This window comes from Sinohyriopsis cumingii, chromosome 7 (assembly GCF_028554795.1).
Source record: "Sinohyriopsis cumingii isolate HCF-2022 chromosome 7, ASM2855479v2, whole genome shotgun sequence".
NCBI classification, from domain to species: domain Eukaryota; kingdom Metazoa; phylum Mollusca; class Bivalvia; order Unionida; family Unionidae; genus Sinohyriopsis; species Sinohyriopsis cumingii.
Window position 1 is genome coordinate 6,173,094 of NC_142967.1, and position 144,179 is coordinate 6,317,272.

The window sequence follows — 144,179 nt, forward strand, 5'->3', positions numbered from 1 at the left end:
CACACACACACACACACACACTGCCGACCATTGGCTGACAGCAGTATTTCACTGGTCATTTTCCAGTATATACTTTGTCATTGATACATACTTTTTTAGTCGTAATAATGATTACAATACTTCGCTTATACCCGGGCAGATGAAGCTCGTTAGCCTTGTCAGGCAGTTCATCTAGGAGAAGGAAACTCTGATTCAAAACCAACCAAGTCCCATCCATTGGATTATGGCTCCACTGCCTTGTGGATATCTTCGGGAGAAGGAAAGGCTACGGGAGTAAACCCAGACAGAAAATCAGGAGTGGAGCCCCTAAGGCGGCTGGGGGTCGACTACGACCTCCTTCCGGCAGCTCCTGCATCCAAACTGGTGCCAAATGTCATGCTCAGCATTCCTTTGGACCCCACCAGCAAGGACGAGAGGGGGATCCTGACGTCTGGGCAGCCCAGGATCTCCATATTCCACGCCCAGGCTTGCGCCCTGGAGAGGACACTCCAGTCTCGCTACTGAGTGAGGAAACAACACGGAAGCTGACAGTTTACGGGTTATAAGTCCCACCCGATTGGCGTAGGGAAGGGGCGCCACGGGTCAGCTTTGACGGTGGGAGGGATCATCGTGTCCCACTGGCCAACTATCGCCCGCCTCAAGCCGGGCAGCCCCCGGTCAATAAGGTGTTGACCCGCCATCGTCTGCCTGCTCCAGTGGGTGTCTGGAGCTCAGTGTGTTGTTCAGCATGACAAGCAGACGGTAATTCCACACCAGACAAAAGAAACAAGAAACCAATAAAGAAGACTCCAGCTCTTCGATTTGCAAGCTGGAATGTGCGCACCATGTGTACAGGCATCTCCGATGACCTCAGAGAAGTGGACGACACCAGAAAGACGGCCATCATCGATAGAGAACTCACCAGACTAAATATCAGCATAGCTGCCCTCCAGGAAACCAGGCTCGCCTCTAGTGGCTCCCTCAGAGAGGAAAACTACACCTTCTTCTGGAAGGGTCGAGAACCTGAGGAGCCCCGTCAGCACGGAGTGGGCTTTGCCATCAAAAACAATCTCCTGGCCTCGGTTGAACCTCCAACAGGGGGCACTGAGCGTCTCTTGTCCATCCGCCTCACCACTACTTCAGGTCCTGTCAACATCATCAGTGTCTACGCCCCAACCCTCACGTCATCAGAAGACGTGAAGGATCAGTTCTATGAGCAGCTGGACGAACAGATCAAAGGATGCCCCAAAAATGAACCACTATTCCTCCTCGGCGACTTTAATGCCAGAGTAGGTGCGGACCATGAGTCCTGGCCTACCTGCCTCGGATATCATGGCACTGGAAAGACCAACGAAAACGGCCAGAGACTGCTGGAGCTATGCACCTACCATGGCCTGTGCATCACAAACACCTTCTTCAAGTGTAAGCCACAACACAAAGTGTCATGGATACACCCCAGATCTCATCACTGGCACCAACTCGACTTGGTCATCACCAGGCGCTCTGCCCTTAACAGCGTCCTCTCCACCAGAACCTACCACAGTGCAGACTGTGACTCCGACCATGCCCTTGTGAGCAGCAGAGTGCGACTACAGCCACACGTGCTACACCGCACAAAACCAAAAGGATGTCCTCGCATAAACACTGCACAGATGTCAGTCCCTGCCAAGGTGGAGGAGTATGTGTCTGCCCTGAACAAGGCTCTCCAGGACCTGCCTGAGTATGACGCTACAGCCAAGTGGAACGCCATGAAGGATGCCATCTATAGTACAGCTATGTCAACGTTTGGCAAGAAGGAACGACCCAGCCAGGACTGGTTCAATGCACACCTATCAAGGATGGAACCACAAATCGAGGAGAAACGAAAAGCCTTCATAGCTTACAAAAAATGCCCTAATGAACGGACGCTTGCTGCTCTCAGAAGTGCCCGAAGTAACACCCAACGCATTGCTAGACAGTGTGCGAACGAGTACTGGCAACAACTGTGTGAAGGGATCCAGCGCAGTGCCGAGTCCGGACACATCCAAGGCATGTACAGTGGCATCAAGAAGGCTCTAGGCCCTACAGTGAAAGGGGTCGCTCCCCTGAAATCCCTGACGGGAGAGAAGATCACAGACCGTGGGCAACAGATGGCCAGATGGGTGGAGCACTACTCAGAACTATACTCCAGAGAAACGTCAGTCACTGATGCAGCCCTCAGCAGCATAAAGAATCTGCCCACCATGGAAGAGCTCGACAAAGTGCCAACCTTAGAGGAGCTCAGCAAAGCAATCGACTGCCTTCCAAACGACAAAGCACCAGGTAGTGACAGCATCCCGCCCGAAGCTATCAAACGTGGAAAACCAGCATTGATTAAACCACTGCACGAGCTACTTTGCCGCTGCTGGGAGGAAGGAGTAGTTCCCCAAGACATGCGTGATGCCACAATTGTGACCCTTTACAAAAACAAGGGCGACCGCAGTGACTGTAATAATTACAGAGGGATCTCGCTCTTGAGTATTGTTGGTAAAGTGTACGCCCGCATCATACTCAACAGGCTGCAGTTGCTGGCAGACCGTGTGTACCCGGAATCACAGTGCGGCTTCAGAGCAGGCAGGTCGACGACAGACATGATCTTCTCCCTACGACAACTCCAAGAGAAGAGCAGAGAGCAAGGTCAACCACTCTACATGATGTTCATCGACCTCACCAAGGCCTTTGACTTGGTCAGCAGGAAGGGCCTTTTTGAACTTCTGAGTAAGATCGGTTGCCCCCCAAAACTCCTCAGCATGATAATCTCTTTCCATGCAGATATGAAGGGAACAGTCCTGTATGATGGATCATCCTCAACTTCCTTCCCAATTAACAGTGGTGTGAAGCAGGGCTGCGTGCTGGCACCAACACTTTTTGGGATCTTCTTCTCCCTGCTCCTGTCCTACGCCTTCGACACGTCCACGGATGGCATATATCTACACACCAGGTCTGATGGGAGCCTGTTCAACCTGGCACGACTGCGCTCAAAGACCAAAGTGAGAGCTGTGCTCATCAGGGAGATGCTTTTTGCAGATGACGCAGCTCTTGTGGCCCACACCGAGGAAGCCCTCCAGAGACTGGGAGACCGTTTTGCTGTTGCCTGCACGCACTTTGGTCTCACAATCAGCTTGGAAAAAACAAATGTCAGCGTGCAAGATACCACCATTGCCCCTTCAATCAAAATCAACGGTGTCACCCTGGAAGCAGTCAACAACTTTACCTACCTAGGGTCAACCATCAGCAACACTCTCTCGATTGATATGGAGCTGGACAGAAGGCTTGGAAAGGCAAACACCATCATGGCTCGATTAACAAAGAGGGTTTGGGAAAACAACGCGCTGACAGAGCACACCAAGGTCCGAGTCTACCAGGCCTGCGTTCTCAGCACCCTTCTATATGGAAGTGAGACGTGGAGTACCTACATGAGGCAAGAACGCCGGCTCAACTCCTTCCATATCCGGTGCCTAAAACGCATCCTGAAAATCAGCTGGCAAGACCGTGTTCCACACAGCAAGATCCTGCAGTGTGCAAGTACCCCCAGCATGTACTCCCTGCTAATTAAACGCCGCCTTCGATGGCTGGGTCATGTCCGACGCATGGAGGATGGAAGGCTGCCAAAGGACATCTTATATGGACAGCTGGCCACTGGCATGAGAAGAGTCGGACGCCCCTCACTCCGTTTCAAAGATGTGTGCAAGAGGGACATGAAGGCATGCAACATTTCTCCCGATGGCTGGGAAGAGCTGGCTGAGGACCGAGGCACCTGGAGACTGATGGTAAACAATGGCATATCAGTCGCTGATGCGAGGAGAGGCCAGCTGGTGGCAGAGAAACGTAAGAGAAAGAAGAACGCAACAGCAACCACAGTAATGCAGACTTCCCAGTATGTCTGCACCAACTGCAGTAGGGACTGTCACTCACGTATAGGCCTGCACAGCCACAGCAGACGTTGCCAACAGAGACAGGCAACACCCCAAGGGCGCTATTCGCATGGTCTTTCGAGACTGAGTCGCCAATGAATGAATGAACTTCGCTTAAGCTGTTTCAACGTTTATTTCCCTGGTCATATCAGATACAAATTTCCAAAGAGGGATTTAACTGACGACACAAACATCGATAAATATAGATATCTAGAATATCAGTTACTATTCAAAAGCACCCACGCATGAATACACATATGCACAATCAAATTTCGGAAAGATATATCCAATATACATTCTAACACACATATAAACTCATATAGGAAATAAAATGTATTGCATTTTCAAAAATATACATATATCTAAATATTAGCAAACTCCTGCCATATAAGGAATATATCAAGATCACAACAGGATATATATCATAGGAAAAGAATTAAATAAACTACAATAAAAAATGAAAATTTGACTCGATGCTTAACATTGTTGCCATCCTTCCATAACTTGGACGCCATAATAACTGAATTATAATTGTAATCGTTCTAAATTTGGCCATGTCAAAATTACTTTTCCCCTTAAAGCTGTATCGGCAACATAGATATAGGTTTGCTACAAAATATTCTGGCGCCAAATAATTCATGCTTTGTATACAAGGCACCATATTAAACGAGAAAGATGTCAGATTCTTTAAAAATGTATATTCAGTAGTAATAGTAGTAGTAGCAGTAGTATTAGTATTAGTAATAAAGTATATTGTGGACTTTGTACAGTTCATAAACACGATATTAGATAACACATAAAAACAAATCCAACGAAAAGATTAAAAAAACAAATACCATGAAATTTCAAGACAATAATTAGGGAAGTAAATATAATTAAGTTTTTAAGCCTATTCTTGTAGTCGAAATAGTATAAGATCCATGGGCAATTCGTTCCACATAGCTATGTCTTGGTAAGCTAATGAACGTTGTCTGACTGAGAATGAGAGTGTCTAAGAGGAGCGTAAGGTTTCTAGATCTAATGTAAGCATGGGTGAGATCAGATAGGTATATCGCACTGGAACAAGTCAACGAAATGTAGCATAGTGAACAGATTATGTGTTTGATTCTGGATCGAACGGGGTAGCTAGTAAAGGTCACAGAGCATCGGGAGATGTGCTCAGTTACTCATACTCTAAGGATGATCCGAACCGCCATATTTTGAACTTATGAAGGTTTTTTTTTTCTAGTAAATACTGAGATGAACCAGACAGAAGTGAATTACAATAGTCCATTCTTGTTTTAGTGGCATAAACCGACAGAAAATTGCGATGGCACTGATGCGTCTAATTTCCAGATATGCAGATTTGCATATGTTCATAACTTGTTGGTGTAATGAGAGCGTACTGTCGAGAGTGACACCTAGGTTACCAAAGTAGTAAAGTGGGGCACTAGAGCGTCAATGGGACTTAGCATTAAAAACACCCCCTGGGCAAATATAGCGTCAAGGGAAATTTAACATGGAGAAAAATAGTGGGCAAATATAGCGTCAAGGGAATTGAACATGGAGAAGGATCGTGGGCAACTCTAGCGTCAAGGGGAATTGAACATGGAGAAAAACCCTGGGCCACTCTAGCGTCAAGGGGAATTGAACATGGGGAATAGAGTTTGGGCTTGTCTAGGGACAAGGGGAATTGAACATGGGAATAGAGTGTGGGTCTGTCTAGGGACTAGGGGAATTTAACATATGGAAATTGAACATGGTGGGTCTGTATAGCGTCAAGGGGAATTGAACATGGTGGGATTGTCTAGGGACAATGATGGTAGAGGGTCAAACACAACAGAGACAGAGACATACATACACTAGTACAAGCGTGAGATTTGTATATAAAGCATTACCAAGACCTGAAATCTTGCTGGGGTGTTCAAACATTTGCATAATTGTAATGATGCTATAAATAGCTATAATCAAGGAAATGCTCAACGACAAAATGGATGTCACTAAAAGTAACGCTAAAATGACGAAATTGTCTCAGAATTTAAAGGAAAATAAACATATCCCCTAAAATTAAGTTACAATGGTTTAGAATAAAATGGATAAAATTAGTAACTACTTACAATATCAACTTGTGTGACGATCAAGGATAAACACCCATGTATCTATTTATAGCTATAATCAGCTAAAATTCCTATGAAATTCCACTATCTATTTATAGCTCCAACTTGTGGGTTATTCCTTTGGAAAATCCCATTATCTTTTTATAGCCTCAGCTTGAGTGACGTTCCTGTTTATGAACTCTAGTACATATGTATAGCTACAACCTGTGGAAATCCCCAAGTCCATATTTATAGTCTTAAAATTTCCAGCGTCAGTGACGTCACTGTACTGAACACTAGGGGATAAGTGTCAACAGTGTTGCAAGTGGCTGACCTGAATACGCGCTACTGTAGGTAGGTAGGTAGAATGTATTTGATAGGGATAAAGGGAGTTTTATACGGACAAACAGAGACCAATAGACACACACACACAAACACACAAACACACACACACACAACGTACGCGCGCAGATATCCACACACACACAAACACACAAACACACACACACACACTCACACACACACATCGTACGCGCGCAGACATACTCACACACACACACACACACATACAAACACACAACGTACGCGCGCAGACATATTCACACACACACAAACACACACACACACTATAAAATAGATAAAATTAGTAACTACTTACAAAATCAACTTGTGTGACGATCGTCCATAAACACCCATGTATCTATTTATAGCAATAATCAGCTAAAATTCCTATGAAATCTCACTATCTATTTATACTACAACTTGTGGGTTATTCCTTTGGAAAATCCCACTATCTTTTTATAGCCTCAGCTTGAGTGACGTTCCTGTTTATGAACTCTAGTATATATGTATAGCTACAACCTGTGGAAATCCCCAAGTCCATATTTATAGTCTCGAAATTTCCAGCGTTAGTGACGTCACTGTACTGAACACTAAGGGTTAAGTGTCAACAGTGTTGCAAGTGGCTAACCTGAATACGCGCTACTGCAGGTAGGTAGGTAGAGTGTATCTGATAGGGATAAAGTGAGTTTTATAGGGACAAACAGAGACCAATACACACACACCCACACACACACAACGTACGCGCGCAGACATACGCACACACACACATACACATACACACACACACACACAGAGGGAAGAGGAAAAAACAAACCCCAAATATACTATCAACACAGAAGGGAGATAATACAAACCCCAAATAAACTATCCACACAAACGTACGCGAACGCATACAAACCCCCCAAATATACTATCAACACAGAAGGGAGATGATACAAACCCCAAATAAACTATCCACACAAACGTACGCGAACGCATACAAACCCCAAATATACTATCCACACAACGTCGCTAACGCATACAAACCCCAAATATGCTATCCACACTCGGGAGGAATAAGAAAAAAACAACCAATTATACGATCTACACAACGTACGCGAACACACACACACACACACACACACACACACACACACACACACACACAGAGGGAAGAGGAAAATTCAAACCCCAAATAAACTATCCACACAAACGTACGCGAACACATACAAACCCCAAATATACTATCAACACAGAGTGAAGAAGAAAAAGTTTTTTGAAAGCACCTAAGCAATCACCTGCAATGACCAATTCTGCCAAACATCTACACCCCACTCCACCCCACCTCCACTCCCAACACTACAAAACCCATTTAACCCGTTATTTTATGGCATCAGTGTGTGATTTAGGAAACATCAAGACACAAAATGATGGATGAATAGACTGACTATTGTTTACCGACTTGCATGCCTAAAGAGCGTGCGTGAAGGAAAACATCCTTCCATTTCAATTCTAACTAAAACATGATCCAGATGGATAGAGAGAGGTGAAATAGAACAGTTTCATAAAGTGTGAGTAAGAACAAAACACGCCATCCTTATTATACAATGTCAAGACCAAGAGACACGTTTTCTTTCTGGTCTGTTCTCTTTTAGAAGGTAGTATGAAATTTCACATCAGGGCCAACGCATCGGCTCACATTGTCAATTTTTCCATTTCCATGTCTTTACTGGCACAAGTTCTTCATCATCTTCAATTTCTTCTTCTTCTGAATCCCTCTTCTCTGTTTCGTCTTGTTTTTGTTTCCTCTCTTTTCTCGTAGGGCACTCTGAATTCCAGTGTCCTTTCTCCTGACAACGATATTAGGTATCATGACTTTTGTCTCTCTTTCTTAGACGAAGCAGGTATTCTGGAGACAAATACCCATTTACCTTTGCAGATATAGCAAACTTCATTAGAACTTACACACTTTCGTATGACTCTCATCAAATCAACGACCAAAAGAGTAAGTTTTGTTGCCACTTTCGCCTGTGAATTATGCTTTTGTATGACTTTTAGCAAATATTTGACCAGCAGGTCGATCTGTGCTGACTCTTCCATCTTCTTGATCGTTTGAGAGCGGAATGAATACTCTGACGCTAAGACACTCTCCTTATATACAGGGACCTGCTGCGTATGAAACCTAGTCAAATGTAATTTTGCAATAAGATGAAACGATTTCATTGAGGAAGTAAAAGGCAATGATGTACCGTATCGCCTCACACAAAACCTGAAGTGTTAGTTCAAATCCGTGTCAGCGATTTCGAAGACGACATAACTGGGCTTTCATCAATGCTCTCCAATTATGCCACAAAATCACGAGTCCTGATTCACGCCAAAAGAAATTTCGTTCGGTCCATAAAAAATAGTATCACATATGAGAAACGCAAAAACGAACTTCGAGAAAACTGAGAACGACGACTTACACCTACAACGTAAATGTATGAGTTCAAGTAGTGCGTAAAACTTAGTCAAATTAAATTTTTATAGTCAAGACGAAACGATCTCTTTTCGAAGAAGAAAGCAGACACCAAGCGACAATGGCGATCCGTGTCACACAACACTTTTCAAAATGTGTATTATCAGAGGTTTGTTCTAGCGATCTGCACGGTTAAATTAAATGTTGATGTATTTTGCAATAAGACGGACACAATTTCCATGGGATCGCCCATGGTACGATTGTTCGTGCATTAGTTTAATTTTTAAAAATATTTTTTTATACAAATCGCCTATAGGATAGACCCAGTAAAGCATGGCCATTCTCGTCACTGTCTGAATAGCTAGTCAAGTCAATTCGAAGCGAACGCGGTAAGAAAATAAGTATAGCCAATGAAATGGCTTACAACGGGTGATTCATTGTTTTGTTCTAGGACTGTGTGGCATAATAATCCCTATGTTCTTGCGTTGTTACCATTACAGTGCAGACACTGAAATGTGAACTTACAAGCCCTCTTTGTGTGTGTGTGTTGTACCATTTCCCCTTACCACATCAAAATACTGAGCGTCACAGTATTGGTTCGTGTTTTCAAGCTGACCATTTTTTTATATCTCACTTAAACATTTCGACATAAACACTCACACTCACATCGGTAGAGTCAGAACAGACGTGTTACAGTATTGAGGGGCATGTTATCTTTTTTTTTCTTCAAACTAATAAATTTGGGGTTTGTGTGAAGTAAAGAACCGAAAGTACAGTGAAACTCAAGGATGATGACCCAATCTGTCTGTCTATTGATGCGTGTATTTACTTAAGAAGAAATATGACCTCTAAAACACAAAGAGATACGGCAAGCATGATTAGAATGAACATAACGATGTTTTCCTTCACGCCCGAGTAATTTAGAGTTTCAATCCTCTTTGAAGACAAACTTGGTTTCCTTTTGTAGAGCTTGAAATAATAAAAAAAAACCTGAAAAAATCTTAAGCTCTTTGCTATAGATAATTTCATCAACAGACTAAACAACATAAATACCGTTACAACACTAGAAAGCCTTAAATCTTCTATCAAAAAGAAATGCATCAAAAAATTAAAGATTAACGATAACTAACCAATGAAACTGAATTTAACAAAGGCAATGACATGTGAAGAAATGCCTCTCACTTTGGAAAGGTAGGCGAATGTACTCTGTCATGCACCATCAACTTGAAAAAAATTATAAACAGAGAGAAACCTGAATTCAAAATTCAGTTTTTTTTTTCTTCAAAATTATTTCGTTTCTTTTTTCTTTTTTTTTTTTTGGAACAAATCTAAGCCCTAATATAGAGTGGAAAAGGGAAAATGCACATGCAAGCTTTGATATTTCTGAAAAAGGGGATATTCCTAATGTTCATAATCACCTATATATGCTTGGACTTGTCTGTGACTTATCCACAAAACAAGATGTACATATTTCTGGTCAAGCTGCAAGTGTGTGCGTGTTTTTGAAAATGGTAAAATTTGGATATACAATTTTCTCGTGACACTTATAAAGTGAAGAGTCTGTGCAAGTGTCAAAAGCCAAAGTCATATAAGTTTTGTATTTTGTACGGCTTGTAAAGATTTCCACTTTAGGAAATGTGACGTATCACAAGTTATTATCACAAACAGAAGTGGGACATAGGGGCTTGCAAGAAAGAAAATAACCCAGACAGTTTGTGTCATCAAGAGTGCTAGAGACGGTACCCGAACTTGCTTGCTTGCTTACTTGAATTAAAGTGATTTTCGCTCTAATGGAGCATGTATCACTGGTTTAATAACGCACCGCGTGATTTTTAATTACTCCTGGGGAAGGAAAGAGAGCCTCATCCCCCAGGCTTTTATGTACTCACAGACTATTTTTAAATTTAGCCACTCAGGTGTAGGACTAACTAGTCCTTAACAACCTGACTGAAAGGCTTTAAGCATGAGTGGGAATTGTCTCACCACACACTCATTTTTCTGTCCGAGCGTGGTAAAGGAGGATAAAGGTGCTCAGCAAGACAGCCATGGATGTTAAGTACTCACCAAAACGCTAGCCCGTACTTATTTCAAATCAAGTCGTGTCACCAAAAAAGACGACGTGTACGACATCCAAGGCATTGTCAAACGCAGAATGCCTCAATGCTAACTGGCTAGGTCTGCATTTCTTGCTCCCGCTGCTGTTGCGTATATTTCTTCCCTCCACACCGAGTTCTGGGCCTAATTCTTTAAATTTCGTTGTACCCGAACTTACATTATCCATATTATCACCAACAAAAAAAATACAAAAACGCACAGACCTAAAAGAAACACTCACTCACTTTTTACAGAACATTACTATTTTTAAAATTTTGATAAGCGACGAAAATGAACAACTTAGAGTCACACTTTCTAACCAAGATAAAGAAATCATGTGCTGATAGACTCACTTCTGTATTTTCTTCTAACTGACTAACATATCATAGGCAATGGAGTGTTATTTCTTTTCGAGAGTATGGGGTAGCCCTGAAAATATTTTTTGGGAACTTGAAGCTATGGCGATCGCTTAGGTTATAAGATGACGGCCTCCTCTGACGACAGGCTTTCTCACAGGATAAGGTCTGCTTCTTCGGAAAAGAGAAGAAGAACTCTTTGGTGTCGATACAACTGTTAACAAAGCCTCTGTCAGGTTCATGCTGCTGCTGTTGCTGCTCTCTCTGCTGTTTATGAAGTCTGTACTTCTCCATCCATTCTTCTTTCTCCTTCTTGAATTCCTCCTTGAAGAGCTCTTCTTTCAGGTCTTCAGTGACTTTCAACATTATGATATTGTCTATCTCTTCAGGTCTCGGTATCAGACTTGTCATGACCCTATGCAAATTCACATAGGCTTCGTTCAACTTGGCTAATCTTGAGCACATCTTCGTAGGAAGATTAGTTAACAATGCATGGGCAGACTGGAGTCTTCCCCGTTTTTATTGTCAAAGCGCGGACGTGAAGGAAAACATTACTACACGGTTTTCGAGACGAACCGTTCAAATAGTGTTATGGGAGGGATAGAGAGAAGTCAAAGAGCATGAATCGGGATTCCTATAGCCAAACAAACCACAAAGGCATTTTTTCTTCAAAACACAACATTTTTTATTCAAAATCACTTAACACTAACCAACAACTCTAACATTTTTTTAAACAATAATCCAACCATATAACATCAAACATTTTTTCAAATGACATTTTTTCAATTCACACTCTACTTTAAACAGGGCTGACAACGTTGTGAATGAAATTGTGATTTCCACTGTTGGAAGTCATTAGGCCATTGATGGACACTACGTTTCCTAGCTTGAGACAAAAGATAAGCATAATGGTCACAAAACCATCGATCTACTTTCACATCGTTTCTTGACGAAGAACGAGGATCAAAATGAGTCACTAAATGTTCTAAGGAATAGCCTAGGCTGCGATGATGCAGAAAACACACACAATATTGTCCACACACCAGGGAATCTGTGCCTTGTAATTTCACATTATTGAATCGGGTGGTCTGAGCATTTCTTCTCACAAAGTCAATGATATCGTCTTCCAAAGGGGGCAATCCATGCGAATCGAAATATTCCACACATCCTTCTTGAGGAAAGTAGACGGCTACCCAGTGGGTTCCTGGGAGATGACTGTCGTCCCTGTTGATCAGGTAAGCTTGATGGTCTTGAGGTTTGTGATGAGGGAGTTCATCTTTAGCACAGACGACAGGATTCCAAGAAGCAGTATACGAACTGTGGTTCAAAAGGTAACAAATTTCTCAGGTATCCATTTTTTGTTTTTTTATTCACAGGTAATAAGTCATCAATTCGATCCTGTCTTTCTGCTTGAAAATGTCTGACAAGTAACCGTTTCTTCGCCTTGTCTCCCAACTCTGATCCAACAGAGCTTCGATGCGATGGATCTCTTGAGTTGTTAATGGAGGACAATAATGTTCACGCAAGCCTTTATACCACTGTCGTAACACGTCTTCTTCCGAGATGAGACTCCAAGCTTCGTCCAGATATTCGTCCAATTTTTCTTCTTGACTCAGCATTAGGCATTTATCGTGTTGAATTTGACTGGGATGATCGTTATGACATCCACAGCAATCTTTCTTGATAAATTCCTTAATTATTTTCTGTCAAGACTATAGCATAACAGGAAACTATATGTGATTCTTGTTCTGGCCATCTAGACTTCATCATGATGACTTCTTCGTCTTTGTCTTGGGGTTCTTCTTCCTCAGGATCTTCACATTCCATGTCCAAAGAATCCCTACTATATCAACATTGATAAAAGTCTTCCATGACTTCTAATAGTTTAGAATGACTTCTCTCAAACTGTTGGTTTATATCGTATTGTCAAATTCAGCATACAGGAGGACGTTCACCGTATTATCTGCGCGTAGATTTTGTGCAAACTGAAATTCCACACGCATCTGGCCGGATTTTATAGGGTGAAAATCTCACTCGTCGCTGTCTTGACTTACAATTCCTTAGAGAACCGTTTTCGAAAATGGAGTTTCACTGTAACTTTCTCTTTGGAGAATGGAATATTTTGTCCCAGATCTCCTTTTATAACAATGTTGACAGTGTCTAAATACGACTTACTGACGGGTAAATAGTGAGGATGTACAAATTCACGGTGTACGTGATAGGTGTTTGCACCTTCCTGGTCATTGTTTGTGGTACTATCCACTTTGAAAGGAATGACACGCAGCAACGGCACAGAGGTGTGTCCCACCACGTTGTACTCCACCACATCGCAATACACAAAGATCAAATTAAGTCCTTGGTTCAGTTCTACCGGGTTTCCAAAAGCTCTGTAAAAATCCATATTACTTTTGATCTTGGGGCTCAAATTGTTTGCGACCATTTCTGCATGTCCACCCAAAATTTCAAACAAACTACCATTGAACCTGAGGGACAATGTGTCCGTATCTTGAAATTTTATCCTGAGACGATGAGCCACTTTATGGTACTCAATCTTCACACTTTTTTTGGCTCTGTTCAGTGCTTTACCAAAGGCTAAGTTGAACCTGTCCGCAATAGTGTCCACCAAATGTTCACCACTAAAATAATAACCTGAAGGAATTTTCAAGGTGTAGATAATGAAGGCTGGATTGCTGGATGGTCTTGTGTCCCCTAAAAACCCGATTTTATTGATTTCTTCCTCCAATTGGGCATTCAGGATTTCCACCTCGAAAGTGTTTTGCTTTTCGGTGATGTTTTTGATTTGTGTTGGGTGAATGATTTCCACTAAAGCCACTTCCCAATGGGCTTCGTGATCTAACGGGATGGTCTGAGGTAATTTGGCCGTGTAACAGCACAACGTGTTCTTGGGAAACACCTCCATGGAACTGTCACTGGGTAAGGTTAAGTAAAATTGGTTTTGGTGACTCATAATTCCAGAGTTCTGTAGCTCTCCGAGCTGTTACTGGAAGTCAGAGGAGTGTCTCCGCCCAAAATGGAGTTGTTGTTGGAGTGGTGACTGGCACTGGCACTGGACACAAGGTTCCCGTGGTTCCCGTTCGTGGAGAATTTCAGGGAGGGATTAGGAAGCAGGTAACCGATGCAACTGCTCAATAAAATGGTCCACAAGTGTTTGTCTCCTTGTTGCAAACTCAAATTGGCAATGGCTGCACCCATGACACAATACACCACGAAGATTTGGCAGAAAAAGACGATTTGCGTTTTAGGCACACGTTCTCTATACCTCACCCACAAGGGTTGTTTTTGTAAATCTTGCAGAGAAGAACTGGGTGAAGGAGTGATCGCAGTAGCTGAATCTGTGTGAAAGGGAATGATGGTCACTTCTTTTTATAGTCGATGACGTGCGAAGCGTCGATCCAAGAATGATAACTGGTCGGATATCCTTTCCAACGTACTTTGACTTCTTTGTCACGTCGTTTGTCCACTTTACGGTTTCTGCCAGTTAGCACTCCACCCACCTCGAGAACACAAATAACATCTAGTCAACAGCCAACTATACCTAACAAACAACCCGTCCCGGAAAGAGTGGTGGCACAACAAAGGTCCAATTATGTTAGACAAACGGTATGGCAAACTCAGATGCAATTATCGGAGGCACTACGTTCTTTTCTCACTCCGATACTACAGGCAATCTCAGCTGAAATAACAACCACAACAACAATAACAGCGACAGACACCATAGCAGCGGACTTGAAACTATCTACCTCAACTGAAGAATTAGTATCAGAACCAGAAGAGGAAATTGAGGCGGTTGAGGAGGAGGAGGGGGACGCTGACCCTGGTTGAAAAGTACACCGAACTGGGGCTAGATCAAGCATTGTATGACGTCAACATAGCATGGCAGTTTATTAGAGCCATACAATACGTTGCCTACAGATCTCTAGACACCTTTAAACCAAGACCTTCTCAATGGGGATTAGGGGTCAGAGTTCTTCCCCAATTCTACTGACAAACCTACACTGGATACCCCCTCAGTCAACTGGTAGAAGCCGCTGCTTACATTACCGCCCATCATGGCTACGCAATTCCTGATATGAAGAATCATGAGACTAGGATTGCGGGAAAGAACGTGAAAGCAAAAGAGAGACGTGTTACCTTCTAACAGAAAAAACAGACTATTTTAGGGCTCCAAAAGATTGCTTTTTATTAAATATGGAACCATATTTGGCTTGGTATCCCTCCTTGACTAAACTATTCTCGAAACAAACTTGACCCATTGGAACACTGCAACAAACTTAACTTTTTAAACCTAACACTGACCAAACTGGTACATGTCGCTTACACATAATAATTTAAATAAGATCAGTATGGCTATTTTTATGTACACTAAGTACTAATATTAGACAGATATGTTAGGAAATTTAACAGACTCGTTAGATTTGAATTAATTGCACAGGTGGTTAACACATTATTGGTACTTTTTATTGTCGATTAGCAAAAAACGGGACTTGATTTGAAATAAGTACGGGCTAGCGTTTTGGTGAGTACTTAACATCCATGGCTGTCTTGCTGAGCACCTTTATCCTCCTTTACCACGCTCGGACAGAAAAATGAGTGTGTGGTGAGACAATTCCCACTCATGCTTAAAGCCTTTCAGTCAGGTTGTTAAGGACTAGTTAGTCCTACACCTGAGTGGCTAAATTTAAAAATAGTCTGTGAGTACATAAAAGCCTGGGGGATGAGGCTCTCTTTCCTTCCCCAGGAGTAATTAAAAATCACGCGGTGCGTTATTAAACCAGTGATACATGCTCCATTAGAGCGAAAATCACTTTAATTCAAGTAAGCAAGCAAGCAAGTTCGGGTACCGTCTCTAGCACTCTTGATGACACAAACTGTCTGGGTTATTTTCTTTCTTGCAAGCCCCTATGTTCCACTTCTGTTTGTGATAATAACTTGTGATACGTCACATTTCCTAAAGTGGAAATCTTTACAAGCCGTACAAAATACAAAACTTATATGACTTTGGCTTTTGACACTTGCACAGACTCTTCACTTTATAAGTGTCACGAGAAAATTGTATATCCAAATTTTACCATTTTCAAAAACACGCACACACTTGCAGCTTGACCAGAAATATGTACATCTTGTTTTGTGGATAAGTCACAGACAAGTCCAAGCATATATAGGTGATTATGAACATTAGGAATATCCCCTTTTTTCAGAAATATCAAAGCTTGCATGTGCACTTTCCCTTTTCCACTCTATATTAGTGCTTAGATTTGTTCCAAAAAAAAAAGAAAAAAGAAACGAAATAATTTTGAAGAAAAAAAAAAACTGAATTTTGAATTCAGGTTTCTCTCTGTTTATAATTTTTTTCAAGTTGATGGTGCATGACAGAGTACATTCGCCTACCTTTCCAAAGTGAGAGGCATTTCTTCACATGTCATTGCCTTTGTTAAATTCGGTTTCATTGGTTAGTTATCGTTAATCTTTAATTTTTTTATGCATTTCTTTTTGATAGAAGATTTAAGGCTTTCTAGTGTTGTAACGGTATTTATGTTGTTTAGTCTGTTGATGAAATTATCTATAGCAAAGAGCTTAAGATTTTTCAGGTTTTTTTTATTATTTCAAGCTCTACAAAAGGAAACCAAGTTTGTCTTCAAAGAGGATTGAAACTCTAAATTACACGGGCGTGAAGGAAAACATCGTTATGTTCATTCTAATCATGCTTGCCGTATCTCTTTGTGTTTTAGAGGTCATATTTCTTCTTAAGTAAATACACGCATCAATAGACAGACAGATTGGGTCATCATCCTTGAGTTTCACTGTACTTTCGGTTCTTTACTTCATACAAACCCCAAATTTATTAGTTTGAAGAAAAAAAAGATAACATGCCCCTCAATACTGTAACACGTCTGTTCTGACTCTACCGATGTGAGTGTGAGTGTTTATGTCGAAATGTTTAAGTGAGATATAAAAAAATGGTCAGCTTGAAAACGCGAACCAATACTGTGACGCTCAGTATTTTGATGTGGTAAGGGGAAATGGTACAACACACACACACAAAGAGGGCTTGTAAGTTCACATTTCAGTGTCTGATCTGTAATGGTAACAACGCAAGAACATAGGGATTATTATGCCACACAGTCCTAGAACAAAACAATGCATCACCCGTTGTAAGCCATTTCATTGGCTATACTTATTTTCTTACCGCGTTCGCTTCGAATTGACTTGACTAGCTATTCAGACAGTGACGAGAATGACCATGCTTTACTGGGTCTATCCTATAGGCGATTTGTATAAAAAAATATTTTTAAAAATTAAACTAATCCACGAACAATCGTACCATGGGCGATCCCATGGAAATTGTGTCCGTCTTTTTGCAAAATACATCAACATTTAATTTAACCGTGCAGATCGCTAGAACAAACCTCTGATAATACACATTTTGAAAAGTGTTGTGTGACACGGATCGCCATTGTCGCTTAGTGTCTGCTTTCTTCTTCGAAAAGAGATCGTTTCGTCTTGACTATAAAAATTTAATTTGACTAAGTTTTACGCACTACTTGAACTCATACATTTACGTTGTAGGTGTAAGTCGTCGTTCTCAGTTTTCTCGAAGTTCGTTTTTGCGTTTCTCAGATGTGATACTATTTTTTATGGACCGAACGAAATTTCTTTTGGCGTGAATCAGGACTCGTGGTTTTGTGGCATAATTGGAGAGCATTGATGAAAGCCCAGTTATGTCGTCTTCGAAATCGCTGACACGGATTTGAACTAACACTTCAGGTTTTGTGTGAGGCGATACGGTACATCATTGCCTTTTACTTCCTCAATGAAATCGTTTCATCTTATTGCAAAATTACATTTGACTAGGTTTCATACGCAGCAGGTCCCTGTATATAAGGAGAGTGTCTTAGCGTCAGAGTATTCATTCCGCTCTCAAACGATCAAGAAGATGGAAGAGTCAGCACAGATCGACCTGCTGGTCAAATATTTGCTAAAAGTCATACGAAAGCATAATTCACAGGCGAAAGTGGCAACAAAACTTATTCTTTTGGTCGTTGATTTGATGAGAGTCATACGAAAGTGTGTAAGTTCTAATGAAGTTTGCTATATCTGCAAAGGTAAATGGGTATTTGTCTCCAGAATACCTGCTTCGTCTAAGAAAGAGAGACAAAAGTCATGATACCTAATATCGTTGTCAGGAGAAAGGACACTGGAATTCAGAGTGCCCTACGAGAAAAGAGAGGAAACAAAAACAAGACGAAACAGAGAAGAGGGATTCAGAAGAAGAAGAAATTGAAGATGATGAAGAACTTGTGCCAGTAAAGACATGGAAATGGAAAAATTGACAATGTGAGCCGATGCGTTGGCCCTGATGTGAAATTTCATACTACCTTCTAAAAGAGAATAGACCAGAAAGAAAACGTAAGTGTCTCTTGGTCTTGACATTGTATAATAAGGATGGCGTGTTTTGTTTTTACTCACACTTTATGAAACTGTTCTATTTCACCTCTCTCTATCCATCTGGATCATGTTTTAGTTAGAATTGAAATGGAAGGATGTTTTCCTTCACGCACGCTCTTTAGGCATGCAAGTCGGTAAACGATAGTCAGTCTATTCATCCATCATTTTGTGTCTTGATGTTTCCTAAATCACACACTGATGCCATAAAATAACGGGTTAAATGGGTTTTGTAGTGTTGGGAGTGGAGGTGGGGTGGAGTGGGGAGTAGATGTTTGGCAGAGTTGGTCATTGCAGGTGAGGGCTTAGGTGCTTTCAAAAAACTTTTTCTTCTTCACTCTGTGTTGATAGTATATTTGGGGTTTGTATGTGTTCGCGTACGTTTGTGTGGATAGTTTATTTGGGGTTTGATTTTTCCTCTTCCCTCTGTGTTTGTGTATGTGTGTGTTCGCGTACGTTGTGTAGATCGTATATTTGGTTGTTTTTTTCTTATTCCTCCCGAGTGTGGATAGCATATTTGGGGTTTGTATGCGTTAGTGACGTTGTGTGGATAGTATATTTGGGGTTTGTATGCGTTCGCGTACGTTTGTGTGGATAGTTTATTTGGGGTTTGTATCATCTCCCTTCTGTGTTGATAGTATATTTGGGGGGTTTGTATGCGTTCGCGTACGTTTGTGTGGATAGTTTATTTGGGGTTTGTATTATCTCCCTTCTGTGTTGATAGTATATTTGAGGTTTGTTTTTTCCTCTTCCTTCTGTGTGTGTGTGTATGTGTGTGTGTGTGTGTGTGTGTGTGCGTATGTCTGCGCGCGTACGTTGTGTGTGTGTGGGTGTGTGTGTATTGGTCTCTGTTTGTCCCTATAAAACTCACTTTATCCCTATCAGATACACTCTACCTACCTACCTGCAGTAGCGCGTATTCAGGTCAGCCACTTGCAACACTGTTGACATTTATCCCCTAGTGTTCAGTACAGTGACGTCACTGACGCTGGAAATTTCGAGACTATAAATATGGACTTGGGGATTTCCACAGGTTGTAGCTATACATATATACTAGAGTTCATAAACAGGAACGTCACTCAAGCTGAGGCTATAAAAAGATAGTGGGATTTTCCAAAGGAATAACCCACAAGTTGTAGTATAAATAGATAGTGAGATTTCATAGGAATTTTAGCTGATTATCGCTATAAATAGCTATAAATAGATACATGGGTGTTTATCCTTGATGGTCACACAAGTTGATTTTGTAAGTAGTTACTAATTTTATCCATTTTATTCTAAACCATTGTAACTTAATTTTAGGGGATATGTTTATTTTCCTTTAAATTCTGGGACAATTTCGTCATCTTAGCGTTACTTTTAGTGACATCCATTTTGTCGTTGAGCATTTCCTTGATTATAGCTATTTATAGCATCATTACAATTATGCAAATTTTTGAACACCCCAGCAAGATTTCAGGTCTTGGTAATGCTTTATATATAAATCTCACGCTTGTACTAGTGTATGTATGTCTCTGTCTCTGTTGTGTTTGACCCTCTACCATCATTGTCCCTAGACAATCCCACCATGTTCAATTCCCCTTGACGCTATACAGACCCACCATGTTCAATTTCCATATGTTAAATTCCCCTAGTCCCTAGACAGACCCACACTCTATTCCCATGTTCAATTCCCCTTGTCCCTAGACAAGTCCAAACTATTCCCCATGTTCAATTCCCCTTGACGCTAGAGTGGCCCAGGGTTTTTCTCCATGTTCAATTCCCCTTGACGCTAGAGTTGCCCACGATTCTTCTCCATGTTAAATTTCCCTTGACGCTATATTTGCCCAGGGGGTGTTTTTAATACTAAGTCCCATTGACGCTCTAGTGCCCCACTTCACTACTTACCAACTAAGAGTAGTAGTAGTAGTAGTAGTTGTTGTTGTTGTAGGGTTTAATGCCATTTTTCAGCACTCGATAGACTATACATGGCAGCCAGTATTAATGGTGGAGGAAGAACCCGGGAAATCCCCGGAAAGAACCACCGACCCTCGAGAAGCTACTGGCAAGCTTTCTCACATACCCACATTGGCCGAATCCGAGACTCGAACCCACGCAGACAGAGGTGAGATGGCAGTGATCCGTAACGGAGAGCGCTTTAGACCACTCGACCACTCGGCGCCCCAGTAGTAGTGGTAGTAGTAGTAGTAGTAATTCCATTTTACATTAAATGTATTTTCATATGATACATATTTGGGTGACTTCAACATCTTAATAATAATTACATGAATTGGCAATAATCAACTCCGATTCCAGGACAAATGAAGAAAAACGAACCGAAGTGAACAACATTAAAAGCAAAATATAAATATAAATTCTATTTTTTTAACGACTTTTGTCTTCTACTTGGTGTTACAAATTTTTCTTTTTGTAAAGTTTTATTATTATATTTTAAATAATCGATGGAGAAAAAGTGTTTAAAAAAAATAGACCAAAAACGTTAGGAACAACCTGGTCCAGGTATATTTTTATTCCATTCATAAAATCCGCAACAATGTAATCATGTTGACTTTTATTCACGGTCCCTAGTACCCATAATGCTACATTCAATATGTCTGCGCCCAGTTCCAGCAACGGTTGCGATGTGCAAAAATCTTGCACTTAGAACTTGAAAGCGATATTTATCATAAAAGAAATTTATCAAGTCTAAGAGTACAGATTAAAATGTAATGGCGCGTAATATGTTTCAAAGGTCGCGCGTAATTAATAGAGAAATTCGTCCATTTGTGAATTTTCTCCGCAAGGTCACAGTTCGTCATGGAGCTTCACCTAGGGTAAGCTCATTCAATGTGCAATCGTTCAGGACGAAGTCGGATAACAGCAAAGACATTAACTCGCTTTTCCAACCCATTCCCTTCAGAAAACAAGAGAATAACGCAGATGATATTAATATTGGGGAAGAACTGTCTGGTGAGGTCAAGAAAGGTGAGAAATGCAATGGGGGCAAACACAGGAGTTTGACATTTTGTCCATAAATAGTCAGCAGAATGTTCAGTGAAAAACGTAATACTAGTATCTGCCATGACCAACAAGTTGTTCTCCGCCTATTTTCCGCCTATAATCTGATTTGACTGATGGCAGGGTGTTCTCTGTATGAAGACAGAGTTCGTGCTAGTCCGAATTTCCTATGATCCATCCCACCCCTTTGTAAATATTTTGACATTAGCGTTAGTGTGTGGTGTCAGAGCCAGTTTCGTATCAGAATGTTGGTATTTGCCATCACCTTGCAGTGGCAACATTGGTAGCTGCTTGCTTGCAGGCTTAGCAAACATAAATATTTATAGTCAGTGTCAAATTGATCATATATGCATTCAACAACAATTATTTCAGTAATGGGTGTTGGGTTTCTTAGAATTTGATTATACATACCATTAAATTGCAATTATTCACTTTATTTCGATCCTATCACATCCATATTCCTTTTGAAGGCCATTATTTACATGTCCAGGAAAGTACATATCATAATTACAATATGTGGTCATTATTGGGTGAGATGAACTTAAAAGTGTTATCAAGTTTATCCAGACTGAATGTCACACACTGGGATGTCATAGTAAAAGTTATGCATGTTGATAAACAAATTTATACTACCTTACTTTGTGATCATTAATACTTGGCCACCATTATGATTAGTAAAGATACATACATGATCAATATAATTTTTCCTATACATCAAGTCATGCCTGAGTGAAATTGATAAGAAAATTATTTATATTCTCAGAAATTGTGATTTTAATTTGTTACATCTTTAATCTGCTGACAGACAAGACAAAACTACAGCATTGAAATTTGACTTGGTAATTCTCATTTGCATGGCTAGTCACACTTGTACACAAATCTCTCAGCCTACGTGTCAGTGACATCAGAAGTCCAATAGTCAAATGATGTCAACAATAAATTCCTTTCCAATGCTGTTGTAAAAAAAATACAAAATGTTAAATAAAAGTCACATACTGTTTGTAAAAAAAGAAAAGGACACATAATTTTCAACATATTTATTCAGAGAACAATGACCAGAAACACCACTCCGGTGGCCAGGTGGTTAGAGCATCCACCTCGGATGCGGGAGGTTGCGGGTTTTAAATCCGGCCAAGTCATACCAAAGACTTACAAAAGTGGTACTAACAGCTGCCTCGCTTGGCGCTCAGCATTAAGAGGTTAGTGTTAGGAATGCTCGGCCTAGTTTCAGGATAATGTGACTGGGTATGACATCATGCTACATGTCTGCGGCATGATGCCTCAGTGCTAGACATCACTATAAACTGTCAACTGCAGACATTGGAGCGATATGACTGAAAAATTGTTAAAGCTACATAAAAAATCTAAATCATACACACGCAAACACATGACCAGAAACTTGTCACTGTCAAGCAGCATTACCCCAGTGTGAGGGTAATGCATATTGACCATCCTACATATCAGTCTGTTCCTGTTGATATAGTCATTGCTATATAGTTAATATGCATTGCTCTTACCTTGGGATGATGCTGCTTTCCATGCATGGTTCAACAATTCAAATCCAAGATCAAGATATTCTGGCAGGAATTAATACTGAAAAAATCAGTGTTCTAATAATCCCTGCTTGTAGGCTTCATGACTACAATGAAGTCTTACAAAGATAGACAGAGCATAGCTCTCTGTGGTGGTTGATAGTCCCTCCTTGTAGGCTTCATGACTACAACGAAGTCTTACAAAGATAGACAGAGCATAGCTCTCTGTGGTGGTTGATAGTCCCTGCTTGTAGGCTTCATGACTACAATGAAGTCTTACAAAGATAGACACAGCATAACTCTCTGTGGTGATTGATAGTCCCTCCTTGTAGGCTTCATGACTACAACGAAGTCTTACAAAGATAGACAGAGCATAGCTCTCTGTGGTGGTTGACAGTCCCAGCTTGTAGGCTCCATGACTACAATGAAGTCTTACAAAGACACACAGAGCATAGCTCTCTGTCGTGGTTGACAGTCCCTGCTTGTAGGCTTCATAACTACAATGAAGTCTTACAAAGACAGACAGAGCATAGCTCTCTGTGGTGGTTGACAGTCCCTGCTTGTAGGCTTCGTGACTACAATGAAGTCTTGCAAAGATAGACAGAGCATAGCTCTCTGTGGTGGTTGACAGTTCCTGCTTGTAGGCTTGATGACTACTATGAAATCTTACAAAGATAGACAGAGCATAGCTCTCTGTGGTGGTTGACAGACCCTGCTTGTAAGCTTCGTGACTACAATGATGTCTTACATAGATATAGCATAACTCTCTTTTTAGGATTGACAGTCCCTGCTTGTAGGCTTCATGACTACAGTGAAGTCTTACAAAGATAGACAGAGCATAGCTCTCAGTCGTGGTGGACAGTCCCTGCTTGTGGGCTTCATGACTACAATGAAGTCTTACATAGATAGAGCATAACTCTCTTTTTAGGATTGACAGTCCCTGCTTGTAGGCTTGATGACTACAATGCAATCTTACAAAGATAGACAGAGCATAGCTCTCTGTGGTGGTTGACAGACCCTGCTTGTAAGCTTCATGACTACAATGATGTCTTACATAGATAGAGCATAACTCTCTTTTTAGGATTGACAGTCCCTGCTTGTAGGCTTTTGAGGCTCAGATCTTGGACTCGAATTGGACATTATTCAGTTTCAGTACATTTGACTCTCAGGAACACGACTTTCACTTCTAAAATCTGACAGTTCTGCATCCAGCATGTTTAAGTGGAAATGAAATTATCTACCTTGTGTCTTATAAGCATTAAAAAGACATTGAGTTTGAAAAAAATCTTACAGCCATGGGTTTGAAAAAGATCTTACAGCCATGGGTTTGAAAATAATTAATCTTAAACATCCTTATATTAGAAAAAATCTTCCACCTGTGGGTTTGAAAAAATCTTCCAGCCTTGGGTTTGAAAAAATCTTACAGCCTTGGGTTTGAAAAAATCTTGCAGGCTCTGTTTTACTTTTACATATTATGTTACTTAGGTATTTAGTTACATTCAAAAGTGAGCGGTGTTTATATATTCCCAGTTAAAATAGATTTTAAAATATGCCCACGTCACATACTCTAATTGTAAACATATTGTGTCCGTTGACCCCTTGTATGTTTACAAGATGACCATTATGACAAGCATTCTTCAGGCAAACTTCTAGGCAACAATTTACCATAAAACACAGATAATATCAAATTAAAATTTGTATCAGCAGCCAAATGTGGTAAATAAAAAAACCAGCCTGTCTTTTGAGAAATTTTAAAAATCCACCACAAAAACCATAATCTGGAATCCACAAAAATCTTGATCCCCCACTTCCTTCCTAAGCACACACAATGAAAGAGAAACTCTTTTCTCAGCCAGATTGAATCATTCCATTGTTGTATTACTTCCCAACACACTGGAGGAAAAATTATTAAGTACATTTATTACTAGTTGCTAAGTTAGAGAAGATTGCATCATAGAAGAAAAGGTTACTGTGATGTACAAGATAACTTATGATCTTGTATCCATCAGTATAAAGAAAAACATAACAATGCACCTGGACTACCTTATTTGGAAATTCATGAAAATCTTGTATCCATCAGTATAAAGAAAAACATAACAATGCACCTGGACTACCTTTTTTGGAAATTCATGAAAATCTTGTATCCATGAGTATAAAGAAAAACAACAATGCACCTGGACTACCTTATTTGGAAATTCATGAAAATCTTGTATCCATCAGTATAAAGTAAAACATAACAATGCACCTGGACTACCTTCTTTGGAAATTCATGAAAATCTTGTATCCATGAGTATAAAGAAAAACAACAATGCACCTGGACTACCTTATTTGGAAATTCATGAAAATCTTGTATCCATCAGTATAAAGAAAAACATAACAATGCACCTGGACTACCTTATTTGGAAATTCATGAAAATCTTGTATCCATGAGTATAAAGAAAAACAACAATGCACCAGGACTACCTTATTTGGAAATTCATGAAAATCTTGTATCCATCAGTATAAAGTAAAACATAACAATGCACCTGGACTACCTTATTTGGAAATTCATGAAAACGAATTTCATAGTCTCATCTTTCATCAGTTCTCTTATTTAGTTGCTGAATAATGCAATCAAGAAAAACTTCCATTTTCAGTTATTTCTTTTTTAGAAATTTGTACAATTAATAAACAGTATTCTTTGCAGTCATTGCAACCAAAGACCAAATTTGAAATGTTTATTGTATCATGAGTTTATAAAACTGAATTAGTGCTATAAGTTTGAAACCATGATCTCCCCATCCCACCCACCCACCTCAGATTTTCTTCACCTTCATCAATATGGGATATTCGTTAATACTTTTTATGATGTCTGCTTGTTGCTAAATGAAAAGTATCTTCAAAAGAATGAGTATAACTTGTTTGTGTTGGTCATACATTGGTCAGATGTGTATGTGTGTGTTTGCATATGTGCATATATGCATGTATAAAAGGAGAGGGTAGTAGGTTGTTGTTGTTGTTGTAGGGTTTAACGCCATTTTTCAGCACAAGATAGGCTATACATGGCGGCCAGTATAATTGGTGGAGGAAGAACCCTGGAAAACCCCGGGAAGAACCACCGACCCGCGAGAAGCTACTGGCAGGCTTTCTCACATACCAACGTTAGCCGAGGCTGAGACTCGAACTCACGCAGACAGAGGTGAGATGGCAGTGATCCGTAACGGTGAGTGCTTTAGACCACTCGGCCACTCAGGGCCCCGGTAGGTAGGTAGATCACTAGGTAAGTATGTACGTACATGTACATACAAACGTTTGTGTGTATGTATATATGAGTATATATGTAAATGTGTGTATATAAGTATATATCTGTCTTATGTGTCACTAACCTTTATATACACATAGACATGTCCAACAAATAGAGAACTTGTATACACGTATAATGATTTTTAATTTTTTGGTAAAGGGAGAAAATGAATGAGCAACAGCAGTGTTTTGTGGGCCTTTTTATGTAGCTACACTGTATTGGTGTTAAAACTTTATAACTCTACCAAATCCCTGGTGGGGAACAGACCTCATGTATCATTAGTTAGGGCTACATCATGTATGTCCCCAGTGATGCATGACGTTGTACTTCAAAAATCACATTTTTAAACATGGCATGGTTGCTCATATAAGAGTTTATCCTATGGTGTATGTGAGTTCTTGTTAAAGTGTATGATAGTGTATGTGAGTTCTTGTTAAAGTGTATGATAGTGTATGTGAGTTCTTGTTAAAGTGTATGATAGTGTATGTGAGTTCTTGTTAAAGTGTATGATAGTGTATGTGAGTTCTTGTTAAAGTGTATGATAGTGTATGTGTAATGCATAGTTATATAAGCTTAGTGAAACTTGGACTCAAAAACAGAACTAGTAATAGATACTGAGATTAAAATGTTATCAATGAATTCTTGGGGTACATACAGTTTTTAAAAAAGACATTTTCTGCTGGGTAGAACAAAGAATGCATATATTATATGTCTACAGGAGACACACAGTACAGCTGAGATTGAAAAATTCTAGGAGTCTGAATGGGGTTACCGGTTTTTTTATGTATAGCCAAAAACCTGCCAACAGTGCTGGTGTTGCTATCCTGTTAAAATATATGTTTGAATTTTGCATTAACAGAAGCAGATGTGATGGTCAGGACATTCTTCTAGATTCATCGATTAATGGACTGAGGTTTTCACAAGTGATTCTGTATGGTCATAATGACGATACTGCAGCGGTTTTTTAAGGAATTTGAAGAGGATATTGTAAATTTTGATTAATTCCGCAGTTATTATTTATGGTGACTGGAATGATGTTCAGGACATACAGCTTGACTCTTGTAATATCCGATATGAGAAACACTCCATGGCCCACACAACAGTCTGGGACATCAAGAATCAACTTGGCTTAGTGGATCCATGGAGATCTGTTAATCCTGAGGATAGAATGTTTACCTGGTGACAGGCAGATCCTGAGGATAGAATGTTTACCTGGTGACAGGCAAATCCTGAGGATAGCTTGTTTACCTGGTGACAGGCAAATCCTGAGGATAGAATGTTTACCTGATGACAGGCAAATCCTGTGGTACAAAGTAGACTGGACTATGACTTAATCTTTGAGGATATGTTTTCAAAAAATATAGATGCATCTATTATTCCTGGCTACAAGACAGGCCATTCAGCAATAACACTAAAATTATCAATATTTGCAGTACACATAGGTCAGGGTACTGGAAATTCACTTAAAGCTATTAAAGCAAGATGATTATTTTCATTATGTCAAAAAGATGTATGCTGTATCATTGACAGTAGAAGAATACTATTGTTAAGGCTATAAGAAAAACCCACTTTGGGTGTTGTTGTGGGGTTTAATGCCATTTTGCAGCACACGATAGGCTATACATGGCGGCCAGTATTAATGGTGGAGGAAGAACCCGGGAAAACCCCAGAAAGAACCACCGACCCATGATAAGCTACTGGCAAGCTTTCTCACATACCCACATTGGCTGAATCCGAGACTCGAACCCATGCAGACAGTGGTGAGATGGCAGTCATCCGTAACAGACAGCACTTTAGAACACTCGACCGCACGGGGCCCCCACTTTGGGTGTAATTAACTTGCAGTGATCAGGTTTTTTTTTTTAATTCTTAAAATGATTATAAGATCAGAATGAATTACTTATTATCAAGCTGAGGCAGAACTTGAGAAGCAAATTAAAGGAAAAGTGAGGCTTGAGATACAGACTTGACATACTTTAGTGAATCAAAATATTATGAAAGAACGGAAAAACAAACACACAGATTTAGAAGAAATGAGAAAAACAGGTGGAATGCGTAATGTCAATATCAAAGCAAGGTGTTACAAGTCTGGTGAAAAAAAAATCTAAATATTTCCTTAACCTTGAATAGGGAAAATTACATAAAACAATAAAAGATTTAAGTATGGTAGATGGAATAAGGGTAACAGGGCAAAAAGAGCTATTAAATCACCAGAAAGATTTTTATGAAAAAATATACAAAAGCCAAACAATAATAATTTACAAACTTTTAATCACTTTAAAATCATGATGAAACACCCTCAGATTTTGAAAGATCTCACATGAAGGTAAACTAACTTTTGAGGAATGTGGTTTATGACTGAAAAATATGAAAAATGAAACTAGCCCTTGTTCCGATAGATTTACTCTTGAATTCTACAAATTCTTTTGGAAAGATCTAGGCTTTTTCTTTAGATCTCTAAATGGTGGATATGATATGCAACATTTTTAAGCATTTCAGTCTCGATGAATCATTCCTTGCATTCCAAAGGAAGATAAAGACAGAAAATTCATTAAAAATTTGGAGATATATCTACTTAATGTACACTAGACTGCAAGATTGATTCAGCATCAATTGCTTCATTGGTCAAGAAAGTCCTCCATTTGATTATTAGTAACAGTCAAAAGGGTTTTATAAGGGAGATTCTTTGGCGAAAATACAATAATTTTGTATGACCTGATGCAGAGTCTTGAGAAAAAAAATGAATCTGGTTTTCTCTTACTGTTAGACTTCATAAAAACTTGTAACTCTGTTAAATGGGAATCGTTTAACTTGGAATCTATTTTTCAGCGGTTTACAGTGTTCTGCAATAAGCCAAAAGGTTGTGTCATTAAAAATGGACATTTATCCCAATGTTTACATTTGGAGAGAGGTTGTTGCCAGGGAGACCCTTTAGCACCCTACTTGTTTATAATAAGAACTGAACTTCTTGCAATAGAACTAATAGAAGGAACACAAATATTACAGGCATTTTGTATAATGAAATGGAGTTCAAATTAGAGTTGCTTTTATTTTAATAGATGGTTCACTTTTGTCCTTGATGACAACCATGCAGATTTTAAATGCTTTGGCATCCGGTCTGCCCTGCAATGTTTGTAAATCAAAAGCTATTTTGATTGGAAATAAAGAAAATTCTAATGAAAAATATGTTGCAAAATTGATATTAACTTGTCAGTCAACAATTTTAGATTACTGGGAATAGGTTTCTCTTTAAATTTGGAGGATATGGTTGAACTTAATTATTTGATGAAGTTGAAGGAAGTAAAGAAATTGATTGACTGGTGGAGCAGAAGAAATTTCTTATAACTCCATTTAAGGAAGGTGGATTAGACATGATTCACTTGGACTCATTTATTTGTTATATTTAACTTTCCTGGATTAGGCGCCTTATACTGAACGAATATGGTTTATTGCAAAAACTGGTTTCTGAACTATATTTGGAAATTTGTAAGTTTACTGTTGTTAAAATTAGGAAGAACTTGATTGGAAGAAATCTCTCAAACAATTAAAAATATCTTTTGTTGTACTGTTATTTATGCTTTATCACAATGGAAAATTGAACCATCAGTTATTCAGGAATAACTATAGACAATTTTAAATCACACACAAGCTGGAGAACAAATGATGTACTTATTCATTAGGCCCCAATGCTGCCTGTACGCATATAAGGTTGTAACCTAGTTCTGAGCTCTATAGTGTTAAGGTCATTTAAGATAAAGTAGACAGATGTAGCTCTTTTGGATTGAGATCTAAAGCAGACTGGTCTGACAGATGTAGCTCTTTTGGATTGAGATCTAAAGCAGACTGGTCTGACAGATGTAGCTCTTTTGGATTGAGATCTAAAGCAGACTGGTCTGACAGATGTGGCTCTTTTGGATTGAGATCTAAAGCAGACTGGTCTGACAGATGTAGCTCTTTTGGATTGAGATCTAAAGCAGACTGGTCTGACAGATGTAGCTCTTTTGGATTGAGATCTAAAGCAGACTGGTCTGACAGATGTAGCTCTTTTGGATTGAGATCTAAAGCAGATTGGTCTGACAGATGTAGCTCTTTTGGATTGAGATCTAAAGCAGACTGGTCTGACAGATGTAGCTCTTTTGGATTGAGATCTAAAGCAGACTGGTCTGAACTGCGCATGGAAAGGCAAACCTTCGCAAAAAGTATGATACCTTTGAGGTCTGGGGTAAAAAGTAGGCAAGACACAAAATGATTGGTCCTATAAGCAGAAGAAAAGCTGCTACCATTCTGCACATGAGTAGGTGAAATAAAAAAAGATGTTTCTAACACAATTAGGCATCCAGCTAAACAAAATGGAACTGTATGTATTTGGATGTACCGGTATTCAGAATTAACCTCCACAATGTGTTTCCTACCCCCATTTCAGATGAAAATGACAAAAATCTCTGGGACTGAATTAGTTAAACACCTTTTTGATGCACAAGGCTCTCTGGTACAGTTTGATGAAATAAAACAACACAAACTAATAATTTTATCAGCACTTTGCTCTTATTTAAAAAGTATCAGTGATGTGGAGAAAGAAAAATGTTATTTTGAAAGTGGAAATACTTTCCATGTAATACTCAACAAAACTTAGTGTAAGAGCAAGAAGTAAACTTATTTATAACAGACCTGTTTACCCATCCGTATTTTACCGTATTTGTACGGAATAAGGCCCATCCGTACGGTCCTACGGTCATTGATCTGAAAATACGATTTGAGGTTGCATTTATTTTTTTTATTTTTTTAAATTATTTTTTACGTTTTTTTAAATTCCGGTTCGTTTCGTTGTCTCGTCTCTTTGGTCCGTGTCCGTGTCCGCAATTTGCGCCACATCACTGATTTTAACATTCTCAACATCCGGTTATTTAAACAAAGAAAATGCCGCCGACAAGAAAGTTTCAGCAGGATTCTGATGATGAAAATGCAAAGTCGAAACATAGAAAACAGCATTTTCTTCCAGTTTATCATACTCTGTGGCCATGCCTGAAACCATCGTCCAAAGGAGAACATTTTGTGCTTTGCACTGTTTGCAACGTTGATTTTTCCTGCGCACATGGTGGAAGGAATGACTGTTCACGGCATGTGGAATCCGAAAATCATGCGAAATTGGCATCATTAGTGAAGGGAAATAGAAATATTCTGTCGATGATGAAGGGAAAGGAAGTCAGTGATCAACACATATTTCAAAAGCAAATAACCCGTGCTGAGGCGATTTTATGTGAGATTATCGTAAATATGAATTTGTCATTGAGCACAGCCGACAAGTTAACGGAAGCAATGAAAAATATGTTCCCAGATTCCAGAATTGCACAAGGTACTTAGAAACAATCTCTCTCTCTCTCTCTCTCTCTCTCTCTCTCTCTCTCTCACACACACACACACAAACACAGATGCACACTCTTAATCTTATAACTTCAGATTGACACATTGTCCTTAGACCGATGTGGGTTCTTTTTCCTTTCATATCAGATCCAAACTTGTTTTTTTTAAAAATAGTTTTTTAAAATAAAAATTAAAACGGAAACTAAACAATCACAGTTTAAGGTCAAAGAATCGCCGCCCCCCCCCCCCATACTGCTGTGTTTGCTAGATGCATGAAAGCTGCTAAACTTGTTTAAACATTAAATATTTCCATAAATAGTATTGACTATAAAAAAATCATCAAAATAGGATAGAATTTCATAGATGTAGATACTAAATGCAATGATCTCGGTGTAAATGTTAAATATATTAAAAAATTCAGGTTATGCACGTTATTACAGTTGTATGTATCTTAGCTATACTCTGTCCTTAGTTAATTAGTTTGCAGATATTAGAATAATATCTGAAATGCTTTGGTTTTTTTGGTAAATAATAGGCTTCATAATATAAACTTTCTGCCAGTGGTTTCCATTTTGTAATGTTATTGCTGGCGTTCTTTAGGAATGAGGTGCTGTCGCAACAAAGCAACTGCTGTTATAAAGGAAATGTCAACAATTCAGATGAGTGACCTAACTGCACGCATGATAAAGTTCCCATTCAGCATTGCCACTGATGGAAGCAATGAAGGTGACAAGACACAGTTTCCTCTTGTGGTTCGAACCAAGCAGTCAGAATTAGGACAGGTCAGCTCAGAGCTATTGGCACTACCTGTATGTGAAGGTTCTGCTACTGGTGAGAAATTTTTTAGTTACATGTTTTTAAAACTACTTTTCAGGGAGGAGATGGTGATGCCTTTCAAAGGACACCTGCTCAGATCAGGATTATTGATAATGATAGGTTGTCTTGCTAGTTTCTTTAAATCATTATCTACAAAACTAAAGATTGGACTGAACATTTTGTTACAAGGTATAGGCTTTATGTGCTTCATTTTACAACATTAGTATCTTGTTCCCTTGATATGGTATTTCGTTATTTCTGTTCAAAACAATTTCATCATTCTTCTCTGTATTGATTTTGAGAATATTAAGTGTCAAAATTTCTTTAAAGTTATTTTTCTTTATTATCTTTTCCACCATTTGCATTCTGATTGTTTATGTATATGTCTTTTTCAGGTGAAAAGATCTTTGATCTTGTGCACAAAGAGCTTTTCATCCGTGGGATTCCATGGAAGAATTACATCTCATTTGGATCTGACAATGCCAATGTAATGACTGGGAAGAAGAAAGGAGTTTTATCCTTTGTGGAGAAGGAACAGCCTGAAGTCTTCTTGTCTGCCTGCACCCTTCACCTAGTTCATCTTGCAGCAAAAAGAGGTGCAGAGTGCCTGCCACCAGTTGATGAAGTCCTGGTAGACATCTTTTACTTCTTTAAAAAAAAGTACTGTCCGGCAGTCAAATCTGAAAGAACTTCAGGGACTATATGACGTCGAACAAAAAAAGATGCTCAAGCATGGAAGAACCAGATGGCTGAGCATTGGAAGGTATGACACTGATGGATTACTATTCGCAATAATATTTGTTAGCAAACTGTCATTGAGGTTTTGAATGTAATGAAAGGTTCCGATTTGTTGACTTCCTGATCAGAATCTTTGTAGTTTCATTAGTTATATGCCATCAATTCATTTACACTGTAATAATCATTTCCATGTTTCTTCTACATGTACATTGTTTAAATAGTTAATCTACTATATAGTCAATGCCCTTAATGTCAATTTCTGGTCAGAATAAATTTATAAATATATTGATTTATGCAGTTTCTCAAATTTTTTGCCTTCTTGTTTTTCAGATGCCTTGCAAGACTGCTTGAAAATTGGGATCCATTGAAGCATTTCTTCCATGAAGAACAGAAGAAGAAAAAACCAGGAAAATCTGAAGAGAGGGGCTACTCTGCACAGAAGGTTGATGTTATTTTCCAGTTCGTTCGTTCTCCGACAAACAGGCTGTATTGTTTATTTCTCAGCTATACCATCAAGGCATTTGAAAAAGTCCTTTTGAAATTACAAGCAGAGGACCCCATGATCCATGAGGTGCGGCCATTGCTGTGTAATCTCTTAACTGATCTATACAGCCGTTTTATTAAGCCAGATGCTATTTTGAATCATACTATGGAGGAGGTCCGTTTCAAAGATCGACAGAAACAAAAGGATGATGAAGACCTTTTAATTGGAGGAGAAGCAAGAGATTTCCTGGGCAAAGCAGAAGAAAATCATCTGCGAAAGAGCAGAATAACAGACTTTTATTCCTCGGTGAGGGCTTACTTTGAAGCAATCTGTGCCTATCTTTTGGTGAAGCTGCCACTACAAGACCCCCTGCTTCAACACATTTGTGTTGTGGATCCTAGGAATCAAGTAACAGCAAAATCAATAAATTTACATTACTTTCTGAAAAGATTTCCATGCTTGTTACCACCAAGTGTAACTGCTGATACCATCATAGAGCAGTTTTGCCGGTACCAATCAATGGACATCTCAATGTGTTTGAAAAACAGAATTGATGAATTTTGGATTACTGTTTCTGCCAAGGAACCTGATCTCCAGTCTTTGTGTGATGTCATGCTGAGCTTACTCACTGTGCCTCATAGCAGTGCTGCTTGTGAACGCATTTTCAGCTGTGTTAGGAAAAATGTTACTGATCAGAGATCCTCACTAGCTAATCAGACCATTGAGGCTTTATTGGTCCTGAAATCAAAAGCAAAGAATTTTACCAAAGAGTTGACAGATGACCAGCTGGATAGGATAAAGAGTGCCTATTATATAGCCATTAAAAACCCATAGACTAACTAAAGCCTTCATTAAAGTCAGTGGTGTTTAATTTCTGACGATTTTGCCTTGATACACAGAATTGCCTGAATACCAGCGTCTTTACAAACTAAGACTTATTTATAGAATATTATATAGTCTGCATGTTGTGCAATAGTAAATAATGGTAATTATAGTGTATTGATAGTGTCTACTATTTGTGAGCAGTTTCACAGGTGACGTGTGCTGTGTTGTGATGTTAGAGACACTGAATGAAAATACTGACTGCCATCTTAAAATACTGACTGACATTGCTTAAAATACTGACAAGAAAATATATGGGTAAACAGGTCTGTTATAAAGATCTAATAAAAACTAAAAGCCAAATGGCAGCTAGGGTGTGCAGTTGGTACAAATGAATGGACCAACTCCTTTGATTTGGCTAAGCTTTTGTATTAAAGACAAAACTGTTTAGCTTTAATTTTAGACTGCTACATAGAACTATTGCCAAAACCAGTTTTTGAAAAAGATTAAGTCATGATGATAAATGCACCTTCTGTAAGGAGGGAATAAATTGAGCACTTATTCTATGACTGTTCAGTTAATGAAAATTTTTGGAAATTATTTATGGAATGGATCCAAATTTATGACCCAAATTTTAAAATTACATCAAACATTGTTTTGATATCTGGTCAACTTTTTAATCTTGATTGCAAAATATGTTATATACAGATCACAGTGTGCATCAAAAATCCCAAATCTCACCTATTATAAATAAAAATTATCTTTTATGATACAAAAGGCTGGGAAAATATGTCACCAAAGTGAATAACAGAAGTGATGAGTTTAAGAAGAATTTTACCCTTTCATCAGCTTTTGGTTTGATTTCATAGGTTTTCTTTACTTTCACATCAGAGAAATAAACAATGTAAAACAACTTGCGGATTGTAAATGAGTGGCTCTTGTTGTACAGTATTGATGAGTGTATATGTTTGTGTGTGTATGCTGTGTCAAACATAAGTAAAGATCAGAATGGAAAAGAATTTTAAGGTAATGCCCATATACCTGATCAAGTGGCGATTTAGGGGAATATGTAAAATCCTGACAACTTATATATTTAAAAAAATGTACGCCAATTTCAAAATTCATTTGTTGCTTCTTTTCCTGAACAGAAGTCATATTGGCGTGTGGGTTTTCTCCAGAAGACTTCTTATAGTATCATGTTGGTCTTAAATAAAAATTGTGCCAATCTGATATTTTGCCCAGGGCAAACGAACTTAATCAAAATTTTAAGTCTCCATACTTCATCACAGGTTGGTCATGTGACTATGTAGTGGACAAACTAACCTAGCATGACAGGTAATGCATGGGCAGTCTGGTCAGGTCAGGTATAAAAGATAATCCCAAGGTAATTGGGTAATTATCCCTGATTATCTTAATTACATACCCAAGAAGCAATAAGAAGAGTCCTTATTCAGGTGATTAGGATTGAAGTTTGTTGACACAATGTTTGTTTAACAGATTAATTTTTAAAGGATAAATATTGCAATATTGGATTCATAAACATTGTGGACTAAAATGACATCATATTGGGATCATCATGGTAAGTGGCTCTGACGAGAACACTGGGTAAGTGGATATAATCTTTTAGGTGCATTACATTTTGTATACTTAACCTTGTGTCCGGACTCGTGTACTGCGTGTATTTTAATAGCAAAATGTACATTTGGATATTATACAGTTGAGACCATAATTCAGTCTAGTTCATTGCCATTGCATTGAATCCTTCTTTCTATGTCGTAATCTATCACCCTGCTGGATTTAGGACGACCATCTTTAGTGGACCACATTGCAGGAAAAGGTACAGATTTCATTGCTCCTTGTTTGTTTTTTTTTGTTTTCAGAAGAGAGTTCAACGTATTTTTTTTTAATTATGACAGTGTTTAATTTCCTATACTTTTGAATGCCTGTATTTTCATAATCTTTGCATGTCTTTATTTTTTTTTTAACTTTACTGTTAAAAATTGATCTTGTAATAATTAGAGTTAGTTGTTTTTGGAATAATGAATGCTATGTGTATGTTTTATTTTTGGTGTTTCAAAGGGATACTTGAACTGGACCGGGCATGGGGTCAATTTCAGGTGCTCAATTACAGTTATGATTACAGGTTGCTTGGTACTGATTGCACTTGATTTGGAAACCATGATCATGATTACAGGAAGATAATTATGATTACTGTTATGATTGCTTTGTATTTGCTTATTATCTTTTTCTGTTCTGGGCAGATATCATACATTGTACAACTAAAAACAAGCAATTTTAACTCTACGTCAATGTTTATTGACAATTATTTACAATCAAATTAACATGCCACATGAGCATTAATTAAGACTATAATTGATTTCTTGGCTGTAATCATGATTACACTGCCATTGAATGACAATTATGATTATAGAGCTTCTGAAATCATCGATTACGATTACAGCTAACACTTTAATCGATTACAGTCGTTTCCAGTTACAGTTGTAATCAGCCCCATGCCTGAATAGGACCAATTTCTACCAAAAATAAAAAATAATCAACATGTCTCAGTAAACAACAAATATTAAATGTGACCTGTGTGCCTTATTGCATAAGAACTCAACTTAAAATTTTCATGTTTTCATGATAAAGCATTACTATTACTTGAAGCTAATGCTAGCAGTCTTTATAAATGTATCATAGCTAAATAGAAAATACTGCCACTTCTCACGCAGACCCCTTTTTGCACTGTTCAGATAAGGCCATTTTGAGTAATAGCTAAATATAGGTATACTGGACAGTTGTATTTTTCATTTGACAGCTATATTCAGTGTACTTATTACACAAAACAAAATATGCCTCAAAAAGCAAATTATTTTTCTTTCTTTCCCTCAGAGGTAAAATTTAAACTGTTCTGTTTTATGTATCTCTAATCTGTAACATTATGGATAGCAATGCAGTAATGTCAATGCCACAGAGTGTTTAGAGGTCCAAATGATATTAGACAAAAGTGCTAGATGGGGTCATATTTTATAAAAAGCTCATTTTGTGTCACAAATTTGCTTTTTTCATGGTTATTAACTCAGCACAGCCTTACTAAAATAATAATAATATTATTATTATGATGATGTTATTATCATTATTATTGTTATTATTGCCGAGTGGTCTAAAGCGCTCTTCGTTATGGATCACTGCCATCTCACCTCTGTCTGCGGCAGTTTGAGTCTAGGATTCAGCCAATGTGGGCATGTGAGAAAGCTTGCCAGTAGCTTCTCGTGGGTCGGTGGTTCTTTCTGGGGTTTTCCGGGGTTCTTCCTCCACCATTAATACTGGCCGCCATGTATAGCCTATCATGTGCTGAAAAATGGCGTTAAACCCCACAACAACAACAACAACATTATTATTATTATTATTATTATTATTATTGTTATTATTATTAAATAATTATATGCAATAAAAATGCTTAACATGAATTTCCAAAGATCGTATTTCATCAAAGTTAGTTTAATGAAAGATGCGAGTTTTTTGGTTGGAAAGTGACTAGAGGCAAAGTTTCTACTCTTTGTCTCTTTTACCCTCAGCAGAAACAAATTTCAAAGGAGAGAAGTAACACAAGGTCAGACATTGTTCAACTTTAGGTTGGGTAAATTTTCTCCTGGAAACCCACAAATGGAAAATGAATAAATTTAGGGATGCATTTGATTTTCTTTGTGTGTTTATTGCATGCATACATGACTGATACTATCTCACAGGTTAGAAAAAATGCAAAACAAATAATATAAATGTCCAATTTGATAATTATTCTAAAATCGTATAATGAATTTTGTAGGTTTTTCTGGAAAAAAATGCTTTTGAATGCTTTCATTTGCATATTAAGTAAATTGGCCGTAGTTGTCAAAAGGATGAAGAATTCTGAGGAATGACAATGAGAAATAAGGGATTCAGATAATAATAATAATATTCATAAAAATAATGAAACAAAAGGCATCCATACCATATCAGTATGTATTTAATACTTTTTATTTCAACTACCATTTTCTTCCATGTGGAATTTGTTGATAGCCATTGTTGTTTACATGGTATTTCATGGCTCCAGTTTGCTGTACGGTTTAAGGTGCCCACCTTTACAGATTACTTATATCTCACTTCTATCCATGTGTATTCAAGTCTTAGCTTTGCAGGGGTGTTTATTTGAGAAAATTTGTAAGTAGCTTCCCATGCATCAGTGATTCTTCTTTGGTTTCCAGGGTTCTTTTCACCATAAAATACACTGGCAACCATGATGTTAAACCCAGAAAACCAAACCAAATCACTGTAATGGGATTTCATACATACATTATGTTCAGTTCTTCAGTATGATTTAAAGATATAAATTATAGTCCAAAGAGGTTGAACCAAAGCTTAGTTTAGTTATGGTTCTCTACTATATTCATTGGTTGACACACCTAACACTTTTCGGTGGCCTAGTGGTTAGAGAGTCTGCCTTGGATGCAGGAGGTCGTGGGTTCGGTCCCTGGTCGAGTCATACCAAAGACTTACAAAGTGGTACTAACACCTGCCTCGCTTGGCACTCGGCATTAAGAGGTTAGTGGTAGGACTGGTCGGCCTGTTGTCAGGATAATGTGACTGGGTGAGACATCATGTTACATGTCTGCGGCATGATGCCCCAGTGCTAGACATCACAATAAACTGTCACACTGCAGACATTGTATCAATATGACTGAAAAATTGCTAAAGCTACGTTAAAAATCCAAATCACACACACACACCTATTTCAGTTATGCTCCTCTCCACTATATTCATTGGTTGACATACTTATCACTTTCCTTTTACAGATGATCTTCTGAAGCTTCTGAATCAGTTTTATCGCCGTCCAGAGGTCAGAAGAGCAGCAACAGAAAATGGACTGGACCGTAAGTTGTACTTAACTTTTGTGTAAAAAATACCAAAGGGCTTTATATATTCTTTTGTATACTTGTGTGGGAAAGTAATTTGCTCAAGTACCCAAGTAGACAGAATTTTTAGGCTTAAATTTAGAACCATTATTCAGGCTTGTAAACTAAACCTAATGTGCTGCATATAGTTTTGGTAATCAGTGGAAGTAACCTGTCCATCTTGAAATGCCCATTTATCAAACTGAGCATTTAATTTCTACTGGCACTCAGTAAGCCATATACCCTACTCGTATGGAGGGATACAATACATTGTAAGGCAGAAAATTTTGCACATTTATCTTTAGGTAGTCAAAGTTGCTTATATCATTGAGCATCAGACTCGTAATGCAAGGGTCATTGGAAAAGGCACTTATCTCCCATTTACTCTGCAGAAATAGCAAAAAATGTATTGGGCCATTAAAACAATAAAAATTAACAAAAACCTAAAGGCATTAATACTGATGTGTTTATCATTAAGCAGGTTTGAGGAATCATGGATTTTGAAATAAGATATCTCAACGGCTGCATATAACAGCTTTATTTGCAATAGTTTAAACTGCCTTTTACCCAGATTCTGTCATTATCCTCATGTTTCAGCGTTCAGAGTTTAACCAAAATATTATCCAATATCAATTCTTTTCATCAACGTTTTATCACACCATTATATTTTGATACTGATTCCAAAATTACTGTAACAGTAAAAAGATTGAAAATGTTCATTTTATGTTCTAAGTTGCACCTCACATCGAGATACTGGAACCCTGTAATAATCACTTTTTCTATCTGTCTGTCTGTCTACCAGACTGATTGTCAATTAACACATTTTGTAACCATCATTGAGATACTGGAACCCTGTCATAATCACTTTTTCTATCTGTTTGCCAGTCTGTCTGTCAAGTAACACATTATGTAACCAGCGTAGCTCTGCAGCCTTTACATATGATTGGATTCCATTTTGTAAGACAATTGCAAATGGAATAGCTTTTTAGTCTATTTTTGATCGAGTTATTGTCATTTTCAAAATGAATATTACATGTCCGCTGTAACAGGAGATCCTTGTTACTAGCATAGCTCAAGCACTGCTCAACAGATTCTTGCGCAGTTTGGTGTAAACATTGTCTAACAAGCAACTACTTTTTGGTATAAATTAAAGTTTTTTTGGTCCTAACATGAGATGCTGCTTGTAACCAGCGTAGTTCTGTAAACCCTGGGCGTAATTGAATGCCATTTTGGGAGCTGAATTGCTTTTCGAATTTGGATATGAATCTAAAGGTTTCTGCTTTTCAGGTCCAATTTTGATGGAGTTATTGCCCTTTTTCCATCAGTATTACATTTCCTTCAGCAGATCATAACAACCAGCATAACTCCAGAACCATTCAACACATCTGAGGCATCAAGACCAAGGTGTACCTTTATGGGCTTTGCCTTTTCAGCTTCTTTTGGATAGAGTTATGGCCCTTGACAATTAACTTCCTATCATTCCATTGGATGTTGCTTGTAACCAGGATAGGTCAACATATTTTCACATAGTTTGGTATGTATACTGTCTCATAGACTTGCCTGTTGCCCTCATATTGATTTCTACAAGATATTATCTTTCTTGGATCTCAGAAAAATTTGGCATGTGGCTTCCGATTGACGACACCATGAGTGAGTTGATTTCCATCATTCCATGGCATCATTTACAAGACATGTTCCTGATTTTGCTTTTTGCAGCAGATCCCTACTAAGGAGCCAAAGTTTTGCACACATTTATGTGAGACCTGGAACAAATTTTACTTTTAGCATTCCACATGATCTTTTGAAGAAATATGGCCCATCAATGCCTTTATTTTCTGGACTTTGGTTTTCCAAATAAATTCTTCTGTTCAAGACCCTGTTTTGCAAATTGTAGGGAGTGGACCCTTTGTGATGCACCTAGGGATACTATATCAGTTGTAGGGAGTGGATCCTTTGTGATGCACCTAGGGATACTCTATCAGTTGTAGAGAGTGGACCCTTTGTGATGCACCTAGGGATACTATATCAGTTGTAAGTTTTAATTTATTCAGTGATCCAGCTTGATAGAAATAGTGGAGCTTATCCACTTCTGCCTTTTGAGGCCTTTTCTTCTTCGTTTCTCTTTATTATGTAAATACCACCTTAACATTGTGCTGTTTTCTATAAAAATCAGATAGTTTTGATTTGTTTAATTGTTTGATACATGTATAAACAAGCTTTTAAATGATTTTTCTTCCAGAAAAGATGGCATCCTACAATTCATTATTGGCTGATAATCATTGTGGCTGAAGAATATGCATTTTTGTTCCATATATGTGCCTCTGTTGTCAGAAAAAGTGATTCTTTCATAAAGTGTGACCCATATGTGCTCCCTTTTCTAAGAAATTCCAAGCTGGAGCATTAATTAACAAGTCCATGCAACTGTGCGCAAATCTCTGCGTCTTTAATTACACAGTTCCCATAGCCATGAATTTGAATTGTAATTCTGCTGTTCCTTCAGATGAGCCATTGCTGAGTTTATCATAAGAATCTTTTTTCCTTCCAGAGAAATTGTTCCACCAGGCCTATATCAGTTTTCGTCAGTTCTGTTTAGAGTCCGAGATGCTGCCAGCAGACCTTCATATTGTGTTCAGTGATCTGTTACAGGGAGCTGGTACGTTACAATCACCTGTCAGTAAGTGATCAACAAATTGAAGGCATTCTTTATGGTTGTATTCACATGTGTCCTATTATTTGTTCACTCTTGTATGGAAATGAAGCGTCAATAACCCATACATGCTAACCAATACACTTTTGGCATAATCATTACACATTTTTCCACTAAATTATGCCTTGCGCGTAAATGTATTCGGATTATGTGTTTTTGGTATGTCCCCCTCCCAGAAAAATGAATAATTTGTTTTGTTATTTTTATTAACATCCCATTAATCTTTCAGACCATATTCTAGAAAAGACACCTTCCATGTAACTACAACATAAGAGTATGCTTGCCCGTCCTCGCATGCACTTTCCTAACAGTATTGTGTTCTATTTATAGCAGCTGCCCTATTTCCAAGAAACATGCTGGTTTTACTTTCAAATTTTTGACCTTGGTTTCTATTTATAGCAGCTGTTAGGAGAGAAATGGCTGGTTTTCTAATTTTTAATCAATGCTTGCAGATTTTTTTTTCTAATTCATATATGATACAGAACCAGTCTGTATGTATTTGGCGCTAAAAGTCAAGTCAGATTGATTCTAGTCGATACATGTGTTGGAGCAAAAATGTTTTTCAAATAAATTCACAGATGGATTAGAAAATGATGAAAAATCGATTCAAAGATGAATACATGAATTACACAATACAGTGTTCCATTCTAGGGCAGCTTCACGCCCACTGCCGGTTGTGTGGAAAGGATTTTAATATTGGTCATGATGGTAAAACAAAGAAACCTTGAATTATCTTGTTTTACAAACTTCAATACTAAGGTAACTTGTGACTTCTTTTTTAAAGCAAAACTAATAAATGCAGAGGCATTATTTACCGAGTTCTTAAAAGAACACGGACTACCCCTAGCAGTAGAAGACTAAGTTGGTCCTTTGTTGAAACGGATGTTTTCTGATTCCAAAATTGCAGAAAATATGCATCTGCAAGAACAGAATCATCTAATATTGTTAGCAGAAGATAATTAGTTTAAAATTGCAGAAGCCATGGCCATGAAAAAAATGGCCATGTAGTATTGCAACCAACAGGAGCAGTGATTATGATGACAAAATGTTGTACCCAGTCTGTGTAAAAGACTTTGACAGTGAAAAGGGCAAAGTCAGAGTGCCCTTCTGTCATTACCAGAGTTAACAGTAGATTCCACTGGAGAAAACATTTTTTATTTGCTTGATAATGCTTTTAATAAACATAAGTTGGCAGAACTGTATGGAGTTTCAGCTGATAATGCATCTGTGATGACTGGAATTCAGAAAGGAGTTGCATTCTATATTTTGAAAAATGTCTCCATCAATGTACATATCAGGTTGTCCCTGCCATATGATGTACCTTGCTGCAGGAAAGGCTGCTGATAAATTAGAAGGAGAACCCCTGAAGTATCAAGTTGGCATTCTTCCTGACAATGTACTTGATACGGACAGAGTTGATGTGCAATGGCACCTTATTTCCCAGCTTAAAGATCCAGTAACTAGAAAATATATATTTCCTCTTCTTTGTCAGGTTATGAAAGGAATATTGGTTCTTTACCATTCTAATGTTGACTGAGAGATTGTTCATTATTGTTTACAAAAATAAAACTGAATTCAGATCCAGGCTGTGTAACCCAGCACTTAGTGCTCTACAGGTCTGCAAAACATTCATAGTCTCAGATGGTACAAAGTGTTTTGAAATGCAGTATGAGAGACTGTTGCATTTTAAAGCTCAAAGTGTTATATATGAAAATTTGAAGCAGTAATTGATGTAAAAGCCGAGATGGGGTAAATAAATCATTTTGTACGTATGCTCATTGAATTTTATTATGTTATATGTGGATTACTCTTTTTTTGCTCAGATTACTCTTTTTGTCCACTTGTCCAGTGAACTTGGCAAACAATACATTAGTCATTTGACCTATCAAACGTACATCTACTTTTTTTTAAAGGCTTTAGGAACATGAACTTCTTTTTATTCAGATTAAAAAAATTGAAAAGTATTAATAAAATGCAATGAGCAGAGATCTTTTTACACAGTTATTAATGAGGTTCTTAATCTCCAGTTTGATTTTTTGATGTCTTAGTTCCAGAGTTCATTGCCATTTATAAGACATGCTTAGCAAAACAATGCAGTATATTTTCAAAAACATTTGAAACAGGAAACTATCTTAGGTTATGACGTTGATGCAAAGAGAAGAAACAACACAAAGATCCCTTAATTGTATATTTACTTAATCTCTTTTTTTGTGAGAAAAGGCCATATTTTTTTATCTTTGCAAAGTAAATCTTCTCAACTTTTTTGTAAGAAAATTTAAAGGATTTGATGAAAAATTTGAAGTGCGCTTATGTATATGCAATTTAATTTTTGGTTTGTTAGTTTAATTTTTTTTATTCCATTACATGCTATTGTAATGTAATATTGTTTACTGGATTTGATATTGTCCAGAATAGAGTTCAGTTCAAACGGATTTTTAAAAACAAATTTTCGATATAAACGACTAATAATAGAAACATTGTACCTAGTTCTGATCTTGTTCCAAAAATCAGTGACAGTTTTAGTAAACAAATTTTTTTAAAAGAGTAAGAATCATTAAGTTGAGTCAAGGTCATATCTGGACTATATGATAATTATCATGTAAAAAACTTCTATTTTTTTCTAGCAGGATGAATTCGAACCCCCATCCAGGAATCTGGTTTGTGTTTTAGCTAGTCTTATAACTGATGTTATGATAAGAATTCTGTCAGTCATGCTTTAAACACTTGAGATGTCAAGTTGTTTTATGCTGTGTCCAGTGTGGGCTGAGTTTTCATTTTCTTCAAATTATTGAATTTCAAGTGATTGTTTTCCCTGGAAATACAAAAGTGCTCTGATAATTCTTGGACAGAGAAATTGACTGGAATTTATACGGAATTAAAAAACTGGAATAATATTTTCTGTGATTCAACAAGAGATTGTTGACACATCAGTACAACGCTGACTGTTACAGATGTCATTGCTTCCATTTTGGATTTTCATCAGGATTTGAATTGTGATTCACTTAGGACTTTTCATTGATAGGACTTTAGTTTTATTTCTTGGATTATCTTTTAATTTAATTTGCAATACCATAAGTTCTTTTTTCTGATTTTTTTCACTTTTATTCTACGGAAAAAAATTATTTGTTAAATTTTACAAAGCTTGTTATCTTCACTCTTTTCTCTTACTTATTTTAAGAGCATAGCCTCATAACACTCTATATCTAAATTATATGTGTGGTGTATTTAATTAGTTATTGTTGTTACAGCTGGATGGTATACAACAAATAAAAGGGATGATAATTTACATGGAATATGATAAGTGTTTAAATTATTTGTTGGAAATAAATTAAACCCTATATTTTTGGCTATTGGAAACATTATTTCCTTTATTGAAAGAACTATATTTTCAAATGGAGTCAACAAATTAATACATATGACTATGCACTAGCTAAGTCAACCTTTTGATGTTTGTAACATTTCTATATATATTATTTTAAAGTTTATTTTCATATGAAATTTTTGAATTTATTTCTCAGGTCATGTGGACAATATTTTCCCATACTTTATGAAGCATGCCAAGGAGATCTTTCCACATCTGGAGTGTATGGATGAATTGCGCAAAATTAGTGATCTGCGATTGCCAGCAAATTGGTAGGTGGCAAGTCAGGTTTAACCTTCCCATCATTTACAGTAAAGCTCTATAGACAAGCAATGCATACATTGACTATTTTCCATTATTTATTGGAAAATCATTCTCCCTCATCCACCATATAAGCCACACCATCTAGGTGTTAGTTAAAGTTTCTAAACTGCATAGCTGCCAAGTGTCCCATCTTTTCCATATTTGTCCCGTATTTTGGACCTGAATATGAGTGTACATTTTTTTGTGCAAAAAATAATTTTTTTAATTTTAAAAAATAGTACAAAATTACCTTGGGATTTTCAGTTTTGAATGCGCACATGGTTCCATTCTGATAGAAATGTATTGCATGTATATAGGAATACAGTTCTACAATATGATTGGTTCATTCAAAATGTATATAGGAATACAGTTCTACAATATGATTGGTTCATTCAAAATGGAGCCTACCATGCCTATCTTTATCTGCCATATTGGATTTGGCAAACAGTTACTGCTGTCACTGTGTCTCATCTTTGTAATATTCAGCTTCTAATGATGTTGAATAGGAAAGCAGAATATTCAGGATTTTCTCCAGGTAAGACAAGAAAACAGAACTGGAAGGACAATTGTGCCATCTTGTTTAGATTTGTGAAACCATCGAGTAAAGGAGAAAACTTTACATTTTGCAAATTGTGTAATGTAATTTCGCTATGGACATGGAGGCATCCATGAAATACAAGAGCATGAAAAAGCTAATAAACATCAGCTTGCTGCTTCATCATAACCAAATGAGCCTGAACTTTTTACATATATAAATACCAGAGAGAACCATGATGTAATTCAATCAAAATTTGATTTATTAAATTTCTTTTAGAAATGAACTTTCCTCTTTCAGTCACTAGTGTTGCTGCAATTTATTTCGCACATGTTTTCCAGACAGTAAATTTGCAAAAGATTACTTGTATGCTAGAACGAAAACAGTTAGTATGAAAATCACATAGAACTGAGATCATCAGTGACAGTTGGTATATTGGAATCAGTAATGATTGAGGAAAAAAACAAGATGTGGAAAAGGCTTCTATAAACAGCCTGTGTCTGAGGGTGTTGCACTCTTGCACCTTCTGAATATGCACCCAAATGGAACATATTACCCATCCAGAAGGTATAAGTGTGCAACACATGCATCTTTGACATTAAATAATTCTGTAAGGCACTATCCTACTTTACTGATGATTGTATATGTTGTAAATAGTTACATATGCATTAAAATTTTAAAAAGCAGTATTTGTTCCTGAAAATCAGTATTTTTGTCACAAGCAGTCAGTATTTTTGTATTCTGGGATGGGCAGCTATGAAACTGTCATACACTCTCCAACTGCATTCATAAGGAATTACAAAGTGCTCATTGACTGTTTCGACTAAAACACTATTTGGGGATTATGATGAATTCATTCAAAGACATTCTGAATTATATCATTGTGATACCTCAAGACTGTTAGCACATCAGCACATTCAAGTTTATTGGTACATCACCACATTCTCAATATTGGAATTCATTCAGAACACCACTATAATTCATCGCTCTTTATTTTGAACTTGTGATCCAATTTTTATGGTTAATTGGGTGTTTATTTACAGTGTTGTAAGTTCCTTTTTAAATTTTCAGTTTGTATTTTAGGGAAATAAATTATTTGTTGAATTTTACTAAACTTGTTGGTTTCTGTTACATAGTTTAAGACAATAGAGTCGTAGTACTTTCTGATCTTCACTTTGGATCATGTGATAGTAATGGATATGAATGTAGTAGGATTACATAAGTAACCAGAGTCTTTTCTATTCTTCAGGTATTCTGAGGCAAGGGGTATGCAGAGAAAGATTGTTATCCATGCAGGTCCCACCAACAGTGGAAAGACCCATCATGCACTGGAATGCTTCATGATGGCCAAAACAGGGGTCTACTGTGGGCCACTCAGATTGTTGGCTAATGAAGTATTCAAGAAAACCAATGATTCTGTATGTTGGCTTCAGAAGATTGTCATTTTAGAAATTAACAACCTTTTCAGATTCATTAGGTGACTTAAATAGCGAACCTTATCTCAGTGACACCTCTTATGGTGTAAAACCCTTGACCAAATTGAAAGTTTGTTTTTGAGGGGACTTTTGGTTTACTGGGTTACTTTTACTAAAGAAAGTTGGGATCTGAAAACTTTGAATTGCAAGCATGCTTTGTTTTACTGAGGTTTTGGTTTTGAGAGGTTTATTCAAATGGCCATAAAAGTCAAGTGAGCTTATATTATGTCCCTGCATCCATTATTTGTCATCAACAATTGCTTTATACCACTCAGGAGACCATGTTTGATTTTTATCCAAAATAGTGTCAGAGCAAGAGCATAGAATGTTAATGAGACGAACTTATATCTGGGTAGCTGTGCTTGTTGCAACATTTTCAGGTCTGATGTTAACCAAACATGGAATGTGGGCCTATATTTGACATGTTCAATAATGACTTGCATGTTAATTGGGTCATTCTGCAACCAAACATGGAATATGGGCCTATATTTGACATGTTCAATAATGACTTGCGTGTTAATGGGGGATCCTACAGACAACCATGGAATATGGGCTTATATTTGACATGTACTTGTGTTAATGGGTGAATCGTGCAACCAAGCATGGAATATGGATTTATATTTGAAATGTTCTTGTGTTAATGGGGTAATCATGCAACCAAACATGGAATATGGGCTTATATTTGACATGTTCAATAATGACTTGCATGTTAATGGGGGATCCTGCAACCAAACATGGAATATGGGCTTATATTTGACATGTTCTTGTGTTAATGGGGTAATCATGCAACCAAACATGGAATATGGGCTTATATTTGACATGTTCTTGTGTTAATGGGGTAATCATGCAACCAAACATGGAATATGGGCTTATATTTGACATGTTCAATAATGACTTGCATGTTAATGGGGGATCCTGCAACCAAACATGGAATATAGGCCTATATTTGACATGTTTAGTAATGAGTTGCATGGTAATGGGGAGATCATGCATCAGAGATGTAGAGCTTGCTAACCCTCATGAGGCTGTATTTTTTATTCAGTTTGGATCAGACATAGGAAATTGGCTTATATTTGACATATTCAGTAATGAGTTGCATGTTAATGGGGTAATCATGAATCAGGGTTACAGAGTTTGTTAACCCTCATGAGGCTGTATTTTTTATCCGATTTGGATCAAACATGGCATGTAAGTTTATGTATAATGATCTCTGATAATTAGTAATATAGATCCATGCATATTAATGAGGTGGTCTGCATGTAGTTGGCTGAGCTCATTAAAGGTCTGGATGCCATATTTCTGTTAAAATTTTGTTCAGACTTGTAATATGGGCTTAAATCATCATCATCATCATCGTTGACAAGGTTGATAATGAATTAGTAACATTGGTGTGCTAATAAGGTGGCCTTACATTGGTTTGTCAGAACTTGTTATCACTCTGGGGGCTATATTTCTGGTTCAGTTTGTTTCAGACTTGGAACATGTGTTTATAACATCATTATCTCATATGAGTTTATTAATGAACAGTCTAAACATGTGTAGGAGGTGATCTTGCATCTGGGTTTATTAATGAACACAGTCTAAGCATGTTTAGGAGGTGATCTTGCATCTGGGTGACTGAGATTGTTCCTATATAGGCCATATTTCTGATCCAGTTTTTATCAGACATAGATCATGGGCTTTTATCATCATGTTGAGTTTGTAATGGATGAGATCCACATGTTTAAATGAAGTGATTTTGCATTTGTTTCACTAAACTTGTCAACACAATAGTAACTCTATTTATGATCCAATTTTGATAAGTTATTAAATGGACAAAAATGCATTCATCATTTCCTTGTGTTTCCTTCATTTGGAATACATTTGCCAAAGTTAGACCTTGAATGAGTTTGAGTTCCAGCGTTCCATGATGTCATTCGCATAGCTATGCCCATGATTACCCAATCTCCTGTCAGACTACTTTCGCAGCATAACTTTGGAAATTTGGTTTTATCTTAACCTTTCATGGTTTGACATCAGTCAGATCAGTTCAGTTTCCTACATTAAAATGCATTTAAAGGAATTTTGCCCCTAACTTTCCTTGAGTGTATTTTGTGGATTTAGATGTCACTTTTGACACATTATTGGCTGTCTCCTGCCAAGAAATTGGGAGCTAAGTGTTTTTGCCAGGAATACACCAAGGCATCCAATCCTGGCTGGCCTGTGTGGGTTTTGAACCCATGAAACTTGGATTACATGTCTGACACTTTGTCATCTGAGCTACCATGGCTTTGTTAATGTTATCTTTGAAAGAGTTCAATTTCAAATGTACCTCTGCATCATTTATAGTAGTTATGCTCCCTGATTCCCTGTTCTCCTGGCTTTGGTTTCAGCAGCATTACTTTACCAGAAAGTTTTGGATTTAAATTAAAAATGGCTTGTAGCTTTATATTAATGATATCGTGAAGGTGTTTGATTTCCAGAAGTCCACAACATTTTGAGGAGTTATGAGCCTGGTTTCCTATCTTCCTAACTTTGGTGTTTGCAACATGACTGTACTAAGGGGGGCCCTGAGTGGCCAAGTGGTCTAAAGCACTTACCATTCCGGATCACTGCCATCTCACCTCTGTCTGTGTGGGTTCGAGTCCAAGGCTCGGCTAGTGTGGGTATGTGGGAAAGCCTGCCAATAGTTTCTCGTGGGTCGGTGGTTCTTCCCTGGGTTTTCCAGGGTTCTTCCTCCACCAGTTATAGTGGCCGGCATGTATAGCCTATCTTGTGCTGAAAAATGGCGTTAAACCCTAGAACAACAACAACAACTGTACTAAGGATTTTTGGTTTCAACCAAATTTAATTTGCATCTTTATATTGATAAGCTCTTGAATTAGTTGGATTTCTGTTATTCCATGATTATCACATACATGAATTATGTTCCCATGATTGTCTGTGAACTTGACATAGTTTCCACTGCAGTATGTTACCATTGAATGTTGGGTTTCAACCATATTTAGGATGCAGCTTAATATTGATGAGACCTTTTAAGTTCCAGCCCTCCAAGTTGTCATTTTGAAGATTTATAGCCCAAGTTTGCATGTCCTCCTGACTTTGGTTTCTGTGGCGTATGTTTGCTGGATTTCAAACGAATTTTGTATGCAGCTCTGTATTGATGTCATATTGAATGAGATGGATTCCAGCATTCCTTGTAATTATTTGAAGGAGTTATGGCCCCTGAAAATGCATTCTTCTAAATCTGTTTTCCAAAACAACTTCCTGTTAAAGCCCTGCTAATCAAATGTAGTTATTGGGGTACCTGTTGCTTATAACTCTACAAAGTTTTATTTTTGAACAGTTCATTTGGGGCGAGAATGTTATTGGAAACATTTTGGGTAAAGATCATTATCTAAATTAATATTTAGCCAAATTTCCTTTGCATTTAGGGAACTCCGTGTGACCTGGTAACAGGTGAGGAAAGGAGGTATGCCAACCCAGACAAGAGTCCTGCTGACCATGTGGCATGCACGGTAGAAATGTGTAGTGTTACAACTCCATGTAAGTAAATATCTTCTCCCAGCTTGGCAAAAATTCTGTAAATCGGGATTCCCATGCTACCAGGAAATCGGGAAAAAGTCCTTGAATTTTGCAAATATTGACAACAGTCTGGAAAAATCCGGGAATTTTTCTCCATAACTGTACTGATCGTGAGTTCAGTTTATTGAGTTCTAACCAGAATGTTAGATTGCAGTATGGATCATTTGGGCGCTTGCCATAAATAAATTTGTTGAGACAATCCAAATGCTCAGTGGATTAGATTTGTCTGGTTGACTTTTTGTTTCACAGACAGTTCAACATCCGTATATTTTTCATGTGAAAGGTATAAAAACCAGTCTAGCATCAAAAGAGGCAAACAAGGTAGTATTAAAGCATAGCCCCTATTGTGGATGGGCTAGCAAACTTAAACATTGTTAAATCGAGTTAAACCTGCATGAAATCGATATGAAAATTATTTATTTTCCAAGAATTTGCAAGTATTAAAATCGCTGTCTTTAATCTGCTAAAAGACAACAAAACTAATGCGTTGATGAAATTTGAGCTGGTACTAGCGATTTTGATTGCTAGTCGCATGAGCACAAATAATCTCAGCAGCATTGTAGAAAAAAATTAAATGAAAGTCGTATATTGGTTGTAATAAAAATACAAAAATGAAAGAGCACAAAATTCTCTATATTTATTCTGAGACCAACTTACGCAGTTTTGCTGTATCATGTGACTACCACATTGACATGTGCTTTCTCATGTGGAGAGCATATGATTTGTTGTTGTAGGGTTTAACGCCATTTTTCAGCACATGATAGGCTATACATGGTGGCCAGTATTAATGGTGGAGGAAGAACCCGGGAAATCCCCGGAAAGAACCACCGACCCTCGAGAAGCTACTGGCAAGCTTTCTCACATACCCACATTGGCCAAATCCGAGACTCGATCCCACACAGACAGAGGTGAGATGGCAGTGATCCGTAATGGAGAGTGCTTTAGACCACTCGGCCACTCAAGGCTCCGGGAGCATATGAAGCAGGGAACCAGACTACTCTGCTTGATGAATCAGACTGGTCAAGTTTCTTGTAGTTGTTCTCAAAATAAATATGTTGAGAATTATATATTCTTTCTGGTTTTTACAAAAAGTATCAGACTTTCATTTAATATAATTGAAATTTTGTACAACGACATTAAAAATGGGTTTGTTGTTAATATTGCATGACTGTTGGACTTCCGATGTCATTGTTTGAGAGTTGTGAAGTCATGTGACTATTAATGCAAATGGCAAGTACTGGGTCAGGTTTCATCCATGCTGAGTTTTGTCTGGTCTGTCAGCGAATTAAAGACATAACGATTATGATACTTGCCATTTTTGAGAAAATAAATAATTTTCCTATTGATTTCATGCAGGTATAAGTCAATATAAGATAGTTTAAATTTGCTAGATCACCTGGTGAGCTCTCTTATGGTGTCGGCAGGTTCAAAAACGTTTTTTATATGTAATTGCTCTGAATCCACACTCCATCCAAAATGTTCAGATGTGAAAAATGGGGTTGGAATATTTTGAGGAAACCCTGATTAGATAAATTTTGAATCTCTGACCTGAACTTTGGTGAGAAACTATTACAGTGACATATAACTTGAAGCATTGGTTTCAGATCTTAAATAGAACACAGGTGAAATGAGAAATTGTCATCCCTTTTATTATATATTAAGAAACGATAAGAGCCCATGTATCATTACAGGTTTGGGGACTGGTTTATTGAACTACAAGAAGACAAGTTGATTTTACAGAAAAGTCAGTCCTTGTTTATACAGCAGTGTATCATTTTGAAGGTCTTTTGTAAAAATTTAAATTGACCCTTTTGTAAATGTTTTTAAAGGGTGTAATTTTTAACCAAATCGTCTTAAGCTCCTTAGGATGGTTGAAAAATCTTGTTTGAGATTTTATTGGCACACATAAATTCAGGTTAAACTTTTTTTTTGTTACAAGATAAGATTCTAATAATTTGCATATATTGGTTTCTTTCATACTGTGATAGGAAATGTTTACTTTGTATAACATGCACATATGTTGCTCTAGAATTCTTTGGAATTAAAGGTTTGAAAGGAAACAAAATAATTTATGCTCATTATGTTGTTTCCACATAGCAACTTAATGCAGGTCAGCAAAGTAAAGCTAGAATTTGTATTCTATACATTGAAATGGCTTTAAATGCCAATTTATAGGAATATAGTCAAATTTGTTTCGTGTGACTCATTTTGTGGTTTTGTACATGATTATCTTTTCTGACATATATGTTGTGGAGAGTGTTGAAAGAGAAACATCTTCAGATTTGGAAAATGCATGTTTTGTAATCCAAAATGTTTTTTAATTCCATTCAGTAATGGTCATATGTTAACCTTGAAAAATATTAATTTAATACTGGAAAAAACCTGGAAAAGACCTTGAAATTTATATTTAGAAAAGCATGGGAACCATGGTAAATCTACACTATGCTTAAGCAGCAGAGGGGGCGAATCCGACATTTTGTCCAATCGTTATTTTGCTTAATTATTACTTTCTGCACTCAGCGGATCCGGTGTAGTCAGCGCTGGTAAAAAAAAAAACGACGACGTCGTTGGGGATCGTCCAATCGTCATTTGGTTTAATTAACACCTTCTGCGCGTCGATCCCCAGCGTCGTCAGCGTCCGGTAAGCACATCGACGACCGCGTCGATGTCATCGCCCCCTCTGCTGCTAAATGGTTATTTACAATTTAACCGAATATTTGGTCAAGTCCGATACGATATCGTGTCCGAGGATCATGTAAATTTATCGTTACGAATCCATGTGGGGTCGACTGAGCATGACTAAAAAAGTTTCGAAAAACATTGAAGTCCATGTCACCGCCGCACCATGTCTGCCAAATATTTCGTAGCGTGTGTGTATCAACGCCGTTGAATACAGCAAGAATATTACAGTTATCTCTGATTACTTTTGGAATCTGAGTATACCGTTGAGTGACATATATCACGTCAGTGTTTTTATGCCTGCCTCTGGAAAATATCCTAGCTGGGTTTTTTTGATTGTCTAACATAACATCATCGTACACGACTAGATTGTTAACGTCGCCATCAATATCATCAATACCTGGTGCATCATTGATATCTGTAATAAACTCAATAACATTTTTTTTAGCGATCGCTGATGCATTCTCGTTGAAATCTTTCAACACCTCGTAGCATCGTTGATCATCTACGCTAGGAGCAACCAAATACAACTTATCCCACTTCATCCATCTCATTATTAAACTGAGTAACAATTGCGTCTTGCCGGATCCAGATGGTCCGATGATAATCATCCGGATCGAGTTTGGTAACGCTGCAACATGCTTAACTGGTTCTCTTGTTTTAGTCGCCGAAAAATCAATTATATTCATATCTCTATACATAAATTATGGATCTATATTGTGTGAAGTGTAGAGTACGTACTGGCACAAATGATATGACAACCGCTACAACAAGAAATAACAGATCGGCCCTTACTGGCAAGTGTGCACAATGCGGTACAAAGAAATTTCGATTTATTTCTATTAGACCCGGAGATGTTTTAAAAAAAAGCGAGGAGGTGATATTGCAGCCAAGTTATCAAAACTCCCCGGAACCCCGTGGGCAAAGTATCCAGGAGAAAAACACCTCCCAGGATATAGCTACTGTGGCCCCGGAACGCGATTAGATATTAGACTCGATGATCAAAATCAGCCGCGACCCGGTGAGTACCCAATAAACGCTATCGATAAGGCGTGTCATGCTCATGATGTTGCTTACAAAAGTAGCGATCTGCAACAGCGTCATATCGTGGACGTAAAATTAATTCACGCGTTAAATGCTATTCCTGATAAATCCGTCAAAGAAAAATTAGCCTCATGGTTGGTAAAATCGGCTATGAAAGGTAAATTAATGATGGGCGCTGGTAATTAATAACAACATGGAATCCATCTATTATTCTCCGAGAGGATACTGGAAGGGGAAGGCCGCAATTGGTAAGCTTGCAAGCGCTGCAAAGGTAACAAAGGCCACTGCGGCTAATTGGTTATCCAAACAGGCTATATGGCAAATTTATCTACCACCGCCTAAACAAATCAACTTTTCGCGCTTTGATGTCAGCGTACCCAATGAAGTTCATCAGGCTGATATACTATTTTTGCCGCATGACAACGGTTACAAATACGCGCTAACCGTAGTTGATGTTGCGAGTCGATACAAACAAGCGGAGCCGTTAAAAACAAAGTCAGCAACTGAAGTAGCCGCTGCGTTTGAAAGAATTTATCAAAGAGGTCCTCTGCGCTGGCCAAATCTATTACAAGTTGATCCCGGTAGTGAATTTCGCGGCGCTGTTTTATCAACGCTGAAACATCATAGCGTCGCGATACGACGAGGTCATACTGCGCTACATCGTGATCAGGCAATTGTTGAACGATTCAATCGGACTCTTGCTGAACGGTTATTTGGATATCAATACGCGAAGGAATTTATCCAAGAAAAACGATCTCGTGAATGGGTCAAAAGGTTGCCAGGCGTAATTGCAGCGTTAAATAACGAGATTACCCGAGCAATCAACATGAAGCCCAGCGACGCGATTAAATACGAGTATATACCCGGAAAATCAAAAATAAATAGCGTTTCCAAGCCGATTCTTGGCGATGTCACTGTTAGATATCTATATGAACCAGGAGAGCTTGAAGGCGGTAAAAAAAGAGCTACTGATCCTATTTGGAGTGTTACCACGCATAACATATCAACGATAACACGATCAACTGGTAGACCACCGATCTATAGACTGGATTCAACTGCCCCACAGCGGGGGTTTACACGCGAGCAACTACAAGTGATACCTGATGATACTCAATTACCCCCACGTGGTCTTAACTAGCGCCGTTGCGTCTATTGCACTCAAGACAGGTCAACCTCACATTGTTTTTTACATGACCGAGACTGTTATCGATCCTGTCCACGGTAAATTGGCGAGCGTCTTTATCCGAATAACGCCAGCGAATTACACAATTGCAACTCGCGCAGTGATTATTCTGTTGTTGTCGTAACGCAATTATTAATTCGGCATCAATATCAAAACGCCGCTGTTTTTTTTTATCCTGTTGGCGGTAACCCGAGAGTTTTCTATCAATGACGCTAGCATCAATAATGTCATCGTTGTCACTGACTCCGTCAACAACAATTCTTCGAAGCTGATTCATTCTCCGTACTCTGGACACTGCAAGATAGACTAGATTCGACCATTCGATGCGATTATCAACCATCCAAACAATTGTGTCCGTGATGGTTAATCCCTGCGAGGAATGTATTGTCGTTGCGTATCCTAGCGTCCATGGGGATTTATCAGCACGTAGCGCGTCCTCGACGACGCTGATATCAACGAGCACAATATCATTCAGCACGAGAATTTGTTTTTTTGTCCCCGACGCTGTCGGGGCTGGAATTTCAACTTCAATGTTCTGCCGCCGTGTATCCGCGGGTCTATAACATAACGGCACTGGACGCGTTGGAAACTTTTCCTTATGCAACGTAAACAACCTCCGCTGAAGTGTGTCTCTGACTATCTTTCTACTCGCTACAATCAAATCGTTTGGTCTCCATGTTTCCCAGAATTCATTTAACGGCGTTTCCGAAATCACCTCGCGGATTATTTCACACTGAATTCTATCCGGCTGTAATCTGATTAATTTTTTAACCCCGCGCAGTTGTTCATCAAGTGCTCGGTAATCAGTATCGGTTTCTTCATAATAGTCCACAAAACCCTTTAACCAATCATGTGGGCCCTCGCCGACAAATGGTGGTGGTTGACCATGGTCGCCACACATGATTACCGCTGTATTCGCGAGCACCAACCAATCAAGAAACATTTGTAAAACATCTAACGAAACAGTACATATTTCGTCCCAGATGATAACCCCAGGAATAAATTTTTCACCCATTCGATCAGGAGTCCACTCACCGCCGCTGTATCGAAAAAAGCTGTGATAAGTAACGGCGTCAACATTTCGTTGTTTTATCTCTCGCGCTAGTCTATGGGTCGGTGTAAGCACGATTATACTTGCCCGCGTTCGAAATAATTCAATTGCCCGAGTCGTCTTTCCCGACCCGCCACAGCCGCTTAAATAAACCGTCTTGTGTCTACAAATTGGAGCAGAACACGGTGGTGCATTAGACCATTCTGACAATTTATCACCGCGTAGGTAATTGTTTTCAACGGTGACATCTGCTGACGGGGAATAATCGCGTCGTATTTCATTTTTAATTCTCCATATACCCCAACTCTCGTCCGGACTAGTAAACTCGGCTACGTTTTCCTTATACGCTACGTCAACATAAAACGAATCAACGGCTACTCTAACCGCGGTATCGGGAAATCTATTTATCATCGAGAATAAATTGATAGCGGCGTAACCCAGCATAGACGCCCTCAAATGTGGATATGCCGGGCTGTCTCCATCGCTGTAGGTAACAACTGTACCCAACTTTGTTCCATTGGACAAGAAAGCTGTTTTGCAGTTCACGTATCTATTTTTTGCCACTGCGTCCTTGATTACGAAATCATATTCTGCGTCATCTATAATCAGCCGTGAGCAATATCGTTTGTAATCGCAGTTTTTTCCACCTTGTGTGAACTTACCGATTATTCTTCTACCGAGATCTTTTGCCTCGCGGTTTCGTTGGTTGAATATCCTCCTGGACCATTCGATGATATATTCCTCGTCGGCATCAATGTGTTTTCTGGACTCGTCAATTATGCTATCCAGACGCTCCGGTTCTGGTAACCAGACTTCAGTCTGCGCCCGGTATGATATAATCGCGTCACTGACAATCAACGAAATTAGCATTTTACAATCAATCATATACCGTAGCAGCGCTATTGGCAGCCACTTCTTTTCAGCCATGTGTCTACCGATCCAAATATAACAACAGCGATGGAGTCCTGCCGCGAATTCAAATGATACTATGCGAGCGAATCCGGTTAAATCAAAATCAGGCAGTGGTCCATTAATAGCAACACGAGTCATTTCATGTCTGGGGTGTCCAAATCGTCTGAAATACTCAGCGGCGGATCCATACCCGAGAAAACTCGCTGGATAACAGGCAGCCATATCAACGGAAATCATAGCGTCGCGGTTGTATTCAGTGTTCCATAATCCACCGTGATAGTATTCCAAACAACTGGATTGTATATCCGGCAGAAATTCCTTGCGCGTTGGTCTCCACGCATTTTTCCTTGCTGCAACGTGAGCTACAACCGATGGAATCGTAAAACAATTTGTTAGCAGTTGTTCATCATGCTCTTCAAATTCCATGGCGGTTTTTTTCATCCTGTTGTGAAATGCTTCAGTGCGATATAATTCACCGTTTGGTCTTACAAACTGATCAAAGGTATCCGCATCGTTTTCAGCGCTGCGAAGTAACCACACTGATACAGGGTCGTTTTTACACAAACAAGCAATAGCATCAAATAGTTTCCTCTCCGCGAGAAAACCGTCCTTGGAGAATTGTTCTCCCAGGAATTCTTCGGGTATATACTTTACTGTTCTATCCCGTGGAAATATTGTGATCGCGGGCGTCCATGCGTGTTCGTTATGATCAATAATTTTGATTGGGGCCCCATTTGATTTGTACTTTGATTCGTATAATACTTCACCGGTTATCGTTGTAACGGTTATTGGAAATCTCAACGACGTTTCTAATCTCGCTATGTCGCTGATGGTCGCTCCACGCTCTTTTACGGTTAGTTCCCACTGGTTGATTTTGCTACGTCGCAAATCAGTCAATTTGTTTCCTCGACATGCATTTGTAAAATGCTCTATTATTCGTTCTGCTACACAATTTATCCCCGTTGACTGTTTCATCGGTTTCAGTTTTCCGATATCAGGTTTCTTATTTAACGGGTATATTCCATAAACAACTGCTGTTTCAGGATACGCTCGTTCATAGTATGGTCTGTCAATTCCGGTTAACAACCCCGGCTTGGAGTCGCGGCTGACAGTGACTGTTTTCTTGTCGCTGAGAACTGGTTCAAATTTATCACGTATGATCCAATCACCTGATTCCACCCGGACAATGAATTTTACTCTGAAGAAATACCTTTTACCGTCAAGTTGTGATATTATCGTTGCTGCGCGGTTGTCGTTCATTGTTGCATCAACAACACCATCAATTCGAAATGTTGACCAACTATGAGATGCACCATCACGCTTGAATTCATTAATACAATCGCGTATTTTATTCAACAGGGTTCTATCGTTTATTAACGCTTTTGGTGTGTCCTTGAGGACTCTATCGAGATTGAATTTAATATTTTTCCAGGGCTTAATTACTGCTAATCTCTCAAACTCATCCATATAATTAAAACAAGTATTTAAATGAAAGAATATAGTATAATGAATAAATGCAAATGGTTGATGATTGGGTCGACAACCCCGTGCAATAAATCATGCAGAGGTGAATTCTGCGGATATCATTTACAAAGCGTTCGTAATGGTTCTCTTGGCCCCCTCCCGTGCTTGGTTTGCCACGTCGGTGTAAGAGGAAAATCGCAGTTGTGTATTAATTGTGGCGGAAAGCGATACAGGGAACTAAAACGCTATTATGACAAGCGAATTAAAAACGCCGTCATTGACCCCACCGCCGACTTCGTCATCAAAACCCCCCAAGACTATGTTGAAAGATTCATAATTAAACCAAATAATAAATTAGACAAATAGTATTATTATACAAATGGACCAAGAATTTCAGCCGCATCCTGTGTTCGTCAGTTACGAGGCGTCTCGCGATGGCATTGTTAGAAACCGCAAACTGAAGAAGCCGGTTGGTACCGTAAATAATCATGGGTATTTAATGTTTGGTGCCGGAAAGAAGAAATATCTCTGTCACAGAATCATCTATGAATGTTTTCACGGATTAATCGAGAATGGACTTGTGATTGATCATATTAATAGTAATAAGACTGATAATTCTCTTACAAACCTGCAAGCTGTCTCGCAGAGTCAAAATACCAAAAAAGGCCAAACCGGTAAATACCCAAAGAAAGCAAAACCCGTAAAGTCATTTGATACAACAAGTCACGAGGAAAAAATATTTCAGTCGATGAATGAAGCCAGTAGATACTTTGACATTTGTATCGCCTCAATACGAAAAGTAGCAGAACGAGTATATCAAACAGCAATCTCAAAAAAGACCGGGCATAGAATTCGATTTTCATATGTAGATACGAAGTCACCGTGACGAAGTCACCGGCGCCTATGGCGCTGACGAAGTCGCCATGACAATAAATTGTCCATTCCGGAAGAAAACAAAGTATGAACACCTCGGGATTGATACACAGGGTTTCATGTTTTTTTTTATTTAAAAACAAGATGTTTTATAAGAATAATGAATATCGAAGACATCAATAATATATTAGCCGAGATTTCAAAATTAAAAAATCAAGGAATTGAATTATCTGATGGTCTCGACAGTGAAAAAATATTATCCGATTATGAGATTATTAACGAACAATCAAAACGGGGGCGTTTTACCCTGGCCCGCGAGTATTTTTTTATAAAACGATTACAACATACGATCAATGAAAACTTGTACCACAATGACGCAAATGCATTCATTGGACTATTCACTGCCGTTGAAATAATACGAAAAAAACTCGGACGTGTTTATGAACGACGCCGCGAGATTTCTAGTAAAATCAAAAACATTAGAAGAATTATAGACGAAAACTCCGGCGAGAAATTAGAAATTGCTTTGCAATTGCAATAATGGTAGGCGAATCACTTACTACTCGGCTAGCCAGAGAGCGGCTAGCAGCGCTTAAAAAGTTTATACCGTTACGAGACAGGGTCCGAGAACAACTTCAAACGCGGCAGCAACTACAAACCGATTTTACTGTTGGAAGCGAACAACTCTTTGCCCCGGTAACTAAAGCGACCAAAGATGTTACGGCGGCAACTGTGCCCGTCCTCGATGCGCTTGAAAAGATAGCGGCAGAGACAAAACAAACAAAAAGGTCTTTAGAAACACTCCCTGCAAAAATAGCGGCTGCTACAACACGGAGGCCACCACCACTCGCTATAACCGAACCACAAGAACCCTATGTTACAATGGCCGATGAAGAAGAACTAGGCGCCACCGCAAGAGAACCAGAAGAAGAAATACCAGAAGAAGAAATACCGGAAGAAGAAATACCGGAAGAAAAAGAGAGGGATATACCCCGTAATGTACTCAAGAAGAGCACAATAGATGAAATTAGAGGCTTCAGCCATGAAGAATTAATTAATTTTGCTGCCAACAATTTTGCTAAGAGCATACGAGATAAGAAGCATATCAATAGCGGTTACGAGAAAAATATAAAGTCGTTAAAGGATTGGACAAGAATGGTGTATTTAGCGAGTAAACATAAAGATGCATTACCACCGCGTGATAATAAATATATAATATTCCACAATAAAGTAAAAAGTATAAAACCAAAAAAAGGAAAAGGATACTCTGTTGGTAAAGAATCCTACGGCGTTACCTGTCCTGGTAGTGTTCTCAGTGATATATCACGGCTAGAGGTACTAATTGGAGGAAAACGAGCCGGAAATAACTCTCCGGAAATAATCAATGAGGCCGCTGATATTTGCAAGCGGTTATTTGCAGGCGGTATTATGGACATTAATGCATATCGAACGCTCATAGACGAACTCGTGGATGATTAATTGGAAAACTGGTGTTTTTAATAAGGATGATCATACACTACAACCACGATAAACCAGTACTCGTCTACGTGGTAAACTCGCGATTGCCTGTTTACCGCGCGTACTATGGAGATGGTCTCGGTAGCACCATTGCGGGGTTATTTACAAGAATGGCTCCAAAAGTAGCGCCGTTAGCCAAACAATTAGGAATGAAGGCTATTGATGTTATTCGTGATAAGGGAATTAGTGCTATTGGAGATGTTGCCGGAAAGGCGCTTTCAGCCGCGCGGGACAAACTAATGTCGTTGGTGAAATCTAAGAGATTCTCAAAAAGAAAACAGAAACCACCGGTAATGCCATCAACGACAGTGATGCCTGCGAATGTCAGTAAAGTAATAAATAACGCCGTGGAAGAAAAACTAGAGTCGTTGGCGACTTCGCCATCAGCCGATGCGGCAACCAACGCGCTCATGAACGCGATAGCGGGAAGTGGTTTAAATTCAAAGAATTTACGACGAAAAAATCGCAATTGAAAACACCAACATGATAAATAATAAAATGTTTGCGCGAACCGCTGACCCCGCATTTGATATGGACGCCCCAGTGCGCAGGGATGATTCTGTCCGCGATTATCAATATTATTCTTATTATGCAGCGCAACCTGACCTACGATCGCGAATTGAACTTCAAGTCCAAGATACCAGTAAATACTTTCTGCCGTGTGAAGCGTTTATCGAAATTGAGGGAGAACTCGTGACAAATGCCGCCGATAATGCACCATACGCAGATGACCATCGTGTTCGAGTTGGCTTCGTCAACAACGGTATCATGGCGTTATTTGAGAGCGCCAGATATCTTATTGACGGGCGAGAAATTGAATCAATAGAACGCGAGGTTGATGTTGCAACGACGATAATTGGGTTAGCGAGGTATTCAGATGATTATACAAGATCGGCGGGCCCATCTATGATGTTTGCGAAGGACACCACCAATAACGCTGACCATCTTCAGTACATCAACGTGCTGGTGGAAAGAGATACCGCAGTTGTTAATCAAGCTGAAGCAGCCAATCCAGACCGCAGAGCAGGACCGGGCGCTGAGTTCAATATTATAAAAAGTCTTAACGATAATTACAATATGGGATTCGCAACACGAGTAGGGATGTTGCAAGGACCACGCCGACAGTTTTCATGCGCGATTCCACTCCATCACATATTTGGATTCTGCAGAAATGTTAGAAAAGTCATCTATGGGGCTAAGCATACAATTGCCCTGACGCGATGGGGCGATGATAACAATGCAATATGGCATGCTGCTGGCGTCGCTGCCGGTAAAGTCATTTTAACTAAAATGGCATTGTGGATGCCGGTGCTGACTCCATCAGTTACCACGGAAGCACGATTGTTAGCATTTATGGAACAGGAGGGGAAATCGTTGTTGAGTTGGCTAGCGGTAACAACTGATGCTAAAGAGGATAACGTCGCCGATACGTTTACATGGCACTTGGCGTCAAAACAGGGTGTTTCAGCCCCGCGTCATATATTCATAGCGCTACAGAATAGGGAACGATTGGGCAGTCAAGAACGCAGCCATATGATATTTGATCGATTAGGAGTCATGGAGGTTTCGCTGAGAATAAACGGACAACAGGAACCATCCGAGGATATACAGCTTAATTACGGCGACAACCATATCGCACGTGTGTATCATCGATTGCTGTCATATATGGGCCGTGATCAAAACGTCGACACTGGTTTGCAAATATCACAACTTGATTTTAAAAACCTGTATCCGATTTATTACTTTTCGTTGGAACATCTTGATTTAACGAGACAATCCGTCGTTGATATACACTTCCGAGCTCGTATAGCCCCGGGTGGTGTTAATTACAGAGCGGTTGCTGTCATCCTCAGCGATAAATCAATGTTGCTAGAAGGTGTTGGTGGACGAATGAGAATCGTTGATGCGCCAGTGGAAAACATGTAATTGAAAGCATAAACGCGTTTACAATAAAATGTCATATAGTGTCGTCAGTGTAGAGTTGACTGATGGTCAAGTCAAGAAATTACGATCAAAGTCGGCTAAACAATGTGGAACCACAATAACGCTGAAGCCGTCGCAGATGGCAGGTGGTAATCATAAGATATCGTTGACGGCGCGTCAAATAAAACATTTCAATGATGCGATGAAGAATAAAAAGGGTGTTCAAATAGATTTTTCCGCCGCAGCAATTAAAAACATGGAAAAGACCGGTGGGATATTTCCGCTGTTAGCTGCGATTCCAGCGTTGATTGCCGCTGCCGCACCAGCAGTGGCTAAGGCGGCGGCGTTAGGAGCCGTTGGTACCGCGGCGGGAATGGCATTAAAGAAGGCAACCGGGAAAGGCTACAAAAAAAAACGACCCGTGGCCGGAAAGGGTCTAAGACTACCGGGAACCCCGTATTCATGGTACTCGGGAAAGGGTCTAAGACTACCGGGAACCGTTTATTAACGCAGGAGTCTATGACTCCCATGTCTAATTTTGATTTAATAGACGCCGCCGACGCGTTAGCGATAAAAAACTTCAGAGGTGTTTTTATGAGGGATCAATTACCGGCGGCACCAAGAAATATTGAAACCGGTATAATTAACCTCGATGGATCCTCCGGAGCGGGAACTCATTGGGTTGCGTACGCGATTGATCCGCGTGCGATCGTCTATTTTGATTCATACGGGTTAGCCCCGCCGAAAGAGTTCATGCGGTATATCCGGGCGTGTTCAGCCCGGGCGTTTTATTCCACGCTGCCAACACAGCAATTAAGTGACCCACCGATATGTGGCCGCGAGGTATTGAACGTACTCGCGGCGATTTCATCATCGCGAAAACCACCTCATGTGGTTGTAAACGAATACACTAGTGGGGTCGTTGAAGCTCAACGGATTTTAGAGAATAACATTTACAATAATAATGATTGATATCTGGGGGCGACCGGTTTCGGCGCTGAAAAAGCCCACGGAAACGCCCGCCACCGATGACATAAAAAAACTAATTGAGGATGAAATCGCTGATACGTTGAATTTAACCAGTGTTGACCCGGGCGAAATAGTTGTATTTCAAGACCGCCAGGGTAAATTGAAATCCGGTAATGTGTCACTGAATGATGTTTTAACACGACAGCGTGATGCCGCCGAGAACGCTATCGCGCTGTATACCGGCGACGGACGACTCAAACCGGGTGAATCCATCTTGACGATAAATGGAAAAATAAGTACACTTGGCGACAATTATATAACCATGTCAAATTCGTTAAAGGGTTTACGTAGTGAAATTAAATTATATGAAGAACGGATCGTGTTGACGCTAACGCATTTCGACGATGTGCGACACATTGTCGATAGTTTTTTTCGGGGACCCCCGACGGCAGACGAACCAAATCTTGTAATAATAAAAAATGCTATTTCGGAACTTACGGCGATGTCGGCCAATTTACCCCCGTTGCGAAAAAATGTTAACAGGATCGATGACAACTTTGATAAATTCTTTGGTAAAAAAAATACCAAGCCGGATGAGATTACAATAACTATAAATGATATCACTGCGTATGGACAGGAAATAAAAACAATCAAAACTGATGTTGCAACAAACAAAAGGAGTGTAGACGCGCATGAACGGGAAATAGAAATAATCGGCGCTAATGTTGCAACGATCATAAATAATGTAGACTCGCATGGACGGAAAATAGAAACAATCAAAACTGATGTTACAACGATCATAAATAATATGGACACGCATACACAGGAAATAGGAACAATCAAAACTGATATTGAAGCGAGCAAAAAAAATATAGACGCGTATTGGCGGGGAATAGGATTAATCAAAACTGATGTTGCAGCGAACAAAAAAGGTATAGACGTGCATACATATGAAATAGGAACAATCAAACTTGATGTTGCAGCAAACAAAAAAAGTATGACTGAGAATACACGGGAAATAGAAACAATCAAAACTAATGTTGCAGCGAACAAGAATAATATAGACGCGCATTGGCGGGAAGTAGGAATAATCAGAACTGATGTTGAAGCGATTAAAGACGGACTACCGAGAGTAGCAGAGCAATCCGAAAAAATAAAAACCCCTCATGAGAACATCATCAACACAGTATACACAATTCGGCATGGATCATTCGATTGGACTCCTACACAGAATACAGTAAATATCACCGCAACTGTTAAGGGCATTTATCGATTGACACTGGTTTCAATGATGCAGTTTAATATATTATCGTCGAGTTCATCCGGGTTTAACAATACAATATCAACAATTATAGACAAGAATGCAACTGGACTGTTTACAATTTATGCCGTTGATAGAAATCTAGCCAGGGCAAACATCACATGGTATGTGGAATTTGTAGCGAATCTAAGTAATTAAAAACACTAGCTCTTTTAAAATAAAAATGACCACCAAGGAAATTAAATCAGAGGTATCACCGACGTCACATCAATATCGATTCGATACCGCAAAAGAATTTTCCGCGAACTTGAAAACGCTTTCCGAACAATACCGTGCAAAAATAAAAAAATACCGCCGAAAAATAACCGCCATCGACGCGGTCGTGTACTCGGTGTCGGGTATAGTGGCCGGTACCGGCGTCGTTTTATCCACGGTAACCACGATAGCCCCGATCGCTGTTCCAATCGCCGTCTCCGCGATGACAACAATTGCTGGAGTCGCCAACGCAATCACTAGGAAGATATCATCGTGTTTTCAGAAAAAACTCAACGAGTATACAGTAAAACATCAAATAGTATCCGACGCGTACTCGAAATTATCCGGGTTGATCTCGTTGTCAATTGATAATTTGTTCGTATCCGATGTTGAATTCTCCACGATGGTCCAGTTGTATAGCTCCGCGATGTCAAAAATCGAGGATTTTCAACTGGAAGCCGGAACCACCTGGTTGTTGAAATTAGACACTAAAGACAACAAATAATAATAATGTCGCTGAACCCCGAAGGGTTTCAATTACTTCAGCGGATCGCGGAGAATACCACTCCGGTACAAACAAATATGATATCGATAACGTCAACGAAGCCAGAATTCAGTGTGAACTTCCCATCGCCGGTTCCAGTAAAGGAAATAGCGCTGGCAAAATTGCGAGTATATCACAGTTGGCCTAATATCCGAGCGGACGCATTTAACGGACAACAACCTAATAACTCGCTGGTTTTTGCATGGACAAATAAGCCCGATGGGACCCCAGACTGGAATGAGGTTACAATACCAACTGGGTCATACCAAATAGAACAAATCAATAAGGAATTTCAACGCAGGATAAAATCGATCACAGGAAAGGAATCAAAAATCGCTATTACGGTTCATGAACCGACGTTATCGTCGACGATTGAAATAAGCACACCGGGGTATATGGTTGATATTTATAACAGTTCAATAAGAACCATACTAGGATGGCCCAAGAATCCACCTCATGAAATCCCCGCGGACTTGAACACAAATGCGCAATCGTATCATGAAATTAATCCCGGGTATCGAGATGATTGGTCTGTTATAAGGAGCGCGTTATTATTCAGTTGGTTTACATTTCGAGAGAGGAATACCATGCAATGGTATTTTCAGTATAAGAAAACTCCTGAATTATCCGCCGTAGTCACAGTTAATTTAAATGATATCACTGATGCGTTTGCCGAGATTAATCGTATTTACCAATCACAACTAGAACAGCTACGGGAGACAAAAGCACGAAAACACGTTGAGGTGTTAAATCAACTTATATCAGACATGGAATATATCAATGAACTAATCGTTAAAACAATATCCGATAACAGCGATGATAATAAACAACGATTCCTAACCGAGTATAATATCATAGAAGCCGATTTACCCGATTTCAAGTTTCCAGGATACAACGCGCCAGAACTAAGAAAGTCTCTTAATGATTTTCTCGGTCCATCAACTTATATCCTCAAACACGATAACGGAGATGGTGGTAGGCATATTGCCCCGTACAACGTAAATATCGCATCAGTGATAGCAATCAATCTAGTGTGTGATGTTATCGAAGGGAGTTACCAGGTGGATACCAAGCAATCAAATCAAGCTCAACAGGGTTATATCCTTCATTCGTTTTCACCAACAGCCCCTCCGGGATTTTTAATCGTTGAGAGTCCAATTAATCCGGTCTATATGCGATGCCATAATCGGCTTTTAACGAGAATTAATTTTAGAATTACCGATCAGTCAAATAACCTAATTGATCTGCAAGAGGAGGAGTTAGTGATCACTCTGTTTGTAAGATCATAGCAGCAGAGGGGGCAATGACATCGACGCGGTCGTCGATGTGCTTACCGGACGCTGACGACGCTGGGGATCGACGCGCAGAAGGTGTTAATTAAACCAAATGACGATTGGACGATCCCCAACGACGTCGTCGTTTTTTTTTTTACCAGCGCTGACTACACTGGATCCGTTGAGTGCAGAAAGTAATAATTAAGCAAAATAACGATTGGACAAAATGTCGGATTCGCCCCCTCTGCTGCTGCTTATTGTTTTATATTCCTGTTCATGATATTCTGCGGGATTTTCATTGGATGCATGGAGTATAAAGGCAATTAAATAGTCAACAAGAAAAAAGCATTGAAAAATAAGGATCAGGAATTAGGTAATTTGATTAAAAAAATTGACATCCACTTACGATAAGTAGTCCACTTATATTTAGTAACCTATCAGGTACAGCGTTACATTGTGTTAGGGAGTATTGCCATTAAAAACGATATGTTCCAGATGAATTTCACTTCATAAATATGAAAACTATAATTTGATTGGTAAATCTAAAGGTCAGATCTCCAGTATGTTAGAGGTCTTGATTTTAATTAGATTGGGAATTCCTTGAATTGAAAAGTGCCTTCAGCTTTTACTCTGATTATATAAAAGACTTTTGTGAAGATAAACAATTTTTAATCAGAAGAGCCTGTCAGAGATTTATGTCATTGATGCTCTGAGACCATCAAGAAAGGTTTTATAGGAATGCTTTGTAAATTGGTTCATGTGGAAAAATGTAAGCTGCCTTATATATCCATGATTAGTTCCTCACATGTTAATTGATAGTAATTTGATTGCAGGACTTTGATCTTCAACTACCATGCACTGAATACCAGTATGATTATTATTATTATTATTATTATTATTATTATTATTATTACTTGAGGCAATTTACATAATTTCCAATTCAGAGATTAAATTCATAAATTGGGGCAGAAATGAATTTCATTCGTGGATTTCTTCAAGCTTACCCTTAGTCTTTATTTCATGTATAATTTTACCTATATTTGATAAGGGGTCAGCTAGCTCAGCTGCTGGAATATAGCAGCTGGAGTTGGCTGTCTTAGAATCCATTGAGCTAGACCAAATGTAGAAAATGCCCATAGAAAATGCTCATCAAGTGTTTGAAATGTCACCTTTGTTCAAAGACCTGTGATGCTACCATGATGTGTTTACTGTCATGAGCTTTGTCCTCAGTTCTGTGTTCTTGCAGAATTTGGCAAAATATTCTGGAACATTGGCATAGCATTCCTTGAAACGTTTGAACCAACAGAGTATCCTATATGACACAGTGACTGTAGCATTAGTACTATATCTATTCTTTGATTAAAACAAGTAACCTGATGATTAAACACCTGTCAGCATTCTCATATCCAACAATTTAGCTGGGGTTTTCTTTTTTTTAATTTATTTTTTAATGATGATTGTTATGACCCACCTTTGCCACAGAAATGCAGTGTTTGAAAAATTCCATTTGGGGTGATGAATGATGATTCTGTATACATGGGAATTGCATTTTTAAAAATAAAATGCCACTTATAAATGAAAATAATCAGAGAAACAATCGGATCAATGAAAGGATTAGCAGTCAGCTTGTTCTATTTGTCTTGTGATTTTGAGTATGTATCTGTAACGCAAGTGAATTCATTGTGACATAAATTCATAACATTAGTCACAAGATTCTTGCTTTAGATAATTTAAGTGCCCTAAAAATTAAAGCATTGCTCTATAGAGAGTCTCCATTCTATCCCACCTCATTTCCAAGACTAACCCTTGAGGCAAGTGTGTGTGTGTATGATTAGGATTTTTAACATAGCTTTAACAATTTTTCAGATATATCGCTAAATTGTCTGCAGTGTGGTAGTTTTTAGTGATGTCTAGCACTGGAGCATCATGCTGCAGACATGTAGCATGATATCCCACCCAGTCACATTATCCTGATACCAGGCCGACCAGTCCTAACACTAACCTCTTAATGCTGAGCACCTAGCGAGGCAGCTGTTAGTACCATTTTGTAAGTCTTCAGTATGACTCGGCCGGGGTTTGAATGTATGACCTCCCACTTCTGAGGCAGATGTTCTAACCACTAGGCCACTGGAACGGTCTTCCCTTGAGGCAAGGACCATTGTTTACTAATCAACCTATTTATTTTGAATTAATGCTGCTCTGTGTATATATAGGTATCTTTACTATTATTATATATAGATGTGGGGGGTGGCCGAATGGTCTAAAGTGCTCTCCATTACGGATCACTGCCATCTCACCTCTGTCTGCATAGGTTCAAGTCTCAGATTCAGCCAATGTGGGTATGTGAGAAAGCTTGCCAGTAGCTTCTCGTGGGTTGGTGGTTCTTTCATGTGTTTTCCCGGGTTCTTCCTCCACCATTAATACTGGCCGCCATGTATAGCCTATCATGTGCTGAAAAATGGTGTTAAACCCTGCAACAACAACAACAACAATACATAGATGGGTATATGCTAATCTGTATATATTGGTATCTTTAGTGTTAATTATATATAGATGGCTGTATGCTAATCGGAACAGTAAGGTATGCCGAGTGCTACTCTGGTAAGTTTCATAATAAACCAGTGACACTTTGTACTCGCTGGCAGAAATGTCTGTCTTCAAATATATGGTAAAACATCTTGTCTTGAGTGCAGATGAAAGACCCAATGGTGTCTAACTTCAGAAAGTGTACTGGCGCTTAACAAATGGTATTGGTAACCATTCTGATCTTTCTTTAGTAGAAATTAAGATATTGTTCATTTGAATGCATTCCCCAATCGTATCAAAGTTAGGATATTGGCCGTTTCCTCCTGAATCCAACCTCCCTTAAAGATGAAAGTTTGTCTTTTCTGTTAACTCATTGTCAAAGGGCAGTAACTCTTGACTATTATCTTCCTTTATCACTGTTAGTGTGTTGTCAGCTTTTAAGTTTCGTTTTCATTTGCAACATAGTTTTGAATAAGCCTCCTGTTAAATCCAAGTCATTTTTTATGAAGTTGAAGCCAAACATTCAAAATTTTGAATTTATTTGGATTCTTTCATTAACAGATGGTATACATTATTTTGTTAATTTTGTGGATATTTTGTGAAATTTATCACTTTCTCAGATACAGCTTACTATCATGGATGCATGTTGACTTTCAAGTGTTCATGCATGCTGTCTTTAGTTTGAACACTGTTTGTAATATGTTATTTAGTGAATTATTAATATTCTGAGTTGTTAATTTATCTATTGTTTCTGTTACTTTATAATTTTGAAATCATGTCTTCTAAATATAGTAAATGGAAGGAATTAAGTGCAAGGGAAGTCATGCATGAGTTCTGCCTAGTGTAATTTTGTGGTCCAAGGACACCTAGTCTGCAGTACTGCTAAAATTAGCAAATGGCAAAAGAAAAGAGGGAAAATCACGCTCAACCAGTTTTGATGTACTAAGTATTCATCTGAATACAGAATAAGTCGTGAGCCTTATGGGGGATCACAACTGCCCCCTCCCAATCAAAAGGACATGGCCTTACACCAATATGACATCAACAGATTTGGGAGAGATGAAGCAGTTGTAGCTGGATATGCCAGCCATTTGGAAACATATGCATAAGTCCAAACTTGGCTCTTGGGTGTATGTGTACTTTTGGGATCAGGATGGGAATCTTAGCAAAAGATCTCAGGTTAAGCTAGCTGTTACACATGCAGATCAAAATGGTGACAATGGTAGAAAATCCATCCATCTAGCCATACTACTGGCGTGACAGATACTGAAACCAACCAGACTGGCTTCCGAGCATCTGACAACCAGGCTGACCATTCTCCCAACTAACCCAGGTGCAACAAAAATTGCCTGGCAGAGCTAACTTTCCTAGTTTTACTGCTTATCCACAGAATATTAGCAATGGATTATTTAGGGACTTCGGCAGTGCATCTTCCTCACATACGGGCATGGTTTATCTCAAACTGGAAACAGACAAAGACACACAATATTTACCCAGTGAGTATGAAGATACTTCTAAGTAACAGCCAGACTTTGATCAGCCATAGAGAGGATGGATTTGTAATGCTGCTGTTGAGATTACCTGGGATTTACTGGCTTTCACTTATCACCTGAACCACCTGTAGACAACCTACCACTGAGCGCCAGACTCCTGCAGTTCCAGTCATATTTGATCAACCTATTTCCACAAAACAGGTGTGAGCCAAGTCGTTTCAGAGGGGCTTTGGGTTTCACTTATCCAACCCCCTTCTCTTCTAACTCTCCCCTTCAAATGGATGTGCCATCAGATTTTGAAATGGACCATATTATTCCGCAATAGATACAGTCACTTAATGACAATTGGAGGTGGAGATTGTACAAAAACAACAATCTCAGTGATTTTGTTGACAGTTCTTCCTTATCAAAAAGGCCAGTGGTAAGTTGAGGCTAATCACAGAAATAGTCATCTGAACAAATTCATTCTTTCATCCAGGCTGGAGTTAGAAATAACAAGGTCTGTCTGACTCTCCATCCAAAGGGATGAATAGGAAATCAGTCCCAATCTCACATATACATAATTTCTTGTCCCTATTCAGTTAGCATTGCAAAGTTTATTTGGATTGCTTACCATGACAAAGATTACCAATTTTGAGTCCTTCCCATTGGTCTAAATATCAGCCCCTGGATGTCTTCGTTACCACGATCTATTTGACATCCTACAGCAGACTGTCTGGATGATCTCCTCCAAAACATATGGGAACGTGCTATTCTCTCCAAGGGCGGAAACAATCTATACCCCTTTGAATCATCTCAGTCCTTAGTGAACTGGGATAAATCAGACCTTCACCCATCCCAGTGTTTTGTCCACCAGGATATGGAGTTTATAATCAATCTCAATCTTACAATCTCCATTATGTCTGTGTCCTATAGATTGACAAACTCATAGAATCTGTTTCCATCTACCTTTATATGCACCCATTACAAAGTACTTTGCTGGCGCAGTGGTGCCCCTTTTCCAGTCTACTCAACCAGGTCAGTATTACAAATGAGGTACAATCTTTCTTGTGTTAGTGGCACCACCATGGTTTGCTCATGACTAGAAATCTGGTGGAGAAACCCCAACCAGAAATGATGGTATATACAGACAGCAGTACCTACTGTTGGGGAGCCCACTTGTTGCCAGGTTTCAATGTGGTCAGCAGCAAATGGGGACTAGGGTAATGGGTTCTTCAGATCAATGATATGGAAATGAAAGCTATAATAAACACCTGTCATCTCTGGATGGTCAATATCTGCTGGAAGTCAGACCTGATTATGTTGGAGAAATCCATAATGGTGCCTTAACTCCTCAAAAGGGGGGGGGGGGCAAAAAATTGCCCAGCCTATGCATGCTGGTCTGGCAGTTTCTTTGTTGGTGTTACCAACTTAGATTGACATGCAAATCAGATGCATTCCCAACAGACCCACTGTTCTGCCCAGACAGGGTCAGGTTATTCATATGACAATGGCCCCTTCATCCATCATTTTTTCATCCAATTTGTGCACTTTAGGAGCATTCAGTTTTTGACCAGTTTGCAAAAGGTAGAACCACAAGTCACCCATCAATGTCTCACCAGTCCCAGACCCAGAAGCTTGAGCCATGACTGTTCTGTCCATCAGTTGTGAGGGGTTATGAGCCTTTGCTTTCCCACCCGCCACCAATGGTCTTAGTACTGATATTAAAACAGAAAATACAGCATCTTAATTGCAAGATAATACCCTGCCATCCCCTCTCAGATGGGACCAGTCCTGGGTCATCAATCTACTCAAGCTTGCAATCAGATAATGGCCAAACCAAATCTTCTCAAACAACCAGGACAGTTTTGAAAGAGATCAGACATTCAGTTAAAAAAAACTCATGTGAATAAGAAGTTACCATCCACTCTGAAGGCTTATGAGGAAAAGTGGCATGCTTTCAGGTACTGTTGTAGAGTTAATACCATCATCCCTTTGAGGGCTTCAGTCCCCCAGTTGGCTGAATATTTTCTATGGCTCTACAAGGTGAAAAAGTTAGCACCAATTACCATCAGAGTCTGCTGCTCCATATCTGACACATTCTTGCACCATGGCAGAGGAGTTATTGGTAATGGTAAAGATCTATCAGACCAACTAACCAATTTTGATATAAATAAACCAAAATCTCTCATGCAAGGTATAGGTAAATGATCAGCATTCTGTCCACCTATTACTTATTCTCTTAATGTTAATTTAATTGGGGAATATAATCAAAGGAGAAGGTAACTTTTATAGTAAATTATGTTCCTCCAAAAATACTTACCTAATCACATTACATGAAGATTCTCCCAACCACCCTGCTATGCAAGCATTCTGATTTCATTCAGCTAAAAAGCTGGTGATGTGAAACTTGGCAGTGGCAAGGGGATGTAATGGGCAAGAGTTATTGGCCTTTGAGTTAGACTGAAATGAATTGTTTTTGTCTTTTAGTAGGTCTAGATTCAGGTGTTAACGAGCTTATATCCTGATGTTAATATAATCAGGTAAATATTTTCAGAGAAAATATTTAATATAACTTACAGAGTAACAACACAGCATGTTAGAGCTTAAGATAACTGATTTTTCATCCATGGCATTTTAACTGAATTGAGTGCATACAGATATAAATACTGTGAATATTTAAAATTTGAAACATATGTTATTGGAAGCATGAATTTGTTTTTAAATTTCCCGTTACTATTTTATATGCTTGTTTTCTCTTTGGCAAAAGCTTCAGATAAATAGGGACATTTGAAAGTGCAATATTTTATGTTATGATAAACAGCTGTAATCTTTTTCTCCCTCCCTCTGTCTCTCTCTCTCTCTCTCTCTGACACACACACACACACACATACAAGCAAACTAAGTACATTCAGCCATTAGTTTGAATAAAAGTCCTATTTGGGTCATAATTCATTTACATCATGAAGTTTGACGATAAAGGTGTAATGAAGGGATGCCAAAATCTCTCTCATAATTATGTCTTCAAACTTAGATTACACCCTTTGTCAGATAATTACAAGGAAAATAATATTTATCAATATTTACTCACAAGTGTTCTAAATTCAGTACACATGTGAAAGCAGATTTAGACAACATACACTTGTGCTTGATGTACTAACAGCTACCTCACTTGGCGCTCGGAGATTCAGCCAATGTGGGCATGTGAGAAAGCTTGCCAGTAGCTTCTCGTGGGTCGGTGGTTCTTTCCGGGGTTTTCCGGGTTCTTCCTCCACCATTAATACTGGCCGCCATGTATAGCCTATCGTGCTGAAAAATGGCGTTAAACCCCACAACAACAACAACAACAACTTGGCGCTCGGCATTAAGAGGTTAGTGCTAGGACCAGTTGGCCTGGTGTCAGGATAATGTGGCTGGGTGGGATATCATGCTACATGTCTGCGGCATGATGCCCCAGTGCTAGACATCACTATAAACTGTCACACTGCAGACATCATCGCGATATGCGATATGACCAAAAAATTGTTAAAGCTATGTTAAAAATCCAAATCACACACACACGCACACTAGTGTTTGATGCTGCAATTGTATAGGATGCACATAAGTTCAATATCGATGATGATGAGCCATCAGTAATGTTATTACCATTATTTTTTCATACAAAAAATCACTGCCTGAAAGTAATTATTACACATTTTTCATATTTTGTAGATGTTTATGTATAAAAATATTGCATATGTTATGGTAAATTTTCATCATACAGCCATTAGTGGAAACAAGGTGACTGACTTATATTTCATGGTTCCCTGATTTGTTCTTACCTCTGCATTTCTAGGTTAGGGTTTCCACTGAGATCATTTTTTCAGACACTATTGATAGTAAAGTCACAGAAGATGGACTTTACATGTCATTCTGTTGTTCAAAGGAAGCACAAAGTCTGCAAAAATTTGTATCCCATGAATATGAAATGACTGTATTCATGGTTTTCAACCCGGCCCTTCTGCCATTGGTAGTTTTCTTGTCTTTCATCAGATGCATAGAAAAGTCTATGAAACTCATTCATAAATTTGGATGTATTGCACAAGATATAGATTATACAGCTTTTGTAAATTTCATTTATAAAGTCAGCTTCACTTTCATATCATAAGATATGGATTATACGGTTTTCGTAAATTTCATTTATAAAGTGAGCTTCACTTTTGTATCATCTATATAAACCTTCTTCTCAACAAGAACTGTGTTATTTTAGTGAATTTACAGTAAGCATTTCTTCCTTTAGATGATGTGGCAGTTCTAGATGAGATTCAGATGATTAAGGACCCCCAACGGGGTTGGGCTTGGACACGGGTCCTGTTAGGGATCTGTGCCAAGGAGGTCCACTTGTGTGGAGAGGGATCAGCCATAGATCTCATCAAGCAGCTCATGTTGGACACAGGAGATGAGGTGGAGGTAAATGCAGCAAGTTGATCTTATTAAAACTGCTTTGTTAAATTTTGGAGAGTTCTGATTTTGAAAAGAATCCTTGATTTAAAGTATAAAATGTTTTAAATATTAAACGGATTTGGGATTAATTTATGTATTATACAGGATTTTAGATAATCATGGTTTTAGAATTTCTCAGTATATTATTGATTAATTAATAATAAAACCAAAGTGTAGACCCATTTTAGATTTTTAAGCTGCAGTGATTCGGAATTGTAAATGCCTTTCGATTGATATGAGGGAAAACCTTTGTCAGTAAGAACCTAGTAATTTTATATTCACTGATAATTATACATTTATATAGAGGTTATCACTTACTTTCATATCACTGCAGACATCGTGTAGTCTGTCACAGATTATAGTATCATTGCAGTGGAAACACAACCTTGATTATATTTTTTTTACAGGTTAGACGATACAAAAGGCTTACAAAGTTGAAGTACTTGAACAAGGCTGTTGGTGAGTTTAAATACTCCTGCTGTTAGGTAGGTCATGTCATAAATGATGTCCACCTGTTCATCCATTTAAGGTTTTTGCACATTAACTGTGACTTAAGGTTGTGTGGAGATTTTGAGATGAAATAGTCACAGGATAAGGTTGCTGACTAAATGAAGCAGCAGATACACTAGTACATCTTGGTGCTGACTGTAGTGATCTTTTCCTGAGGTACCAGACCTAAGCATCAGATGTGAGCTTGCTATGGACTTCACCAGTTCTGGCATAGTCTTACCTTCTGCCTTTGACTAGTTTGTTCAGTCCTTGCTTCATAACACAGATAGTGCCCTACATCCAGACATGCTAGCCTCAGCTGTGGCTCTGTCTCAGAAAACATCTGCTCCCCAACTAGTGCCAGGCTCCTGGAAATATTGTGGACTGGCACCATGCAGCCTTAGTTCTAATCACAAATTTGTTTTGACCCAGCACTGACTACTTTGATGTCCCAGTACCAGATGCTTGGTATCATTCTCAGACTATTGACAGTTCACAAAGTAAACATCTGGAGTTCACAATGTTCCAACATGGTTGGAGCTCCATCCTTATTCACCTACCATGTCAACCAGCTTCATCACATCTATTTTTGAGGAATCAGGCTCACACACATCGATGCATCAGTTTTCTGCACATCATTTGAAAATGTCTTCCAGCTTTTACCATTTGAATTTTGCCATCATCCACATAGTCCTTCAGTAACAACTTAGAAAGTTCTTACAGCCATTATTTAGCCAAGGAAGGCCAGCCAGCATTCAAACTACTGAGTTGCTGATTTACTACATTGTTTTGACAGGCAGCTTCAAGACCTAAGTACCAACAGAATGTTTCCTTTTCACAGTGGCAACTACCATCAGATTTTAACAGGGCATTCTACCTGTCTCGTACACCAGGTTTTCACTCAGAAGACCCAGCCATCAACACAGGACTTTTGAACCTGGGAATGTCAAAAGCTTCCTCTGTTCATGTGGACTAGAAGTCCTTTATTGATGCCTAACAACTGGTTTGGAATGTCATTATAGTAGGGTCTTGGCTGGACTAAGAATCCACCACTGTCTTTCATCTGTCAGGACACAGTCTAAACTCTTCTGTGGAGAACCCCACTGTTCATGCCTTGGAGTCAGTCTCATAGATGGCACATGTACTGAACAGAGTAGTGCAACAAATACTTGCCAGTTCAGTAACAGCATCAGTGAATCTACAGTTGGAAGAAAGATATGCTTCTCTCTAGATCCACTGTCCTAAAATATGACCATAAAGCTACTCTCATATCACTCACTTCCTTCCAGCCTGCTCATTTATGATCAGATAAAAGGGAACCAGGGAATCAAACCATGCACAACCCCAACAACCTAGAGTCCAACCCACAATCAGACAGGGAGATCAACAAAATGGAAAGAAACGCCCAGGGTTAGACCAAATGGGAAAACCATCCACAATGCCCTTTTCCAGAGGAGCACAATTTACAAGTGCCACCAGTGACAACATACTGGAAGATAAGGATGATTTCCATCCCATTGTCCCCTACCCCACAGCCTCCATCTCATGTAGGATGATGTCATGCTCATGCCACACTTTCAGAAAACCATATGTGGATCAGGGACTTCTTTACTTTGCATTGAAAAGAAGCTGCCACAACAACTTATGGGTTTTTCAAATTGTCACAGAAGTCCTCTAGATCATGTTCAGCACCTTACCCAACTGTCAAAGGTTCCATTTGCTACAGACATCCCAATGAACCCAGTCAAAAATTAATTCTGCAGCAAGAAATAGTCATCGAACTAGAAAGAGTTCAAAATGTACACTCACCAAGACTTTTTTTGAGACTGTTCTTAATTCCAAAAGCCAGGGACTGGTTTCAGCCAGCAGTAGGCCTAACCTCAGTATTTTCATTAGGGCACCATGGCTAAAATGGAGACACCCCACATAGTAATTAATCGTCTTCAAGAAAGGGATTTCACAATCAGCTTAAATTGGCAACATGCATATCCAGATTTTGATTCACAGTTCTTCCATGAAATTCAATTCAGGGCACTTCAGTTTGGCCTTAACGACAGTTTCTGGGTCTTCATCAGGGATTTTTCAGGCACTTCCATGCATTTCTTGTATAATACTTACCAGATCATAAAGTGGACCTACTCTTCCAAGCCTTTCTGTAGTTACATTCCTAAGAGCTTTCAAATCTGCTCAGTAGTATCTGACTTATGGATAGGATTTGACACTAGTACAGAGATTATTCCTGTTTTATTTCATATGGGTAAGCAGAAGACTTTATCACTCTTTTATGCTATAACCAAGCTTGGGACCGCTCCAGTGGCCTAGTGGTTAGAGTGTCCGCCTCGGATGCGGGAGGTCGTGGGTTCGATCTCCGGCCGAGTCATACCAAAGACTTATTAAAATGGTACCAACAGCTGCCTCGTTTGACACTAAGCATTAAAAGGTTAGTGTTAGGACTGGTCGGCCTTGTGTCAGGATAATGTAACTGGGTGGGACATCATGCTACATGTCTGTGGCATGATGCCCCAGTGCTAGACATCACTATAAAACTGTCACACTCATGACATCATAGTGATATGACTGAAAAATTGTTAAAGCTACATTAAGAAGCCAAATCACGCACATATTCACACGCTTGGGAGGGCTGAATTTGCAATGTAGTGGACGTGGTTCTAAAGAATGGTTTATTGTTTTAGGGATTCTATCCTTTGGACTTTATCTTTGTTTTTTTTGTTGCTTTGAGGATACTTAAACTTGTTCAGCTCATACATATATACATGTGTACACACAAACACACACACACACACACACACACACTTTTTAATTAATAAATAATAAAGTATTTTATGTTTAGCAATCAATTTAAAGTATCAACTCTGACAAAAATGTCTTCTCCACCTCACCCACTCTTTTTTTTCATTCTGGAATGGTATAAACAGGTTTTTAGGCCTCTTCCATTATCACCAATCCTATACAGGTGAGGAATTTGCCATTTAAAAACCTGCGACTTCTAATCAAAACCTGCCGACTCTCATGATTTTGCTGTAATCTTAAAGAAATGACCCTTAAAAGATGGACTTACCAAATAAAAACACAAATTTTCGAAAGTACAATTGTTTGCCATAAAATCTGGATACTTTTTCAGGTCCAGGTTTCATATTAGATTTAGTGGAATTGGTCAGAGAACCAGACTATATTAGATTTAGTGGAAGTGGTCAGGGAACCAGACTATTTTAGATTTAGTGGAATTGGTCAGGGAACCAGACTATATTAGATTTAGTGGAATTGGTCAGGGAACCAGACTATATTAGATTTAGTGGAATTGGTCAAGGAACCAACTAACTTTACAGGAATACCTCAGATGCATAAGAATGTGCATATATTGTTTTGTTTTTTATATAAATAAAAGAATGACATCCAGCAAGCAACATGTCAGGACAGAAAAGACAATAAAGCTCTTAAAATGCTTGAATAGTGCAGAAGAATAAAGGAAATATTCAGATTCTTGATGGTGGGGAGCAGGAAGGGCAACAATTACATTTAATGGACATCACATGTTAATTTGAATATGTCACATGGCAGAAAAGATAATTGTGAGGCCATGGCCCATGTCAAATTGAATTTTTATAAGGATTACATAAAGTTGAGTGATATTAAGAAGTCATCTGAGGTGTAACAAATAACACATTATCATAAATACAAATTAGACTTGTATCTAGTATATTTACCATAATAGCATAAAGTGCCTTGACCAGGGACAAACCATGGTAGCTGACATGGAATGATCCGATGGTATGATTCACTAACTGTTTTTTCAGCTGTTTATCTGGAATGCTAACCACTGAGCTGTAGAACTTTTATCCTTTTAGAAATTGGAAATTTTTTACTTTGAAAAAACTTAATCAGAACTACGGATAGGATATTATGTACCCTGTATGGTTTAACATGTGGAGCATGAACCTCTTCTGGGGACTATTGTATTCTGTTTATCTTGCATCATATTTCCATATTCTTTGCAGAGAGGTTTGAGAATGTCCTTGCAGGGGACTGCATAGTCTGCTTCAATAAGAATGACATCTTCTATGTCAGCAAACAACTGGAAAAACTGGGCATAGAGAATGCTGTTATTTATGGTGGGCTGCCACCAGGTAAGATTATCTGTTAATTAACAATACATATTATGAGATTATCAGCTGATTAAGTTAACTAAACATTTTAAGGGAGGTAAACAGAGTAAAACTTTCCTTGCATCCATCCCTGAAATAAGAGCAGCCATTATTATCAAAACATTCGACCTGTTCTTCCAATCCCATCATTATGCATAATTTGGAGGTTTTACTCCATCTGTGATTATTGAGTTTGATGAAGGAAAGCAGTGTATTTACAGCCAGAGACTGAAATTGTATAATGTGCTAGAATTGAGAGCATATTTTTTGACTGGAGATGAATGGGTAAGAAGCATTAATGAAAGTTCCATTTGTAAAGAACCTTTTATTTTTATTATTGATTGTGTAAAACATATCCAAATTAGAGCCATCTCTTTGATTCTAAATTGGCAGGCACTAAACTTGCCCAGGCAGAGAAATTCAATGACCCAAAACATCCCTGCAAGGTGCTTGTTGCCACAGATGCCATAGGGATGGGACTAAATCTGTAAGTATATTGGTGTTGTATCTTCTGCATTATATTTCAGTATTTCTTGAGTGGCCCTTGCCAAGAATAAAAAAATTCTCTCATTCAAGGTCATCATACCAAATACATAAAAACAGTACTAACATCTGCCTTGCTAGGCACTCAGCATTAAGAGGTCAGTGTTAGGACTAGTTGGCTTTATGTCAGGATAATATGTCTGGGTGGGACATCATGCTGCATGACTGCGACATGATGCTTCAGTGCTAGACATCAATATAAACTGCCACACTGCAGACATCGTAATAATATGACTGAAAAAATTGTTAAACCTACATTAAAAATCCATATCACACACGTGCACACAGATCTTTTGCATTGAGATTTGGTTTGGCTTTGTGTTTAATGGCACAGCAACATAAATACTTTATTTGTAGCTTAGGAAAATTTGGAGTTAAGTGGCTTATGCCCTGGTAGCAGGCACAGGCTGGTCTAATGGCTGGATTCACTCCTTCACCCTTTCAGACATGAGTTTGACATGCCAAAACAATGTATCAATGCAGCTTCTGTCTCCATTAGTCACATCTTACAACATACAGAGGGCCTATTCTTCATCACCAAGCCCTCAGAAGGACTGTGCATTAATACTGGTAATATATCAAAAGTGGTCCCCAATATCCTTTGTGTTTCATGCCAGTTTTTTATGTCTTGGACTTGCTGGTGTTATTGGGTTGAATGGAGGTCTTTATGGGAGTTAACAAAAGAAATTTTAATTTGTGACTCCTACATGTTCATGTACATTAAGTTATATATGTCCTGTGTTCAGCCTTTACCAGTACACAAAATGCTGAAATCTCGTGTAATTTTCTTATCAGTTTTCTATCAATTTAAGCATATCATATAATTTTTTAGCTTTGGGCGTCTTCAGGTTTAAGCAAACAGAAGTTAATTCATCTTTTGAATAATTCATCAAATTAAAAGGAGCTCTTTATCAGCATCAATTTATTTCTCATTGTTTGATAGCAATCATGAGCCTTGAAAATCATTTTGACCTTCACAAGCAGTAGTGACTTTGGAGTAAGATACAACTTTAGATATTTTGCTTCATTTTTTTTTCTTCAAATCAGTAACTAATTTCTTGCTTGCATTGTTGATATCTTAGAGTCGATTTCTAGCTGGGAGTGGATTTCTGGAAGTGGGGTTTTACAGTTCTCCATCTCCACTCCACACAATGTATGCACTGTGGATGGGTCTTGTGGCCTAGTAGTGCCCCATTTCTATTCACTTAAATCAAATGACTTTGATCTTGCTAGTATTTTGACACACCCATCCATCCAGAAAATTCAATGGTTGGTCCTCATTTTCATGATGTTGTTCCTAAGATTGAATCCTTGTTCAGGCTTTGCTTGTAAAGGTGTTCACATCTATTATGATTTCCAGCAATTTCACAACTTGTTCATGCTCAGGTGTGGAATTCTGAATAACTGTGTCCTGCACCTCTGCTCTTGCTTTGTCTAACTGTATGTCATCAGCTTTACCTTCAGGTTGTGTATTTCATAATTATTTGTAGGGATGAGTATTTAGGGCCCTTGGAGTAGTTTCATTTCAGAATACTGCAAAACTGTCCTTGTTTTTTATTCAAAGATGAAAACAGAAATGAAACCTGTTGCATATATTTGATTTAATTTGTGTTTGATTTGATTGGATTGTTTGTGGGTTTTCGAATCTTTTCATTTTATTTATATGTCAATGTGATGTAATTTTGTGTACTAAGAATTTGATATTTTCCAGAAAATTCAGTTTGACCTGAGTTTTCCTTAGATACCAAAAATAGAAAAACTTGTTTCTATTTTTGGCTTAGTTCCTGGCCTTGATTGAGGGTCAAGTAAACAACTTTTTTTCTAGGAGTAAAATGATTGGTTCTTATCAAGGACATACAGGAGCTATGTGACTTTTACATGCAAACATGATCATGTCATCCACTATTTCTCTATATATTTCGCAATTAGGCATTTCTGAAATTGCGAAATACTTAGTATTAATAGTGATGATTAGAGAGAGAGATCTCAGAATCCGGGCTTTTAAACACTTGATGTCAAGTTGTTTTCTGTTATGAGCAGAATTGAAGTTTGAATTTGAGTTATATGTTAATTTTTCTCTAGAAAATTAATTCGTTTCTCTGAAAATATTATTGTATTAATACAGAGCTCTTGAACAAGGACTTTTCTTGAAAACTTTATTTGGATTTCCAAGACGAGGATTAATTATTATGTTTCTACAAGGAACTGTAGACATCAACACAGTGCAGGCTACAGCATACGTCATCGTCTTCCATCTTAAATTTTTTGTCATGACTCGAACTTGGAATCACTAGAACATTTCAATATTCGGACTTCAAAATCTTTATTCATGGATTATTCTTGCATTAATTTTGGATTTGATTCTGGAAACCGTAAGTTCTCATATTTTTTCATTTTTACAGTATTTTTCCAGGGAAAAAAATTATTTGTTATACTTTTCAAAGCTTGTTGTTTTCACTTTTTCTTGTGTTGCTGTTTATTCGAGCCTAAACAGGTAACATAAGAAGCCGGAAATGCATTAGTCATTTTTACATCAATCAGTAAAAACAGTAACTTCAGGTTCAGTAATTAGTTTAAGTGATAGTACTGTGAATGTTTCACAAATAGACAATCAATATCAGTAGAATCAGTGGCTACCAAATTTTTCAACTAAATGGATAACATGTTGATCTCAGTTCCTTTAGAACAGAAACATTTTGTATTGGGGGGATTCTATTTCTTTAAAAATCGAACCCTATACAAAAATGCAAAGTGCAAAACTGTAGAGTGGAACCATGAGGGAAAGTTGCATGCTTTTACTGGTTGGTACAGGGAGCAGGGACAAATATGTCTACCTGCAAGCCTGAGTTCCACATCTGGATAACTTCTTCTGGCTCTCTGAGAAGCTAACTCCTGTGATGATCAAGAGTTACTGCCTCATAATATCTGACACACTGAAGCAGCCGTCACATGAGATGAGATCTAGGTAATGACAAGGGCCTTTCAGATTTGCTGACTAATATCATTCCAGATTGTATTCATTTACACACCTTATTCCAACGATGGAATCTTTCTTGGGTTTTGATTTGGCTCAGCTCATCAGAGTTCAATCCATTGTCCAAAACATTGTTAATGCTATTATCAAACAAGTAATTTGTTTACATCCATATCTTGGGGCTACAGAGTCACTGAATAGTGTACCTTTTCATTCCACCTGAACAATCTCCATTTCTCTTTGGATGGTTGTTTTGATGTTGTAACCTGGTTTCATACTGAAGAACAGATATCAGATAGTCTTCATTTCCTCTATGAATCCTTCAAGGGAGGCAGTTCAGCAAGACCCAGTTTGTGCTTTCAGGTATTAATGAAAATGCATATAAAGTACTGATGGGGTCCAGCAATGATTCTTCAATCTGATAAGGTGAGCAAGCAAATTATAGATCCCCAAGCCATCGCCTCTTGGCTCAAGTGGGCAATCTGTTCAGCTTACTCTCACATCTGACAGGGTCAGATACATCTCACAGGAATTCTGCTCATGAGAACATAGTGATCTCTGAATGTCCTGCTTTTTGATCACAACATTTTGAATCACAGATTTTTTAATATGCAGTTGTAACCATAAGGACTAGTCAGAATCACAGGTTTTGTAGTATGGAGCATTCTGTCACTTGGGGATAAAGTTTGAAATGGATAAAATATTTTTAGAATACAAGATGCATAAATTTCAAAGTTATAAACAGTAGAAACATACACACCTTATGAAATTTAAATTGAAAAAAAAGAACAATATAACAAGTTGTACTTTAAATAATTTGATAACTTAATTACAGTTATAAGACTCATTTTTTATTGCCAGTTGATAGTGTCTTGGATTTGGTTTCTTTGGCAGGAGACTTTATGCTATCTCCCAACAAAAACTCACTAAAGACACTATGCGAAACACCTTAAATTGAGCTTTGCCCAACCAAACCAGAAATGTTCTGCATCTGTGATGCACACCAGTAATAATTTTACTATAAAAAAATATGTGCAAGTAATTTCAAATTATGCCATTTAGTCTTTAGTATTAAGAACTATAAACACCTCTAGTGAACACCAGATTAAAATGTATGAAACGGGCATGGTTTAAATGCTATCACATGTATAGTGGATTGTGGGCATTTAATAAATTCAGTACTATTACTTGCAAATTATTTTAATGAATATTTTTTTATTTGTAGCTTTAGATTAAAACCCCTTTAAATGATTTCTTCTGATCAACTGCTGAGTATTATTTGATCAAATTTAACAAAAAGTGTCTTGGCAGAGAGAACTTTCAAGTTTATAGATATGATGCTGATCCATCTTCAGAAATGGTTACAGCTGCTAAAAGTACAAATGTCACTGTTGCTAAAAGTAGAAAAGCCATTAAACAAATTCTCCAAAATTTGAATTTGAACAAAAACTGACAAAAAACATCCTGGCATAAAAACCAGTCATCCATCAAATATCTTTGCCATTACTAAAAATAGAAAAATCTTTAAATGGTGTCTTCAGTAAAATCAATTTAACAAAATTTGACTACATTTGACAGAAAACATCCCGGCACAGAGGGCTTCAAAGTTTTGTTACAGTTGTTACTGATCCACCACTAAATATGACCACTGTTAGGAAAAAAAACATTTACCAAACTTCATTTAAATCACTGCTGAACAGAATTTGCTCGTATGTGGCAAAAAGCAACCTGGTATGAAGACCTTTTAATTTTGTTCCGGTGTTGAAAATGACTGCCATTACTAAAAATAGATAAACCTTCAAATGAATTTGCCTGTAAAATCTACTGAATAGGTTTAATACATGACTTAGAGAAAAAAAACTTTTTGAAAAATTAAGGAAATCCATTAAGAGTATTGAAAAATCATTGAAAAAAGATAGTCACCTGGGCAGTACAAACCATGCTGAAAGAGAGTCACCTGGACAGTACAAACCATGCTGATAGAGAGTCACCTGGGCAGTACAAACCATGATGAAATAGTTTTGTTTGGATTATCACTTGTCTGCAGCATCTGTATTGAAGATATCCTCCTTTTTTTATTTCAGATGTATAAAGCGTGTAATTTTCTACTCACTGATGAAGCCCAACATGAATCAGGAGGGTGAGAAGGAGATGGATTTCATCAGTACATCGCAGGCACTACAAATAGCAGGCAGAGCAGGTCGATTTGGCACAGCCTACGAGACGGGCGAGGTTACAACCTTCAAAGCCAAGGATATCCCACTTTTAAAGGAGATTATTAGCAATGAAATTAGTCCCATAGAGGTACCGTTTAAAAAACTGTTTAGCACATATCACTTTTTTATGTGTACTTCAGTTTTTTGAAAGGTTGAAACAGTGAGGGAATATATCATATTTATTGGCTTTCAGAGCAACATTGTTGAATTTATACATGTCAGATATGAGTGGATTATAAGAAAGCTGTTTTTAGCTGATATGGCCATAAGCCCAAATGAAGTTATGGTGTTATTCTCAGTGTGTCGTCCATTATATGTTGTCAGTTTGCTGTTTGTAACTTATTATCAACCACTCAACTGAGTTTTACTATTTTTAATAGTAAGCACCCTGGCATGATGCTATTTCAGATTTATTCAAATATAACTAGGCCAGATTTGAAGGATGGATCTCATTTAGATTTGTTCTAATGATGCCAGTCTGCCATTACTGAAAACAGAAAAACCTTTAAATTACTTTTTCTGGAAAACACCCAACAGAATTCAAGCAAATTTGAAGGAAAGCATTATGCATGCAGGTCTTGTTTCAGTTTGTTTAAGATTGTGCTGATCCAGTATCAAACACTGTTACTGAAAATAGAGCAGCCTTTAATTGACTTCTCAAAAACTGCTAAACAGAATTTGACCAAATTTTAAGGGACACTGGGTGGCCAGGTGGTCTAATGTGCTTTCCTTTACCAATCACTGCCATCTCATCTCTGTCCACATGATTGGGGTATTGGGCATGGGTAATGTGGGTACATGAGAAAGCATGCCAGGAGCTTCCTGTGGGCCAGTGGTTCTTATCAGCATTTTCCCAGATTCTTCCCCACAAGGTATACTGACTGCCATGTATAGCCTATAGTGTGCTGAAAAATATTGTTAAACGCACAGCAACATATGTTGCATTGAGACTTTCCTGATAATGCTGCTGCTGGCTTCCAGTAATTTGTATCATTGTATTGAATCTGTCATAGAAAGGGGTCATACTTTTAATTTACTGCTTATTATGGTCAAATCGAAATGTATGCAAATTTGTGTTTAATTTTTGTTGGACTGTCAGATGTATCCAAAACCTGAACACAGGAGGATGTGAGTGACAAATTGTCTCATTGTTATAAGTAATAATGATGTCATCAATATGTTCACATCTGTTGGTACTGTCTTTGTAAAGAGATACAATATATAACAATACACTGGAGTCAGAGAGCTGAATATTCCATTATAAAAATCAAACCAACATTGAAGACAGTTCTTCTATCATTTTTCTGTCAAAATCCAAATATTTTGTTGTAAAAAGTTTCACAATAAGAGCAGACCTTACATTACTTTGTTTTTCTTGTATTGCAGCAAGCTGGGCTCCATCCAACGGCTGACCAGATAGAGCTGTTTGCTTACCATCTACCCCATGCCACTCTCACCAACTTGATTGTAAGTTTGATTTCTGAATGTTATCTCTCATCAATCAGGCTCATAACTTAATGTGTAAATCACAATATTTTAACATATTTCCAAAATAAAAGAGTTGGAAGATATCACTAACCCTGAGACCCATGTCAACAAATATCCATCAATGTAATATTTATACAATTTTGTTAATCACAATTATAGTACTTTGTGACACCTTAAGGAATCGTTAATGATTTACGACCACCAATGAATTGTCCTCACACTAATTTTAGAATTCTTAAGTGACTTTAATAACAATATGCCATAAAGAAAAAATCAATCTCCATGATTGCTAGATATGCATTATTCTTATATTGACTTCTCCATTGAGAACTGTTCTCCTAGTCTTGTTAGGTGGGGTGTATATTCCTGAGTCAACTCCACCAGACATAAGTGTATAAGGACAGTTCCCAAGGAGCAGGCAATAACAGATTTGATACCACACATGAATTCATGTGATGTTGCCTACCATTAACACAATGGAGTAGTTCACAACAGAACAATTGTAATTCCTTTTGTCAAATGTAGCATCCCATAGTTAAGGGGAAATGCATATTGCCCTGTGATAGATTCCACACAAAAATATATCATATGATGGTGAAATAAGTATACATAACTATGCACATACTGTGAATATCCACAGCAAAAACCCACCGCTGCTTTTTTTTTTATAAAAGGCAAATATTGATTAAAGATTTCTTTGATAATACTTCCATCTCTCTACTTTTCTGAAATATTTATTAGGTTACGCCCATGGCTATAGGATAATTTGCAAGTTCTGTTGACACTTTTCAATGACATGCCATATAGTCACATTATATGTCAAGCACTGTGCAAGGACAGGGTCTTAACCTGTAAATAGTTATATTAGCTAGTAAGCATTGCATCAACAAACTGCATACTTACCCATTTTTCCTGGAATAGTGGCAAACAGAAGTATCAATCAGAGCTATATTCTCTTTCTCAAATTGGAATCCAATTTATTGTTGAATTGGAAATAAGTTAACTGAATCTAAATTGAACTGACTTTAACCATTTCCTGCTCATTTTAGGCTTGTCTTGTATTCTCTTTAATAATATACTGATATATGTCTCAGCTATTATTTTGCTGACAAAATAAAAACTTAAGTACATAGCAGCATTCAAATTTATATAAAAACATTAATTTCTTGAACAGCAATGTTCTAAATTCAGGATTTCTTTTCTTTCTGTGTGTTTTTATAACATTGTGGCAGGATTTCATTTCTTTCTGTGTGTTTTTATAACATTGTGCCAGGATTTCATTTCTTTTTGTGTGTTTTTATAATATTGTGCAACTAGCTAGTGACATATTGTCTTACTGTGGTCTCCTAATAGTATATAAAGCAGTGACGAAATATGTATATGTTCATTGTGTATAACCCTTGCCATAAATAAAGGGTTCTTTGATATGAATTATATATTATTATGGGTATATTTTTTACAGGACATCTTCACCACCCTGTGTCAGCTGGACAGTGAGAGCTACTTCATGTGTAACATGGATGACTTTAAGTTTCTGGCAGACTTGATAGAACATGTACAACTGCCCTTGCGGGTCAGATATGTCTTTTGCTGTGCTCCTATACCAAAGAAGCAGCCCTTTGTATGCACCATGTTTCTCAAGGTTAGTCCATGGCCATTTGTATGCACAATGTTTTTCAAGGTTAGTTCATGGTCATTTGATTGCACAATGTTTTTCAAGGTTAGTTCATGGTCATTTGTATGCACCATGTTTTTCAAGGTTAGTCCATGGCCCTTTGTATGCACAATGTTTTTCAAGGTTAGTTCATGGCCATTTGTATGCACCATATTTTTGAAGGTTAGTTCATAGCCATTTGTATGCACAATGTTTTTCAAGGTTAGTCCATGGCCATTTGTATGCACAATGTTTTTCAAGGTTAGTCCATGGCCATTTGTATGCACAATGTTTTTCAAGGTTAGTTCATGGTCATTTGTATGCACAATGTTTCTCAAGGTTAGTCCATGGCCCTTTGTATGCACAATGTTTTTCAAGGTTAGTTCATGGCCATTTGTATGCACCATGTTTCTCAAGGTTAGTCCATGGCCATTTGTATGCACAATGTTTTTCAAGGTTAGTCCATGGCCATTTGTATGCACAATGTTTCTCAAGGTTAGTTCATGGCCATTTGTATGCACAATGTTTCTCAAGGTTAGTTCATGGCCATTTGTATGCACCATGTTTCTCAAGGTTAGTTCATGGCCATTTGTATGCACAATGTTTTTCAAGGTTAGTTCACGGCCATTTGTATGCACATTGTTTCTCAAGGTTAGTCCATGGCCATTTGTATGCACAATGTTTCTCAAGGTTAGTCCACGGCCATTTGTATGCACAATGTTTCTCAAGGTTAGTCCATGGCCATTTGTATGCACAATGTTTCTCAAGGTTAGTCCATGGCCATTTGTATGCACCATGTTTCTCGAGGTTAATCTACAGCCATTTGTATGCACAATGTTTCTCAAGGTTAGTCCACGGCCATTTGTATGCACAATGTTTCTCAAGGTTAGTCCACGGCCATTTGTATGCACAATGTTTCTCAAGGTTAGTTCATGGCCATTTGTATGCACAATGTTTCTCAAGGTTATGACCATGCATTCAGAGCATTCGTGATCCTGGTAATGCAAGAGCTACTTTATCATGAGTCAGTTGCTTGCACATTTTGCAAATCACATGGAAAAATTCACAAACAGAGCTATTTTATCCACACTGCCTTGTCTTTAATGCCACATCAAAATTAGTCAGGAACATGTTCCCTTTGTACTTTTAGGGCATCAAATTAAGGAGGTGAGAAAGCAAGAGACACAAGAGTTACTCTTTATTTTTGAGTAAATCTGCTATCTCTGCATGTCCCTGTTTTGGTAAACATATATAAAGAGGGGTGATTGTCACCACAGAATTCACAGTGGTAGTTCTGAGCAACAACCAGTCATATGGTCTTATACCTTCCCTATCATCAGATTTGGATGACCATTTTTGCAAAGTGGTGGGTGATCCACAGTGTCAGATGGTCTCTGGATTTCACTATCCGTATCCATAAACTTTTGTCATTCTGCCTTCTTGAAGGAACTCCAAAGAATGGCAATTCCAGTATGAGGTATTATTAAAGTCCCAAAAATTACACATTATTGCCTATAGTAGGGAGATGCTTTTACAGTAGAAAATTTAGTTTTTCAGATGTAAACATCAGTGTAGCTGAACAAACAGGGCTTCTACTCCAGAATATTTCTGGTGACAAAACCCATCTGCATTTGAGGCCTGTAATAAAGATTTGATAGGTACATGATTAGTCTGGATTTGCCCATATAATGATTAATATGGCCCCAGTCTAACTTCTTGGACCTTCAATAACAGCTTATTAAGTCCACCAAAGCAACAGCAATGTTCCTTCATGACACACCACAGAAACATTTGGCAAGTGTGGTGTGTGGTTCACAAAATGAACAACCTGACTTCCCTCATTTTGTTGTTAATAATGAATGTGGTGAAGTCAGACCTTGTCCTTTCTCAACACTTTGATCCATCTAGGTATAGAACCCTTAACACATATCAACTTGGCGCCTTCCTCCCAAATGCATCAAAAAATCATTAATGCTTCAGAGAAGGCATCAACCAAGATATTGAAGTTGCACCTTCAAGATGACGTTATACCATGTTATATTACCGATCCAGTGGCCTAGTGGTTAGAGCATCTGTCTCGGATGCAGAAGGTCTGGGTTCAAACCCCAGCCAAGTCAGACCAAAGACTTTAAAAAATGGTACTGACAGCTGCTTTGCTTGCACTCAGCATTAAGAGGTTAGTGTTTGGACTGGTTGGCCTGGTGTCAGGATACTGTGACTGGGTGGGACATCATGGTACATGTCTGTGGCATGATGCCCCAGTGCTAGACGTCACTATAAACTGCCACACTGCGGACATCGTAATTATATGAATTAACATTTTCTAAGCTGTATCAAAAATCCAAATCACATACATGCTTCTTAGAGATGGCAGATATTCCAGATGACACAAAACTCGCAGCTAGTATCGTGCTTGGTTCACGACATGAACAGTTTTACTTCCCTCATTCTCTGTTCAGGATGGAAAATCAGTGAAGAGAAATGTGACCTTGTCCGTTCTCCTCATTCATTTTGTCCATCTTACGGAACTTATAAACTTGGCATCTTTCTCCTAAATGCATTGGAAGTGTAGCTCATTCTTTGGGAAATTCATCAAACAAGACATTTTTATGTTTTGGAGTTTGTTACAGTTCCTTGGCTTACTAACTGTAGGGGTGGACCTGTTAAAATGCCAATTTATTATTAGACCTGTGATGGTCAGTGGCAAGAGGATTCTTTAAGGGAAGGCTCCTAATATTAATCTCTTGGAAATCAAACACATTTTCAATGCTTTCCACATAAGGATAGAACATATCAGTGGAAAAACAGTCCTGATAGTAATGGACAGTCTGATGATGTATCTCTGCAAGGGGGAAGAGATATACCTTCAAGGCTACACCAAATATTAGTTAACATTCAAATCCAACACATTACTGCCCAGTTCAGTGTCTTGGCTGCCTCATTATCAAGAGAGGACAACTGCTTCATACAGACATGTCCATCTGATGCTTGATATTTCTTTTCATTTTGCCCTGACTCCAGAAACCTGTTCTTTTGAGGGGCACTGACTCAAGTAGCTCAATTGCCTCACTAAGATCCTGGATCAATTCAATTTAGCAACAGACATACCCAACAAGTCATAGCAACCTCCGCTTTGCTCAAGCAGTCAAGATTGACACTGTTACATAAATGTAAAAAAAACCCACTTCTCCTCCACTCCTAGCCTCTTCAGGAGTGTCCTAATCAAAACAGAGTTTGGATCTTCAGTCCTGGAGAGAATTGCAACAGATGAAGAAGTTCCACTTTGATAACATAAAAGGGAAGATCATGCATTGTCAGTGACTGGGGCCACATCCATGACATCACACCACCCTTAGCACCCATTCCCCTATGTTTCTCCTTTTAAACTTACCTGATTACATTATACAACAGCCTTCCAACCCTTCCCCACAATTACTGCATCTTTTAAAATGTTGCTTAAGTTTTTAAAAAAATCCTGGTTTAAACTGGATATACAGGAAGCCAACTTAATGGGTTGGAAGGGGAGGTAACTTGTAAGAGTTGCTTCCATTTGTATAGAATATCCTGTCGAACTTGTGTACAGTAGTAATTCATGGTAATAATTCCACAGTGGCCTTTGTAGACAGGTGACCTCTGAAGGCAGGTTCAGCTTTTAACTTAGTTGATGACAAATGCATGTACTATGCTGTGAATAGTATTAGCATTATGAATAGTAGCATTAGTAATATTTTGCATGTATTATTATCGTCAACAGTAGTATGATATCAAGATACATGCATTTAGTATAACTATTTAGCAAAAACAAAAATAACAAAATAATAATAAAAATTAAAAGTTCTAGACAAGATTACTCTTATTCTCTTGTACATTATATCATCACTGATTCTCTTATCATTGTTTCATATGTTGAAGTTTTGATCAATTTTTAGCAGTTCCTTTCATTTTTATCCAGACTATACCTATGATTGGAAACACAGGACTGATTTTTAGCTAGGCCAGTTGGTATAATTAGGCTTAAACACACAGTGAATTTTAGCTAGGCTAGTTGGTATAATTAGGCTTAAACACAGGTGATTTTTAGCTAGGCCAGTTGGTATAATTAAGCTTACACACAGGTGTTCACACTTCAAACAATTGTTTAAGCAGTTGTTCAAACTTGCAGAGACCAAAAGACAGTTTTTATGAGATACTTTTGATATTTAAAGAATGAAAACAAGCTTCCTGCTGCTATTGATTCACATATTATACCCTTATGCCTTGCTCATCAAACAAATGAAGTTTAATTTGAATACTTGGCAGTCATTGCTGATACGCCTCAGTGACTGCAGTAGGCAGGGTGAAACCAGTGCTTGGTTTTTAAAAAAAATACATGGCCACTGACCACAGAATACAGGGTGAAGGCACTGCTTGTTTAAGAAACACATGGTCACTTATCATAGAAGACATGTGAATGCAGATTACATGACATTTATATAGGAAATTGGCTGGGGGCAAATTAGAATGGCCATTGTGTCAAGGTGACCACTGTACTCAGGTGACCATTAGGACAGGTTTGACAGTATATAGACAGAAAGACATTTTGCCAACTTTCCAGGAGGCTGGATTTGGAGGTAAAAAAGTTCTCCTAATTAAATGTGATCATGTAAGTAAAATGGGAGAAACATAATTTATTAAAACATTCATTTTTTGACAAAAATGCAGTGCAGTAATTTTTACTTGTCCATTGCCATGGAAACAAACATGGTAAATAAGTTTCACAAATATATTTTTCAGATTAAATAACTCAGATTCTACCATAAGCTTAAAAAAAACACAAATGTTTTAAATTAAAACAAAAGTATCAGCATAAAATACAACCAACTAAAAGAAAACTTTCAAGCAATTGTGGTTCTTTTTGTTTTTCTACATCTAAGTGTCACAGAAAAGTAATAATCTTTAATTTGCCCAGATATCTCAAGCAGGCCATAAATAACTCAAGAAAATTTGCTTTCATTAAGGTGATTGTACTGCACTTGAAAATTATAGAATTAGTAACACCTGCAGATGTTTTCAAGCTCTAAATATATAACAATATAAAAACGTAGACATTTATACCCTAACTGAAAATTGATACAGGTGGTCAAAGGTATTGACCTCATAATGTACTTTAGATTAACACTTGAACAGATGTGTTAATTGGCTGGACACAGTATGGGAGTAGACCATTCAATTTCATGGGTAGAGATAGAGGAAAAGAGTAAAAAAATGCAATATCAGTTGATAGTTTTGTTCATAACTATGACTTATACTCTACTGCAGATGAGAAACAGAGAGTAGTGTGTTTGATTATAATAGCAAATACTTCCACCCTACAACTTAAATGGGTCTGCTCCAGTCAATGGTCCACAGCAGTACAAGCTATATGTTTGTAACTTTACCATTATAGTTGCTTTATGAGTGATTTGGAGCTGATGTTTGCATTTCTGGCTGGCTATTGTTTACCCAGAATTGAGCAATAATTATACACAGGATGCATTGAAGACAAACACAAAGTCTTTATTGCTTTGTATTTGATAGGTCAGTGATTATAAGATTAACGATTTTCAGCTTTTTAAGGAGTTAACATTTGTACAAAAATAAGCAGATATTTGTTTTTCTTTAAGAAATTATTAAATCAGACCCTTGTTTATTTTGGCAATAAACATTTTAGTACTAGAAGAATAGGTGAAATTATTGCAAAAAATTTGGGGAGCTATGCAGTGATCATGCTGTATCCAGATTAATGCTGTAATGAAGCGTGTTATAGTGGAATTGAACTGTATGTAGTCTCTGGCAAAAAACTATTCATCCAGCTGTCATTTTAAGGTAGTGAGTAATAAAATAGAGGGGGCTTCTCCATGATACAATATGTGGCTAATTTTTTGTTGCGTCTTTAAGTTTGTTGTTCAGTGCAATAACAAAATCCACTAAAATTTTGTGCCCGCTGAAAATTTCTGAAATTATTTTATTTCATGAAAGTCTACTTTTTATGGAGAAAAAAAACATGAAAAAAATATACTTGTACCAAATTAGTACATCAAGGGAAAAAGAAAAGACTGGAGAGTTCTATCTTACTGTGCCATTATAGACAGTAGGGTAGAAAGTAACAATATTATACCTATCTAGCATAATGAAGTATTAAATAGATCGTCTTTTGTCTGTATAATGTGCTCAGCAGTGATCAATAAAGCTAACCATTGTTCAGGTCATGAGTGTTGAACATAAAAGAATTTTCTTTCTTAAAGTGTGCCTTCAGTGATTAGCAAATTTAGCCTTTGTTTAGCTGGTGAATGTACAGTGTGACAACATTTTCTCTCTTTGTAGTGTGCCCGTCAATTCAGTCGAGGGGAGGCATTGACTCTGGACTGGATTTGTAATCAGCTGGGTGCTCCATTCAGCATCCCGAAAACCATTGCTGACTTAGTTCACCTGGAGAGTGTCTTTGATGTCCTTGACATGTATCTCTGGCTCAGGTGTGTCTTCGATGTAATTGATCTAGTAACAACTATTAGTTAATTAAGGTTTTATTGTTTGTTCATCTCTTTTCATGTACTTTTATGTTGTGAATTTACAAACAGAATGAAGTTTTTATTGTTACTTACATTTATTGATATACATTGGGCATAAATCTGTGACATTTTATGGTAAATATGGTTTCTGTGTAATTTTGATGAGGTTTCTGTGTAATGTTGATGAGATTTCTGTGACATTTTATAGTAAATATGGTCACTGTATAATGTTGATGAGGTTTCTGTGACATTTTGTGGTAAATATGTTCACTGTGTAATGTTGATGAGGTTTCTGTGTAATGTTGATGAGGTTTCTGAAATATTAATTTTTTACATAATCCAGATTTACTTAAAATTTTGAGGTTGCAGTTTATTTGTATTGCACTATTCTTTGTCGAATATCAATGCCCAGGTAAAGACAGTGACATTGAAAATTGCGGGGAAAAGTCCTCTCTCACCAATTTTCAGTAATAATATCTGAATGAGTTATAAAAGTTTTTCCGATTTGTAAGGGTTTAAGATTATAGACTGCTTATCAAATACATAAAGAAAAGAGTATGTTTACAATTCATTTTCGTTTTGTCAATATGACACAGTTATTGAGACAGCAACTAAAATCTGTGCAAAAATTACAACAATTCATAAATTAGTATCCAATAGTCCCATATACTATTACAACAATTCATTAATTAGTATCCAATAGTACCATATACTATTACAACAATTCATAAATCAGTATCCAATAGTCCCATATACTATTACAACAATTCATAAATTAGTATCCAATAGTCCCAGATACTATTACAACAATTCATAAATTAGTATCCAATAGTCCCATATACTATTACAACAATTCATAAATTAGTATCCAATAGTCCCATATACTATTACAACAATTCATAAATTAGTATCCAATAGTCCCATATACTATTACAACAATTCATAAATTAGTATCCAATAGTCCCATATACTATTACAGCAATTCATAAATTAGTATCCAATAGTCCCATATACTTTTGTTGACTTGATCATTATGTTTCACAGACTGTTATTAGGATTAGTAAAAGTGCATTTCTTTTCATTATTTAATAAGAGACATGTTACAACCAAGTCATTTTAAAGCTCAGTCTTCGCTGAATTCTAGTGCTACAATACAGCTAGGTACAAAGTGAGGTCATATCAATGATGTCATGATCCTGTCATTTAGAGCCCTGAATTTTAGTGCTACAATACACCTAGGTACAAAGTGAGGTCATATCAATGATGTCATGATCCTGTCATTTAGAGCCCTGAATTCTAGTGCTACAATACACCTAGGTACAAAGTGAGGTCATATCAATGATGTCATGATCCAGTCATTTAGAGCCAGAATTCTAGTGCTACAATACACCTAGGTACAAAGTGAGGTCATATCAATGATGTCATGATCCTGTCATTTAGAGCCCTGAATTCTAGTGCTACAGTACATCTAGGTACAAAGTGAGGTCATATCAATGATGTCATGATCCTGTCATTTAGAGCCCTGAATTCTAGTGCTACAATACACCTAGGTACAAAGTGAGGTCATATCAATGATGTCATGATCCAGTCATTTAGAGCCAGAATTCTAGTGCTACAGTACACCTAGGTACAAAGTGAGGTCATATCAATGATGTCATGATCCTGTCATTTAGAGCCCTGAATTCTAGTGCTACAGTACACCTAGGTACAAAGTGAGGTCATATCAATGATGTCATGATCCTGTCATTTAGAGCCCTGAATTCTAGTGCTACAATACACCTAGGTACAAAGTGAGGTCATATCAATGATGTCATGATCCTGTCATTTAGAGCCCTGAATTCTAGTGCTACAATACACCTAGGTACAAAGTGAGGTCATATCAATGATGTCATGATCCAGTCATTTAGAGCCAGAATTCTAGTGCTACCATACACCTAGGTACAAAGTGAGGTCATATCAATGATGTCATGATCCTGTCATTTAGAGCCCTGAATTCTAGTGCTACAGTACACCTAGGTACAAAGTGAGGTCATATCAATGATGTCATGATCCTGTCATTTAGAGCCCTGAATTCTAGTGCTACAATACACCTAGGTACAAAGTGAGGTCATATCAATGATGTCATGATCCTGTCATTTAGAGCCCTGAATTCTAGTGCTACAATACACCTAGGTACAAAGTGAGGTCATATCAATGATGTCATGATCCTGTCATTTAGAGCAGTGCATTTATTTTACAAAAGCGGACAGCCTTAAATTTAAATTTGTATTTTGTATTAGCTGCAAAATCTATACAAATTGTTATCCCTGGAATGAAATGGAATTAACTGTATGAATCATCTCCATGAAATAGAGATCAGTAATATGACATATAGCTTTCTCAGTCATTGTGTCAAACAGTGCATTACAGGTCATCTATGATTTGTTTGTCACAGCTCATGGCAAAAAGGCATGGAATATCATGATAGTGTGACAAAATCACAACTACCATTTGTTTATCAAAGCCCATGGCAAAATGACTTGGGATATTTGAGTGGTGTCACAGAATCACAACTACCGTTTGTTTGTCAAAGTCCTTGACAAAGTGGCTTGGGATATCTGGGTAGTGTCACAAAATTACAACCACCATTGTTTGTCAGAGTCTGTGGCAAAATTGCTTGGAATATCTAGATAGTGTCACAAAATTACAACTACCATTTCTTCATCAAAGTGTGGGGGGAAAATGACTTGGAATATCTGGATAGTGTCACAAAATTACAACTACCATTGTTTGTCAAAGCCTGTAGCACAATGGCTTGGGATATCTGGGTAGAGTCTTAAAATCACAGCTGCCATTTGTTTGTTTAAACCCATGACAAAGAGTTTGTGAAATCTGGCTACTTGCACTAAATCACATTTGTACCATTTGTTTGTCAGGGCCCATGTTGCAGCAAAGAGACTTGGGACATCTGAATATTTTCACTAAATCACAGCTGTTCCATTGTTATCAAAGCCCATTGTTATCAAAGTCTATTGTTATTAGAGTCCATTGTTATCAAGAGTCCATTGTAAAGTGACTTGTAACATCTGGGTACATTCACTTAATGAAAGCCTTACCATTTATTTGTCAGAGCTTATGGCAGAGTGGCTTAAGATATTGTGATAACTTTTTCTAAATCATAAGTATACCAATGTTTATCATGGCAAAGATACTTGGCACATTTGGGTCCTTTCACTATATCACAACAAAACTATTCATTTGTCAGAGTCCATGGCACAGAGCATTGTAACATCTGGGTACATTCACTAAATCACAACTGTACCATTTGTGTGTTAGGACCCATGGCAGACAGGTTTGGGATACTTAGATCCTTGTGAATATCTACTCAGAGTTGTTGTTGAAGTAGATGTGCCAGTTTTTACAAGACAGTCTTGAATTTTGTGGAAGGTGTAATACAGATGAGTGGGATGAGCATAGTTAATGTGTCTCTGCAGAAGAGTGGGATGAATATAGTTGATAGGCCTCTACAGATCTGTGGGATGAATATAGTTGATAGGCCTGTACAGATCTGTGGGATGATTATAATTGATAGGTCTGTGCAGATCAGTGGGATGAATATAAATGATAGACCTGTATAGATCAGTGGATGAATATAATTGATAGGCCTGTACAGATCAGTGGTATGAATACAGTTGATAGGCCTGTACAGATCAGTGGGATGAATATAGTTGATAGACCTGTACAGATCAGTGGGATGAATATAGTTGATAGGTCTGTACAGATCAGTGGGATGAATGCAGTTGATAGGCCTGTACAGATCTGTGGGATGAATATAGTTGATAGGCCAGTACAGATCAGTGGGATGAATATAGTTGATAGGCCTGTACAGATCTCTGGGATGATTATAGTTGATAGGCCTGTACAGATCAGTGGGATGAATATAGTTTATAGACCTGTACAGATCAGTGGGATGAATATAGTTGATAGGCCTGTACGGATCAGTGGGATGAATATATTTGATAGGTCTGTACGGATCAGTGGGATGAATACAGTTGATAGGCCTGTACAGATCAGTGGGATGAATATAGTTAATAGACCTGTACAGATCAGTGGGATGAATATAGTTGATAGGCCTGTACAGATCAGTGGGATGAATACAGTTGATAGGCCTGTATGGATCAGTGGGATGAATATAGTTGATAGGCCTGTACAGATCAGTGGGATGAATATAGTTGATAGGCCTGTACAGATCAGTGGGATGAATATAGTTGATAGACCTGTACAGATCAGTGGGATGAATATAGTTGATAGGCCTGTACAGATCAGTGGGATGAATATAGTTGACAGGCCTGTATGGATCAGTGGGACGAATATAGTTGATAGGTCTGTACGGATCAGTGGGATGAATATAGTTGATAGGCCTGTACAAATCAGTGGGATGAATATAGTTGATAGGCCTGTACAGATCAGTGGGATGAATATAGTTGATAGGCCTGTACAGATCAGTGGGATGAATATAGTTGATAGGCCTGTACAGATCAGTGGGATGAATATAGTTGATAGGCCTGTACGGATCAGTGGAACGAATATAGTTGATAGGTCTGTACGGATCAGTGGGATGAATATAGTTGATAGGCCTGCATGGATCAGTGGGACGAATATAGTTGATAGGTCTGTACGGATCAGTGGGATGAATATAGTTGATAGGTCTGTATGGATCAGTGGGATGAATATAGTTGATAGGCCTGTACAGATCAGTGGCATGAATACAGTTGATAGACCTGTACAGATCAGTGGGATGAATACAGTTGATAGGCCTGTACAGATCTGTGGGATGAATATAGTTGATAGGCCTGTACAGATCAGTGGGATGAATATAGTTGATAGGCCTGTACAGATCTGTGGGATGAATATAGTTGATAGGCCTGTACAGATCTGTGGGATGAATATAGTTGATAGGCCTGTACAGATCTGTGGGATGAATATAGTTGATAGGCCTGTACAGATCAGTGGGATGAATATAGTTGATAGGCCTGTTCAGATCAGTGGGATGAGCATAAATTATAGGTCTGTTCAGAGGGGGTATGAGTATAATGAGCAGAACTGTTATGTCCTTTGTAAACTAAGAAATATTTAGAAATATGTAAATCATCCAGTTACAACGAAAACAGCATTTTTGTGAATTTGGTTAGAAAAAATGGTTCGTTAACAAAACTTTTCCAAAAATTATGTTGACAAAGTGCAAAGATCAGTTATTTGCTAAAATTCTGTGTTGCTAGAATGCTAAAATTCACCGCATTTGAAATCAGTAAATATTACACTAACTTATTATTGGGTATTGTTAGAATCATCTTAGTTTAAAGTCAGGCAAAACTGTTGAATCTGTTCATCCATACACGGGAGTTGGTAGCTGCAAAAAGAAAGTTGTAGAAGTGAATGGCACCTAATATTTTTGGGTCACATTTATCTTTTGTCAAAATGGAACATTCACAAGTTCAGAATTATATGATTTTTTTTTTATATCTAGTGCATAATCAATTTGATACATACTATTTTTATTTAGGTTGTCAGGTTGATAATTCTCAGATATATACAAAAACAAAAATAAAATGAAGACGGTATTCTTGTAATACTAACTTTGGATCAGAATCCTCAAGGAACCTTGTTTGTTATATACTCTTGGGCAGAGAAGATCTGACATGAGGTTTTGTCAGATATGAAATTTGTGAAAAAATACCATATGCAATGACTCTCATATTTTTTATAATTAATAATTTAATCAAATTCCATGTGTTGATAAATTCTGCTTACATAACTACAAAGAGTTTGTGTTTGCTCTCATATTACTGTTTGATATTACTTCGTATAATATAATAGTGTAAAGTTTTATGGTATGGTGTTAACACTAATAAATGATTTTGATGTAATAAATTGTTTGTATCCACAGCTATAGATTTCTGGACATGTTTCCGGACAGTGAGCATGTACGAGATGTCCAGAGAGAACTGGATCTGGTGATTCAGGAAGGTGTTGCCAATATCACTCGCCTACTCCTGTCCTCCGAGAGCCAAATGCCAGCTAACAGTATTGACAGTGTTGATGATGTACGTGCAAAAACTCAAACAAAACAAAAGTTGCTTGTTGACGAGGATAAGGCAGACAACTCTGATGCAGAAAAGAACAATAAGCTGAGTAAGGCTTTTGTAATTGCCAAAAATATTCAAAACGAAAAGATCAAAGGTCAGATGAGTGGCAAACTTGCAGACACACTCGTCAGAGAAGGCCTAATAACCGCAGCAGAATTAGAAGAACTTTACAAGGAATGGACAAGAAAACAAGCTGTAGAAGGATCAGTTGAATCAACAAACAGCCGTAGAAATCAGAAGAACGAACCCAAAAAGAAGAGGTGATTAAATATGTGATAAATCTGCTGATAATAAAAAGATTTGCATACCTTGTTGATATAGTCTTACTTTATGATATTACAAAATCATATTTTTCCTCAACATAATAATAATAATAATAATAATAATGAGAGATGGAAGCCATTGCAGATACCCACATTATCATTATTATGTTCTGCTCCCTATCACATCTACCCACCCCTGTCATACTTACCCACCCCTATCACATCTACCCACCCCTGTCATACTTACCCACCCCTATCACACCTACCCACCACTGTCATACTTACCCACCTATATCACACCTACCCACCCCTGTCATACTTACCTACCCTTATCACACCTACCCACCCCTGTTTCGCTTAGTGATAACTGCAGTCAGGATTTGAAACCAATGATGCCATCTAGTTATCCTTTAGAAACATTACCAAAGATAATCTAAGTATGATCCCCCCCACCTTTAAGTGGTATAGATGAGTTAGAAAGATATCACCCAATATGATTCCTTCCTTTAATGGTATAGATGAGTTAGAAACATATCACCCAATATGATTCCTTCCTTTAATCAGTGTAGATCTATAGAAACATATTACTAAGTATGATCCCCCCCACCACCTTTAAGTGGTATCGATGAGTTAGAAACATATCACCAAATATGATTCCTTCCTTTAATCAATGTAAATCTACAGAAACATTTACAAACTTGATGCCCTCCCCCCCCCTTAAATCGATATAGATGAGTTAGAAACATATCACCAAACATGATTCCTTCCTATTACTAAGTATGATCACCCCCCGACCTTTAAGTGGTATAGATGAGTTAGAAACGTATCACCAAATATGATTCCTTCCTTTAAGCAGTGTATATCTACAGAAACATTTACAAACTTGATGCCCTACCCTCCTCAAATCAATATAGATCAGTTAGAAACATATCACCAAACATGATTCTCCTTCTCTCTCCCATTTAAGTGATGTAGATAAGCTAGACACATTAATAAATATGATTCCCCCCTCCATTTAATCAATCTAGATGCGTTCAGACCAAAACTAAGAGTCACCATAATATCTAGAAATGTGACCTTTGACGGGTCCTCCTTCACCTTCCAAAAAGTAGGTAAGCTGTAGGTTCATAAAAGTGAAAGGGACAGTTTTTATGCAGAAATCTGATGGAACACAAGTCAGTCTAATATAAAAATTCATGAAAATTACAGTACACCACTGATACCTTTAAGATCCTTACTTTTGGATATCTGTAATAAATCAAAACGTGAAAATGTCATTCATTTGATCTGACAAGTCATTGGAAGCTCACAGAGAAAGAAGTTTGTGCATCCCACCCCAAAATCACATTCTTCATTTGCGATAGTCATTTTGACAGTTAATACTGGTGGTACATATGCAATCTCTTTACCCATTGTGATAATTTTGAAAATCATTTTTCTACTTGTCTTCAACCATCATATCTATTGCTATGGGTGGCTCTCTACTTCACTGCCAGCTTTTGACCATCACATCTATTGCTATGGGTGGCTCTCTACTTCATTGCCAGCTTCTGACCATCACATCTATTGCTATGGGTGGCTCTCTACTTCATTGCCAGCTTTTGACCATCACATCTATTGCTATGGGTGGCTCTCTACTTCATTGCCAGCTTTTGACCATCACATCTATTGCTATGGGTGGCTCTCTACTGCATTGCCAGCTTTTAACCATCCCATCTATTGCTATGGGTGGCTCTCTACTTCACTGCCAGCTTTTGACCATCCCATCTATTGCTATGGGTGGCGCTCTACTTCATTGCCAGCTTTTGACCATCACATCTATTGCTATGGGTGGCTCTCTACTTCACTGCCAGCTTTTGACCAGCACATCTATTGCTATGGGTGGCTGTCTACTTGACTGCCAGCTTTTGACCATCACATCTATTGCTATGGGTGGCTCTCTACTTCACTGCCAGCTTTTGGTGTTTCAGTATATACATACTGCAAAGTAACTTTGGGAGGTAAACATCCTCACATCAGTTTCAAGACCAACTCAAACATTAATCACCTAATTTACAAATATATATTTAATTATTAAACAATACCACATGGTAGCCTTAAGTCAAGATATTGGACAGGGGCCAAATCGTGAAACTATCCCCAGCCTGCATAAAGATTCTTACTTTATTTTCTTGTAAAATGGTATTTTGGAAATTATATTGTTAATTAATAATGTTACTCTTTTACAAGAATTACTTTTTTGCAATGTTTCAGGTCTGTGGTCTTTAAATAAAAGAGAAGCAAAACCAACAAGTTTTGTAAAACTTGGCAAATAATTTAATTCTGTAAGTAATAAAATGAAAATTTAAGAGGCAGATGTAGTTTTGTGAATTAAATACAAAAATAATACTAAAATGTTCTATCATTAAATCAAATAAATCCAAATGAATTGCAGGTCCAGATTTTACTGATTTTCCAATATTCTTGAGTGTGTCAAAGAGCCAATGGTCTTACGTAATACAAAATGGCATTGTCCAAATGAATTCACAATAATCCCAAAATGTTGCTTAATCCAAAATCATTTAGCACTTTGTAATTCAGTAAATGATTGAAATAAATGTTTCCTTTCAAATTAAATCTTAACATTAAACACATCTGCACACGGATATTAAAATATAAACATAAGAAGGAACTAATTGTTCAGCTCTTTACATACAGCTCCACATCACAATATTTTCTTACTCGATCCATGTCACAATACTTCCTACATGACTTAGGCCACATCACTTCATGTTGCAACAGACCCCACCTTACTGAATTATTCAATGGTAAATCACCCTAACTTGTAAACAGGTTCATTATAATGATCGATTTTAAAACTTGTCAACACCGATTTATAAACTATTGTAATCTACAGTCATGCGCTAAAATTAAAGATGAAATATATATGTACAATGGCAACCGTAAGTAACATATTATATGTGCTTTGATTGCATTGTTTCAAAGAGTTAAAGTAATTTACAACCTCAGATGCTTCTCATTTTCTCATGACCATAGTGTCTGCAATAATTCCATTTGAATGCCAGGAAGGGATTGTGGAGTTAAAACTTAATTGGTGAATGACCCACATGAACAATGAGAAGGCACTAATCAGTAAAGTCAACTACTCTTTAGACCACTGAGCCAGGCCCCTACCATCCAAATATAACCTTCACAAGCATGAAGACTGCCAGGCCCCTTCCATCCAAATGTAACCTTCACAAGCATGAAGACTGCCAGGCCCCTGCCATCCAAATGTAACCTTCATAAGTATGAAGACTGCCAGGCCACTTCCATCCAAATGTAACCTTCACAAGTATGAAGACTGCCAGGTCCCTGCCATCTAAATGTAACCTTCATAAGCATGAAGACTGCCAGGCCCCTGCCATCCAAATGTAACCTTCACAAGCATGAAGACTGCCAGGCCCCTGCCATCCAAGTGTAACCTTCATAAGCATGAAGACTGCCAGGCCCCTACCATCCAAATATAACCTTCACAAGCATGAAGACTGCCAGGCCCCTTCCATCCAAATGTAACCTTCACAAGCATGAAGACTGCCAGGCCCCTGCCATCCAAATGTAACCTTCACAAGCATGAAGACTGCCAGGCCCCTGCCATCTAAATGTAACCTTCACAAGCATGAAGACTGCCAGGCCCCTTCCATCCAAATGTAACCTTCATAAGCATGAAGACTGCCAGGCCCCTGCCATCCAAGTGTTACCTTCATAAGCATGAAGACTGCCAGGCCCCTGCCATCTAAATGTAACCTTCATAGGTATGAAGACTACCAGGCCCCTTCCATCCAAATGTAACCTTCACAAGCATGAAGACTGCCAGGCCCCTGCCATCCAAATGTAACCTTCACAAGCATGAAGACTGCCAGGCCCCTGCCATCTAAATGTAACCTTCACAAGCATGAAGACTGCCAGGCCCCTTCCATCCAAATGTAACCTTCACAAGCATCAAGACTGCCAGGCCCCTGCCATCCAAATGTAACCTTCATAAGTATGAAGACTGCCAGGCCACTTCCATCCAAATGTAACCTTCACAAGTATGAAGACTGCCAGGTCCCTGCCATCTAAATGTAACCTTCATAAGCATGAAGACTGCCAGGTCCCTGCCATCCAAATGTAACCTTCACAAGCATGAAGACTGCCAGGCCCCTGCCATCCAAGTGTAACCTTCACAAGCATGAAGACTGCCAGGCCCCTGCCATCTAAATGTAACCTTCACAAGCATGAAGACTGCCAGGCCCCTTCCATCCAAATGTAACCTTCATAAGTATGAAGACTGCCAGGTCCCTGCCATCCAAATGTAACCTTCACAAGCATGAAGACTGCCAGGCCCCTTCCATCCAAATGTAACCTTCATAAGCATGAAGACTGCCAGGCCCCTGCCGTCCAAATGTAACCTTCATAAGCATGAAGACTGCCAGGCCCCTGCCATCCAAATGTAACCTTCATAAGCATGAAGACTGCCAGGACCCTACCATCCAAATGTAACCTTCACAAGCATGAAGACTGCCAGGCCCCTGCCATCCAAGTGTAACCTTCATAAGCATGAAGACTGCCAGGCCCCTGCCATCCAAGTGTTACCATCATAAGCATGAAGACTGCCAGGCGCCTGCCTGTCACGGAATGGTGTAAATGTTATTCTTTAAATACATGTACTCGGGTTTCGTTTTTTTTCGCTGTACAACGATACCCGAGGGTGATTATGTATATGGTCTATAGTATTTCGAAATCGTGAGTACGATTCGTCCTATGCCACACGTGCAAGGTGCTTTCGATACGGCAAAACGAAAAGTCTAAACGTATAAATACTTTACTGTATGTAAAGGGTCTTTACAGTACTAATGGTTTTGTCAGCAAGCGGCCTGCTTAAAGGATTCGCACAACTCCAGCTGTAGGGCTGTTCCGAGGGTAGAAACATCCGGGGTGTCCGGTGTTGTCTGAGTGTAGAAACGTCCGTTTGTCCGGAGCGTTTAAGGTGCCGGAATGTCTGATGTTTAGTGTCCGGAGTGTCTAATGTCAAGAGTGACTAAGGTGACCCAGCTGTAGAACCGTCAAAGGACCAGGGTGTCCGGAGGGTCTAATATTTGGAGTGTCAGGAGGGTCTAATGTTCCGAGTGATCATAGTATTCCGAGGGTCCGGAGTCTGTGGCAGTTGTGAAATTGATTCGTAGGAGCTGTGGAGCGGATATGGTGCACGGGTAACGGAGTGTATCTTCATACATGTATTTTATTAGCTGTAGGCTAATTTTGGGTTAGTAAGACCCAGTGTATCATTCAGGACTGGACAGATAGATGGTATATCCGTTCTTGTGTTTAGCAACATAATTTCGCTACCTGAGCGAATATATTTTTACTATGAGTAAAAAGCTTACATCGTTTACTATTTGAGTGAACTATATTCATCTTTCCATTATTGAATCATTTGTGAATCATTTCTCCTGTGGGTTTTTTTTTTTTTTGTGTTACTGAACTAATTTATTCATATTTTTATTTCCATCTTTGAATCTGTGCGTTTTATGTTAAATAAATCCAATATTTGGATTATAAATATGCACACATCTTCATAATCTACTGCTCATATAAACCACCACATTAAACCATATATATATATATGTTTCGTCAGAACGTGTTCTGTTGTCAATCCGACATATCCCACTCGGTTATCTTGTTACAATGCCATCCAAATGTAAACTTCATAAGCATGAAGACTGCCAGGCCCCTGCCATCCAAATCCAAGCTTCATAAGTATGAAGACTGCCAGGCCCCTGCCATCCAAATGTAACCTTCACAAGCATGAAGACTGCCAGGCCCCTGCCGTCCAAATGTAACCTTCACAAGCATCAAGACTGCCAGGCCACTGCCATCGAAATGTAACCTTCACAAGCATGAAGACTGCCAGGCCCCTTCCATCCAAATGTAACCTTCATAAGCATGAAGACTGCCAGGCCCCTTCCATCCAAATGTAACCTTCACAAGCATGAAGACTGCCAGGCCCCTGCCATCCAACTGTAACCTTCACAAGCATGAAGACTGCCAGGCCCCTGCCATCCAAGTGTAACCTTCATAAGCATGAAGACTGCCAGGCCCCTGCCATCTAAATGTAACCTTCATAAGCATGAAGACTGCGAGGCCCCTTCCATCCAAATGTAACCTTCATAAGCATGAAGACTGCCAGGCCCCTGCCATCCAAATGTAACCTTCACAAGCATGAAGACTGCCAGACCCCTGCCATCCAAATGTAACCTTCACAAGCATGAAGACTGCCAGGCCCCTGCCATCCAAATGTAACCTTCATAAGCATGAAGACTGCCAGGCCCCTGCCATCCAAATGTAACCTTCACAAGCATGAAGACTGCCAGGCCCCTTCCATCCAAATGTAACCTTCACAAGCATGAAGACTGCCAGGCCCCTGCCATCCAAATGTAACCTTCACAAGCATGAAGACTGCCAGGCCCCTGCCATCTAAATGTAACCTTCACAAGCATGAAGACTGCCAGGCCCCTTCCATCTAAATGTAACTTTCATAAGCATGAAGACTGCCAGGCCCCTGCCATCTAAATGTAACCTTCACAAGCATGAAGACTGCCAGGCCCCTGCAAATCCAAATGTAACCTTCATAACCATGAAGACTGCCAGGCCCCTGCCATCCAAGTGTTACCTTCATAAGCATGAAGACTGCCAGGCCCCTGCCATCTAAATGTAACCTTCATAAGCATGAAGACTGCCAGGCCCCTGCCATCCAAGTGTTACCTTCATAAGCATGAAGACTGCCAGGCCCCTGCCATCTAAATGTAACCTTCATAGGTATGAAGACTGCCAGGCCCCTTCCATCCAAATGTAACCTTCACAAGCATGAAGACTGCCAGGCCCCTGCCATCCAAATGTAACCTTCACAAGCATGAAGACTGCCAGGCCCCTGCCATCTAAATGTAACCTTCACAAGCATGAAGACTGCCAGGCCCCTTCCATCCAAATGTAACCTTCATAAGCATGAAGACTGCCAGGCCCCTGCCATCCAAGTGTTACCTTCATAAGCATGAAGACTGCCAGGCCCCTGCCATCTAAATGTAACCTTCATAGGTATGAAGACTACCAGGCCCCTTCCATCCAAATGTAACCTTCACAAGCATGAAGACTGCCAGGCCCCTGCCATCCAAATGTAACCTTCACAAGCATGAAGACTGCCAGGCCCCTGCCATCTAAATGTAACCTTCACAAGCATGAAGACTGCCAGGCCCCTTCCATCCAAATGTAACCTTCACAAGCATGAAGACTGCCAGGCCCCTGCCATCCAAATGTAACCTTCATAAGTATGAAGACTGCCAGGCCACTTCCATCCAAATGTAACCTTCACAAGTATGAAGACTGCCAGGTCCCTGCCATCTAAATGTAACCTTCATAAGCATGAAGACTGCCAGGTCCCTGCCATCCAAATGTAACCTTCACAAGCATGAAGACTGCCAGGCCCCTGCCATCCAAGTGTAACCTTCACAAGCATGAAGACTGCCAGGCCCCTGCCATCTAAATGTAACCTTCACAAGCATGAAGACTGCCAGGCCCCTTCCATCCAAATGTAACCTTCATAAGTATGAAGACTGCCAGGTCCCTGCCATCCAAATGTAACCTTCACAAGCATGAAGACTGCCAGGCCCCTTCCATCCAAATGTAACCTTCATAAGCATGAAGACTGCCAGGCCCCTGCCGTCCAAATGTAACCTTCATAAGCATGAAGACTGCCAGGCCCCTGCCATCCAAATGTAACCTTCATAAGCATGAAGACTGCCAGGACCCTACCATCCAAATGTAACCTTCACAAGCATGAAGACTGCCAGGCCCCTGCCATCCAAGTGTAACCTTCATAAGCATGAAGACTGCCAGGCCCCTGCCATCCAAGTGTTACCATCATAAGCATGAAGACTGCCTGGCCCCTGCCTGTCACGGAATGGTGTAAATGTTATTCTTTAAATACATGTACTCGGGTTTCGTTTTTTTTTCGCTGTACAACGATACCCGAGGGTGATTATGTATATGGTCTATAGTATTTCGAAATCGTGAGTACGATTCGTCCTATGCCACACGTGCAAGGTGCTTTCGATACGGCAAAACGAAAAGTCTAAACGTATAAATACTTTACTGTATGTAAAGGGTCTTTACAGTACTAATGGTTTTGTCAGCAAGCGGCCTGCTTAAAGGATTCGCACAACTCCAGCTGTAGGGCTGTTCCGAGGGTAGAAACATCCGGGGTGTCCGGTGTTGTCTGAGTGTAGAAACGTCCGTTTGTCCGGAGCGTTTAAGGTGCCGGAATGTCTGATGTTTAGTGTCCGGAGTGTCTAATGTCAAGAGTGACTAAGGTGACCCAGCTGTAGAACCGTCAAAGGACCAGGGTGTCCGGAGGGTCTAATATTCCGAGTGATCATAGTATTCCGAGGGTCCGGAGTCTGTGGCAGTTGTGAAATTGATTCGTAGGAGCTGTGGAGCGGATATGGTGCACGGGTAACGGAGTGTATCTTCATACATGTATTTTATTAGCTGTAGGCTAATTTTGGGTTAGTAAGACCCAGTGTATCATTCAGGACTGGACAGATAGATGGTATATCCGTTCTTGTGTTTAGCAACATAATTTCGCTACCTGAGCGAATACATTTTTACTATGAGTAAAAAGCTTACATCGTTTACTATTTGAGTGAACTATATTCATCTTTCCATTATTGAATCATTTGTGAATCATTTCTCCTGTGGGTTTTTTTTTTTTTTTTGTGTTACTGAACTAATTTATTCATATTTTTATTTCCATCTTTGAATCTGTGCGTTTTATGTTAAATAAATCCAATATTTGGATTATAAATATGCACACATCTTCATAATCTACTGCTCATATAAACCACCACATTAAACCATATATATATATATGTTTCGTCAGAACGTGTTCTGTTGTCAATCCGACATATCCCACTCGGTTATCTTGTTACAATGCCATCCAAATGTAAACTTCATAAGCATGAAGACTGCCAGGCCCCTGCCATCCAAATCCAAGCTTCATAAGTATGAAGACTGCCAGGCCCCTGCCATCCAAATGTAACCTTCACAAGCATGAAGACTGCCAGGCCCCTGCCGTCCAAATGTAACCTTCACAAGCATCAAGACTGCCAGGCCACTGCCATCGAAATGTAACCTTCACAAGCATGAAGACTGCCAGGCCCCTTCCATCTAAATGTAACTTTCATAAGCATGAAGACTGCCAGGCCCCTGCCATCTAAATGTAACCTTCACAAGCATGAAGACTGCCAGGCCCCTGCAAATCCAAATGTAACCTTCATAACCATGAAGACTGCCAGGCCCCTGCCATCCAAGTGTTACCTTCATAAGCATGAAGACTGCCAGGCCCCTGCCATCTAAATGTAACCTTCATAAGCATGAAGACTGCCAGGCCCCTGCCATCCAAGTGTTACCTTCATAAGCATGAAGACTGCCAGGCCCCTGCCATCTAAATGTAACCTTCATAGGTATGAAGACTGCCAGGCCCCTTCCATCCAAATGTAACCTTCACAAGCATGAAGACTGCCAGGCCCCTGCCATCCAAATGTAACCTTCACAAGCATGAAGACTGCCAGGCCCCTGCCATCTAAATGTAACCTTCACAAGCATGAAGACTGCCAGGCCCCTTCCATCCAAATGTAACCTTCATAAGCATGAAGACTGCCAGGCCCCTGCCATCCAAGTGTTACCTTCATAAGCATGAAGACTGCCAGGCCCCTGCCATCTAAATGTAACCTTCATAGGTATGAAGACTACCAGGCCCCTTCCATCCAAATGTAACCTTCACAAGCATGAAGACTGCCAGGCCCCTGCCATCCAAATGTAACCTTCACAAGCATGAAGACTGCCAGGCCCCTGCCATCTAAATGTAACCTTCACAAGCATGAAGACTGCCAGGCCCCTTCCATCCAAATGTAACCTTCACAAGCATGAAGACTGCCAGGCCCCTGCCATCCAAATGTAACCTTCATAAGTATGAAGACTGCCAGGCCACTTCCATCCAAATGTAACCTTCACAAGTATGAAGACTGCCAGGTCCCTGCCATCTAAATGTAACCTTCATAAGCATGAAGACTGCCAGGTCCCTGCCATCCAAATGTAACCTTCACAAGCATGAAGACTGCCAGGCCCCTGCCATCCAAGTGTAACCTTCACAAGCATGAAGACTGCCAGGCCCCTGCCATCTAAATGTAACCTTCACAAGCATGAAGACTGCCAGGCCCCTTCCATCCAAATGTAACCTTCATAAGTATGAAGACTGCCAGGTCCCTGCCATCCAAATGTAACCTTCACAAGCATGAAGACTGCCAGGCCCCTTCCATCCAAATGTAACCTTCATAAGCATGAAGACTGCCAGGCCCCTGCCGTCCAAATGTAACCTTCATAAGCATGAAGACTGCCAGGCCCCTGCCATCCAAATGTAACCTTCATAAGCATGAAGACTGCCAGGACCCTACCATCCAAATGTAACCTTCACAAGCATGAAGACTGCCAGGCCCCTGCCATCCAAGTGTAACCTTCATAAGCATGAAGACTGCCAGGCCCCTGCCATCCAAGTGTTACCATCATAAGCATGAAGACTGCCTGGCCCCTGCCTGTCACGGAATGGTGTAAATGTTATTCTTTAAATACATGTACTCGGGTTTCGTTTTTTTTTCGCTGTACAACGATACCCGAGGGTGATTATGTATATGGTCTATAGTATTTCGAAATCGTGAGTACGATTCGTCCTATGCCACACGTGCAAGGTGCTTTCGATACGGCAAAACGAAAAGTCTAAACGTATAAATACTTTACTGTATGTAAAGGGTCTTTACAGTACTAATGGTTTTGTCAGCAAGCGGCCTGCTTAAAGGATTCGCACAACTCCAGCTGTAGGGCTGTTCCGAGGGTAGAAACATCCGGGGTGTCCGGTGTTGTCTGAGTGTAGAAACGTCCGTTTGTCCGGAGCGTTTAAGGTGCCGGAATGTCTGATGTTTAGTGTCCGGAGTGTCTAATGTCAAGAGTGACTAAGGTGACCCAGCTGTAGAACCGTCAAAGGACCAGGGTGTCCGGAGGGTCTAATATTCCGAGTGATCATAGTATTCCGAGGGTCCGGAGTCTGTGGCAGTTGTGAAATTGATTCGTAGGAGCTGTGGAGCGGATATGGTGCACGGGTAACGGAGTGTATCTTCATACATGTATTTTATTAGCTGTAGGCTAATTTTGGGTTAGTAAGACCCAGTGTATCATTCAGGACTGGACAGATAGATGGTATATCCGTTCTTGTGTTTAGCAACATAATTTCGCTACCTGAGCGAATACATTTTTACTATGAGTAAAAAGCTTACATCGTTTACTATTTGAGTGAACTATATTCATCTTTCCATTATTGAATCATTTGTGAATCATTTCTCCTGTGGGTTTTTTTTTTTTTTTTTGTGTTACTGAACTAATTTATTCATATTTTTATTTCCATCTTTGAATCTGTGCGTTTTATGTTAAATAAATCCAATATTTGGATTATAAATATGCACACATCTTCATAATCTACTGCTCATATAAACCACCACATTAAACCATATATATATATATGTTTCGTCAGAACGTGTTCTGTTGTCAATCCGACATATCCCACTCGGTTATCTTGTTACAATGCCATCCAAATGTAAACTTCATAAGCATGAAGACTGCCAGGCCCCTGCCATCCAAATCCAAGCTTCATAAGTATGAAGACTGCCAGGCCCCTGCCATCCAAATGTAACCTTCACAAGCATGAAGACTGCCAGGCCCCTGCCGTCCAAATGTAACCTTCACAAGCATCAAGACTGCCAGGCCACTGCCATCGAAATGTAACCTTCACAAGCATGAAGACTGCCAGGCCCCTTCCATCCAAATGTAACCTTCATAAGCATGAAGACTGCCAGGCCTCTTCCATCCAAATGTAACCTTCACAAGCATGAAGACTGCCAGGCCCCTGCCATCCAAATGTAACCTTCACAAGCATGAAGACTGCCAGGCCCCTGCCATCCAAGTGTAACCTTCATAAGCATGAAGACTGCCAGGCCCCTGCCATCTAAATGTAACATTCATAAGCATGAAGACTGCGAGGCCCCTTCCATCCAAATGTAACCTTCATAAGCATGAAGACTGCCAGGCCCCTGCCATCCAAATGTAACCTTCACAAGCATGAAGACTGCCAGGCCCCTGCCATCCAAATGTAACCTTCACAAGCATGAAGACTGCCAGGCCCCTGCCATCCAAATGTAACCTTCATAAGCATGAAGACTGCCAGGCCCCTGCCATCCAAATGTAACCTTCACAAGCATGAAGACTGCCAGGCCCCTTCCATCCAAATGTAACCTTCACAAGCATGAAGACTGCCAGGCCCCTGCCATCCAAATGTAACCTTCACAAGCATGAAGACTGCCAGGCCCCTGCCATCTAAATGTAACCTTCACAAGCATGAAGACTGCCAGGCCCCTTCCATCTAAATGTAACTTTCATAAGCATGAAGACTGCCAGGCCCCTGCCATCTAAATGTAACCTTCACAAGCATGAAGACTGCCAGGCCCCTGCAAATCCAAATGTAACCTTCATAACCATGAAGACTGCCAGGCCCCTGCCATCCAAGTGTTACCTTCATAAGCATGAAGACTGCCAGGCCCCTGCCATCTAAATGTAACCTTCATAAGCATGAAGACTGCCAGGCCCCTGCCATCCAAGTGTTACCATCATAAGCATGAAGACTGCCAGGCCCCTGCCATCTAAATGTAACCTTCATAAGCATGAAGACTGCCAGGCCCCTGCCATCCAAGTGTTACCTTCATAAGCATGAAGACTGCCAGGCCCCTGCCATCTAAATGTAACCTTCATAGGTATGAAGACTGCCAGGCCCCTTCCATCCAAATGTAACCTTCACAAGCATGAAGACTGCCAGGCCCCTGCCATCCAAATGTAACCTTCACAAGCATGAAGACTGCCAGGCCCCTGCCATCTAAATGTAACCTTCACAAGCATGAAGACTGCCAGGCCCCTTCCATCCAAATGTAACCTTCATAAGCATGAAGACTGCCAGGCCCCTGCCATCCAAGTGTTACCTTCATAAGCATGAAGACTGCCAGGCCCCTGCCATCTAAATGTAACCTTCAAAGGTATGAAGACTACCAGGCCCCTTCCATCCAAATGTAACCTTCACAAGCATGAAGACTGCCAGGCCCCTGCCATCCAAATGTAACCTTCACAAGCATGAAGACTGCCAGGCCCCTGCCATCTAAATGTAACCTTCACAAGCATGAAGACTGCCAGGCCCCTTCCATCCAAATATAACCTTCATAAGCATGAAGACTGCCAGGCCCCTGCCATCTAAATGTAACCTTCACAAGCATGAAGACTGCCAGGCCCCTGCAAATCCAAATGTAACCTTCATAACCATGAAGACTGCCAGGCCCCTGCCATCCAAGTGTTACCTTCATAAGCATGAAGACTGCCAGGCCCCTGCCATCTAAATGTAACCTTCATAAGCATGAAGACTGCCAGGCCCCTGCCATCTAAATGTAACCATCATAAGCATGAAGACTGCCAGGCCCCTACCATCTAAATGTAACCTTCATAAGCATGTAGACTGCCAGGCCCCTACCATCTAAATGTAACCATCATAAGCATGAAGACTGCCAGGCCCCTGCCATCTAAATGTAACCATCATAAGCATGAAGACTGCCAGGCCCCTGCCATCTAAATGTAACCTTCATAAGCATGAAGACTGCCAGGCCCCTGCCATCTAAATGTAACCATCATAAGCATGAAGACTGCCAGGCCCCTGCCATCCAAGTGTTACCTTCGTAAGCATGTAGACTGCCAGGCCCCTGCCATCCAAATGTAACCTTCATAAGCATGTAGACTGCCAGGCCCCTGCCATCCAAGTGTTACCTTCATAAGCATGAAGACTGCCAGGTCCCTGCCATCCAAGTGTAACCTTCATAAGTATGAAGACTGCCAGGCCCCTGCCATCCAAGTGTTACCTTCATAAGCATGAAGACTGCCAGGCTCCTGCCATCTAAATGTAACCATCATAAGCATGAAGACTGCCAGGCCCCTGCCATCCAACTGTAACCTTCATAAGCATGAAGACTGCCAGGCCCCTGCCATCTAAATGTAACCTTCACAAGCATGAAGACTGCCAGGCCCCTGCCATCCAAGTGTTACCTTCATAAGTATGAAGACTGCCAGGCCCCTGCCATCCAAGTGTAACCTTCATAAGTATGAAGACTGCCAGGCCTCTGCCATCCAAATGTAACCTTCATAAGCATGAAGACTGCCAGGCCCCTGCCATCCAAATGTAACCTTCACAAGTATGAAGACTGCCAGGCCCCTGCCGTCCAAATGTAACCTTCACAAGCATGAAGACTGCCAGGCCCCTGCCATCCAAATGTAACCTTCATAAGCATGAAGACTGCCAGGCCCCTGCCATCTAAATGTAACTTTCATAAGCATGAAGACTGGCCCAGTGGATGAGCAAGGAAGATAAATTTAACAAATTTGCAAAAGACATTAATATATCCTTAAATATTTATAAAATAATAGGCGAGAGAATTGATTGAAATGGTAAGTGACGTTTCATAAGAGTGGTTAAAATCACAGAAAGATATAGAGACTGCCATGTTTACATGTATTTATTTAATAATTTAAAAAGTTTGGTATTTCACCTTAAATAAAAAAACAATTTAATGGTATGCAAAATCATTTTTTATTGTTTAATTGCCATTAAATTAGCACCTGATATTAAATAATCAGTAAACTGACATATTGCCAGTAAACTGGTCCTGTAATACAGTTATGGATCTGCCATCTTCCGTTGTAAACTATTTTGATTTTGAAAGTAATGTATATGTCATATTTGTGAATGGGGAATTAAATGTGAAGAAGTCCATCATATCACTGCCACAAAAATGTTATCATTTAATATGTAAATATAGATGACCTGCATATACAGTATATAATTGCTTATAAGTTGAGTCCAGCTGCAAACAAGAAAGATCCTGATCTGCTGTAGTATAATGTGACTGCAGATTGAGGTCTGTGCTGTTCTTCTGATTACTCCTAACAATCTGCACAGATCTGCCAGCACATCATGCAATGGCAGATTAATAATTTGTCATGGCAGATACCAAGAATGATTCTGGTTATGAAGTACAAATAATAATGAAAAACATATTTTGTTTCATAAAGATCCTAGGTTAAAAATGTGGAAGATATTGTTATCAGAAGAATTATTATATTATTGGTAGTTACAGATTTATTGTTATATCATTAAGTGAAAAATAAATTACATGATAAGTTTATTGACAAAAACCTAAAGCATTTCAATGACATTTACTTATACTGAGACTCATAGAAACCAAATTACCACCAATATAATACTGATAAGCAATTTATTGACCTTCATCAGAGACTTACATTTGCAAAACTTGAATGTGTGGATGAGATTGATTTTGATATAGAAAATGGTATTCTGTGTGCTTCTTTTGACCTATAAGATACTTGGCAGCAGAGAACATGTTTTAGATGGTAGAACACGAGATTTATGAAAGCTTGTGAAATGAGATCATTTGGTGATGAAACACCATCTAAAAATGATAACACTTGAAAAATCTGGAGTCATTTTAAACAGCCACATGCCATATTTAGATTTTATATAATATTCATTAGTTTGTTCTGCTGGTTTCTTGAAATTAATGTTTGAATCATACTCTATAAAATTCCGGTTTGTGTTGACAGGGTAATCCAAGATAAAATGATAAAAATCCAGTGAAGTATCTAATATCATTTGACTGCATGTGATCTGTGTGATTTATATATCACTGATAGAATTTTACTGATTACAGTCGCGAGAGGATGACTTTGGAACTGATAATTTCAATAATCTTGCCTTGACCAGGATTTAATATATTTTCTCATCATTTTTGGCACTTGTTTTAAAAATAAGTTCTTGCCAATTATCTCATATGTTACATTTGCTATGCTAATTTTAGATGCTTGTTTTATATGTCAATTTCATCGGAGTGAAGCTACTATTAATTTTGTCTTCAATAAAAAACTATTTTCAAATTGTTTATTTACCACTGAAATAGTGCAGATATTTGCAGAAGGTGGATAAGATTGTGATCATATATCTGAAAATATTCATTACAGTAAGGATGATTACGAACAACTTAATGATTCAACAATTTATTCTTTTATGTATAATAATCTATTGAGGGATGTGAAACAAAGCATAATTGGTCGAAGACAAAGAATTTGTTAAGCTAGATTTTAACAATATTTATACACCTTATCGCTTAATTTTGCCTCATTAAATAAAGTATGTGTTTGCGTGATTTGGATTTTTAACGTAACTTTAACAATTTTGCAGTCATATTGCTACGATGTCTGCAGTGTGACAGTTTATATTGTTGTCTAGCACTGGGGCATCACGCTGCAGACATGTAGTACGATGTCCCACCGTCACATTATCCTGACACCAGGTCCATCAGTACTAACACTAACCTCTTGATGCTGAGCGCCAAGCGAGGCAGCTGCTAGTACCATTTTTGTAAGTCTTTGGTATGATTCTGCCGGAGATCGAACCCACGACCTTTCGCTTCCGAGGCGGACACTCTAACCACAAGGCCACTGGAGCGGTCATTAAAAAAAAAGGTGAGAGAAATATAATGCATTAGCATGAAGTAGATGGAAAACCTAAAATAAAACCTCTAGAAAAGGTCATTCCTTTTAAGATCTAATTCCATAGCTGCACAGAATGGCGGTAGTGACACCTATTTCATGTACCTGGACAAAAGCAAATAATGCAATAATTACTGACTCAGTAATATAATCTGAGGCTATGCAAATAATGTAATAATTGCTGAATCAGTAATATATCTGTGAAAGCCGAGGCTATGCAAATAATGCAATAATTGCTGAATCAGTAATATAATCTGTGAAAGCTGAGGCTATGCAAATAATATAATAATTGCTGACTCTGTAATATAATCTGTGAAATCTGAGGCTATGCAAATAATGCAATAATTGCTGAATCAGAAATATAATTTGTGAAATCTGAGGCTACGCAAATAATGCAATAATTGCTGAATCAGTAATATAATCTGCGAAAGCTGAGGCTATGCAAATAATGTAATATTATGTAACGAATCAGTAATCTGTGAGGCTCAAGTGTATGACAAGCATATGAGATAACAAACTAACAGTAGGCAAAAACATACAAGCAAAAGGGGTAACATCCTAAAACTTTTGGAAAATGAAGAAAGCATAAGAACACAAATATGTCTAAATTACACAGCTCTAGAATATAATTTTAGAAACAATTGGTACATTTCAAATGTGAAGTCATGGATGTCATGTAACAAGCTGCAGATGTCATCCTGATAACCACTCAGACTTTCATATCCTTTACTTCAAACAATAAGTATCGGCATTTACACAGTTCGAAACCTAGGATTCTCTCTCGACAGTGCACTCTCATTACACTAAAATGTAACCAACAAGGCTGCATATCTGGAGCTGAGAGGCATCATGTCCATTCTCAATTTTATTTCAGTTTATGCCATTAAAACATTTGAGTATTCATTATTACAAAAAGAATGGACTATTGTAATTCATTACTATCTGGTTCGTCTCAATATCTACTACGGAAACTTCAAACAGTTCAAAACACGGCTGCTCAGATCATCCTTAGAATACAAAGAACTAAGCATACCTCCCCCTGCTCTGTAACCTTCAGTGGCTTCCCGTTCGATCCAGAATCAAACACAAAATCGGTTCGCTATGCTTCATTTCGTTGACTGGTTCCGGTTCAATATACCTATCGGACCTTACTCACGTGTACATCCCCATCTAGAAACTTACATTCCTCCACCGACTCTTATATTCTCATTGTTTCCACTGTTAAAACGAAGTCAAATGGATAACGTTCTTTATCTTACCAAGGCCTAGGTATTTGGAACGAATTGTCCATAGATCTAAAAGACACAAATACACCGTGTCTCTTTCATAAGTGCTTTTAAAGCTCGCCTATTGCGACTACAAGAACAGGCTTAAAAACTTAATAATGTTTATTTCCTTAATTATTGTCATCATGTTTTTGTTTTGTCGTTGTATTATGTTTGTTTTTGTAACACTGTCGCTGTGTATCGTTTTGTGTTATCTAATATAGTAAAACGCTTTGAGTTTGTAAAGGTTAGGATTTCTACTAAGTCATTATTGTTCTTGTTTTTATTATTATTATTATTATTATTATTATTATTATTATTATTATTATTATTTACCATTAATTAACAAATGAATCAATTAATTAATTAATTAGCAATGACGTAAACCTCAATAATACTCGTTCGAATCTAACAGATCATGTACACGAAAATGATGCATTGTGGGTATGTGAGAAAGCTTGCCAGTAGCTTCTCGTGGGTCGGTGGTTCTTTCTGGGGTTTTCCCCGGTTCTTCCTCCAGCATTAATACTGGCCGCCATGCATAGCCTCTCGTGTGCTGAAAAATGGCAGTAGTGAAAGGGGTTAGTTTAGCCTCAATGGGAATTAGCATTACAGACCCCCCCCCCCCCCCCGGGCAAGTTTAGCCTCAATGGAAATTTAACATTAACCACCCTGGGCAAGTTTAGCCTCAATGGAAATTTAACATTGGCAAAAAACCCTAGGCAAGTTTAGCCTCAATGGAATTTAACATTGGAAGAAAAAGACGTTTGGGCCTGTTGAGCCTCAAGGGGAAATGGAATAGGGTTGGGATCCTATTTTTTTTTAAAGATAAAAAAGGGTAGGCAATGGAAAGTCATTCTCTTTTCGAGACCTATGAGTGGCCCTGAAAAGGGCCTTTGGGTTTATGTTAATGTATCCATTAACATAAGGGGCACCGCATTGGTCTTCTTCTTGTCCTTAGGCTGCGCCTCACTGTAGGACAGTAAATCAGCACTCTTTTGAGGCATCCTTGTCTTTCTACGTAGATCCTACGTATTCACAGACTGGTGTCTGTCCTGTGGACAAGGGTCCACTTGGATCGGACATACATTAGTATGTGCGTCCTAAACATGATTGAAGACACAAGGGTGGATGATTCAACTGTGGTCCACATCTTGAGGCGACGAGAACAGGTGAATCAATGCAGTGAACTGCGCTTATTTATAGGTAGAGGAAGGATTGAAACGGATTGAGTTCATTCACCAATCCGAACATGCGTTACAAAATTCAGTCAGCTCGCATCCAATCCGAAGAGAGCAGTCTGTGACGTCACGTGGTCTATATAGATTTGCTAGCGCCTGTGTGCAGTCAATCTATGCGACAGTGATTCAACATGACGGAAACTCAGAAAACGATCCATTGGGGTGCACCAACAGTGGAGACCGCCCAAGGGAACCCGGACTTACTTTCAGAAGAGGTAAATTGGGATTTTGTGGATTTTCTTACCTCGCAAGAATTTGTTCAGGAACCTTCGTCACCTTCTTCATTACCGCAAGTGGAGAATTTTAGACAGAGACAGAAAGAAGAATTGGAGAAATTTATACAACGACCAAAGGAAGCGGAACAAGCTTTTCTCGTACAGCAACAGCAGCAAGAAGAAGAGGTAAGAAAAAAACAACAACAAGAAGAAGTAGCAGCAAAGAAACAAGAGGGTGAAAATCAAACGGTCACGGTACTGTTAGACATTTTAGCGGAGCTAAGAAGTCTGAAACAAATGTATCAGACTTCTTTATCACGACCGAAGAGAATACGACCTTCCCGAGCTAAACACGTCAACCCTGTGACTAAGCCTACCGTACCACCCTTAGTGATTTCAACCAAATCATCATCATCAACAGTACGCAGTCCAGAAGTAGGTCTTGGCCGTGGCAAAGGCTTAAGGCAGTTAAAGGTGATTGCTTAAACTCACCCCTTCACCAATAAAGGCCCTTTTCAGGGCCACCCACGTCTCTCGAAAACAGATAGACTTTCAATTGCCAATAACTCAAAAAAACCCATTTTACCCCTATAGTACGTGTATATGAGTGCGTGAGTGTAGCTTCTTATTTTAAAATCAAAACTCAAAGACACTTACCTTATATAATTAATGTATTCTTTTCTCAATAGTTACAATACAATTCACAATTCACAACAGAACACTTTAAAAAGTTCATAGACTTCTTCTGTTTCTTTTTTTACTCTCTCTCTGTTTTTCAATTTCTTCACCGTCACAGTCTTTTCCTCCTCTTCCTCCTCACTTTCTTCCCTTCTTCTTTTCTTCTCCTGTTTCTTTTTCTTCACCTGGCTGCATTCTTCCTCTGAAGAATCCCTCTCTTCTGAAGAATCCCTCTTTTCTTCTGACTCCTCTTGTTTCCTTTTTGGGCAATCTGGAGACCAATGTCCTTTTTCTTGACAATAATAACAGGTATCTTGACTTTTGTCTTTTCTAGCCCCTGTTTTTCTTTTTTGACGGTCTGGACACTCTGAAGACCAATGTCCTTTCTTTCGACAGATATAGCAAGTATCTTGACTTTTATCTTGAAAGGAAGGAGAGTAGTCCGTCGGCTGGTCTGAAGAAAATTTTCTAATGACCCCTCGCAAAGCTCTGATGAAACGTTCGATTTGGCTAGTCTCTTCCATCGTTGTGCTCGGTTTGAGAGTGAAATGAATAGTGAAAGGACAAGACACACACCCTTTTATATACGCTGGTCTGCCATGACTCTAAATTAGTCTATGGTGTTTAAACTTGAGTCATTTGACGTTTTGCACTCAAGATGAAACGATCCTATTCATTCGAGAAGAAAGAAGAAGAAAGTAAGAGGCAGAAACGTGATCTATCGCCTCGTACCAGGGCTGAAATCTTGGCACAAATTCATGCCAGTGATTTTGAAGAGGACATGAGTGAACCAGAATTCGAACCCTCTAAACAAAGTTCACCACCCTTAGTCAACCCTGAAAAGTACTATTCCATTCGAGAGACGGAAAAGCGCTCCTCTAGAAAATTTAGAACCACGGCTTACAAATACTCAGTGAAGTTTAAAGATTTCAAGGCTGAAGTACCGTTAGAGAAAACAGAAGGGTTCATCACTGGGGTGTGGGATTCTTTGCTCACCGCACTCAAGCGACAATGCCAACCCAAAGAAGACGATCGCTTGAGACTTTCCATACAACACGACGGTTTCAAATCCCCTGTTTGAATCGAGTTTAGCAGACCCGCAGAACTAACTGCTTCCAAAGTCATGGACAAGATTCAACACGTGCAACAATCTAATGACCAGTTTGCCATCACCGATGGAAAAGCCACACTTGATATAACCTACGTCTCTCCTCCTCAAGGGACCGGACAACGCAATAAGGTGTTACTGGTGAACGACCTTCGCAACACTAAAAAGAGTCTCGTCCAAATTCACAATTCTCAAGACCAGATGTGTTTAGCCCGAGCCATCGTGGTGGGACGAACCTATGCCAACAAGAACGACACGACAGAATGGAAAAGAGCCTGGAAAACTATTCAACAATCGGACCGAGCCAAACAACGAAACGAAGCAGAACTCCTGTTACAACAAGCCGACTTGCCCAAAGACACACCCTGTGGCATTCCTGAGATGCAAAAATTGCAAGATGTCCTAGCTCCACGCGACACCTTGAAAGTGCACCCTCAAGAAGTGCGCGGACCTCTGTTGTTTCGAGGGAAAGACTTTAAGGACGGAAAATACATTCATGTCTATTATCACGATGACCATTTCGATACCATTACCAGTATCACTGCATTCCTGCGATACCGTTATTACTGTGAGAAATGTGACTATGGCTATAACAATCGAGAGCAACACAAACATTGCGGATGGAAATGCTCAGGATGTTTGGCCTCTCCACCCTGTCTGAACAAAGGACAAGAAAGAGTACATTGTCCTGCTTGTCTGCGTACGTTTGTCAGCCCTGCCTGTTACCAACAACATCTCAAGACGCAAGGTTCACAGCAGAAATGTGCTTGTCAACTCCTGAGATTGTGCCCTACGTGTGGACAAGGCCTACGTCCCAATAATGTCAAGGTACACGTATGTTCAGGAAAACAAAATGTCACATTTGTCATCACATCGTGGACTTGGACAACCATTGCTACGTGCAAAAATACCAACCCCCACCAGAGAAAGAGGACGGTCACAAGAAGAAAGGCAATTTCATCTTTTTCGATTTCGAATGCATGCAAGAGACCGGCATTCACATTCCCAATTTCTGCGTGGCTCATCGAGCGTGCGAGAAGTGCATTCAAGAACCTATCTTCAGTCATTGCCCTCACTGCAGCAAGATTCCTGGAGGGCGTGAAAAAATATTTCGAGGACCGAACACGTTAGCCGATTTTGCCCAATGGGTCTTAGACCCCATCGACAAGACGTGGAGCCAAGAAGACATCGAACGTTACAGAGATTGTCATCGTCATGCCACGGTGATGGCTCACAATTTCTCCGGATACGATGGACAGTTTCTTTTGAGGTACTATACGGAACATGGCATCGAACGTCCTAAAGTGACTTTGAACGGAGCCAAAATCATTTTCATGCAAGTGGGACAAGTACAGTTTAAAGATTCGATGAGCTATTTGGCTATGCCTTTGAGTCGAATGCCTAAAACGTTTGGAATGACAGAAATGGCTAAAGGGTACTTTCCACACTTTCTCAATACGGAAGCCAATCAACTCGCCGCTCTACCCCATTTATCTGAGGCTCACTATTACGAACCCGACAACATGCGTACCGATCAACGAGAAGCTTTCTACGCTTGGTGCCAGGCTCACGCCTCGGACCCTTTCGACTTTCAGGAAGAAATGCTAAAGTATTGTCGTTCCGACGTGGACATTTTACGACGTTGCTGTGGAAAATTTCGAGAACTGTTGGTGGAACACGGAGGGGTCGATCCTTTGAAAGAAGCTAGCACCATTGCCAAAGCGTGTTCCTTAGTGTATCGACAACGATTCATGCCTGAAAACACCGTAGCTGTCATCAGTCCTCAGACGACCAACTATGTCAAGCGTCAATACTCGGTCAAAGCCCTACGCTGGTTACATTACTTGTGCGACAAGGAAGACAAGTGGATTCAGCATGCCCGCAACGGAGGGGGCGAAAAGACCATCGGAACGCATTCAGTCGATGGCTGGGACTTAGAAAACCCCAAGATCGTGTACGAGTTTAACGGTTGCTTATTCCATGGATGTCCCGTCTGTTACCCTGACCGTGGCACTAAAAATCAGTTTTTACAACGAACCATGGAAGACTTGTACCAGGCCACTTGTCAGCGACGCCTAAAGTTAGAACAGGAAGGATACCAAGTGGTGGAAATGTGGGAACACGAGTACGATCACCGTTTGAAAACCGATCCCGAGCTTAAACGCCTCGTGGAAAGTTACCAGTTCATGGACCCGCTGAACCCGAGGGATAGTTTGCAGGGAGGAAGAACCAATGCCACCTGTTTGCTGTACCAAGCCGACGAAGAGAAAGGAGAAGAAATCAAATACTTGGACGTGTGTTCGCTGTATCCCTACGTGTGCAAATATTGTCGCTTTCCTGTAGGGCACCCACAAATGTTAACGGAACACATCGACCTGAAAAACATTCGACAATACGAAGGCTTGATCAAGTGTAAAGTTTTGCCTCCCACGAACCTATACCATCCCGTGCTACCTCACCATTGCCAAGGCAAACTGATGTTTCCTTTGTGCCGTACTTGTGCCGAAACGTGCAAGGGTGACCCCACGCAGAAAGGCATTTTCGCCGACTACGTGGATGCCTTTTTGAAACTGAAGCAAGAAGCCAGTGGCTATCCTTCCTGGTGTCACACTCCCGAAGACCAAATACATTTCAAAGAGAAATACTATGAACAAGAAGGCATCTCTTTAGACCACATCGAGAAAAACGAAGGCAGGCGATCGTTTGCCAAAGTGATGTTAATTTGCTTGTGGGGTAAAATGGCACAACGCCCGTGTTTACCCAAGACGGAGTATTTGACCGAACCTTCCCGCTACTTCCAGATGATTCACGACAAAACCAAATTCATGAAACACGTGGACGTCGTTCGAGAGGATTTGATCTTGGTCAATTACGAAGAAGATCTGGACTTTGTACAAGACGACCCTTTTGGAAATGTCATCATTGCGGCTTACGTGACAGCTCATGCTCGCTTAAAATTGTACGAAGCTTTAGAACTGTTAGGGGAACGCGTCCTGTACTTTGACACGGACAGTTGCATTTACATCCATCACCCGAGTCAACAGCACCCTGACATCGAAGGAGACCGTTTAGGAGCCTGGACAGACGAGCATCCCGACGACAAGATTCTAAGTTTCGTCAGTGGCAGTCCCAAAAATTACGGCTACGAATACCGGGACCCACAAGGAGAAGTGCACACGACGTGCAAAGTGAAAGGATTGACTCTGAATTATCGTACCAGTCGTGTGGACAACTTTGGGGTATTGAAAGAAGCCTTGCAATCCGGAGAGGATGAACATTTTAAAGTGACCACCTATCAACCGAACAAGATTGTACGTTTACCCACTCACCACATCGTCAGTCGACCCTTGGAAAAAGTCTGTCAAATCGTGTACCAGAAGCGAGTGCGACTTCCCAATCATTTCACTTTGCCGTATGGACATGTTGGTATAAAACTTTGGTTGTAAGCGGATAGCCACCCACCAGAAGGATGACTTCGCCACAACAAGAATCGAGTGAGAAACCCGATGAGAACTCCAAGTTCAGACCCTACCATTTTCCGGTTTTCTTGCCTGACTATTGTGATTGTGCCCGTCGATTGGACACGTTTCAAGCATGGCCTACGGATAGGAAAGGATTACCTTCTTCGCATATTTTAGCTAGAATAGGATTTGTCTACTTGGGACCTGAGTCAGGATTGGGATATGAAGTACAGTGTTTCACTTGTGCCTGAAGTTACGAATGGATCTATGTATCTATAAAGATTCAGCTATTCTGGAAAATACTCGATGGTCTCCGCACTGCCCTTACCTTTCTATGGCCTTTCCACCCATGACATTACGGTACAATGATGACGGTACCTTAGAGTCGGTACCTTCCAAAACAAGACATAAAAAACATAAAAAAGGAACGATGTACAAGCTTGAGACTGCATTGCGACTAGTATAAAAAGGGGCTATGGTCAAGATCGATAGTTCATTGGGACTACCAAGACCGAGCGAACAAGATGAATACTTTCAGAGAAACACAAAACAAGTTTAGACAGGCACAATTCAAGTGTGGGGCTTCGGAAGTGGAATGCGATTGTGAGCCTTGCGATGGGTACGATGCTGTACGTTGTGACCTTAGCGATGCCGTAGAGCATCATGGGAACCTTGTTCTCACTACCCCTATCATGGAAAGTGATGCTGTGCGTGTCAAACCTGAGGGATGCGAAAGCGATGCCGCTCGTCCTCTTGGACATTTTACTGAGTTTCGTTTTAAAGGTAGATGTTCACCTTCACGTCTACCCCCCTACGGATGTCATCCAGCCCTGATCAAACTCCTGTCCATGTCACCCAACCCTCATCGAAACGAACCTGTGAAAGACGAATATTCGTTTCCTGTGCGTTTGTCGGAATACTGCGACTTTGAAAATCGTCTACAATCGTTCAAAGGAAAATGGCCTAAGTATCTGGGAGGCCCGACCCCCGAAGAATTAGCCAGAGCCGGATTTTTCTACTTGGGCGAAGGAGATAAAGTCAAGTGCTTCGGTTGCGGTGTGTCACTTCACCACTGGGAACCGCAAGATTCGGCCTACGTAGAACATGCTCGATGGTCACCGAATTGTCATTACTTACCCTTAGTGGGACCGGGACATTGAAGTAACTTACCATAATCTGTTCATGGATACTTTACACGAGAACATTTGTGCTTTGCCTGTGGAGTTGAGAGAACGCATTTACCGAGAGCTGGTCAAAATACAAGTCAAACGTAAGGAACAATTCCATCCGTTACGTCACCAGATGTTTAATCACTGGTACCTGAATGCTATAAAAGGACTGATTCAGTTGAAAGTGTTCCATTGGACAGACATTGATCAACAACCCCCTGGTTTTAAAAAGGATTGGTTTGTTATTGACGATTCTATCTACTACAATGTAAACGTACTGCATAGAATTCCAGAGGAAGAGTTAACGAATTACCGACATCTTTTACACAATGTCAACTTAGTGAAAGAGGAAACTTCTGAACGAATTGTAATGTGTTAATTAGTGACTAAACGATTTAAATTTGGCACTGAAGTAAAACCATGTCTGTGCAAAAGGTATATTTCTTCTGTCAGACAAAAGAGGATTTTGTATGACCTGTTTATGGATACTTTACAAGAGAACATTCGTGCTTTGCCTGTGGAGTTGAGAGAACGCATTTACCGAGAGCTGGTCAAAATACAAGTCAAACGTAAAGAATAGTTGCATCCGTTACGTCACTAGATCTTTAACCACTGGTACCTGAATGGTATAAGAGAACTGATTCGTCAGAAATTGTTTCAGTGGTCAGACCTTGTTTAATAATTCCAAGCCCCCGATGATCCACGTGTTGATCATTTTGGTTACTTCGAGATTCACCTACACATTGAGGAAGACAAGGTAAAGGATTACCGACATATTTTTCGTGGAATCTACTTAGCGGAAGATGAAACTTCTAAACGAAGTCTGACGTTTCGGTTACAGTATGCAACATTTAAATTCCCCACTGGAGAACGAAGATCTCTGGCTTGAAAGTACGTGTATTGTTTCCGAAACAAAGAGACTATAAAAACAGGCTGCCATGCCACGACTTTTATCGCATGTAATCCAACAGATTCCATGGAAGGAACTCAATGACCATATTCAAACCGTGGATTATTACCATCGATTATTACAAGAACTGTATCCATTCAATTTGGGACGACGCATAGTGTGTGTCTTAGTGACTTGTTTTCTGGGATTTCGTTTACCAGCCGATTCTTTGTGGACTCTTTACGAACAGTACTTACCACCAATGCCCTTAAATGGTCACGAGAGACTCCTTTTACTCAAAGCCTTACGTTTTCATCTGGATACTTCTCGACCTCTACGGGAAAAAAAGATTCGACAACTTTTAGCTACCCAAGACGCTTGTGACTTACACCCCCATTGGACAGATGTCCGTGCCTGGAAAGAATGGGATTTTGAGGCTTGGACCGAAGAAGTGGCCCAGTATGCACGAGAGTTGTTCAAGGAATAAAGTTACTTTTCAACCTGTGTTAGTGACGGTGCCAGAAGAACCAGTCACCCAGGACAGGACTGTCGTGGACAGACCTGAAAGACCCTTTCGTGAGGACACTTGTGTGACCTTAGCCCTTTAGAACTGGTCAGAACATTACCCAAAACATGTTGTACAGACACTTGTTTCTATTCCACGTTAATGGTTATCATGTCCCTTTTATCGTTGTACTTAAGCCTTTGGCTTTTATGTATTTTTGTCTTTCGTATTCATGTTTAAAACATTCAATAAACGTGTTCTGAGAAAAAGTATATAAACTCTCGTCTTCTTTGTTTTCGTCTCACAAGTGACATTCCTAACACTATGGCTACTTCTGCTGTCTCTGCTCCCTCTTCCTCCACTGTCAAAGTCATCGACGAACACTTAGATCGTGCCAGTTGGGAAGCTTTGTATCTTCGCCATCCCTTTAACATGCTCATTGCCGGACCTAGCGGTTCAGGCAAAACCGAATTCGTCAAACGTTTGATCGAACATAAACATCATTTGATCGATCGACCACCTCAACGGATCGTGTGGTGTTACAAAGAGTGGCAATCGGCGTACAACTTCTTGCGAGAAAGTCAAGGCGATTCCATCGTGTTTGTGGAAGGAATTCCTAAAGAAGACGACGGCATCGTCTCTGACTCCCGTCAAACCCATTTGGTCATTTTTGACGACATGTTAGGAGAAGACGAAGAAGAAATTAAACTGTGGTTCACGCGCAAAGGGCATCACCGTAATGCCAGTGTCGTTTACATCACCCAAAATTTGTTTCAACAAAGTAAAGCCCATCGCACCATCAGTCTCAATGCGCATTACGTGGTCTTGTTTAAAAGCCCTCGAGATAAATCGCAAGTGCAAGTCTTAGCCAAACAGTTAGGAACGCCTTGGCTGACTCAGGCGTACGACGATGCCACTCAAACGCCACACGCCTATTTACTCGTCGATTTGAAACCTACGACTCCTGAGGATTTGCGATTTCGTACCCACTTGTTTCATCCCCTGGTGCCAAGACGGAGGGCCTGTCCTGTACACGTCTCCGTCCTCGACTTCATTTCACTCCCCATAAAAAAAATCTATAAAAACCTCAGACCCTTTTCGTCTGTCTCACACAACGTCAACATGACGTCCTTTCAGTCACATCTTCCCGTCAAATTGATTCGTGCCTTGTATGGCATCAGTCGAGAAAAAAATCCACAAATACGAGCTCGTGTCTTAGAATCTAGTCTCAAAGAAGTCTTACGATGGTTCACGGTGACGGCACGTCAGTTTCTCCAAGGAATCATTCAGATTCCTCATCAAACCAAACGCTTTTTTGATCGAAACAAAGTCGCTTTGACCCAACTGGCCGATCCCCGCATCGATACCCAAACCAAAAAACAAATCATTTTGAAACCTGGAGGAAGCGGTACTCCAGGAGGGGTCATTATTCGCTCTCTCTTAAGATGGGATCCTAATGCCCCCAAACTTCTCCCCAAGAAAAAAGTCAAACGAAGCTCCAAGAAGAAGAAGAAAAAGACCAGGTCCTCAAGGAGAACTTCTTCAGTGGCGGGACCCTCCTCTTACCAGACACCACCCCGGAAAAAGAAAAGAAGCCCCCAGAAAAAGAAACAGAGAAAAAGTCCCCAGAAAAAGAAAAGTCCACAGAAGAAAACTAGTCGCAAGAGAGGCACTTCGGCCATGACGCAACCTTACACTCGCAAACCACGACCTGCCACGACGGTGACTGCGTCTCCGGCAGCCTCACCTTCATCCACTTCCCCGTTGATGACACCAAGAACTGAAGAGTACTTGGAGACGTTGATCACACCAAGAACTTCTCCGTTGATGACCCCAAGAACTTCCCCAGTGGCAGGACCCTCCAATTTAGTGACAGTGGCTGCTGCTCACAAAGTACCTGCTCCCAAAATCAAAGTTCAAGAAAGATCGGGCATGTTAGAAAGTTTACTGGATTTGTCCAAGCAAGAACTCGCTCGATTTAGTCCGTTGCGTACCCCTGCACGACGTGTCATGCCTGTCCTGAAGTTGATACGACGTAAAGACAATCAGTGGCGACGCGTTCCAGTATAAAAAAGGCCTGTGACCAAGTCGGGGTATCAGTGTTTTTGGTGCTGAAGACTCAAAGATGTCACCCTCCAGAAAACATCCCTCTTCTAAACAGCCCCAAGGAAAGAAAAGAAAAGGACTGCCTCCTCGTTTAGTGAAACATGGGGACATGTTATCTGTCCTGTCCAAAGCTTCTCCACCTCTACGAAAAAAACTCATTCAATCAGCCTCCAAAGAGGTCATCGATATCGTGTGCGAATGCTGTTTGAACGTGTTGAAAGGCACGATCCCTTTGTCCAAACACCAGAAACAATGCTTAGGCAAACATCGTCACGTTCTTCGCCAAATGGTTCAAAAGAAAATTCCCATTCGTCAAAAGAAGAAGATGTTGGTCCAACGTGGAGGTATTTTACCCCTCTTGTTAGGCCCCTTACTGAAAGGAGTCTTGGGAACCATGTTGGGAGGACTGGTTGGCGCAAGATAAAAAGGCCCTCGGAAGTCCCAAGATCTCAGAATCGACCCCTGACAACCCCATGGAAGGACGAAAACTAGCTTTAGTGCCTTACAAACGATGGATGGAATGCCATCGTTGGCTAGAACAACGCACCCCACATTTACCTTCCAATCCCCATTTGAGCGAGATGTCCCAGTTACAACACGAACTGCAGTCCTTGATGGATCGCCAAGATTTGTCCGAAACAGAAAAATCGCAAAAGTACGGTCAACTCTTGCAACGACTGCAACTCTTTCACCAGAAAGCTTTAGACGAAACAGCTCTACCCACTCTGAAAGATTTTAAGACCTTGATGAAAAGTCCAGCACCATCACCAGTACCAGTACCAGTGACCAAGACAGAAAAAGGAGAAGAAGAAGAAGAAGGGTTTCAAACTTCACCAGAAAAAGTACGCAAGTTAACAACACCACCTACCTCCAGAATTGGATGGATTAAAAAGATGATGGCCACCCCTTCTTCATCACAAGAGAAAAAGAAAGTGAAGACAGAAGTGAAGACAGAAGTGAAACAAGAACCGATATGCCCTGTTCACACATCCTCCTCCTCATCGACACCTATTGCCCCAAGAGAAAAAGAGTAGCATCCTCCAAGAGTGGGTGTCTTATTAACACACAAACAAACACAAAAAATGGAAAAAGTGTTAGCCAGCATTTACTACGATCCCTCCCATCCTGCAGGTTACGCAGGAGTTCAAAAATTGTATAGTGCTGCCAAAACGCGACTGAAAAGTCTCCGTTTACCTCAAGTGCAACGATGGTTACAAGAACAAGCTATCTACACTTTACACAAACCCATTCGACGCAAGTTTGCCAGAAGTCGCACCCGAGTGGAAGGCATCGATCATCAATGGCAAACCGATTTAGCCGATGTTTCTCATTTGGCCAGCTACAATCGTGGCTACAAATATTTGTTTTGTGTCATCGACGTCTTTTCCAAATTTGCCTGGGTCGTGCCCTTGACTTCCAAATCGAGCAGCGAGTTAGTGCGAGCCCTGTAACGGGTGTTGAAAGAAAGCGGTCGTCACCCTCTTCGATGGCAAACGGACAAAGATACCGAATTTCTGAACCAAGCTTTCCAAAAAGAATTAAAGAAACGTGACATTCATTTTTTACCACCGAGAATCCCGAAACCAAAGCCAACATCGTGGAACGTTTTCAACGCACTTTGAAAGAACGCATGTGGAAATATTTTACGCATCACCACACTCTGAAGTACATCGACATCTTACCGCACCTGGTGCAAGCGTACAACCAATCTTACCATCGAAGCATCGGACGTGCCCCGCAAGAAGTGACTCCCGACAACGAAGTGCTGGTGTTTGAGCACCTGTTTGGTACGTCCCCGACGAGGGCTGTCCCCAAGAAAAGTGGAGAGTTGACCGTAGGAGATTGGGTGCGCATTGGCAAAACCAAACGCACTTTCGACAAAGGTTACTTACCTAACTGGACGACCGAATTGTTTCGTGTCACTGGACGAGTGCATGGCCGTCATCCTGCCATCTATAAATTGGAAGACATGAACGGAGAAGTGCTCAAATGAACATTTTATTTGCCCGAGTTACAACGTGTCACCAAAAACGAAGACGACGTGTACGACATCGAAAGCATTCTCGAACGCAGAACCCGTAAAGTGGGCAAACGACGTGTCAAAGAAGTCAAAGTACGTTGGAAAGGATATCCACCCAGTTTTAATTCTTGGATCGACACTTCGCAAGTCATCGACTATAAAAAGAAGTCACCATCATGCCCTTTCACACAGACGCAGATACGTCGACCACTCCTTCACCTAGTTCTTCTGTGCAAGATTTACAAAAACAACCCTTGTGGGTGTGGTGTGGAGAACGTGTGCCTAAAACGCAAATCGTCTTTTTCTGCCAAATCTTTGTGGTGTATTGTGTCATCGGGGCAGCCATCGCCAATTTGAGTTTGCAACAAGGAGACAAACAATTGTGGACCATTTTATTGAGCAGTTGCATCGGTTACCTGCTTCCTAATCCCTCCCTGAAATTCTTCTCGAACGGGAACCTTGTGTCAGTGCCAGTCACCACTCCAACCACAACAACAACCCCATTTTGGGCGGAGAGACACCTCTGACGTCCAGTAACCCCTCGGACAGCCACAGAACTCTGGAATTATGAGTCACCAAAACCAATTTTACTTAACCTTACCCAGTGACAGTTCCATGGAGGTATTTCCCCACAACACGTTGTGCTGTTACACGGCCAAATTACCTCAGGCCATCCCTTTAGAGCACGAAGCCCATTGGGAAGTGGCTTTGGTAGAAATGATTCACCCAACACAAATCAAAAACATCAGTGAAACTCAAAACACTTTTGAGGTCGAAATTCTGGACCCAACAGTGCAGCAAACCATGATCACCACTCCTCAATATAAATCACTTGCGAAGACCCTAATACCCTGTAGCAGCAGTGACACTTCTCCTCCTTTTTACGTTTGTGAATTTAAAATTAACTCAGGCCATTATTTTAGTGGTCAACATCTGGTGGAGGCCATCGCTGACAGATTCTATGCAGCATTTGACAAAGTTCTGACCAAACTAAATAAACGTGTCACCATTGAGTACCACGAACTGTCTCACCGTCTACTCATTAAATTTGAAAGTGAGGAAAAAAGTATACGTATTAAATTTTGCCCTGAATTGTATGACATTTTGGGTGGAGACCTCAATATGGTCACGGATAAAAAGACCAAAAAGATTGAGAAAGCAGAGATTGACAACAACGTGCGTTTTGCGAGGTATTTTCGTTTCCCGGTAGAACTGAACCAGGGACTAAATTTGATCTTCGTGTACTCCGATGTGGTGGAGTACAACGTGGTGGGACACACCTCCATGCAGTTACTGCGTGTCATTCCTTTCAAAGTAAATTCTGCCACGAGCACTGACGAGGAAGGTGGAAACACTTATCACGTCCACGGCGAATTTGTACATCCTCACTATTTGCCTGTCAGCAAGTCGTATTTGGACACGGTCAACATTGCTATAAAAGGAGATCTGGGACAAAATATTCCATTCACCAAAGGAAAAGTCACGGTGAAACTCCATTTTCGAAAACGGTTCTCTCACGATTCGTAAGTCATGTATCCAGTGTACCGAGGGGTTGCTCGACAGCGAGGACACGGTTTAGGAGATATGTTAAAATCGGCATTTCGTTCAGTGGCCCCGGTGTTGAAACCGATGGTGACACGCGGATTGCACGCCTTGAAAGATGTGGCACTGACAGAAGTCAAAGAATTTCTCCAAAATGTCATCATCGACAAACAAAACCCCAAAGAAGCCTTCATGAGGGCAGGCAAAAATGTCTTGCTACAAACGGGTAAAGACCTTTTGGGCCGACGAGACACACCTATAAATGCCCCGCACGCTACCGAGTCAGGCATTCAGCAAGGACAAGGCAGAAAGAGACGACGAAGAAAACACCCTTTCACCAGACTTCACACGTCGAAAGCTAGAAAGGCAAAGAAAAGAAGAACCGTTCGAGACTTAGACGTTTTTCATTATTGAAAAACAGCAACAAAAAAAAAATGATGCACCGAGAGTCTTGCGCCTGTTCCAAGTCGGAACTGGATCTGTTTGCCATGCCCCCCACGATGATGACGATGCAAGAATCCCAGTGGGTGGAATTTCATCCCGTCTCCTCATTGACGGATTCCGCTCCCATCGAGTTTGAAATCAAGGGACAGCCCGAAGATTACATCGATCTGAATAGCAGTTACTTGTACTTGAAAGTCAAAGTTCTAGATAAGGATAATGGTGGAATAGAAGACACTGAGAATATAGCTCCCGTCAACAATTTCATGCATTCCTTGTTCAGCTCAGTGGACTTGTACTTGAATAACAAACTAGTCAGCAGCAGCATAGATACTTACCCTTACCGTGCCTACCTGGAAAATCTCTTGACGTACGGAATATATGCCAAGAATACTCATCTCAATGCTTGTGTGTTATGGGAACCTGACGAAGCGGACAAGTTTGACATAATAAATAAAGACAATGACGGCTCTGAGGAAACACGAAACAAAATCTTAAATAAGAAGGGTTTAGAACTGATGGATCGTTTGCATTTGGACATGTGGTTGCAAGAGAAATATTTGCTGAATGGGTTAAATGTCCGCTTGAGACTGAATCGCAGCAGTACCGCTATCCATTTGTTGGCTGATACTGATGCTACTAAGACTGGCAATCCTAAAAGCCAAATCGAGGAGGCCAAACTCTACGTACGACGCGTGGAAGTGTTACCTAAAGTGGGGAATGACATCAGTCAAACGTTGAGCAGAACGACTGCCAAGTATCCCATCCGACGCGTGGAAGTGAAAACGTTCACCATTCCCCGTAACCATCAATCCATAGGCGAAGATCATCTATTCCAAGGACAGGTACCCAAGCGTTTAATTCCTTGGTATGGTCCTGAATTCAGCCTTCAACGAAGACTTCAATGAAAATCCTTTCAGGTTTCAACACTTCAACGTGAAGAAAATCGAAGTCAGTCGCGATGGCAAGACCTTGTGTACCCGGCCCTTTGAGCCTAAGTTTACCCAGAACAATTACTTGAGATCGTACTTGTCCCTTTACGAAGCCACCGGTCAGTTAGGAACCAACACCAGTCACGGCATTACGTACGAAGATTACGCAGGAGGCTACGCTTTGTGGGCTTTCGATTTCACCCCTGACCAGAGCAGTGACGAGGGACATTTCCACCCTATAAAATCCGGCCAGCTTCGTGTGGAACTTAAGTTTGCAGACCCAGCCCCTGATGTAACGGTGAACGTCATCCTGTATGCAGAATTCGATAATACCATAGAAATCAACAGTTTGAGAGAAGTCATTCTAGATTATTAGAAGCCATGGAAGACTGTTATCCCTCTTTACCTAGTGGAGAAACTTTGGAGATGGAATGTGAGGAGACCGCGGAAGGAGAATCTCAAGACAAAGACGAAGAAGTTATCATGATGAAGTCGAGATGGCCAGAACAAGAAGCGCATTTAGTCTCCTGTTTTGCCAAACACTTGGTGGAAAAAATGACGGAATTGATCAAAAAAGATTCTATGGATGTCAAAACAATCATCCCAGTCAAATTTAACACGATAAATGCCTGATATTGAGTCAAGAAGAAAAATTGGACGAGTATCTGGACGAAGCTTGGAGTCTCATCTCGGACGAAGTCGTATTGCATCAGTGGTATAAAGACTTGCGTGAACATTCTTGTCCACCATTAACCACTCAAGAGATCCATCGTATCGAAGCTCTCCTGAATCAAAGTGAGGAGACGAAACGAAGAAACGGTTATTTGTCAGATATTTTCAAGCAAAATGTCAGGATCGAATTGATGACTTATTATTACCTGTGAAGAAGAAAAAAACCACACAAAAAAAAAATGGATACCTGGGAACTTTATTATCTTTTGAACCACAGTTCGTACACGGCTTCTTGGAATCCTGTCGTCTGTGCTAAAGATGAACTCCCTCATCGCAAACCTCAAGACCATCTAGCTTATGTGATCAACACGGACGACAGTCATCTCCCAGGAACCCACTGGGTAGCCGTCTACTTTCCTCAAGAAGGATGTGTGGAATATTTCGATTCGTACGGATTGCCCCCTTTGGAAGACGATATCATTGACTTTATGAGAAGAAATGCTCAGACCACCCGATTCAATAATGTGAAATTACAAGGCACAGATTCCTTGGTGTGTGGACAATATTGTGTGTATTTTCTGCATCATCGCAGCCTGGGCTATTCCTTAGAACATTTAGTGACTCATTTTGATCCTCGTTCTTCTTCAAGAAACGATGTGAAAGTAGATCGATGGTTTTGTGACCATTATGCTTATCTTTTGTCTCAAGCTAGGAAACATAGTGTCCATCAATGGCCTAATGACTTCCAATAGTGGAAATCACAATTTCATTCACAACGTTGTCAGCCCTGTTTAAAGTAGAGTGTTAATTAAAAAAATGTTTGTGATTTGAAAAAAAAAATGTTTGATGTCATATTGTTGGATTATTGTTAAAAATGTTAGAGTTGTTTGTTAGTGTTAAGTGATTTTGAATAAAAATGTTGTGTTTTGAAAAAAAAAATGCCTTTGTCTTTTGTTTGGCTACAAGAATGTTGATTCATGCTCTTTGATTTTTTACTATCCCTCTCATGACACTCATTGAACGTTCCGGCTCGAAAACCGTAGAGGGATGTTTTCCTTCACGTCCGCGCTTTGACTTTAAGAACCGGGGAAGTTTCCAGTCTAAGCATTCATTGTCGACTCATCCTCCTACGAAGATGTGCTCCAAACTAGCTAAGCTAAACGAAGCCTACGTGAATTTGCATAGGGTCAGACACAGTCTGATACCGAAGCCAGAAGAGATAGAGAATGTGAGAATGTTAAAAGTCACTGAAGACCTGATAGAAGAGCTCTTCAGAGAATAAGTGAACAGGGAGAAAGAAGATTGGACAGAGAAGTACAGACTTCAGAAACAGCATCAACAGCAACAACAGGAGCAGCAGCAGCAGCAGCAACCTGAACCTGACAGAGGCTTTGTCGATTGTCGTATCGACACCAAAGAGTTCTTCTTCTCTTTCCGAAGAAGCAGACCTATCGTCAGAAAGTCTATCCTCAGAGGACGTCGCATTCTTAGAACTAAAAGATTGCCATAGCAAAAAAAAACAGCCCTTTTCAGGGCTACCCAATACTCTAGAAAAGAAATAACAATCCAATTGCCAATGTGTGTAGGTAGAGTAGTGTAAATATAAACACTGACTCTTTTGTGATGTGAGTGTATGTGTTCATGTATAGGATTGTGTGTGTTTGTAAGTGTTAACGTACGTTGGTGTGGATAGTAGATTAAAATCATGTTTTTGGCTGTTTGAGGTGTGGGGAGAGTAGATTTGGGGATGGATTGGATTGCTTTGCGTATTTGAATAGTATATTATTTGTTTAATAAAAATTTTTAGAATAGTGATGGGTAGTATAAAAAAGTGAGTGAGTGTTTCTTTTAGGTCCGGGCGTTGTTTGGTTATGATCTATTTAAGATCAATTTTGTTTTAGGGGGATGTTTCCATCACGTCCGCGCTTTTAGTATAAATTGAAACTCGCTGGGCAGTCTAGCTACCCTTTTCATTCGTTGACAAGACAATGAATACCAGAATTGTGAAACTGCTAGAACTCCAGATGCACCTGGAATATGCCAGGCGCATACTAAATGAACTGGCCGCGGAGGCCATTGTCGAAGAGGCAAGGATGAAAGAGGAGGAGGAAAGAAGAAAAAAAGAAGAGGAGGAAAAGGAGAGAGGAAATTTCAGAATCCCAGAGACAGAAAATTGGGATTCTGAAGCCACTTATCCCGCCTCTGTGCTCCCAAGATGAAAGGTAAAAGGAGACTGGGGAAGAAGATGTGTGTGTGGTGCCAGGCCTGGAAGGTGCCATCATTAACCAGGTGTCATGGAGTTAAAAAAAAAGCCCTTTTCAGGGCTACCCAAACCTTTAGAAAAGAAATAACAATCGATTTGCCAATGTGAGTAGGTAGAGTAGTGTGAATAAAAACACTGACTCTTTTTGTATAGTGTTTCTGTTTGAGTTTGTAAGCGCTGATGTAGGTTGGTGTGGATAGTAAATTTGGGTTTCATTTTAATGCTTTGCGTGTGTAAATAGTAGATTAGGGGTTTGTTTATTGATGCTTCACGTATGTGGATAGTAGATCATATGAAATGAGAAAAGTAGGGGATGTTTTCCATCACGTCCGCACGTTTTAAGTGATAATCTAGGTAATATCAATTTTGTTCTAGGGGGATGTTTTCCATCAAGTCCGCGCTTTTCGTATAAGAACCCACAGTATTCGTCGTTCAAACCATTCTACAGAGAAGATGGCTTCAAACCACCTCGATAAAATGCAAACATTTCAAGACGTCCTGGACAATTTGGGCATGATGGAACAAATGCTAGTGAGGCTAAACAAAGATCACTATTCTTATAGTCCCCATCGAGTGAAGATGGAGATTAACAACTTACGAAAAGTAAAGGACATGATAAGTGATGTGATGAAAGAAATAAAGGAGGAAAAGGAGGATGAAGAGGAAAGGATAAGGATAAGAGCATGGAATGAAAAAATTGAAAAAGAAGAAGAAAATGAGAAGAGGAAGAAAGAAGAGGAGGAGAAGAAGAAAGAAGAGAAAAAAGGAAGAAAAGAAAGAAAAGAAGAGAAAGAGTGTAGGACAGAAAAATAAGAAGTTGGTGGAGAAATAGAAGAAATTAGAAGAAGAAGAAACCCAAAGGCCCTTTTCAGGGCCACTCATAGGTCTCGAAAAGAGAATGACTTTCCATTGCCTACCCTTCTTTTTCTTTAAAAAAAAAAATAGGGTCCCAACCCTTTTCCATTTCCCCTTGAGGCTCAACAGGCCCAAATGTCTTTTTCTTCCAATTTTAAATTCCATTGAGGCTAAACTTGCCTAGGGTTTTTTGCCCATGTTAAATTTCCATTGAGGCTAAACTTGCCCAGGGTGGTTAATGTTAAATTTCCATTGAGGCAAAACTTGCCCGGGGGGGGGGGTCTGTAATGCTAATTCCCATTGAGGCTAAACTAACCCCTTTCACTACTAATGGCGTTAAACCCCACAACAACAACAATAAAAATGATGCTGCTACTAGAAATTAATGTACATAAGCAAGCCACGCTGGTGCTGGAATACGCATGATTTTGCATGATAACAAGTTGGCAATGATTGAAATATGGAGAGAAAATGTAGCTAATAAACTAGCTGCTATGGACTACAATGTTTTTGAAATTGATAAAGCTAATACAAAATCAAAAATAAACATTCTTAAGTGCAGAAAAGATAGAGACAAGGTTTGGTCAGAGAGACTGGGATTGATAGAAAGAGATTCAATACATTATCCGCTACTACAAGTGCTGTTACATCAGTAACGGAAAGATCTGGTGAGCTACTAAATATTCCGCAATATATACGACAAATCGAGAAGATGAAAAATACTGCAACGGGTCATTTGGAGAGTAAAATGGAGAAAATATAACAAAGTAAAATCATTGGAAAACTATGCTACTCTCCAATCTCAGCAATAAAAGCTGCAGAAAAATGTTAATAATGAAATCCAATAAAATTATAGGAAGATTAAAAAGACAACGAATGATTTCAACTCGTGAATTACGGACTTCAACTTTATGAGGACGTATAATCCTAGGACTGAGTTTCTGATAAAGGAATGCATAACATAGATAACTTAAATGATAGCAACAAAACCATGATAAACATTTGCTTAAGTGTGATGAGATCACAGAAATGATTGTATAATGTGTCTATTGCAGATTTGAGTGATATGGTTGAACAATCTAAAACATACGAAAGGATATATTGGTCTAAAAGTTGTTAATATCGGTGTGGTGATGTTGGTCTAGACGTGGATAATATAGGTGTGATGATGTTGGTCTAGAAGCGGTTATACTCTCTGTGGTGATGTTGGTCTAGAAGTGGCTAGTATTGGTGTGGTGATCTTCTAGAAGTGATTAATATCGGTGTGGTGGTGTTGGTATAGAAGTGGTTAATTATTCGTGTGGTGATGTTGGTCTAGAAGTGGTTAATATTGGTGTGGTGATGCTGGTCTAGAAGTGGCTAGTATTGGTGTGGTGATGTTCTAGAAGTGATTAATATCGGTGTGGTGATGTTGGTCTAGAAGTGGTTAATATTGGTGTGGGGATGTTGGTCTAGAAGTGGTTAATATTGGTGTGGTGATGCTGGTCTAGAAGTGGTTAATATTGGTGTGGTGATGTTGGTCTAGAAGTGGCTAGTATTGGTGTGGTGATGTTCTAGAAGTGATTAATATCGGCGTAGTGATGTTGGTCTAGAAGTGGTTAATATTGGTGTGGTGATGTTGGTATAGAAGTGGTTAATATCGGCGTAGTGATGTTGGTCTAGAAGTGGTTAGTATCGGTGTGGTGATGTTGGTATAGAAGTGGTTAATATCGGTGTGGTGATGGTCAAGAAGGGTTAATATTGGTGTGGTGATGTTGGTCTAGAAGTGGTTAATATCGGCGTGGTGATGTTGGTCTAGAAGTGGTTAATATTTGTGTGGTGATGTTGGTCTACAAGTGGTTAATATTGGTGTGATGATGTTGGTCTAGAAGTGGCTAGTATTGGTGTGGTGATGTTCTAGAAGTGATTAATATCGGCTTGGTGATGTTGGTCTAGAAGTGGTTATTATCGGTGTGGTGATGGTCAAGAAGGGGTTAATATTGGTGTGGTGATGTTGGTCTAGAAGTGGTTAATATCTGCGTGGTGATGTTGGTCTTGAAGTGGTTAATATTGGTGTGGTGATATTGGTCTAGAAGTGGTTACTATCAGTGTGGTGATGTTGGTCTAGAAGTGGTTAATATTGGTGTGGTGATGTTGGTCTTGAAGTGGTTAATATTGGTGTGGTGATATTGGTCTAGAAGTGGTTACTATCAGTGTGGTGATGTTGGTCTAGAAGTGGTTAATATTGGTGTGGTGATGTTGGTCTAGAAGTGGTTAATATTGGTGTGGTGATGTTGGTCTTGAAGTGGTTAATATCGGATTGGTGATGCTGGTCTAGAAGTGGTTCATACTGGAGTTATGATATTGGTCTAGAAGTGGTTAATACTGGTGTGGTGATGTTGGTCTAGAAGTGGTTAATATCGGTTTGGTGATATTGGTCTATAAAAGTGGTTACTATCAGTGTGGTGATGTTGGTCTAGAAGTGGTTAATATTGGTGTGGTGATGTTGGTCTAGAAGTGGTTAATATCGGTTTGGTGATGTTGGTATAGAAGTGGCTAGTATTGGTGTGGTGATGTTCTAGAAGTGGTTAATATCGGTTTGGTGATG

The 144,179-nt window shown here is 39.4% G+C and overlaps 2 protein-coding genes across 3 annotated transcripts; both read left to right on the forward strand.

Annotated features, from left to right (window-relative positions):
• Window positions 1-21,256: 21,256 nt before the first annotated feature.
• Window positions 21,257-103,504, forward strand: LOC149794676 (ATP-dependent RNA helicase SUPV3L1, mitochondrial-like). 2 transcript variants are annotated; one of them, XM_089964285.1, is made up of 15 exons: window positions 21,257-21,643; window positions 39,545-39,622; window positions 42,189-42,317; window positions 45,869-45,983; window positions 47,799-47,967; window positions 51,438-51,549; window positions 76,816-76,985; window positions 77,426-77,477; window positions 81,524-81,652; window positions 82,064-82,157; window positions 87,272-87,491; window positions 88,790-88,870; window positions 90,354-90,533; window positions 96,888-97,036; window positions 102,999-103,504. In XM_089964285.1, the coding sequence occupies exons 1-15, from the start codon at window positions 21,388-21,390 to the stop codon at window positions 103,459-103,461; spliced, it is 2,397 nt and encodes a 798-aa protein (XP_089820411.1). In that variant the 5' UTR covers window positions 21,257-21,387; the 3' UTR covers window positions 103,462-103,504. The 2 variants fall into 2 exon arrangements, with proteins under 2 accessions (XP_089820411.1, XP_089820412.1); XM_089964286.1 differs by having other exon boundaries at window positions 42,189-42,296.
• LOC149794677 (uncharacterized) lies at window positions 31,712-33,874 on the forward strand. The gene is made up of 4 exons (XM_089964284.1): window positions 31,712-31,844; window positions 32,453-32,683; window positions 33,064-33,431; window positions 33,737-33,874. Exons 1-3 carry the CDS (start codon window positions 31,766-31,768, stop codon window positions 33,372-33,374), a joined length of 621 nt encoding a protein of 206 aa, XP_089820410.1. The 5' UTR covers window positions 31,712-31,765; the 3' UTR covers window positions 33,375-33,431; window positions 33,737-33,874.
• Window positions 103,505-144,179: the final 40,675 nt, after the last annotated feature.

What these genes read in the sequence shown, in the direction of transcription:
- LOC149794676 (XM_089964285.1), top strand. Translation starts at nt 21,388, where the DNA reads ATGGCGCGTAATATGTTTCAAAGGTCGCGCGTAATTAATAGAGAAATT. An exon ending in ACACAGGAGATGAGGTGGAG is followed by an intron (nt 76,986 to 77,425) that starts GTAAATGCAGCA and finishes TTTTTTTTACAG; the next exon opens with GTTAGACGATACAAAAGGCT. An exon ending in TTATGGTGGGCTGCCACCAG is followed by an intron (nt 81,653 to 82,063) that starts GTAAGATTATCT and finishes CTAAATTGGCAG; the next exon opens with GCACTAAACTTGCCCAGGCA.
- LOC149794677 (XM_089964284.1), top strand. Translation starts at nt 31,766, where the DNA reads ATGAATTTGTCATTGAGCACAGCCGACAAGTTAACGGAAGCAATGAAA. An exon ending in AGATTCCAGAATTGCACAAG is followed by an intron (nt 31,845 to 32,452) that starts GTACTTAGAAAC and finishes GGCGTTCTTTAG; the next exon opens with GAATGAGGTGCTGTCGCAAC. An exon ending in ATGTGAAGGTTCTGCTACTG is followed by an intron (nt 32,684 to 33,063) that starts GTGAGAAATTTT and finishes TGTCTTTTTCAG; the next exon opens with GTGAAAAGATCTTTGATCTT.